At 37.6% G+C, this 144179-nt stretch overlaps 1 protein-coding gene across 1 annotated transcript; it reads left to right on the forward strand.

Annotated features, from left to right (window-relative positions):
* The first annotated feature begins 13671 nt into the window (after positions 1 to 13671).
* Positions 13672 to 82005, forward strand: DHX15 (DEAH-box helicase 15). Its single transcript, XM_020992468.2, has 14 exons — positions 13672 to 13923; positions 29308 to 29743; positions 33345 to 33538; positions 47903 to 48062; positions 51989 to 52207; positions 55275 to 55442; positions 62324 to 62410; positions 63616 to 63765; positions 64106 to 64214; positions 66680 to 66871; positions 70035 to 70157; positions 73220 to 73410; positions 78403 to 78572; positions 81438 to 82005. Exons 1-14 carry the CDS (start codon positions 13853 to 13855, stop codon positions 81553 to 81555), a joined length of 2388 nt encoding a protein of 795 aa, XP_020848127.1. The 5' UTR covers positions 13672 to 13852; the 3' UTR covers positions 81556 to 82005.
* Positions 82006 to 144179: the final 62174 nt, after the last annotated feature.

Raw genomic sequence — 144179 nt, forward strand, 5'->3', positions numbered from 1 at the left:
TCAAAATTCCTTTTCCATTTGAGGAAATCGAGCACTAGGGAGATTTACCTCAGCTAAGAGTTATGGTAAGACCTAGGAACTAAAATGAGTTTTGTTTTGTTTTGTTTTTAATTCAAGTTTGGTGACAGTTTAATGAGAGACCCAGGGGAGAAAGTAGAAGACAGGGAAGTTAAAACAAGTTCACCAAAGCAATTAACAAAAGAGTCCTGAGGAGAACTCATAGGAGCAGACCTGAACTCAGACTTAGCCTCTGTAGTTTCTGATGCAGACTGGATGAAGAAAAGGGAGCTTCGTAACCATTTAGCCCAGAAGTTTAGCTGAGAAGCCTGGCTGAAGAGAACAGAACTTTAAAACCAGTGGCTGAAAATTCTGGTTGAGGAGAGCCATAGTCCTCTCTGCCTATGACAGGTTTACCAAGCATAGCCCTTCCAAAAAATGGAAGAGGACCACAGGTAGCTTTGTAGATAGCATATTAGAGGCACAGAAGAAAGCTGTGAGGCAGGCTGACAGAGCCAACAGAGAACTGTGGCCTCTCCTCTGCAGGGGAAAAGCTTACTGACCAAAGGATCTTCAACTAGGTGATACAGGTAGCTGAAACAATTGGTAAAATAGCTATAACCATAACATCAATAGTGAATATTATAAAACGTATTAGGTGACACTGAATAAAATTGGAGTTGATGGATGACCAGCTATAGCTGAAAGCAGTGCCTAGCAAAGAGCAGCTGAGAGCAATGCCTGGTACAGAATAGTGGAGTGTAATGCTTGGCAGGGAGTAAGTCTGGCAAAGAACAACTCAATGACATCGATAGAAGACTTTAGCAACTTTGCATTATTGGAGGCATGAGTTACTTTTAGGCTTACCTGACTGCTGACAGTTTATCAGTGGTTAGTGAATTTATAGTCCTCTCAGACTGATAGCCCTGACTAACTTCAATGACTTATCTCATTGTACTGACTTCTGCACTGTTTAGAGACCTGAAATCTGAAGCCTCATTTCATGGCTTGTTGTCAAATGATCCTTGGGATAACCTGGTTTTGATTTGTGATACCATCTGCTCTTTACCCTCTAGTTTATTTGGTTGACATCTCTTTGTAACATTAGTATTCCTTGTTGAACTCAAAACCAAATTAGTTGATAAAGACTCTTAGTTATAGTCTCTAACAAAATTTTTAGCTCAGTCCTTGATAAAAATGTTGAAAAGAATAGGGCCAAGAACAGAACTCATTTATGTTCTGACAAAGCCAACCCTCAATTTTATCAGTCCATTAGTCAGGATTCTTTAAGTCCAATCAGTAAATCAGTTCCAAATCTACTATATTTTTCTATCATTTTTGTTGTCATTCAATCATTTCATACAACTCTTCATAACCCCATTTAGGATTTTCTTGGCAAATATAGTAGAATGGTTTGCCATTTTCATCTCCAGCTCATTTTACAGTTGAGCAACTAAGGCTAACAGGGTTAAGTGATTTGTCCAGGGTCACACAGCTAGTATCTGAGGCCAGATTCAAACTCAGGACCATGAGACTGCCTGACTCCAGGTCCAGTGGATAGAGCTGTGCCACCTAGCTGCCATATCATCTACTTTAATCTGTCTTGTCCACAAAAATAACTTGGGAGATTTTCTTACATACCTTGCTGAAATCCATGTATAATATATCTATAGAATTAATTTGATCTATCAGTTTAGTCATTCCTACATCAGCTGAGTACAATCAGACCACTGACTTGTTAGAGAAAAGATTGAAATTAAAATAAACTTAGAAGAATAACAATGAGAAAAGAGATGTTATGTAATGGAAACAGCTCCCTCTAGAACATTTTTAACGTTATTAATAATAAAAGATAGATAATGGGTGGTAGAAAGGATATTATCAGTGATTACAGTAATTTTATAAGATGTATATATAACAAATGCAATTAATTGGGAAGTAGTTCTCCCTTGCCACACTTTTTGTGAGGGGCTGAGGGGAGGGGCAGTACTCTTTCCCCTACCCTGGAAATATGGCAGCTGCAGACAGGTGAGCTGATCCTGATCTTCGCTGCCTTTTCTGTTTTCTGTTTCTTACCTGAGAATAGATGGCTGAATGATTAGCCTGATATGACCATTCCCAGCCTTGTAAATAATGTTGTGAGTTCCAGAGGTTGGAGTTTCTGGGATTTTCCAGTTAGAGCTGACTGACAGAAGGAAGTTTCAATATGAAACAGGATGATCACCAACAGGAGAAAAAGCCCAACCCCTGCCCTGGCTTGTCAGAAGCTATGAATGTGGAAGAAATTATCTGGATAGTGAAGATTTGAGGTGAAATTTTAATGTTAACTTAGCAGTACTACAAATTGTATAATGATATACTCAAATGGAGTGTAATTTTTTTCTGTCAATGTGTGGTTTTGAGTCCTTTGAATTAGCATTTATTTTGTGTGTTGAGGAAATAAATAGCTGTCCTATATCTGATTTACATTTTACACTTACTACTTTCTACTCAGTTCAGTCAAACGGCATTTATTAAATGCTTACTGTGTGCCAGGCACTGTTCTAAGCACTGGGTTTACAAAGATAAAATCAGTCTCTGCCCTAAAGGAGCTCACATTCTAATGGGGAATAGAAACATGAAAAGACCTAGGTACATAAAAAACATAAAAAGAGCAAGATAAAAGGTAATCTCAGGTGAACACACTAGCAACTTGGGAAACCAGGAAAGGTCTTCTGTAGGTCAGATATGAGCTGAATACGGAAGAAAGCCAGGGAAACTAAAAGGTGGAGGTGAGTGCAAAAGTAGAAAGAAGGAGAGTGGAGTGACATGTGTGAGAACAGCAGGTAGACTACTATGGCTGGACTGTCATGTCCTTTTTTGAGGAGAACCTAGAACCTAAGTAATTCTCCCCAGGACTCTGGGGTGGGAGTATAAAGAACCAGCAAGTATAAGGAGGAGTATAAGTTCTTGAATTAGAGGCCAGGATGAACCCAGACCTGAAGCTGGTCTAGATGGGTCTACAGCTGGGAGGGGAACCTAAGAGGAGAGTCCCCCTGGTCTAGGAACAGCAGCAGTTGTTTTTGCTACACACAAATACCATTCAAAGAGGAAGGGAAAGACACATAGTGGGTATGAGAAGGCTGCAATATAAAACAAATGAGGATATGTAGCAATTGAGGGATTTTTAAGAACAGAAGTAAAGGATATCATCAGGTAAATGTATGCTAGGAAAATGAAATGGGTTAGTCCTGTTGTGTGGTGAGGGATGACAGGTAAGAGCCTAGGTGCTCCAATGATATCTTTACAATGTCAAGAGAAAAAAGGAACACCTCAGGTACATTGGGTCAGTCCCCTTTGGAAAATTCATGGGATACATGGACAAGAGTCATATAATATGGGCAGGCATGAATGGGTTGCAATCTACATTGTTGTAGAGATTATACAAATTGATGAGATCATAGATCTGTTCGAGCATTTGAGAATACCAATCTAGTGAATATCTCAAAAAAGAAAATGTGTTTGCCATGACTTTTCTTAATGAACCCATGGTCTGTAAAAGTAGGGTTTAAAATGACAATTTCTAGTGATCACCACTTCCCTTTCCTCATAAACCATCTGTCTGATAACATATTCTAGAGTTTTGCCTGGAATTGACATTAACCTAATGGTGGTAGTGTGAACATACTCTATCTCTTTTCTCTCCCCCAACCCTCCTTCCCCTGCCCCAGCTGCCGTTGGGCCCAGAGGACACCTTATAACACACTTCAGACATGAGTCTCTAAACTAAAGTCAGTCTTATCTGTGGCTGCCAGTCCTGATAATTTGACTAACAGGATATGCCTCTGGATCCATCTAAGCCTCTCTCAATCTACATATAAAAACAAAACCCTGAAGTGGAGTTCTGCTTTCATAGAATTACAGAATATCTGAGCTAAAAGGGACCTTAAAGATCATCTAATTCCTTCATTTTGCAGATGAGGAAATAGAGGTCCCATGATATAAAATGATTCATACAGGGTCACCCAGCTAATAGGTCATTGAGCCAGACCTGGAATCCAAGTCTTTTGACTCAAAGTTTTGTGCTTTATTCCTCTACCTCTTGGAATCATAGAGTAAGAGCTGAAAGGGACTTCATAAGTCATTTATATACATCTCCTTATATGTTGTGGTTTGTAGTCCTTTTATCTTCTTGGTCATAACCTCTTGAATACATTTCACTCTGTTAATGTACTTTCTAAAATGTGGCACCCCAAACTGTACACAGTACTCAAGATATGGTCTGACAAGGGCAGAGCACAGTGAGACTACTATCTCTTTCATTTGGACAATATACTTTTACTAATAATGCCGTCTAAGATTACATCAGCTTTCTTGACTCCCGCATTGTATATTAAGCTTTCAATAAAGTAGAACCCCTTGAAGACTTTTTACCTACATGGCCCACCATACATGCTCATATAGCTGGTTTTTTTTTAACACAAGGGGAAAACTTCAAATTTCCTATTAAATTTTATTTTATCTTCTACTCATCCTTACAATCCATCAAGATGTTTTTAGTGTCTGATTATCTTAATACAGAAAATATCTTTCTCATTTCTATGTCATATACAAATTTGACAAATGAACCATCTATGCCTTTTCAAAATATTTTTTATCAATAACTTTTTTTACATTGCCCAGATTTGTCCCCTCCTTCTCTCTCTCAGAGAGCCAATCCTTGTAACAAAGATTTTTTTAATAGAAAAAATAAAAGGGGGAACAGAAAAAAACCCAACAAAACAAACCAATACATCCAAAAAAAATCTGAAATTCTATGTAATGTTCCACACTTGTGAATCCCTCCACCTCTGCAAAGGAGAGACAGGAGATGTATCTTTACATAACTCATTTTTGGGGGCATACATGCCTGCTGATAAACCATTGATGCTCAGAAGAGAGAATAGGACTGGGTATACAGATCTACATAGAGATCATAATTGAGCCCATGGGAGTTGATTAGATCACCAAGAAAGAAAACAGATTGAGAAAAGAGAAGAGGGTCTAGGACAGAGCCTGACAGTATGTCAGTGGTTAAGAAAACTCTAACTCACTATCACATAGTGTGAAAAATTTATCTTTCCCTCTTTTTTTGAAAACTAGGATAAAATTTCCTTGTCCCCACTCTTCGAGACAGTTTTATTGCCCAGGGTACACTTTTTTTTTTCTATCATCAAGTACATAGAGTCTGGACTTCATGTACCTCTTAGCGATCTAGAGCTGTTATCTTTCATTAGTTTCTTGAGTTCCTCTAACTCAGCTGGTCATGGGCGTGGGTGGAGGGAGTGTGACCAGCTTTTTTTCAACACCTAGTCCCCTTCCAAGAATGTGCAACTTTTCTCAGGCTTATATTTTTAAAAGGTTTGCCCCATGTCCAATTCTCACGACATGAATGGTCCAAGTATATTTTAGACAATTTCCTAACTTCTCTTAGCTCAAAGGCCCCAAACAGGAAAACTAGTGAAATGCATAAATAGTCCTCTTCAGTATTCATGGACTGACTTAACTTAGAAATATACTTCAAAATATTATAGAACACTGTTGTTTTTTTAAAAAAAGATATAATATAGGTACCCTCAAATGAACTATTAATTTCAAAGATGTATAGAAATCCCCACTAATTTACATCCCTGTATTTGCAGGCTCCTCTGGCAGACTTCCTCCCCCACCCCAAACCTACACTTCATTTCTAGCTTTGGCTATTGCTCTATAGTGGGTGGAGGGGCAAAAGGCAATTAATTTTTTTCTGTTTCCTACCAATTTTCATTTTCTTCTTCCTTTCTTGGGGTTCATGTTCCTGGCTCTTCTACTTAAAAAACAAAACAAAACATTCTCCACCTATTATCATCTTCAGTCTCTTCCAAGCAAGCTATCAAGTAGATGCCATTTTTTTTCCTACTCACTCAAAAGAAAGGAGAGAAAAGATCCCACAACATTATACAGTTATGGAGTATGAACTGAGGTTATCAATGAAAATTTGAGAAGGAAACAAGCATTTTTTTCACAGATGCTTTTATGAGAGACCATATGTTTAAGGTCATAAGACTGACAGAGAGATATAGACAACATAAGATGTTGCTATGTTTACTATTAATCGCTTTTTTTTAAAAATGAACTTAGCCAGTAGGTAGGTGGTACGGGGATAGCGCTCCGGCCTTGGAGTGAGAAGAACCTGAGTTCAAATCTGGCCTCAGATAACATAACACTTACTAGCTGTGTGACTCTGGGCAAGTCACTTAATCCGTACTGCCTCACCAAAAAGCTATATAAATAAATAAAGAAAATAAAATAAAGAAAAATGAATCAGCACAAAATGCATCTAGGTTCTCTTTAGACAAAGTGTTTCATACATATATATTTAAGTCACACAATATTTTTTGGCACACATCTACAGAGATAACTTTATTCAACAATCCCCTGATTCAGTAATTTGATAATCAAATGAGGTGAAAACAAAACAAACATACAAAAAACAGGGAGACATGCTCATCTGAGTGATTCACCAGGAACATGGAAGTTTTGGAAAAAATTGAAAAAAGTTGAAAAAAATTACAGGTGATTTTAATTGAACCAAACCCTAGTACACTGAAACACACACACACACACACACACACACATTCATGAAGTGAAATATATAGCAGTGCGAATCATCTACACTGGGACAACAGTAGTTGCAAAATGTATATTGCCCAGATCATACAGCTGGGCTCCAATTAGTGCGAATAATGAATCCTATAAAGTGGTTGCATTTATTTGAATTCACACTATTCCAAGTAATAATTATGCAAAATAGGGTAACTGGTTCCAGCACAATGGAGATATGCAGTGTGAATTTGAACAATGCAACCATTTCATTGGATCCATTATTCATTTTAATCAAGACTTAAGTTGTAGTCTTGTGGGCAGCTAGGTGGCACAGCGAATAGAATGCCAGGCCTGGAGTCAGGAAGACTCTTCCTGAGTTCAAATCTGGCTTCAGATACTCACTTGCTATGTGACCCTGAGCAAGTCACTTAACCCTGTTTGCCTCAGTTTCCTCATCTGTAAAACAAGCTGGAGAAGGAAATGGCAAACCACTCCAGTACCTTTGCCAAGAAAATCCCAAACGAGACCATGGAGTCAGACATGACTGAAATAACTAAGCAGCAACAAGAAGTGGTAGTTCATCAATAGGTATACATGGAACACATACTACCACTAGAAAATAAGCTAGACACAACTCCAGATACCCTCCAACCCCATTTACTCCTCTAGCTCCCGAGAACAGTAATCAAATAAAGGTTACCACTCATCATCACCTGACCAAAGCACACCTCCTTGGTCATCACTCTCCTGTAAGTGTGATCTTCTCCAATCTGAATGTAAGCTCCTTGAGGGCAGGGACCGTCAAGCTTTTTGCCTTTGATCCCTAGCACTTGACACAATGCTTGACAAGATCAAGAGCTGGAGAACAGCTAATTCAATCCCCTTATTTATAACTGGGGAAACTGAGGCCCATGGAGGTTACGTGAATTGCCCAAAACACATAGGTAGTAAGTGGCAGATCCAGGATTCAAACTCAGGTCTTCTGATTCCAAATGCAGAGCCCTTTTTGCTGTACCATGCTGCTTCCCCACTGTGCAAATGTTTAATCCCAAACTAAAGTTAGACTATAAAACAAGGGAGAGACCTAGGGTAGGCACAAGTAGGCTTCCTAGCATGTTACCTACTAGCATAATATACATTATCCTGGTACAGTGGAAAGAATACTGTATTTGGAGTCAGAGTATGTGGGTTCAAATGCCAGCTCAGCTACTTATTACCTGTATGCCCCTGGGCAAGGTGGTACCGTGGAAAAAGCACCTGGAGTCAGGAAAGACCTCAGTTCAAATCCAGCCTCAGACATTTACTAGCTGTCACTTAACTTGTATTTGCCTCAGTTTCTTCATCTGTAAAACAGGGATAGTAACAGCATTTACCAGTCAGCATTGTTGTGAAAATCAAATAAGATAATAATTATACAACACTTAGCCCTGGCCTGGTATCTGGCTCTTAGTAAGTGCTATATAAATGTTATCATTATCATTATTTCAACTCCCTGGACCTCAGTTTCTTCATCTCTAAAATGAGGGGTTATACTAGATAACTTCTAAGATCTAAGTATAAATTAAAGTATAGGATGTATCTAGAAAGAGAAGTTGTGACAGCAATATAATAAACTAGAGAGGCAACAGAAGAACAGCCCCATGTATTACATGACTACATTCAAGATATTAAAAAAGCCAGAGGAAGGCCTCCAGCAGGTTGGGTATTTGTGAAAAATATATAGACAAGAATTGCTCAGGATGAGAAGGCATGAAAGGTTTGTAATCTATATAAATGGGAGTGAAGACCCACACTGACAAAATCATGGCTTCACTCAACTACCAAAATACTGTACATTACAGAAGTACGGCACAGGAAAATAAAATAGCAACTGCAATACTTAAATAGATCTGTGATCTCATCAACATGATTATTCTTTCCAACAATATGGAACACAACCTGGCTATGCCTTCTCTTCCTCTGACATTCTTGTTCATGTCCTTTTGCAGATACTTGACAGGAGCACCTGAGTATCCTGGCAATCATCTATATGTCTCTTGACATTTTGTGGATATCATAAGTGCATGTGGGCTGTCCATGGTTGTTATCTCTGCCTCTCACTACATGATCTGTTCATTTTCTTTTCCAGTCAAACATCAGTGTTGTTTCTCCTGAACTTCATTGGTTCTAAGTTGGAAATGTGCTGTAGCCTATTCACCACATACTTCTCTATTTTCCTTTGGGCAAGCCTCAACTTTAATTCTTTAGTGACCCTGATATTTCATGAATTACAGTCATAAAGCAACAACGGAAGTACAGCAATATTGTAAAAGAGGCTTTTGTAGTTCAGGTGAGGAGTTTGGGGGGTCATTAAAAGCAGTTTCCCAAATGTGATCAAGTATGCTCTCTTCCTCCTCCCATTCAGTTCTGGGTCCCGTTCCTTCTCCATCCATATAGTGTCTGTCCAAGATATATATATATATATATATATATATATATATATATAACATAGCTCTATGGTTAACCATATAACTGCATGTAGAGCCTGGATAATAAGCATTCATCAGCCATTTGGTCTTTCCCGTGTGGAGACTTAGGCTGAATTCTCTTAATTATGGATCTTACACAGGAGGGTCAGCAGAGTGCTAGGGCTTGATGCTATCAAGAGAACACAGGATACTTAATCATCCACAAGGAAATCCTCTACCATTTGGATTATACACTGGGTATACACCATGACAGTGGCAAAAACATTTGCTAAGTATATGTCTCCTTATTTTATGTCTTGCTGGATATTAATAATCAGAGGGTTTAGAAACAAAGTTATCTTTTGTTACATTTTTCAAGGAATCCTATATGAATTTGACAGATGCAAGGAGGAAAGACTTTAAGACAACATTTTACTTTATAGAATCATGCTTTTTTTTTTTAACAGTCAACAAACAATAAACCCAGTAGGATCTTGACTCAAAGCAGGGCCTTTCAATCAATTGTGCAATTGTAAAAAGATGGTCTGCCTGTTTACTTCTCATAACCTCACCAAGGATCCCTTTGAGGTATGTGCAGATTATACTCAGGAAGATTTTGTAGAGGTGGAAATGTAGGCATCTAGGTCAGCAGTTATTGATATTTTTCTTAGTTATCTATTCTTGGTAATAATTTCTCCTCCCCCTGTTTGGAATTTTCCCCTCTTTCAGATATCTTGAGAATTAATTATTCCTCAATGCTCTCAAAATTGTGTTACCTCCAATTTGAACCTCTTCTATTCATTCTTGGATTAAAAGGTACCACTGCTTTTCCCAACTTTGTTTTCCTTAGTGCTATTTCCACTTTCCATCTAGCTCTAGTAATTGACAGAAACAAAAGAAAGTTTGTTCAAGAAATCATAGACTCTTAGACTTCTCAGTGACCTCAGAAGTGATGTAGTCTAAAAGCATACATGAACAGGAGTCCCCTGTGCAGCATACCTTATAGGTGGTGGTCCAGTTTTTGCTTCCAGGAGAGCTATAAATAGGAATGATCAAACCATAAATTTCGAACTGACAGTACTTACATTCACTCAGCAGCATAGAAACAACTGAGTTTGATATCTATCTAGCAAGAAGGAAGTTAAAATAGGAAACCATCAAATGACCGGCTTACTGCTCTTCACTACCACCCTCATCCCCAGCCCAGTAGCCTCCACAGTGGATTTCTCAGTGTTCAGGGGCTTTTGTCCTGGAGTCCTTCTCCATCCCCAGCAGAATTTGTTTTTAAAAAACTAATTTGAAGGCACATTTTGTGAAGCTTGCTTTGGGCCCCAAAATTGCTAGTATAAGGGGCTTGCCCTGGTCATACTTGGATTGCCTAACATGGAAGCACTATGCCTCCTGTGTTTTCCTACCATGTGAGTGAGTGTAGCCTCCTTTTACTGGCTATGTGGCCAGAAAAGGCTACATCTTTAAAACTAGCCATACAGAGACTCTCTCTTTATAGTTCACCATTTCCTGCTGGGTCCAGAGGGTCCAATTCACCAAAGGTCTGGATACAATGAACTTAACTGGGAAGAGGATAAACTCTCCTTTTACCTGGCTCCAAGAAATAGGCCTGAAGTCTCTGTTCTGCATCATTTGTCCTTCTTAGTTTCAGGTGCCATGGTGATCCCCATTAGTGTGAGTGTTCAAGCCATAGTTACCTTGGAGCCAGGAGTCCAGGAGAGAAATTGCAACCAACCAGCCTGGTATGGAAAATCTGAGAAGCCAGGATGGCTGACTTGAGGCTGAAGCAGGTTTGGACTTGGAACTGGACTGTGCTTTATATGAACTGAGCTAAGCTATGAATCTAATCACCTTCCCCACCCCACATGACATGGTGAAAAGTGGGGTGGGGATTTACTTTCTACCTATTGGAGGATACGTATATTTGGTATTATACTTTAGAAGTAAATATTCCCTTATAAGGTAAATGTGACTGATATGTAGCTAAATAGAACTGGGATGTAGGGGATCACTCCCTATGCTTGCAGAAACACCATCCATGGGGGCTAGAGTCATTAGCCAAGAGCCAAAATACCCTACACTTTTTATGGGTATTGTACAAATTTGAGGGAGGGTGGGATGTAACACATTTGGCCTTCAGGCCAGGGTAGACAGTATTAGGCTAGTGATATTCTTTCTAAAACACTTTAAAGCAAAAAGAGTGGGAGAAAACAGTGTATATCTACCATGCTAGATAACACATAGAAGCTATAATACAGGAAGAATAGCAGTAGATACACCTAGTAATTCATTTGAGACAGAATTCAAGAAAAGAGAACAACCAGCATGGCTTCATCAAGAACAGGCCATGCCAGACTAACTTTATTTCCTTTTTTGACAGGATTACTAGACTGGCAAATCAGGAAAATACTTATATAATTTAGATTTCTGTAGAGCATTTCACAGAGTCTCTCCTACAATTCTTATGGATGAGCTAGATGAAAGTGCTCTTTTCCTCTTTATTTTGATGTTCTTTAGAGCAGAGAATAGTTCAAATCTGGGACCAATCTGATGGGACACACTAGGGTTATCATAATCTTTCTTCTAAACTTTTGCTCAAAAACAACCTTGAGACATAAAACTGGCTTTTTGTCCTAAGTCTTTTTTTTCTTTTAAAGTTCATAATGGCTTTATTTGTGCTTTTAAGTGTTATGAATGATTTTTGATTTTATTCCTTACTTCCAGGTCTAAAGCTCTACTCCAATAACTCTCCCTTTTTAAAAAGAGATTTACTTTTTAAAAAATTATCTTTTATTTTTAGATCACCTTCATTTTTAAATATATCCCTCTCCCCTCCCCTACTCAGAAAGTCATCCTTTGTTACAAAAGGAAAAGAAAAAAGAAAAAAAAACAGTTCTCCAAAACCAATACATTAAATGAGTCTGATAGTATATGGAATGTATTTGGACTATAAGTTCCCTTTTTTTTGGGGGGGGCTTCTTTGCATCCCTGGCACTTATCACAATGCCACTGATCAAGCCCTTAATAAAGGCTTGGTTAATCAAGTAATTAATATTCTATACCTATAGTCTACCAATTCTCCAGTGAAGGAAAGTGCATTTTCTTATCTCCTCTTTGGGAGTCAAGCTTGGTTATTATACTCACACAGCATTCATTTTCAATTTTTCCTATTGTCCTTTCCATTTATATTGCTATAGTAATAATAAAAGCTGTGTACAAACATATAACTCTTTAAATTTTTTGCAAAACATTTTACACATATTACCTCATTTGATCCTCACAACTATGTGGGATGTTTATTATTATTATCCCCATTTTATAGTTGAGAAAACTGAAGCTGAGAGAGGTTAAGTAACTGGCCCAGGGTCACACAAGTCTGCGTGTTAGAGACAAGATCTGTATTTAGGTTTTCCTGACTCTCTGTCTCCTAGACCATGTAGCTATTTCAATTTGTCTATATAATTTTCTCGGTTCCGCTTACTTCATTTTCTATCAGTTATTTAAAAGCCTCCAGTGTTTCTCTGTATTCTTCACATAAACGGCTTCTTAGAGCAAAGCGATATTCCATTGTATTCACAACCACAATTTGTTTATTTCCCAACCTGCAGAAGCCTACTTTGTTTCAAATTTTGTTTTTGTTTTTTGTAGTTATAAATGCTGATGCAAACATTTTTACATATAGGGAGCCTTTCTATCTTTGACTTCTTGGGAATATTTCTCAGTGATTAGCTCTGGGATCTGCGGATCAAAGGATACGGACACTTTAGTTCCTGCAAAATTCTAAGTCCCTTTCCAGAATGGTTGGACCACAGCTCTACTCACTATGTGTTATTAGTATGCCTGTTTTCCTACAATACTTCTAACAACTTTTTTCATCTTTTGCCAACTTTGAATATTTGCTGGGGGTGTGAAGCTGACTCTCATTTATCAATACTGATGTGGAGCATTTGTTCATGCTTATTGACTATTTTAACTTTTTTTTCTTTTGGGAAGTATTTGTTCATATCCTTTGGCTAAAAATGGAATGCGTTGCCTCTGGAGGTAATGAGTTCCCCATCCTTGAAAGTCTACTTTGCTGAGGTCTTCTTGCTCAGGTATGAGTTGGCCCATCGCCAAGCGCATGGCAAGTCGCTTCCAATTCGGAGGTTCAGCGGTTCAATATCTAATGAGGAAATGCAGGCACTGGGGAGAGGGTCCCTTCCCACGCTCCTCCAGCTGGCAACAATGTGGCACGTGAGCCTGGGAGGGGACTCCATCTTTTGGTGCCCGGACAGCCCCGTCCTTTCATTCAGCCCAACTTTCCACAACACGTGCGGTTGCCCCCAACCCCTCCCGCCACTTCTCCAAGATTTCCCTTCTCGCTGAGATAGGGTGGAGGTGACACCGAGGTAATCTTCCCAGCAGCCTTTTCGCGTTACGTGCCCCATCACGACAAGCCTAGAGGGCGGGCGATTTCTTGCCCCTCCCCCTCCTCTCCTCTTCCTAGCAAAAGGCGGGAGGGGTTGTACGGCGGGAGGCTGGACGAATGAGCGAGTGAGAAACGGCGAGGAGCGGCGGCGCGCGCGCGCGCACCAAGGCACGCACGCACGCGACGGAGGCGCGCGCGCAGGCCCGGTCCTTGCCGCCGCCGCCATTTTACCTTCTGGTCCTGGCCGCACGGCGGAGGCTGTTGTAGGTGGGGGGGGGGCCCGAAGGAAGGATCGCCCTTGTCCCTGTTGCCGCTGGTCGTCCCTCATCTCGTTCCCTTTCTCGCCTTTTTAAATTCCTTCAATCATCGCTGCTGTGCCAGCGCGACCATGTCCAAGCGGCACCGGTTGGACCTAGGGGAGGATTATCCCTCTGGCAAGAAACGTGCGGGGACCGATGGGTAAGGGAGGCCGGCCCGCGGCGGGAGGGAGCGCCGGGCTTTGTTAATGTCGGGGCGGGCGGAGGCGAAGTCTCGGCTGGGCCAGGCCGGGGATCGCCGGCATTTTCTTTCGGATCTCGGGCCTATGGTGGGCGGCTCGGGGGAGGCTTTCCTCTCCCGGGACCCCAGCGGGTGGCGGCGCCAATACCAGGCCCAGCCCCAGCCGAGGAGGCCCGAGGGCCCGGCACGACTTTTCTTCTCCTCCTTTTCTTCCTCCTCTTCCTCCTCCCCGGGCCTTTCGGAGCCAGGGAAATAAGGCCTGCCGGGGGAATCGGGGAGCCTCGTGGCCGGATCCAGGCCCGGGGATTCCCCCCCACCCCCGACCGCATCTCCGGAGGACCAAGGAGCTGGGGGCCGTGGGAGAGAGGTTGGGCCTGTTCGGGCGGAGCGAGGCCGAGTCCAGGAAAGGGAGAGCGGCGCGTGGGCCCCGATGTGGGCCGGGGAGGGTGGGAGCCTCGGTGGAGGCCGGCACGACGGGGAGAGGTCGTGGGGGAAGGGCGCGCGCGTGGTCTGTGTGTGAGAGTGTGAGTAGGTATGTCCAAGTCCACACACGCTCACACTCCCGAGGGCCGGGCAGAAGACGTGGGGTCCAGGGAGCTTGCCTGTTGATGTTGCCGGCCGGAGCTTGGTTGGTCTGTATCCATTCAAAATCTTTTAAAGTGGATGCTAAAAGAGGACAACTTCCGCTTCATAAGCCACGCTCCCGCAGTGTTCTGGTTTTGCATGTACTAGTTTGAAAGCTTGGTCCTGGTCATCTTTGGGCGGCAGTGGAAGCACCTCTCGTATCCTCTGCTGTGTTTTTTTCTCTCCAATTTTTTTTAACTTTTTTATTTGAAGTTTTGAAGTCCAAATTCTATCCCTCTCCTTCCCTCTCCCTCCCCCCTCCCTAAGACCGTAAGCAATCAGATATAGGTTATAGGTATAGATTCTATTATGCAAACATTTCCACATAAGTCATTTTGTGCAAGACAACTCGAATAAAAGAAAAATGAAAGAAAATGAAAAGCAGCATGCTTCAGTCTATTCATTCAGTATCAGTGCTTTCTCAGGAGACAGATGATATGCTTCATCATTAGTCTTTTGGGATTGTCTTGCATCACTATATTGCTGAGAATAGCTAAGTCATTCACAGTTCTTCTATCGAGCAATATTGCTGTTACTGTGTGCAACTGTTCTCCTGGTTCTGTTTGATTCACTGTGCATCAGTTATGTAAGTCTTTCCAGGTTTTTCTGAAATTATCCTGCTTGTCATTTCTTATGGCACAATAATATTCCATTACAATCATATACAACAGTTTGTTTAGCCATTCCCCAATTAATGGGCATCCCTTTGATTTCCAATTCTTAGCCACTACAAAAAGAACTGCTGTAAATATTTTTGTACAAATAGGTCCTTTTCTCTTTTTTTTGCATGTCTTTGGGATATAGATCTAGCAGTGGTATTGCAGGATCACAGGTATGCACAGTTTGGTTGTCCTTTGGGCATAGTTCCATATTGCCCTCCAGAACAGCTGGGTCAGTTCACAACTCCACCAATCCAGCATTACCTTAGTGTCCTAGTTTTCCCACATCCCCTCCAACATCCAACATTTCCTTTTTTTGTCATATTAGCCACTTTGATAGGTGTAAGTTGGTACCTCGGAGTTGTTTTAATTTGCATGTCTCTGATGACTTCCAGCTTTTAATCCTATAGATCCTATAAATGCCAAAGCTAATTGCTTCCATTTAATCCTTTTACTGAATTTATTCTACAGTTTAGGGTAAATTACAACTTTTTTTTCTTTAAATTTGATCTTGAGCTCACTCCAGGCTGATACTAAGTGAATCGTGATTCCTCTGGAATCAAAGTGTAGAATAAAGCAGAAGGGGATTTCCTGCTCAAAAGTTTCTTGTTACCTAGCTTTTGAATATTAAAAACAGAATATGTCACATTTCAATATTTTTCAAGAAGTTTCACAACTTTAGACTAAATTTACTTGTATTTGTAGCGGTTTTTTTCCATTTCTGAAAAGTTCGTTTCTTTATCCTCTAGTTCTGAAATTGTTATCTACAATAGCCCAGTGAAGAAGAGAACACTAGGCTCTTAAATTCTTTGAAGCAGAACAGACTGCTTTTGTCATCGTTAGGGATGGAAGTGACTTTGTCTTATGTAGGGAGAAAGCCAAATATTGTTTAAAGTATTTTGAAAAACTAAAACTAACATTTATTAAGACTGGGTTTCTGTTAAAGGGAATGTTAAATTCACTTTCTCTTAGCTTTTTTTTAGCGTGGTGGTTGGTGCATCGGTACAGTAATGTCTCGTGTCTTGTATAAATTATGTCTGGTTAACCAGGAGTAGCTAGTAGATAGTGAATTTTCAGAATTCAACCTTAAAATTATTAGACACTGTCAGTTTGACCTATTTACTTTGAGTTCAGTTGTGTATGTGTAAAAGTTTAAGTTTTCAGCTCTTGGGATCAACTATACATTTAAGTCTATTGATCTATGGAAGTAAAACTTCATCTTTATAAAATGATCACCTAATCCATGTGACTTATATGCAATACAATGGGAAGGCCTATACAATCTTATATTCACTTTGAAAGGTCAGTGTAATGTAGTCAAAGAAACATTGGATTTGAAATTAGAAGACCTGGGTTTGAATCCTGGATCTGCTCCTAATTTAACCTGAGTATTGTTGGACTATCAGTAAGTATGAAAGCACCTACTCAGTACTAGGTACAATAGATAGAAATAGAAAATCCAAAATTGCGTCTTCCTTCAAGGAGCTTACATTCGATCAAGGGAAATACCAAGTACACATAAGTAAATATGCAACATAGACATAGTGAACAGTAATTTGAGGAGTTAGGGATGTCAGGAAACTTCTCTTGTAGGAGCCAGCACTTGAGCTTTCAAGAGAGCTAGGAGTTTTCAGAGTTGGAGCTTAAAAGGAAGTACATTCCAGGCAGGGGGTTGGGAAGCGACTTTCTTGAAGATCCTGAGGTAGAAGGTGGGATGAAGGCTGATAGTGGAAAGAGTTCTGGTTCTGAAGTCAGAAACGCTGGGTTCTTCACTCTCACAGTTATTGTGAACTCCAGCAAGACATTTAGCCTCCATTTAGACTTCATATTTCTCATCTGTAAAATGGGTTTAACTAGGTAGCCTCTGCTTTAGATCTGTAATCCTACATTATGTATGTGGGATAGCAAGGAACCCAGTTTGACTGGAAGGTAAGAGTGCATAAAGGGGAGTCATGTGTAGTATACTTACTAGACAGGTAGAGTGAAAGCAGATTTTTAAAGGTTACAAACAGGGGTTTGTGTTGTATCCTAGAAGTAATAGGGAGCCAGCCCCATTGGAGCTTTATAAACAGGAATGTGGTGTGGTGAAAGCTGTGCTTATCAAATAGCACTGTGGCCAATATGTGAATGATGGAATAATGTGAATAATGGCAAGCAGAGACCGGGGCGGGGGGGGGAGGGGGTGAGGAGATAGATGAGATTCTTGTCACAGTCTAGAGTGATGTAAAGAGGGTTTAAACAAGTGGTGGCCATGCGGATTGAGAAGGAGATTGTAGAGGTGTTATAGAGATAGAATTGACTGGCAATTAATTAGATGTGGGGAATAAGGGAGAATGAAGAGTTGAGGACAGCTCCAGGATTGCTTACCTGGGTGACAAGAAGGATGGTGCCCTTGACAGAGGCGTTTGGAAATGGAGATGTTTGGAAGAGCAATGTTTAGGGAGGAAAGACCGTTCTGTTTTGGACATGCTGCTTTTTGATGAATTATGTATGAAGGCATCCTGTGGGAAATGTCCAGTGGACAGCATTTAGGGCTTAGTGTGTAGATCTTGAGCATCATCTGCATAGAGATCATAATTGAGCCCTGGAGAGTTGATGAGAGGGTGTAGAGAGAGAAAAGGACCCTGGGCATTGCTTTGGCCTGCTTCCACAGTTAGAGGGCTGGACGTGGTGATCCAGCAAAGGACAGTTTGAAGGTGTCACCTACTAGATATAATACACTGTGTTAGGCACTGGAGAACATACAGATTTAGTATTCTTTCCCTGAGTATGTACTTTTTATTCTTATTCCTCTCTGGACAAGTGATGAAAGCAGTTGAATTATTTTTCTATTGTTGCTTTAACTGGCTGTCCAAAACATTCTAACTGGATTTTGTAATTTAAGATATTATTTCTCAAGCATCATGTAGGAATTTTCTGAAGCAGTCATTTAACTTCTTTGAGACTCCATTTACATTCATGTTTAAAATGTGGATTTGGATTAGATGATTTCTAAGGTCCCTAACTTCCATCTTATATCTTTCCAGAGGAGTGGCAGCTTTGTACATTGTCATCTTACAGCATTGTGATGGTGCTCAGGAATTTTTCATATATGCTAATTGACTTAAATACAAGTCTGCTGAATAGTTTTTAAAATCCTGGCTCTTGGTGAGTGGATTTTTTTTAAACGGTTCACACTTGGCAGCCTTGTGAGTGCCACTTCCAAAAATCTCTTCTTTAATAGATACAGGTGTATATTTTTCTGTTTGTGTGCCTGGGTCATAAGAGTTGCTAGTAGGCTAGTCAACACCTTACATCCCCTTTTTCCTCCCTGCCCCCCCCCAATCTGTTTAGAAGACCTAGGAGCATAGATTTAGAATTAGGTAGAAAGGTTAGATTTTTGCAACAATGTGCTGCTGCAAACCAAAGAAACATTATTGATGTCAGGGCATGTTAAGGAAATGTTGTTTGTCGTTAGTGCATTCAGTATTAAAAGCTTAGTTTTTTGACATGAACTGAGTTGTCACATTTATCATAAGATCAGACTTTAAATTATTTTGAGAAGACTGCTTAAATAGCATTTTTTCTACTTGTATAAACTCATAAAACACATTAATTTTTCCTGTTTTCAGTCCTATACATCACAGTACATGGAATAAGAATTCTTTTACAGTTCCCACTGTAAAAGGTGGCAAGGTGATTTAAAAGGTTTCATCCTATTTTATATTTGAATTAGGCTATTTGTAATTGCATAATAAGTGGGACAAAATCCAAACTGCACTCATGGTTTGGATTAACTGTCAGAACAGATGCCTTTCACATATACAGTGTTGTTGCATACGTTAGATGCCTAATAGATGTTTGAATTTTCCTCTTTGACCAACTTGACTGCCTAAGACCTAAAATAATTTAAACTTTATATGTTGGATAGTCATTGATATCTCTTGCCCCCCATTCACTATGCATTTTAGCATAAACTAAGTTTCAGACAAACCATTTCCTTAGACTAACCAATAACTATGCTGAAAACCTTACTCCTTCCTCTCTCCTTCCATTTTTTTTTTTTAAGGAAAGGGAATTTTTGTTGGCCAGAAAGTTCAATGTATTATCAGTACTGGATATCCAGTATCTGAAATGTAACTTTAATTTGGACAGTTTCCAGTTAAATTAGCCAGTGTCTGCCCTGAGCAAGTCGCAACTTATTTTATTTGCCTTTTCCCCATCACTAAGATGGGTATTGTAATGTCTGTAGTACCTACTTCACAATATTGTTGTGACCTAGCATATGAAACAATATATGTAAATAATTCTGTAAACTTTAATAACATTATATAAATGTCAGTTACCTTGTTAACACTCTAAATGATCCCTGAATTTGGGCTATTAATTACTCTTCTAATTTTCTCCTATCTTAAAAGATAATACAGACTTAATTAAATTCACATTTGTTAACTTAAAGTGCGCTTTAAATAAACTAATTTATTTACAAATTCTTTGGCACCCCAGAGCTAAGACTCTTTATTTGTAAGAATTAAGCAGCCAAAATAGTCCACTGCTGCTGCAGTATAGTGGTATTCTGAATATTTTAGATTAGTTGGAGTTTTGTTTGTTCCTGTTTTTACAATTTTGCTATTATGTAATCTTAAACAAATTGCTAGCCTTTCTGGGCCTCAGTTTTCTCATCTGTAAAATGAAGGGATTGGACTAAATGGTCCCCCTTCCAGCTATATATCCTATTATGTCACATGTAGATGCCTATTTGTACTTTTATAGAGAAGTAATAGTGAAAGAGGGAAAAAGAGCCTTCATTGGATTTGAAGGTAAAAGGATTCAGATTTGAACCCTTGTTCTCTTACTTATTGCCCATGTGACCTATGATACAACTTTAGGTTTCTTCATCTCTCAAATGAGAGGGTAGCAAAGAGATTAAAAGGGGGGGGACCTATTTATACGAAAATATTTATAGGAGCTCTTTTTGTGGTGGCTAAGAATTGGAAATTATGGAGATGCCCATCAATTGGGGAATGACTGAAAAAGTGGTACATAATTGTGATGGAATACGATTGTGCTATAAGAAATGACAAGCAGGATAATTCAGAAGAACCTGGAAAGATTTAGATGAACTGATGCGAAGTGAAATGAGCAAAACCAGGAGAACATCGTACCCAGTAATAACAATATTGTACAATTAATTAAGAATTGTGAATGACTTAACTGTTCTCAGCAATACAAGGATCTAAGACAATCTCAAAGGACTCATGATGAAGCATGCTATCCACCACCAGAGAAAGAACTGATATTGTCTGAATTTAAACTAAAGCATACTATTTTCCCCCTTCTTTCCTTCCTCTCTCCCTTCCAATTTTCTTGTACAAAACGACCAAATGTGGAAATGTTTTACAAGATTGCATGTGTATAACCTATATTGGAGTGCTTATCATTGCAGGGAGGAATAGAATTTGGAACTCAGAACTTAAAAAAACAAACAAACCAACCCAAATGTTAAAAATTGTTTTAGCATATAACTGGGGGAAATTTTTATTAAATAAACAAAAATGATAGCTGTTACTAAAAAAAAAATGAGTGCATAGGACTAGTTGATCTCTGGTTTCTTGCTGTAATTCCTGTTATCTTACAAGTTGATTCCTTTTAGATTTGGTTTTGAAAATAAAGATCTTTATGCTTGAAGTTACTAATGAGTAGTAGGAATGTTCTTTGAAGAAAAGGAAGTGGGCTTATCATCTGTCAGGGTGTTCTTTGTTAAATTCCTAAAGCTTTTTCTCATTTGTATAAATCATTTTTGTCCTTAAATACTGTCATACCACAATTAACTCCTGAGAACAAAACTCCTTTGTAACAAAGTTATTGTTTTGTTTGAAGAACAAAAATCTCCTAGGGATTGCAGCTATTCAGAAATGTTGTTCCTCTTGGTTTCCCTTTTCAAAGGTAAATAGGATAGGCTCTAAGTAAAATTGCTGGGAAATCTGAATTTGTCTTTGCCGATACTAAGTTCTGGGCACAGTTTCTTTGATTCTTTTATCTATCATAATAGGAAATGATCCGATGTCATTTATATTGGTTGAATGATTATATATTCTATGAATAAATGTCATAGTCTCAGTTGTTCTGGGGATCAAATGAAAAAATACATGTAAGGTGTTTTGCAAACCTTAAAGGACTATATACTTGTTCACTATTGTTTGTTATTTGCACTGTCATGCAAACCCAGAAAGTTTTTACATGGCTGCAGAACTTAAGATCATAAATCTAGAATTGGAGGGGACCTCAGAGCCCATCTAATCCAAATGCCTCATTTTCTAGTTGAGAAAACTGGGACCCACAAAGATTAAGTGGGGTGCCCAGTTTCACTCAGGTGGTAAGGGTCAGCCAGGATTTCATTCCATCCAAGTCCTCTGAATCCTTCAGAGCCATTTTCTTTCCACAGTAGCGTATTGCCTCTCCAATCCTGTGTTTGATTCCTGATTCTGCTACTTTTGTGAAATTGAACTTAAATAGATCTCTTAACCTCTGTGAGTATCAGTTTCTTCATCTATAAAATGAAGCAGTGCAATTTGGACAACATCAGTGGTTCCTAACCTAAGGGTGTGGAATTATTGCGAGAGGTCCTTCTCTTTAAGTGACTCAGTGTAATAACAGAGCAAGCACGTGACTGGTGGACAAGTAATACCTTGTACCTCTACTTATCAAGTAACTATAGATGCTTTATGATTAGTTAAATATATTCATTTCAAAGCATTATGAGCTCATAGTAATTTTTTGTCATTATGTAGTTTACTGAATCATTACATATTACTATAACAGCCAGTAGTATCATATTGAGGTCCTAAAAAGAAGTTACTGCATTAAATGACCTTTAAAGCCCCTTCAGCTCTATGGGCCTTATTTCTTGGAAAACAAAACAAAACAAAAAACCTGACTTATTCTTATGCCCTGTGTCTTTTGCTTTCCTTGATCTCTCTTTCTACTTTCATCATTCAGTTGAAACTGCTCTTTCCAAGGTATGAAATGAACTCTTAATTGCCAAGTCTAATGGCCTTTTTTTCAGTCCTTATCTTTCTTGACCTCTCTTCAGTCTGGTAATGAGATTTTGACACTGTTGATCACCCTCTTCTCCATCTTTGTTAGATCTTTATCTGGTGCCTCTGCCCTGGGCCCTTTTTTCTTCTCTATATTTCCATCTCTTCAGCTTCCATGGTTTTGATTATCTCTGTGCAGATGACTCTCTGGTCCACTTCTGCTGACCTTCAGTCTCATGTCTCCAGCTTCCTATTGGAGATATCAGATTGGATATCCTCCGGGGTTGGAACCTGTGGCCTTGAGGCTGAATTTCCCCACCCCTACTAGACATTTTAAATTCAACTTGTCCAAAACTGAATTCAATGTCTTTCCTTCAAATCCTTCCCTGTCCTCTCTTTCCAACTTCCCTGTTGCTGGCAAGGATGCTACTGTCTCGGTCACCCAGGCTCACAAAATAGGTGTCTTGCTTCCTGCCCCCCATGCAGTTAGTCTTCAAGTCCTCTTGTGTCTACCTTCATAATATTTCTCATATACACCTCCTCCTCTCCTCGGACGCTGTTACCTCCTTGTTCAGGCCTTTATCACCTCACATGTGGATTGTGACAGTAGCTTGTATATAGTCTGCTGGTTAGTGTCCCTGCCTCTATTCTCTTCTCTCTCCAGTCCACTCTCCACTCAGCTCTCAAATTGATCTTCCTGAAGCATCCATCTTTCTCTCTCTCTTTCTCATTCTCTTTTTCACACACACCACCCAGTGGCTCTCTGTTCCAGGCTCAAATATATCTGTGGTTCATCTTGTAAAACTCTTCATAGCTTAGCCCCTTCCAAACTTTCTAGTTTTCTTCCACTTCTTTACCTTCCATGTATTCTCTAATCCAGTGTCACTGTCCTCAGTATTCCTGACACAGCACTCTGTCTCTGAATGCCAGGCATTTTCACTAACTGTCCCCCATGCCTGGAACTTCCTCCTTCATCTCTGCCTCCTAGCTTTGAGTCCCAGCTTGTATATATCTTGTTTGTACATAGTTGTTGCGTATTGTTCCTCCCTGAGTTCTTTGAGGGAAGGGACTTTTTTGCTTTTCTTTGTATCCCCAGCATTTAGTCCAATGCTTGGCAGATAGTAGGTGTATAAAAATGCTCACTGACTGATTTCTTAGTTCATGCTTTCTGCCTAGACTCTCTTAAGGCAGAATCATCCAAGGTAGAGATTTAAAATTATTTTATCAGTCTTTAGTTGGAGTTAGGAAACGATGTCTTAGGTTAAGTGATAGCCTAAGATCACATACATTAAACCATGCTTTTAGATTTTAAGCCTTTCTGCCTTTATTTGCAGAATGAAGTATTTTATACCCTAAAAAGGAACCACAAGCATGAACATGTCTGTTGAGCAGAGAGGCCAGATAGCATCCAGAAATCACACTTCAAGTGTGTAGTAGCTAAATTTGATGAGAATGGGAGGGAGAAGGGAAGTGAGGAATAGTATCAGATTATGACTTCTAGAGGTCTCTATCCCCTTCTCCCATTGTTGGAAGCTGCCATATCTGGCTGCTGTGGTTTATTCCCAGTGGTTCTGTATTCCTTCCTTAAGCTTCTTTTAGTACTGTGCCCTAGAATAGGTTGGACTTTTACCACTTTCCTCCAGCCCTAGTACGTTTAATGTTGTTTCAATATTTAATTCAGTAGTTTCTCTACTGAAACTCCTCTCGTCGTTTTGAAATATAGTCTTGTGCCATAATGAACTTTGATATAAAGCATCTTGCTAGAATTTTTCTTTGTAGAACTCTGAATTTGTCCTGTCTCCCCAGGCATAATTGGAACCTCAGTGGAGAACAGAGACTTTATCATATAATTTCTGCTTTCCTTAGACTATATGCACAGTAGGAACTTAGTAAATGGGAGCTGTTCTTATTAGGCACTTAGTGCATGTTGAATTCAATTAAAGCAGCAGACCCCTACAACAAGGTGCAGGCAATTAGAAATATGGGTCTAGAGCAGGAGTGAGGAACCTGTGACCTTGAGGCCACATGTGACCCTTTAGGTCCTCAATGTTGCCCCTTTGACTGAATCCAGACTTCCCAGAACAAATCCCCTTAATAAAAGCATTTGTTCTGTAAAACTTGGACTCAGTCAAAAGACTATACCCAAGGACCTAGAAGGCCACATGTGGCCTTGAGGCCGCAGGTTCCCCCATGGCTGTAGCTGTTTCAAAGCCAGGAACCCATAAAGTTATTTATTGCCTTGTGAAGAGAATGTAATCTCATTCCCAACCCAGCTAGCAATGCATAAGGGAGAGTTCTGTGCCTTTCCATTCAGTCCAGCTGTGTAAGGCTGCTTCCATGTTCATTTGACCTTGAGGCACTCCCCCTGCAGTGTGGTTCAGCTAATTCAGGCCTGAGACCCCCATATCTTATTACAGATTTGTCTGCCATAGGGAAGTAGAGCTGAGGCCTCATTTGGATGGGTTAGATTTTGATTATCCTTACTAGTAATTAACCTTCATTCATGTGGGTGAAAACTGAATTGCCAGAAAGCTTTTTAATTAGAGCCTGTTTGATTTTATAGTTGACCACTATGCATAGATTTCGAATAGTTCAAATTTGCCATGTTAGAAAAGTAGTACAAATATTACCCCATTTTACAGACAAGGAAACTAAGATTGAGAGATGTTAAATGACTTGATTAAGTTCACACCTAGTAAATGGTAGGTGTAGAGCAAACTTTAAACTCAGACCTTCTAACTCTAAGCCTCTTGGTTACAGCTCTTATCACATGGCCTTTGTTAGATTCTACTCCTGGCCTGTTACAAAGCCTGTCAATAAAACTAATATAAGTATATAATACCTTTGAAAGTTGCTTGACCAGTATCATTTTGAAGTAATATAATCTGATTCTACCCAGTATCTCTGTTTAACTTTCTGTTGAACTCATTACCTCCTATAACATTGTTTGGCATAGCATCCTGGAACTAATTAATACCCATAGTATCAAATACATTGTCAAAGGGCATTTGTAATTGGAAAAGAAGAATTTATGGAAATGTGTGGACAGGAATTTCACAAGATACAGTGAGGGGTTTTGATTTGCATCATTGGACACATAACCCATGCTAAAATGGGGTCTGTGCCTATAGAATTGAGTAGAAGGGGAATGTTAAGGTAACTTATTAGAATGGTAATGGGGAGGAGCAAAAGACTAGTGAGACGATGATAAAATGATACTTTGTTTCAGTAGAGCTCCAGCTCCTGCCAGAGGGTTTTGCAATCCTCAGAAACAGGCCATGAAGGCAGGGTTAACTCACCCAAAGACTTTTGTAAACATAACAACAGTATTTAGTAATGATAATCGATATTTGTATCATGCACTAAAGTTTGTAGATATTTTATGTGTGTGTGTGTGTGTGTGTATGCATGCATACATATATGTATGTATGTATGTATATATAAAATCTCATTTGAGCCTCACAACAATCCTGTCAAGTAGTATAGTTATCCCTATTTTACAAGTGAGAAAATGTGTCATATACAGGATTTGAGCCCTGGTCTACCTGATTCCCAAGTTAAGTGCTCTACACCTTGAATTTTGTAACTTTTATTTTTATTGTGAAATTAAAGGCTCTCACTTCCATTAAGAGAATTTCACAAATTAGTAGTAGCAGGAAGGTCTGGGGGTGGATTGAGGCAGGAAGCCTAATTATGATTACAGTTCATTTAGGTTAGTTGGTGTAAATAAAAGTCGAGAGGGACAATTTAAGGTTCCTCAGATCAGATCATCTCTCTCCTACTGAGAACTAAACATGTTTTTGGAGAACTATTTCCTGTTGATAAAGAAGCATTTTAACTGTAAGAAACCATTTGAATGTATCATACTTACAAGTATTTTGCTCTTTATTATAGAGTGAGATCACAGCCGCTTGGTGAAGTATAACTAATATTTGTTATCTCCATTTTTTTTCTCCCAGAAAATGTATTCATGGATTTTAAGGTGCCCAAAGTTGCATATGGGCTGCTAGGTGGTACAGTGGATAGAGCACTGGGCCTAGAGTCAGAAAGACCTAAGTTCAAATCCAGCCTCAAACACTTCTGGGCAGGTCACTTAACCCTGTTTGTCTCAGTTCCTCATCTGTAAAATGAGCTGGAGATGGAAATGGCAAAATACTCCAGTATGATTGCTAAGAAGCCCCTAAATGGGGTCAGGAAGAATTAGACAAGCCTGAAATGACTAAACAACAAAGTCGTGTATTGCTCAAGAGATAGGATTCCAACCTAGCTAGCTCTTTGTTCTTCACTAAAATCTAATTCTGTTGCCTCCTTGTGTTTGAAAACTATTTTAGGGTTTTTGAAGGTCATACTAGCTGACTATGAGTTCTAGTAGCTTTTGCCAAGCTAGAAAGTTTACTGTAGTTTGGTGATATTCTTTGTATCTTTGTTGCCTGAGAACCAGTATAACTCAGTTAGGAGAGGTTCATCAGTATGCTTTGGGGAGAGAGCTTTTTACAGCTTTTGAAGTTCTCAAAGACTTTCTGTGTCTACAAAGTTTTATGTGGCATGACCCTTAAACTTCAAACTGTAACTGAGTTTTAGAATCATATTTTGTCTAGTGTAGGACAGTTGTTGAACTATATCCTGTTTTCCTGTTTTACCTTATCAGTGAACATGTGTTGAGCACCTACTATGTGTCAGGCAATATTCTAGGTGCTGAAGAAACAAAGACAAAAATACTCTTAAAAAAGAGGTTATATTCGGTTAAGAGAAACAATATATACATCTATAAGTATATTCAAAATATATAAAAAAATAAATACTAGGTAATTTTGGGTGGGGGAACCAGCAGCTAGAGGGATCAGGAAAAGCTTCATGTAAGAGATGACATTTCAGCTAAGCTTTGAAGGAAATTCAAGAGGCAGGAGTACATTCCAGGCATGGGAGATAGCCTATGCAAAAGCCTTTAGATGGGAACTAAAATGTCGTGTTTGGCAAATACCCAGAATTCCAGTTTGGCTAGATTGTAAACTATGTAAAGTAATGTATACAAGTCTAGAAAGTAGATTGGAGGCAGTTTGTTAAGGGTTTTCAGTGGCAAGCAGAAGTTGTAGTTTATCCTTGTGTTATTGCGTGGGAGCATGATGTGGTCAGACCTATTTCCTCAACTTTTGTTTAAAACAAGTATTCATGTATATGAAAGGTCAGTCAGTCACTGAACATGTATTTTTATGTTCCAGGTACGGTGCTGATTGTTGGAGATAAAATAAAAGGCAAAAGACAGTCCTTGCTCTTAAGGAGCTCACAATCTAATGATGGAAGAGAATTGAAGCTTTGTGAAAGCTGAAAGAGGGGTGGGCAGGAGGTTGGGCGTAATGAAGTCCAGAGAAAAAAATTTCCCATTTTTGAGTGGAAAATGAAGAGATGATTGGCTTGGGGGCTACCTCCTTAAGTGGAGTAGATCTAGAAAGAGCTCTCATCTCTCCCTTCCATTTTACTATACCCCAAAGGTAGTATGGGTGTAGTTAATAGATGATTGAGTTAAAGGGTGAGTAGTGACCGGGGTTCTAATCTTAATTCATATTTACTAGCTCTCTGACCATGAGTAAGTCATTGAATCTTTTTGGACCTCAGTTTCCTTAACTTTAAAATGAGGGTGAACTTGTAATACCTACTTATTACAGGGTTGGTGTGAGGCTCAAATGAGATAATCTGTGTAAAGTACTTTGCAAACTTCAGAATGCTGTATAAATGCCTGCTATCATATGCTTTACCCTTCTACTACAGGTTCCATAAGAGCAAGGACCATATCTAACCTTTATATTTCTACCAGTGGCATTGCATTATTATATAATATATATACCAGTGTATAGCGTTATTAGCTATGCATTTGTTGTTTGTTGTTCAGTCATGTCCGACTTTTTGTGACACCATTTGGGGTTTCTTGGCAAAGATACTGGAATGGTTTGTTGTTTCCTTCTGGTTGAGGAACCAAGGCAAACAGTAACAGTTGAGTGACTTGCCCAGGGTCACACAGCAAGAATGTGTCTTAAGGCTAGATTTGAACTCAGGAAGATGAGTCTTCCTGACTCTAGACACAGCAATCTATTTACTGAGCCACCTAGCTACCTCTGATCTATACATAGTAGGTTCTTAATAAAAATGTACAGAATGTTGAATAACCTGTGTCAAGAATGTTTTAAAATCTTAGATCAGGAAGGGATTTTATGAGGTCATTTTTTCTATCTACAATGCTCCATCTTTTATCTCTTTCCTTTTGCCCCAGCTGCTCAACACCCCCACCCCCAGTGAATGTATTTACCTTTGCCTCATAGAATCTCTCCCTTCAAGATGCAGCTGAAAGACCACCTTCTCCTGGGAACCTTTACTGATCCCCTTAATCTTAGTGCTTCCCTTTCAAATAACTTTGTATTTAGCTACTTTGTATTTATTTGTATTCTCTCTATAAATGTATGTCTTTGTCCTGCTAAGTAGCGAATGTTTCATGTGTTTGTATCTGTGGCGCCTAGCATAGAATATAAACTCTTCACAAGTAGAAAATGTTTCATTCATTTGTATTTGTAGTATAGTGCTTGGCCCATAGGCAACTTAATGCTGATTGATAGTCTAAGAAATAGTAGCCCAGTCCCATGCAGCCTAAAGCAGTAAAATGATAAGCAGGAAACCAAATTTTAGAATTCGAAAGGACCTTGTCAGCCTACACACCCCATACCCTGAAAAAGAATTCTCACTACAGCATACCAACAAATAGTCATCCAGGCTTTTCTTAAAGATTTCCACTGACAGTGAACTCACTATGCCTATAGTCAATATAAATTCCTTAGTACTAGGGAACATAGTTCCATTGTTCTAAAGTGTCATTCTTAATTAGCTGAAATTTCTTAACCTGCTTTCAGTAACTAGGTACTCTGTGTTCTTGGGGATTCATAGAACTCACTTGGAGAAGAAATGTATTGAAAGCTTCCTTACTTTTTTTTTGTTGAATGGAAATGTCTAAATATATTACCTTAATTTAGCAAAATTTGATTTCTTAATTTTCTTTTTAGGAAGGATCGAGATCGTGACCGGGATCGTGAAGATCGTTCCAAAGATCGTGACAGAGAACGTGACAGGGGAGATAGAGAAAGGGAAAGAGAGAAAGAGAAGGAAAAGGAATTGCGTGCCTCTACTAATGCTATGCTCATTAGTGCTGGATTACCACCTTTAAAAGCATCGCATTCAGCACACTCAACACATTCGACACACTCGACACATTCAACACATTCTGCTCATTCAACACACACAGGACATGCAGGACACACATCACTTCCACAGTGTATTAATCCGTTCACTAATCTACCCCACACCCCTCGTTACTATGACATTCTAAAGAAGCGGCTTCAGCTCCCTGTTTGGGAATATAAGGATAGGTTTACAGATATTCTGGTTAGGCATCAGTCCTTTGTACTAGTTGGTGAAACCGGTTCTGGTAAAACAACACAGGTGAGTTTTGACATTGTGATGATGCGTGGCTCTGTGTGTGTGTGTGTGTGTGTGAGACACATTCATTTTTAGATGTCTCTTGCAAAACCAACCACCACAGTGACTGAGTTGATAAGTGTACACAGCATTTTGACCAATTTTGACCTCATTTTACCACAAAGGAGAGGAGGTACTTATTCATCTCTTCTCCAGGGTCAGGACTGGTCATTATCACTATCAGCATTTGGCTTTGTTTTAGTTGTTGGGGTGTTTTATTCCCACTCCATTTATATTCATATAGTTTTTAATGGCTGTTTTTCTCCTACTTCTGCTGACTTCAATTTGTAAATCTTTTCATGTTCCTCTTAATTCCTTATTTGTTATTTCTTAAAATTCCATTATGTTCACATACCATATTTTGTTTAACCATTCCCCCAATTGATGTGTACTTACTTGTATACAGTTTTTTGATACCGTGAAAGTGATGCCATGCATGCTTTCATTTATACAGAACCTTTCTGTCTTTGATGTCCATAGGGCTGTATGTTTCGTATTTTATCCATTAATGTTTAAAACACTTAAATACCCTAATCAACTCCCTTTATTCATTTGTTGCAGAATTCCTTGGGGAGTGCTTAGAAAACAGTTTGTGGAGATAGGCTGGTTATGCCACCCTAGTGGCAGGAAAGCAGCCTCAGTTACATTTACATGGAGTAAGGGAGCCATCAAGGAGTGTCATGGAGCACACTTAATATCTGTGCCGTAGGGGAAGAATGCAGCTTTGTTGGGAAGAGCCTTAGTGAGAGACAGTGCAATGAAGTAGAAAAACCATAGATTTGAAGACACATGACTTGGGTTTTGAATCCCAGCTCTGCCACTTAATACCCTGTAACCTTAAACAAGTCACTTCTCTTTGTTTCAGTTGTTTTCTCATATGTATGATGTCACTCAAATTACCAAATTAGAATAGACTTCCTGGTTATTGATTTTTGAGGGATACATTTGCAAATAGTTTACAAAATAATTGCAGATTTGCACCATTTGGAAAGTTGATTGAAAGTTAGGAACTGGTTCTGGTTTACAGTGTTCTGTCCAAATGCCAGAATTTGAAGATATTTTGTACCGTTCTCAGCTTTAATAATCACTTATTATTTGGAAAAGTGTGCATATTGAGTAGTCTACCTGCTTTTATCCATCATGCCAGTTTTTATCCTTATTCAGAAATTTGTTTGGATAATTATTAACTGCTCCAGGAAAAGAAAGAAGAAAAAGTAAAATAGACACTTAAATTTGGCTTTGTATATTCTCCATCTAATTTTGTGGTTTTAGTTAAGGATGTAAGAAAGAAGCTCAAATTAGAAGTTTTATAGTCAGAGGTCTGTAGTCAAAAGTGACTCAACTAATGGGCTTGTTTTGGCAGTCTTTCAAACTTGCTTTCTCCTGATGTACTTAGCCATCTTTTACCTTTTCATCTCAAATGTTGTTCTGTTACTTCCACCCACATACTACCATCTGCCTCTACTACCCCAAAATGAACTCCAAAGGGACTTCTTTAATCACAATACTTGAGAAAAATCTTAAAATAGCTTTAGAATATAGGCATAAACTACTACTCATACCCCTATTTAGAATAACAGTGATTATTCTGTATTTGATATGGGATTTAAGTGGACATTATCTAATTCATCCATTTTTCTTTTGGCAGTATTCTTTGTATTCTTTTCTCATTCATAAGTTATCCCTTTGTTTTCTCCTAGGGAATCTGTACCACCTCTACTCTACCCCTAAGCCCCTCACCCTTTTCTTAATAGGGAAAGCTACATCTCACCTAAGTTGATGATACAGTCGTTTCTCTCTCTTATCCTGGATCCTTCCTACCTCTTGAAAAGCAAGTTCTTGCCACTAAACCCCCTTCCCTTTGGGCTACTGAAAAGAGAGAAGCTGGTGATGTCAGGATAGCTTTTGTTTGCTTTTGGCTGCCATTACCATCTCTGATGGATAAAATGCCTTCTGCATTTTATCTTTCACTAAAATGATACACATTGAATAGATTCAGCATATTTGAGGAAAGGGAGTTTCCTTTTTCTGCAGATATGGAAAAGGAACCCTCTACATCTAAGATTGTTTATGCTATGACAGTAATAGAGCTTAGGTTTACTTAGTATTTGAAGATAGTGTGGTGAGCAGGAAAGGCAGGATATTTTGATGGAAAGGTCATTGAACTAGAAGTTTTAAGTTCTAGTTCTAGCTTAGTTCTGACTAGCTAGTAGCCTTGAGGAAATCACTTCTCAATTTCCTAGTTGTCTTTCGAATGAGGGAATTGAACTACATGATTTCAGGGTCTCTTCCTGGAGTCTGACTGAAGGAAGAATAGAATTGTGGCAAGCCACAAGCGTTGGCAAGACAAGCTTGATTAGGACCCAAAGGAGAGGATTTAGTATGAACACTGAGCTAGTGGGTCAGGACAGATAAATCAATTAGTTTGAAGAACAAGAAATTGTACTACAAGACAGAACCAGGATTTTTATTTTAGGAATTGCACATAAGGAAATTTAGCCTGTCTGCATTATCTTTTTCTTCTGTCCTTTCCCTCCATCTCCTGCCTCACGTAGTAGAACTTTTTTGGTTTTATTTCTAAGCAATTTTTAGGTCTTGTAGAATACATAGAAGGGTTGGAAAACCACCTAAAAGGAAGGTTCAGTCTGTAGTTTGGGAGGCTTTTGAGGAGGTGAATATTAGCTGTCTCACCAAAGCATTGCTTTCAGTGTGTAAAGCTTTTTGAATAGTTTCTAAATATGGTACTTAGTAATTCTGGATTGTGTAGATTAATTTCTTATGGTAATGTATATGGAATTCTGTAAAATTGGGATGTTGGGGAATGTAGATTCTTACACACTTAAATGGAGACCTATCCACTAGTTTCCTGTGTTTCTCCATCATTGTTTTTTTCTAATCAGCCCACTTAACTTCATGGCTCCTCTTAACTTTAGTTCACTGTGAAAGAAGGAAGAAATACACTGTCATGCTATTTATCACCTTAATTGTATTCTTCTGTATCGGTATAGCTTCAGTTCTTGACCAGGGCTTAAACTTTTTTCCATTTGTGACCCCATCAGTGCTTTTTTAAACTGTGAGTTGAGACCCCATCTAGACCCTACCCGAAGCAGGTGCAACACTTACTTAACAATGCTCTTGGTTATATGTAGAGCACAGGTTGTATTTCTTGAAGCAGTCCCCTTCACTGCTGGTGGCATTAGGATTATTTTGGAGAGAAAGCAGGATATGCTAGCTGGGTAGAAGGGTATCTGAGTCTTCAGGGACATAATTTCCATTATGTTGTAGCTGAATCAGAATAACAAGGAGCACTAGAACAAGTGTACATGTATAACTTTTGTGCCTTTTACATAGTAGACACAGAAGAAATGTTCATTGAATTAAATTATTAAATCGAAAGAGGATTCTTACCCCGTGTTATCTTTCACCTTTATTTAGAATCATACTCTTGTGGCATGATTAAGTGAAGCTGTTTTATGTTAAAGCAAGGTACTTGTATTAAATTTCATTTTCTTTGTGTATGAAGTGAACCAGTATTTTGATGTAAACCTAAAAATGTTTTTGATAGATCCCTCAGTGGTGCGTTGAGTACATGCGCTCCTTACCAGGACCCAAGAGAGGAGTGGCCTGCACACAACCCAGGAGAGTTGCTGCAATGAGTGTGGCTCAGAGAGTTGCTGATGAAATGGATGTGATGTTGGGCCAGGAGGTTGGGTACTCCATTCGATTTGAAGACTGCAGTAGTGCAAAAACTATTCTCAAGTAAGTGATGTTACTCTTTCAGCTGTGAACTTTCATTATAGAGATTTTCTGTCACTTAGAAAAAGTCATCGATTTTTAGAAATTAAAATGTAAAATGAATGACTAGTGGAGGCTTCTAATTTTTTTGAATGGAACTTTCTTTATCTGCTAATAATGCTAATTGTTCTCTTTGACAGTTGTGGATTTCATCAGCCCACAGGCAATTTATTAAGTGTCTAGTATGTATTAGCCTCTGGAAACTTCCAGTATAATATATATAGTTCTCTGCTTTCAAGAGTTTGTCTTCAGTTAATTTCAACTGTTGCACAGAAATACTCTTACTCACTTAGAGAAAAATTAAAGGTGTATATTCTAGTCAATAGTACAGAGTGTGGTGAATGGTATTGCTGTCTTTTCAAAGTCCCTTTTCATGTTCCAGTATTTAATTTAATCTATCCAGTGCTGAGATGAAAAACTAAAATGTATTTGGAAATTAGATGAATGACATACTTTGTTGCAAATGTGTAGTTTAAAGAAGGTGTGTAATGTTGCTATTATCCTAATGGACATAATTACTTATTCTTGGTTCTAGATGATCTCTAGAATCCTTCTAACTTTAATGATCTCCCTCTTACAGCTTAATTTTTCTGCTATTAAATTAAGTTGGTTTTTTCAGTATAACAGTATTTGTCAATTTGCAGTCTTAGTTGAGAACTGTCCAGAATGACCAATACAGGAATTATTAGTGTTAGTATTTATATCTCTTTGCTCTTTTCCGTTCCCTACAATTTTTGACATGTGAACTCGGTAAATACACTCTGTATTATACAAACAAACCCAAAGGTGAGATTTTTAGTGTTTTGTAGTTGTGTCTTATAGACAAAATATTGTTAATGATGTGTCTATAATATTATGAAATGTAGCAAATGTAAGGTTGCCTTGTAAACAAACTTGTTTAGGGAAAAAATGAGTTGCCAAGTGAATAGTTGATGCTGACTTGATTTATTTTATCTGTGAACTATGTTGAGGGAAGGAGAGATTTTTTTACTTTTGTCTTTCTGTACTTTAAGACTAGCTATTCTCACAAACTGGATCTGACCATGGACAAGCCACGTACCCTCTCTGAACCTTTTTCTTCCCCTGCTAAATGGGGATAATAATAACTGTTACTTATCTCACAGATGGTAATGATCAAATGAAATAAGAGATGTGAAGGCTTTGTAAGCCTTGAAAGTGCCACATAGATGTCATTTGTGAATAATGATTTGTTAAGGGGGTGGGAGAGAAGGACCTTTTTTCCCTTTATTTATATGTACTTCTCATTATCCTTATTCCTCTTTACTGCAGCAGGAAGTACATTTGATTTATTTACAGATTTGTTCTAGCTTTGCTTCTTTAAAATTTAAGTTTCTCTATCATCTGCTTCATATGGTTATCTCTACCCTTACTAATGCCACATGTAATAACCTTCAGAAAAACCTGCCAATCTCTTTGTAGCTCCTACTTAGTCTACAACCATATCATTTCTTGCTGTTTGTCAGTAATCCCGTTGTCACACTGTGATAAAAGTCTTGCTTGAGATTTTCAAAGACAGTTTCATAATGTTGCCTCAGGTTTTGTAATCTCAGGTACTAGAGTAGTTATTTGTAATTTCCATTGATGCATATCTTGAAGCGAAGGGCAAACAATTTTATTTCATTCATCATTTGTTTAATTTTAATGTTATATGTTGGTTATTTCATAATAAACTTCGTATCATGTTAAAAACAATTGGCATCGCTGGATATTTTAATCTCACAATGTAATAATTTTGTCTTAAGTACGATCTGGGTTAGGTAATTCAGTACAGTTCTTTAGTTCTATGATGTCACCTAAATTCATCACTTGTAAATTATTATGCTCGTGATTTTATGAAAGGCAATCCTCAGAACACAATTTGGAGGTTGGGATGGTTTAGGAATAATTTTTAAAAGGATAAACTCTTGATCAAGATTTTGGCTTTATGAAAAGTAAATGATTCACTTGATTTTGATTATCTGGTCTCATGCTTTTTGACAGCTGTGTCTGGTTCTCCCCACCCCTTTTGTTGCAGAATACTTTCTTCACTGTGGAACCTTAGCCAATCATTGTTGTCTCAAGAGCAACCTCTGTGGGTCTCCTTATAGTACTAGCTCAGAATTAGAAGAGAGTAGACTATCTCTTCAGATGTTATCAAGGAGATTATTTCTGAGTTGTTCAACATTCATTCATTAACATTGAAGCTTCGATAGGTCTGAAATGAAGTGTAAATTTTGGACCCTGAAGAAAAATTTATTTTGTTCTGTTTTGTTTGTTTTTTGTTATTTGTAAGATGAACTCTGGATTTTAATTGAAGTAGTTATTGTATTTAAGTTCAGTGTTGTTTTTTAAAATGTAGTTGGTAACCTTCCAGTTGGGGCAGCAAGGAAGCACTGTGGATAGAGTGCTGGACCTGGAGTCTGATGAGAGTTCAAATGTGACTTTAGACACTTTAGGCTGTGTTACTTTGGGCAAGTCACTTAACCCCTGCCAGCATAAAAATGGAGAAGAAAATGGCAGGCCACTTTAGTATCTTTGCCAAGAAATCCCCATGGATATTTGGTGCATGGGTTCATGAAGAGTTGGACACAACTGAAGAACAACCACCACCATCCAGTTACTCTTTTTTTATATTTTATTGATAGCTTGTTCACCAAAATTCCTCCCAGTATCCCTCCTGCCTCCCCTTCCAGATAGCCATCCCATATAACAAATGTTTTTAAAGAAAAAAAAATGAGAAAGAGTGGGAGAAATCACTGGTTGATATATCAAAAAAGTCTGAAAGTGTATGCAATGCACCATGCCTGTGGACCTCCTATATTTGCAAATATTGGAGTGGGTTGTTTTTCCATTGTCTTCTTTGGAGCCATGCTTCTTTGTATTTTTGCAGCATTCATTTCTGATTGTCTTACTATTTATATTGTTGGAGTCATGATGTGTATTGTTTTCTTGGCTCCACTTACTTGACTGCCTCAGATCTTTCCATTAATCTTTCCCTATTTCTCTCTATTCACATTTATCCTTAGAGAACAATAATTACCCATCTTATTCATGTGCCATAATTTAATTAACCATTCCCCAGCCAATGGGCATCTACTCTCTAATTCTTTGCTATCACAGAACTTTATTATCAGTTATCTCCTTGGCACAAAAACCTCAAGATCAATCCCCTTGGAGTCAAGGGGTATGGACTTTTTAGTCACTCTTATTTGGATAATACCAAATTACTTTCCAAAGTGATTGTACTCATTCACAACTCCACCAATAGTGTATAGTGGGCTTATTTTCCCTGCTCTCCTCTAACGTTGACTATTCACATCTTTTGTCATCTTTGATGAAAGGTGAAATTTCAGGCTTCTTTTGAATAGCGTGTAATTCTCTTAAGAAATGTTTGTTCGTATCCTTTAACTACTTGCCTTTTAGGAATAGTTTTTGGTCTTTTTATTTTTATGTGAATAAATAATATTTATTATTTTATTTATACATACATACCTGTTCTTTTTATATCTTTTTATATCTTATACCAAACCCTAATCTGAAAGGTTTGATTAAAAAAAAATTCCCCCATTTTACTGCTTTCCTTCTTACTTTAGATGCATTAAATTTTTTGTGTGCAAAAGCTTTTCAATTTCATGTAATCAGAATTTGCCATTTTATCTGTTTATTTTTTTAATTAATGAATTTAATTTTAGTTTTCAACAGTCACTTCCATAAAATTTTGAGTTCCAAATTTTCTCATCTCTCCCCTCCCCACCTCAAGACAGTGTGTAAATTGATATAGGCTCAATATGTACATTCATATTAAATCTGTTTTCGCATTAGTCATGATGTAAAGAAAAATTAGAACCAATGAGACAAACCATGAGAAAGAAGAAACAAAAAAAATAAAAAGAAAGCAAGTAATATATTTCGATATGCATTCAGACTCCATAGTTCTTTTTCTGGATGTGGACAGCATTTTCCATTTCCAGTCTTTTGGACTGGTCTTAGATCTTTGCATTGCTAAGAAGAGATAAGTCTTATCAGTCCTCACACAGTGTGGCTGTTACTGTGTACAGTGTTCTCCTGGTTCTGCTCACTTTACTCAGCATCAGATCAGGTAAGCCTTTCCAGGTTTTTCTGAAGTCTACCTGCTCATCATTTCTTATAGCACAGTAGTATTCCATTACATTCATATACTACAACTTGTTCAGCCATTCCCCAACTGATGGGCATCCCCTCAATTTCCAGTTGTTTGCCATGACAAAAAGAGCTGCTATCAATATTTTTGCACATAAGTCTTTTCCCATTTGTATGATCTCTTTAGGATATAGTCCTAGAAATGGTATTGCTGGGTCAAAGGGTATGCACGGTTTTATAGCCCCTAGGGCATAGTTCCAAATTGCTCTCCAGAATGGTTGATTCCGTTCACAACTCCACCAACAGTGCTTTAGTGTTCCAGTTTTCCCACATCTTCTCTGGCATTTGTCATTTCCCTGTTTTGTCATGTTAAGCAATTTGATATAGGTATGATGTGATACCTCAGAATTGTTTGAATTTGCTTTTCTCTTATCAATAGTGATTTAGAGCGTTTTTTCATGTGACTATAGATAGCTTTAATTTCTTCATCTGAAAGCTGCCTGTTCATATCCTTTGACCATTTATCAATTGAGGAATGACTTGTATTCTTATAAATTCAATTCCATTTTCTATATGTTTTAGAAATGAGGCTTTTATCAGAGACACTTATTGTAACAATTCTTTCCCAGTTTTCTGCTTCCTAGTCTTGGCTGCATTGGCTTTCTTTGTGCAAAAAAAATTTCAGTTTAATGTAATCAGAATTATCCATTTTGCATTTCATAATGTTCTCTGTCTCTTGTTTGGTCATGCCATTTTATTTTTTGTGTTTGCCTCTGTCCCTTGTTTGATAAAGAATATATCTCCTTCTCATAGTTAGGAGAAGTACAATCTGATTCTCTCCTAATTTTTTTAGTGGTATGGTCTTTTTATTTTTAATTTTTTTCCCAATTACATTTTTATTTTTTAAATTAAAAAAAATTGTGTTCCAATTTTTCTCCCTCTTTACTGCCCTTCCCCACCCATTGAGGAGGAAAGCTATATGATATTGATTGTACATTTGAGGCCACATAAAACATATCTACACCAGCCATGCTCAAAAAAAAAAGTGAAAAAAGTATACTGTGGTCTGTACTCAGAGTTCATCAGTTTTCTCTGGAGATGGATAGTATCTCATCATGGGTCCTTTGGAATTGTCTTGATCAGAGTAACTGAGGCTTTCACAGTTGATCATCCTTAGAATATTGCTGTTATTATGGACATGTTCTGGTTCTGCTTACTTCATTTTGTATCAATTCATATAAGTCTTACCAGGTTTTTCTGAAACCATCCTGCTCTTGTTTCTTATAGCCCAGTAGTATTCCATCACCATCATATATTATAATTTGTTCAGCCATTCCCCAGTTGATGGGTATCTTCTTGATTTTCAGTTCTTTACCATCACAGAAAAAGCTTTTATAAATACTCATGTACAAACAGGTTCTTTTCCTTTTTCTTTGATTCCTTTGTGATACAGACCTAGTAGTGGTATTGCTGAGTCAAAGGGTGTGCAGTCTATGCCTTTTGGACATAGTTCCAAATGTTTTCCAGGATGGTTAGACCAGTTCACAATTCTACCAATAGTGCATTAGTGTACCTATTTTTCCACATCCCCTCCAACATTTATGATTTTTCCTTTTCTGCCATGCAGCCAATTTGATAAGTGTGAGATGGTACCCCAGAGTTGTTTTAATTTGCATTTCTCTAATCAGTAATAATTTAAAGCATTTTTTAATGTGACTGTTCATAGCCTTGCCTGTTCATATCCTTTGACTATTTATCAATTGGAGAATGGCTCTTATTTTTAGAAATTTGGCTTAGTTCCCTATATGTTTGAGAAATGAAATTATGAAACTTACCATAAAAAATTGCCCTCCAGTCTCCTGCTTTCCTTCTGATTTTGTCTGCATTGATTTTGTTTGTGCAAAATAACCTTTTTTATTTCATGTACTCAGAATTATCCATTGTACTTCTTGTTATCCTCTTTATCTCTGGTTTTGTAATAAGCTCTTCTCTTATATAGAGAGCTGACAGGTAAATTTTTCCATGCTCCTCTAATTTACTTACAATTTCACCCCTTTAATATTAGGTTTTAACTGAAATGGGTACTGCATGCAAATTCATTTTTAAAATATAGCCAGTAACTATTCAGTTTCCTTTCACTAGGAGCACTTTCAACAGCTTAAATCTCTAATTTTTAAAACATCAGGCAATCACCACACTGGTATTTTTTATTTGACTGGTATCTTGTTTTTATATCACCTACATTTCCCACTGTATATCCTACCTGTTTCCTAGGAAGTCAGAAAGCTATCATACATCCCTTTTATGTCTAATTTTCGAAGATATAAATACTGCTCATTAGATGGTCCTTTTATTGCCAAAATTCTTAAAATTGATAAAAGGTGAATAAAGAGGTCCATTTTTAAAAAAATTTCTGCATTGAGAACCAGAGGTTAACCTCATTAAGCTGCATAATTCTTTCATTTTATTAATATTTAATGTGTTAAGTATATATTTTATTAAGCTTAACCTTAAATATCTTTTTGGTCACCTTTAATGTTTCGTTTGTGGGAGGGACAGATTCACCAAGTCAATTTCTTGGTGAAGCCCATTCTAGGCTGTCCTGGTGAGATCAGTCTGTTTGAGCACTTTAAGGGACACACACACACACACACACACACACACACACACACACACACACACACGTGTCAGACATCATTAACAAAGTAGTATAATCAAACAAAGCAGATTAACGCATTGGAGACATGTGAAATATTTGCCTCACTTTATAAATATATTTCACAATTTCTCGAGCTATAAGTGAGCGGTATGCTTCACTCTTAGTCCTCCAAAGTCACAATTTGTAATTGCAGTGATTAGGCTTCTATATTAGATAGCAAGTTGTGCTGTTATTTACTTCACAAGACTGAATCTGGGCTGTGTGAGGCTGTTTAGTATAGGCAGCCACCATATCTGGAAATAAGTTAATTTTAATATAATATTGTATTAATAATGGATATATTAATAAAGCTGCCGTTGTTATTTGTATGTATTATGTTTTTCCAAAACATGTCTCTAGAGTGTTGCCAAAGCATGGGTCTCCTGGAGCTGAAATGGTTATTCTGGTTAAACAAAAGGATAACAATAGTGAGGAAAGAGAAAATTGACAAAATGAACCATTTAAGTCATCATTGTCTATATAGTTTTAGCCTAGGGAGGAAACTAAGAAGCTATTAGAACTGTTTTCGAGGATTGGTCAACTTTACTACTTAGGGAGTCTAGTGCCTTTGTACTGCTTGCCCTCAGGCCCCTTCACTTCAACCTAGTTTCCTGAGCTTCCTTCAAGAGCCAGGTGAAATTTTGCCTTGTTTCAGTTGCTGTTCTGGGCTGTGTGTTCTATCTTCCACTCCCTGCCTGCCTTTCCCTCTCAAATGGCTATCCATCTTTTCTCTCATTCCCTCTCACTAGATATGAACATCCATCCATCCATCCATCCCACCATACACACATACATACATATACATACATACATACATACATACATACATACATATATACATACATATCTATACAAACATACAATTCTTGTATACACCTGATTACATGTTGTAAGTACTGAATAAATACTTATTGCTCTTGCTATTGCTTCTTATCCAAATGCTCTTACTCTCCTCAAATTCTTGGCCTTTCTCAAACATGTAGATCTTAATAAGCAGTGCTGTTCTATACACACTGCTTTCCTTGTTTATTCTCCTTGTGAATAAAGGCATACTGCTAGTCATAGGCCCTATCTTATCAAGTCTCAGTAATACTTATGTAGCCGAATTGACCTATTTTAAGACTGTTAAATCACCCAGTTACAGTATTGTACCTGCCACTCTGTTACCAAGCCTGACAGATCTAAGTAAACAGTTTTCTCTTTCCACTTTCCTTTTTTTAGTTTAAATTGGTTATGATCAAGTTGAAAAACTATATGCAGATTTTTTTATTAATTTATTTTGATTTATCAGCAATCACTTCCATAAGCTTTTGAGTTTCAAATTTTTATCCCCTTCTCTTCCTTCCTCCCCCCAAGATGGTGCACCATTTAATGTAGGCTATACATATACATTCTTATTAAACATATTTTCACATTAGTGATGTTGTAAGAAAGAATTAGATTGTTAGGAGGAACCACCAGAAAGAGGAAACAAAACACAACAGAAGTAAAAAATAGCAAATAGTGTGGTTTGATCTGCATTCAAACTCTACAGTTCTTTGGATGTGGATAGCATTTTCCATCATGAGGCTTTTGGAGATGTCTTAGATCCTTGTATTGCCAAAGAAGGGTTAAGTCTATCAAAGTCAGTCGTCACTCAGTGTGGCTGTTACTGTGTACAACATTCTCCTGGTTCTGCTCACCTCACTCAGCATCAAATCATACAAGTCTTTTCAGGTTTATCTGAAGTCTGCCTGTTCATCACAATAGTATTGCATTACATTCATATATCACATTCACAATTATGATAGCTGTCTGTGTCTTTCTCTTCATCCTTTCCCCCTCCTGTTTATGCTTTTCTTTCTCCTTTTCCCTCCTCACTAATGTTTTGCTTTTGACCATCGCCTCCCTTGGTCCCACCTTCCTTCTATTATCTGCCTCTTTTTTCCCCCCTTTTCCCTCCTACTGCCTATAGAGCATGTTAGATTTCTGTACCTTATTATGTTATTCCCTTCTTAAGCCAAATCTGATGAGAGTAAGGTTCAAACAATGCTCTTCTCACTCCCTTCTTTCCCTCTGCTCTAATAGGTTTTTGTGCCTTTTCCTTGTCTGACTCCTCCTTTTCTCACAGTGCATTTTCTTAGATCAGATTAATTCACTTACTTGGATCCATTTAACCAAATTGATCAGATTTTTTTCATCATTACATCAAAATCAATTTATACCCACCCCCTTTATGTATACCTCTTTTGCATGGTGTAATAACAATAGTTATTGCTCTCAAGAGTTACAAGTGTCATCTTCCCCTTAGGGATGTAAAGAGTTTGTCCTTAACATATTGTTACTTTCTGTCCCATTTGTCTTTTTATGTCTCTCTTGAGTCTTGTATTTGAAGATCAGATTTTCTGTTGAACTCTGGTCTTTTTATCAGGAAGGTATGGAAGTCCCCTGTTTTGTTGAATGATATCCATCTCCTCCCTGAAAGATCATGCTCATTTTCGTTGGGTATGTGCAGGTGTTTTTTCTGGCTCTTTTTATGTCTATTTCATTTCTTGACAACAATTAAATCATTAAATCCTGCTTAGGATGAATGAAGTAAGAATACCTGGGCTTGTAATGATATGAAAAGGCATATTTGAGTTAATAGGATTGATCTGGGCCTTGAAATATGGACAGACTTTAGATGGATAGAGCAGTAAGAAGGGAAATAGAGCTTTGACCTCTTTTTCAAAGAAATTAAACAAATTAATGGCTGTGTTTTGTTGAGTGATCCATACCCACTAGCATTTTGTTGGTCTGGTAATACTCCATACCTTAAAGTGATTAGTCATTTACAATATTCTCCCCAGTTCTTTTGTACTGGCTCTTCATAACAAAATTACCCACCTACTTTATAGGTGGGCTGAAGACCAAGAACTGAGCTTAAAACTGCATTAAAACTTTTGGAACACTGTCTATAAAACAATAAAACTCTATACTATCAACCTGTTTCTGTATTTGGAATATTGATGCATTTCCTATTGCCACAGTTGGGTTTTTTTAAGTAGCAAATAAGTAAGAGCTTCAAGAAAGAGTGGTTAAAATGACTGGTACAGTTAAGGAGATACAGTATCAAGATAGATTTTAAATAATTTTTATTCCAGACTCATGTAGCATTAAACTGTTTGCTTTTTGAGGACTAGCCTAACCAAGGTTGTCAAAGCTATCACTGATAACTGCCTACTTCCTGATGGCAGCCAATGAAACAAAAGTAAAATGGCTTCAGTATTATGCCTCCTTCACAATTGTGTAGTAGTGGTGGCAGAAAAGAAGGTAGAGTTTAAACAGTTTTTAGAAAAGCCTACAGATATTAATCTAGGTTTGGTGCTCTTAAGTGTGAAATCCATAACCACTGACCAACAAGGTAACTTACTGCTAGTGAAATGAATCATATCATTGTTGACATCTGCTGTAAAACAAATGAAGCTAAATAGATGACTCAAAGGTTCTCCTTGGGAGAAGTTGGTAACAGTATTGGCAAAGTTGGTTTTATCATTGTTTAAGGACAGTAAGCAGTGTAATTTCATTGGACATTGGGTTATTGTATGATAGCTTATGATAAACATTTGCAAGAAGACCACCATGGAAATAATTTATATATGAACTTCTGAGGATGAAGAGGTAGGTAATTCTAGTAAGAATTCACTTTTGACTTTGCAAAAATAAGTAAGTACATTTTAATACTCAAGTTACTTCAGGGCAAAGGTATGCATAGGTGAGGGTAACAAAAAAGTATTAGGAAGTGGGGCAGGTAGGTGGCACAGTGGATAGAGTACTAGCTGTGGAGTCAGAAGGACCTGAATTCAAATCTGGCCTCAGACACTTGATACTAACCAGCTGTGTGACTTTGGGCAAGTCACTTAACACCAGTTGCCTCAACAAAGAAAAAAAAGGATTAGAAAGCACAGTTCAGGAATAAGAAATGAGATGCCCAAAAAAATTGTATACTATAGATAAAGAAGTCTTATTCCTATATATTGTAAAAACTTTCAAGAATAGAATCAGTGATGGAGTTGTGAACTAGTCCAACAATCCTGGAGAACATTTGGAATTATGTCTAAAGGGCTATAAAACGTCATACTTTTTCACTCAGTAATCTCACTACAAGGTCTGTATCCCAAATTGTTCAAAGAAGAAGGAAATGGACTTGTTTGTAGAAAAATATTTTTAGCAGTTCTTTTTGTGGTGGCAAAGAATTGGAAATTAAGGGGATGCCCATCAGTTGCAAAATGGCTGAACAAGATGTGGTAAATGATTGTCATGGAATACTATTGTGCTTTAAAGGATGCTGTCAGAAAAACGTGAGCTGATGCAAAGTGAAATGAATGGAACCAGAACATTGTACATAGTAACAAATATTTTATGATGATCTACTTTGAATTACTTAGCTAATTTCAGCAATACAGTGATCCAAGACAATTCTGTAGGACTTATGATGAGAAGTATTATCTGCTGTCAGAGAACTGATGCTCTCTGAGATAGAAGCATTCTTTTTTACTTTTTTTTTTTTTGGTCAGTGTTTTCTTTTGCAACATGGAAATGTGCAATATAGAAAAGTGTTTCACCTTCATGTATAACTGATGTCAAGTTGCTTGTCTTCTCAAGGAGGAGGAAAGAGACAATTTGGAACTCAAAAATTTTTTAAAATGAATGTTAGATTTTTTACATGTAATTGGAAATTATTTAGTGAAATAAAAATATACTTAAATAATAGTGATAGATACAGTAAGCACTAAAGCAGATATACTAACTGCTTAGTTTTTACAAGTGTGGGAAGTATAAGATTCCAATTCCAAGATTAATTGTGGAGGAAAGAGCACTTAAGAACTGGAGAAATCTGAATAGGTTTCATGTAGTATGTAGGTCTTGAACTGATGATGCTAGAGATTTTAAAAGAGGTACAAGTAAGGAGAAGAAAATTCTAGGCACGGAGGACAGCCTGTGCCAAAAGCATGGTGGCAGTGTATCACAAGAAAATTTTTTAAAACGAAGAAAAGAACCATATATATAAAAATATTGCAGCTATTTTGGTTAAAGCAAAGAACTAGAAACTATGGAGATTCCCCATCAATTGAGGAATGACTAAACAAATTAAGTCAGTGGGTAGAGTGCCAGGCCTGGAGTTAGAAAGACTCCTCTTCCTGAGTTCAAATTTGGCTTCATATACTTAATAACCATGTGACTCTGGGTAAGTCACTTAACCCTGTTTGCTTCAGTTTCCTCATCTGTGAAAATGAGCTGGAGAAGGAAATGGCAAACCATTCCAGTATCTTTGCCAAGAAATGGCAAATGAAGTCAGAGTCAGATACAACTGAGAACAATGGAACAACAGTAATACTACTGTAATTTTGTGCTGTAGGACAGGTTGAAAGAGGTGGTTTTGAGGAAATTTGAAAGGACGTTTATGAACTAATGCAAAATGAATCAAATAGAATAATTGATACAATAACAGCATTGTAAAGAAAAACAAGTTTGAAATAAGAATTCTAATCAACACCATGACCAATTCCAGAGGAGGTGCTACCCACCTGCTTCGTGTCAGGTGATTAAGACATTTAGGTAGTTTGGGACATAGCATGTGAAGAAATTTGTTTTTCCTGACTACATATTTGTTACAAGGATTTGTTTTATTTTCTAATTGGGAGGGAGATGTGTGGAAAAGGAGAGCTGGAAGTAGGGTAGCCAGGAAGAAAGGAAGGTCATTGAGGTCTTTAAAAGAAAATGGACAAAAGAGAATAGCAGAGAGAAACATGGATACACAGGACAGCTTTGATTTCATTTATTTTATTTGTACATACACACACACTCTTCCAAGCATTGAGTTTGTGATCCTTCCTATGGGATACGCAGGTGGAAATGACTATCATGCAGTTGGTGATGTCACATTGCCCCTCTGGGAAATTATGAGGGCTATTTATTTATCATATCTGGGTCTCATCTGCATGGAGATGGTATTTGAATCCACAGGAACTGATGAAATCACCTAGAAAGAGCAGTCCTGGTGTATGTGTGTGTGTAGTGTTAAGGGACACGATAGGAAAGGTAACCCAGCAGAAGAGATAGAGAATGAACAATTATACAGAAGAATCAAAAGAAAACAGTGCCAGTAAAATCCGAGAGAGACAGAGTGGTGTCAGATGTCACATAGAGGTCAAGAAGGACTTAGAAAAACACATTGACTTTCTCAATTATGAGGTCATTGGTAACTCTAGGGCAGAGGTTCAGTTGAATAGGAGGATGGAAGCCAGATTTCAAGTATTTGGGAAATGAATGGGAAGTGAGGAAATGGAGACAATGACTGTAGATAGCTTTTTCTTGGAGTTTTGTAGTGAAGTGGTCATTCTTGGAATATGTTCATTCCTCATCTGTTTGATAGAATCCCTGTCTTTATGTTGTAGCTCCATCACTCCCTTTCTTGATCCCCCTTAATTCAGAAGTTCTTAACCTTTTTTAATGTCATGGACTCCTTTGGCAGTCTGGTGAAGCCTGTGGTACCCCTTCTCAGAGTAATGTTTCTAAATGCTAAAATAAAACCAATTATATTGAAATGCAGTTATCAGTATATCTTTTAAAAATAAGTTGACAGACTCCAAGTTAAGAAATTCTGCTTTAACTGCTAATGTACTTCCTCTCAAACTGCCTTGTATTTAACAATTTTGCATTTATTCTCTTTATATTTGTATATATAGGAGGTTCTTGCTTTAGTTATATAAGTGGAACATTCCTCAGACCTCTGTGTAAAGCATATTGCAGAATTGCCTTAGGACATGAGGAAGTGAGGGGGAAAAACAGAAAGGGAACTTGTGGGCTTGTGGAGAGAGGGGCCTGGCACACAGTTCAAGGACACATTGGGGCTGGAAACAGAGAAGCAAGAGCAGGAGGAACACACGAAGTCTGAGGACAGGGAGATTCATGGAGTTCCTGAGTGAGGACAGAAGACATACAGGGACTAGACACACTGACTTTGTGGGAGGGTGGAGCAGGGTCCTCAGTCTAGTGGTAGTGGTCTTTCTGTGTTTCCCTTCTTCTGCTTTCACTGGGAGGTTTTTTGGTTTTTTCGTTGTTGGAGTATTGAGAGGCAATGGAGCGAGCACCACAGGAGCACAGATGGTATGAACACAGTAAAACAGGTATTTTTTTGAGTTGTGGATTTCTTTCAAAATTCTTCAGCTCAAGTTAAATTCACTTAATCTGAATTTCTGTAAAGCAAGAAACTGTCTTATTATCTTTCATGTTAGAATGTAATATCCTTCCCAGTAGGTACTTACAGAATTGTTATGCCCTCACACAGTGTTAGGTACATAGGCATCCGATAGAGAATGTTCTTGTTTAGGTATAGATTAGATTGGGCTTCCTATGAGGTTTCTCCCAACTCTGACCTTCTGTTTCTGATTTAAAAAATGACCCTTCTGTTTTAAAATTTTTACATACAGTGAAATTAAAATGCACAATGACTTTAGATTAACTGGTGCACTTTTTTTTTTCAAATTCAGATATATGACAGATGGAATGTTACTTCGAGAAGCTATGAATGATCCCCTTCTAGAGCGCTATGGTGTTATAATCCTTGATGAAGCTCATGAAAGGACTTTGGCTACAGATATTCTCATGGGAGTTCTGAAGGAAGTTGTGAGGCAAAGATCAGATTTAAAGGTAAGATATATATGCCAGTTATAAAACATCCATGCATTTAAAAAATGTTCTGAGTACCTGTATTGGTTCTGGACATTTAAAGAAAATCCTGACAGAGCATTATAAGCATGACGCTTTTCAAACTTTAATATGCTTTTTTACTGACTTCTGTAACATAGATAAAAAGAAATTCCAGAGATCTCCAAATAAAATTTCCAGCATCCTGCCTTGCTATTCCTTGCTTTCATCTATTTGGGGTTTTGTTTTTTGAGGTTTTGGTGGTGGTCTTCTCCCTGCTGTCTTTTTAAAACATTTAAAATCATCTTTGTAATGCTTTTTTTTTTTAAATTTTAAAGTCTAGGCTCGTATAATTCATTTTTTTCCCTTTAAGAGTGCTGTAGTATCATGACATTGCTTTGCTTTATATCAATCTTTACCTAAAGAAATGGGTGGATATCAGCTGCTACCCTTTCAGCCTCTAACACTCAAAAGTGACATACACTAAGTTTCTCATTTTCCTTTTGTTCAACCCCTGCAATCTTTAACATTAACATGTTCATTGTTATCTACTGTTTTGGGTATTTAAGGTATTAACATCGTTACTATGTTATAAAATGTTGACAGTTCCCTTTAGATACAAATGTGGTGAGTTTTTTTGTTTGTTTTTGAGTATAAAATCAACCTTCATAGCATAGTGTATGGACAGTTGACCTTAGAGTTAGAAAGAAACTGTCTGTAAGTGTTCTCTGACATACTGACTGTAGAACCCTGGACAAGTCACCTAACTTCTCAGTGTCCCTGGTGAACTCTCTTAAGGCTAAATTTCACAACAGTGGCTAACCTTCAGTGGTAGAGAGAATTTCTTAGCGGAATTTTCCAACACCATTGAAGTCACAACACCTGATTCTTCACACTCTGCTCTCTATCCCTGTTGTATTTTTTAAACCCAGCAACACCAAGGAGAAAAATGAATGTATGTGCTTCCCACCTTTTGGGAAATCCTTTTAAGGTGTATTAAAGATAGTATGGGACAATAGGAACATTTTTCTTGTAAGTGCTCTGGAGGGGCTCATAATAATAGTTGGGAGAAAACATCCCTTATTTATGAAATGGCTAAATGACTGCATAGATTGGAATGTTGAGAGCAGGAAAGGCTTCATGGAGAACTTGGTCCTTGAACTAGACTTTGGAAGATGAGCAGAAGTTGAATAAGCAGAAGCAACATTTTTGAAGTATGGCCATCATAGAATCTTTTTGAGAAGGTTCCAACACAGAGCTCAAGTGTGCTGATAACAAATTTGTTTTAGATACTAGTCAGAGTATTACTTGATATTTCTGCAGAAAAAGTACATTGTTAAGGTAAGAGAATATGGTATTTAGAGAAAGTAGAAGAAATGTTGAGAAGTAACATTTTAACTCCTTAAATGATCAGATCCTGAAGCTACAGAAAACCTCATCTAATTACATTGGCGACTAAGAAAATAAGCTAAAAGATACTTTATATGATATGATAAATTCTTAGCTGTTCCATAACTCTTGGGAGTATGAGACATTGACATGGTTGTCTTACTTTATGTTTTCACCTCCCTACTATGGTTCTAGTCCCAGATCGGAAGAGTAACTGATACACTTTTTTTCATTCTGGCATCTCTAAAGTAGAAAGAGGCAAGGAATAGCCTTCATCTGCCACAGGCTGAAATAGAGCCAAAGTAGCAGTAGCAAGAAGTACAGCTGAGCTCTAGACTACAACTCCTCCTAAAGGGATTTAGAAAATGCACTAGACTGAATCCTTATTGAGAAATTGGAGAAGCTGCACCAGGGCAAGAAGTGGTCCCATTGGAGCATACAGGCCTAAATTTGTATATATTGTAGGAACAGATGCCAGCTGGCAGCAATGTTGCTCACTACCCAATTTCTAGGCACAGATCCAGAATAGACTGAGGAAATGATCTGCATCTAGTGTTGTAATTTCAGGGTGAAGAGCAGTTGTGGGTTACCAAGCAAGTTTCAAGTTCAGAAGCACGGAGCAGCTTTGTAATTGACCTCAGGAGTAAGGCAGGATCTCAGTTTCTAACTTCTATCTAGTCCATTTTAAAGCCTTCAGCAGAATAACCAGGACCAGAATCCTGGGCCATAGGGAACCCTGTGGTAACTATCACTCTGAACGAGTGGAGCTTTCTGGCTGGCTGTTAGTGGTGGAATCCAGCATCAGTCTACTGAAACTTCTAAAAAAGAGTAGGCCTGAACCCAGGTCAGGAAGTTCTAGAGGTCAGCCAGGGAGGCAACAGTCAGACTTTGCCCTATATCATACCATTTTGGGAACCAGATTCCCATTCTGGGCTGTCCCTGAGATCCTGAAGTAACATAACACTAAATACCTTAAGAAAGCAGTAATAGGAATAGCCTAGATCAGGGGTGGGGAACCTTCAGCCTTGAGGCTCCCCACCCCTGGCGTAGATGTTCCCCCTAGAAGTGTGCAGAGCCCGGCCATAACATAACTTCTGAGGTCAATAAGTAAGCTGGAAGAAAGCAAATAAAAGAATCCCACCACAAAAGACTATTATGGTGATGGGGATGCTTAAGACACAGACTCACAAAGAATATCTCCAAACATCTGCAAAGAAAGTGTCAAAAGAAAACACATGTTGGGTGCAAGATCTACTAGAATTCCTGGAAGAGATTAAGTAAAAGTTTCCTTTTTAAGAGTTTAAAAAAGTTATGAATGAAATAAGAATGCTAAAGTAAATAATTAGAATAATGGAAGAAAGAATTGGAAAAGAAATTTAGCAGATTGACACACAAGATATAAAACCTTGACTAAAGAACGAAATGTCTCCATGAAACAAATATCAAAGTCAAAAGAAGAAAATAGAAGGCAGAAATAACTGACCCCAAAAAAGGCCTGGACATCATATTCCAAGAAATCATAAGGGAAAACTGCCTAAATCTTTTCGAACCAGAGGGTGGGTAGATTAATTAAGGAAGGGATTTGTTCTAAGCATATACAAAAATATTTCTAGCAGTTCTTTTTGTAATGTCAAAGAATTGTTAATGGAGGGAGACCCACCAGTTGGAGAACAACTGAACAAATTACAGCATATAAATGATAGCATACTATTGTTCTGTAAGAAATTATGCAGGATGTGGTTTCAGAGCAGCCATCTTATTTGAGGTGAGCAAAACTGGGAGAACAACTTAGACAGTGAAAACAATGTTGTTAAGATTAGGAATTCTCATCAGTATAATAATCAATTAGGTTTCCAGAGTACTCATAATATAACCAGCTGCTTACTTCTTGATAGAAGGGTGAAGCACTCAGATTACAGAATGAGTCATTTTGTTGGACCTTGCCAATACAAAAATTTGTTTTACTTGATTGTACATGTTTATAACAGGTGTTTAATTTTTCTTTCTTTTTCAGTGGAGATGGAAGGGGGTGGGAGGAGAGAGAAGCGGAGGAGGGAAAGAGTGAATTTTTGCTGGTTGAAAAAAAATTTAATCACTAAACAAAGATGGGCTATTCAAAAAGAAGAAACCAGGGTCAGTATCAGTAAGATTATTTGGGTTTAAGAAGCATGTTGTAGGAGGTGGTAGATAGAGTAGGGCTTAAGTTTATGAATGTTTGACTAAGATGAATATTATTACTTAAGGACCTTGCAGAAAAAATAGGCTGCTAGTATAAATTGATTCTTTTGTTAAGTTTATAAGTATATTTTTAACATAGAAGAGCACAGTTTAAGAAGGATCTGGAAGAATGGATATCCAAGAACATTAATCCAAATTTTCTAGTTTGAATTCATTGTTTTAAGTATCAACTAAATATTTCATGTTTACTCATAATGAGCTTTCACAACCAAAATAAAGAATAATGTTTAGTTATACTTTTGAAAATATTAAAATTGCGTTCATATATTACACCAATATCATTTTAATATTTTTCCTTTCAGGTTATCGTTATGAGTGCTACTTTAGATGCGGGGAAATTTCAGATATACTTTGATAATTGTCCCCTTTTAACAATCCCTGGCCGTACACACCCTGTTGAGATTTTTTATACTCCAGAACCAGAGAGAGATTACCTTGAAGCAGCAATTCGAACGGTGATACAAATTCACATGTGTGAAGAGGAGGAAGGAGATCTTCTTCTTTTCCTTACTGGACAAGAGGTATTTTTATTCTCTTCATTTTATGAAACTATAGTAATTTCTTATTAGAATATAAATCAATATATTTTTGTCATTTGGTAGCTGTTGCCATTCATCATGGTTTATCTAACCCCTTTTGTGTATGACCTTAGTAGATATTGAGCAGAAATTTCCTTGTGTAATAAATATATTCAGATTAATATATATTTATTCCTCAGGCTTCAACTTAGAACGCCATCCTTTCCTCACGTGATGCTAAGATGCTAGTATTGGAGACCTCTACAGCTTTAAAGAATCTCAGAGAACTTCTAGTTTAAAGATTCTGTTTTTTAGGGGCAGCTAAGTGGTGCAGTGGATAGAGCACTGGCACTGGAGTAAAGAGGACCTGAGTTCAAATCTGGCCTCTGACACTTGACATGTACTAGCTGTGTGACCCTGGGCAAGTCACTTAACCCCGATTGCCTCACCAAAAAATTTTTTAAAAAAAAGATTTTTTTTCTTTATTTAAGCACCTGGGGCACTTAAATGACTTTCTCAAGGTCACATACAAGTAGGAAGTATCAAAAACAAGAGGAGAATGCAAGCACTCTGACTCCAAGCCAATGGGCTTTCCACTCTTCTCTTCTCATTTATGTTGCTTGTCTTGTTCTTTTAAATTTGGAGGTAAAGAGCTGCAATAAGTAATGAACACTCAATTCTTCCAGCTCCAAAATGCTCCTTTGCATTCTGTACTTACTAGAATTTGTGTTAACAAGCTATTCTCTTAAAATGAAGGCATTTATTGAAGGGAAATTTCCCATTTTCAGTGCCCTGTGCTCTGAAAAACTATTTTCTTATCCGTTCCTCCTAATCTCTAGGTACCCTCTTTCTTTTGAATAGATATAACCATATTCTGTTCTTGAGTTTCATTCCACCACAGTTCAGTGATACCTCTTGTTGAACATCTGTTTCCTTTCAATTATTGCTTAAATGTTGGACAGTTGATTAAAGACATGATGTGAGTTTTATCACTGGGTCTCTTCTAACTTTTTTGTTCTCCTGAATTTCTGGACATCTTTACTATTAATTTACTGTTAATCTTCACAATGACTGTTCTCTCTATAGCTTTTTTGGTGGCTATACAAAAATATATATGCTCTTCCTATATACATCCTTTGTATTTTAATGTCCTTTTAATTAGTTAGACTAGACACCAAACAAATAATTTTTTTTAAATTCAGAGAAATACCTTCTTAATGCTTTCTGTTGGGTATCTTCTCTCCCTGATAAGAATCTGTCATTCTTACACTTTGAGCTTATTCCCAGAAATATACATTGCATTCTGAGATCCAACTTGTTTCCCAATAATTAGCCCATAATTGACTTTTTCCTTCTGGACCCATTGCAAAAGGACAGGATTTAGGGAAATTCATCCTTTGCCAATACTTTCTGAATTCATTCTGGTACTAACATTGTTGCTCATGTATATCATTAGAAATAGGTAGTATTTATTCATCTTGAGAAATTCTTTGGTATTTCTTACATTGTGCCCAAGGAAGACTAACATTTCCCTGATAATAATGTCAAAAAATAGCTAACTGCCTTAGTACCCTAGTACTAATTTGAGGTAGTGAATATTAAGTAACAGAAGCAGGATTTAAGCATAGATACTCCAGTTTTGTTTTTTGTTAGACCATTTTCTTTAGTGATGTCACTAAGCTAAAGAGTATAAATAAATGGTGAGACCTATTAAAAGCTCCACTCCTGGTATAATAGTGTACCTTCCTATCTTCCAGTAGCTCTTAGATTCAAATCTTGTGAAGGCTATGATCGTGACTATTATAAGCACTATTCATGAGTAAAAATCTCCTGTTTTTAGGCCTTGATTTTTGCTGATAACCAGAGAGTTTCTGGTTTATTCATCAGCTACTTTTACTCAATTGTTATTTGCATGAGAAATTCTTTTTTGGAGGGAAAATTTTTAAGGCTGTATTTTATTCCATTGAGTTAAATAACTTTTTATAATCAGTAAACACAGTGGTGTCTTCCATCCCCTGAATCTTTCAGTTGGTTGATGATTACAAATAGGTGGTGTGCTTTAATTAATTATTTGCAGAAACCTGGGTTACTATCTCAATGTTTTTGGTCTGGTATAGTTGTTCTTCCCATAACCTTAAAAGTGTGGAATGAGAATTTTGACAAAGGGAAGATATTGGCATGTTAAATGGCTATTGATTTCATTTACTCTTAACTCTAGATTGTGGATTATTTAATGTTTTGGTAAAAATTAAATTGACATTTCATAATTTTTAAAGTACTTGATAAAAAATATTCCAAGAAATGTTTGTTACCATTTTAGCAGATCACAATATTAACTTTAATTGCACATCTGATTATTTGTTTTATCTCCTATTTTAGTATTTGATAAATATTTCTTTCAGTATATTTCCAATAAAAATCATTGTGTAAAATATACCCTAATTTAATCTGTACACATATCATTTGAATACCTCAGCTTATAATGATTTTTCATTTGGTTAAAATTTTAGCAAAATTTTAAACTACATTTTTAGGTGTTTTTAGACACTATATTAATCTCATTCTTGACTATCCATGTTGATACTGTAAAGGTGTTTATCCTTATTAGGTACAATAAAGCAAATCTTCCATATAATTGCATTAGTGATACGTGACATTAAAGCTTAATTGGTTTATTTAAAATATCTTGCCCATCAGTTTCTTCTAGATTGTGAAAAATGAAAAGGTCATGAGTACGGTTTAATATTCCTGGGTGAGAGATTTCAATTTTAGCACAATTTGTTGAGAATTAATTAGGAAATCTGACTTGAAGAAAAAGGGATGTTGAATGTAAATAAGGCCATTTATGTGTTCATTAGAATATGGAAGCCTCAGCTTCTTGAGACTGTTGTGGAAACCTATTGGAGTTCACTAGATTTGTTTAAGTTGTTAAATTGAGAATACAGTGTCCATGAAGATAAAAATGTGCTGGTATATACAGAATAATCTTTGCATAGAACCTGATTATGATAAGTACTTGAAAAATATGTACATTCATGTTGGTTTTGTTTACTTTAAACTTTTTTGGTAGGAAATTGATGAAGCCTGTAAAAGAATAAAGCGTGAAGTTGATGATTTAGGTCCAGAAGTTGGTGACATTAAAATCATTCCTCTGTATTCCACACTTCCACCTCAACAACAACAGAGAATTTTTGAGCCTCCTCCTCCAAAAAAACAAAATGGAGCAATAGGACGAAAGGTAAAAAAGATTTCTTATATTTCATATTCTATAGCAACTAGACTGATGTGACATAACAATCATCACAAGGTTTGCAAAATGTTTTCTTCACAATAACTTGGAAAGTAAGAAGCACAAATATTTCCAAAACAGGCACAGAGAAGTCCAAGGACAGCTACTAAGTGTCAGGGTTGGAATAGAGAAACAGCTGGAGATGGATAGAGCCAAGCACTTAGTCATTACTAGATAAGTCACATAAGTAATACTATTAGTACAATATTCAGTTTGTTGAATGAATTCCTAAATTCTTTAGGGAATACTAAACCAAGTGATTTCAGAAGTGTAGTGCTGTGGATAGTTATTAACTTGATTTCATTTAGAAATTTCAAATTCTTTGTCTTCAAGAAAAAAATGAATATTTTATTGGTATTCCTTAATTTCACAATTGTGAATAGATATATTCTAGTAAAAATTGATTGTAATAAGGATTCTCGATTTCTCATTTGGAAAAGCCTTGTAATAATAACCAAGATTCTAGGGAAAATACAGTCTGCTTATGACTAATTGAAATGAATTGAGGTTTTTTTTTTGCCCGATAATTCTTCATAAAGTTCATTATCAGTTCTGTATATTACTTTTGGTTCTAATTAAGACCCTTTTAGCACAGTTAACATGAATGAGAACACTACTACAACTCTTTGCTTTGGTGATATACCTACTCCCCCTTTTCTCCTGCCCCTCCTCCCCCTTTGTTTTAACTTATAACTTGACTTAGTCATCACTCATTCTGGAAGTTTGCTAATTGATTCAGCTAGAATTGCACACTGCTCAATAAGGAGAGGAAATGGGCCCTGTGGAAATGTTTCTGTAGTTTTAAAGAGAGGCTTAATGATCCAAGAACAATAAGATAAGTTAGTGCCTGCTTGGAAGTTGAGGAAACCAGCAAGTTAACATCCTTCCTGAATTGTTGAGCTTGACATCTTGGCAACTGATCCCATCACTTCCTGGCAAATAGAGGGAGAAGAAATGGAAGCAGTGTCAGATTTTATATTCTTGGACTCAAAGATCACTGCAGATGGTGAGTGCAGCCATGAAATTAAAAAGTCCTTGCTCTTTGAAAGGAATGCTATGGCAAATCTAGACAGCATACTAAAAAGCAGAGGCATCACCTTGCTGACAAAGGTCCATATAGTCAAAGCTGTAGTTTTTCCAGTAGCAATGTATGGCTGTCAGAATTGGACTATAAGGAAAGCTAAGTGCCACAGAATCAGTGAATTTGAATTGTGGTGCTGAAGAAGGCTTTTGCAAGTCCCTTGGACAGCAAAGAGATCAGATCAGTCAGTACTTAAAGAAATTAGTTCAGGCTGTTTGCTAGAAGGTCAAATACTAAAGCCAGAGCTTATATATTTTGGCCACATAATGAGAAGACAGGAGTTATTGGAAAATACCTCGTTGGGAAAGATTGAAGGCAAAAGGAAAAACGGAATGGCAGAGGATGAGATGTGTCATGATAATGTCATGAAAGTAATGAACATTTACTTGGCTAGACTTTGCAAGATAATGGAGGATAGAAGGTCCATGAGGTGATGAAGAGTTGGACAACATGACAGAACCACAATAGCACAAAGCAGAACCTGGAGGACTGAGAAAATAAACTCGTTAAACCTAAGTGCATTATTATTTTGTGACAGTACATAGATGGATCACCTCAAATATGATTGAACTAATCCTGCTACTTAAAAGTGAATTACTGAACAATATCCCAAGTAGATTATTCCCTGAACTCAGCATTCTATTTTCTTTCTTCGTTTGCTTAGGAGGGTCCCCCATATCTGTGGGCATTTCCTTCTCAACTTTTCCTCGAGGAATCTCAGAATCAGAGCTGAAAGCACCTTAGAAAGTATTTAGTCCAACCCCCTCATTTGGCAGCTTGCCCAGGCTGGTGTTGGTATTTGATGATAAAGCCTTCAGATGAATTCAAGTCAAAGTCCCTTGACTTCAGATCTAGCTCTCTTTCCACTCTCTCATTCCCCTCTCATCCTTCACATAGTTTCATGTTTCAGGTTGGTTGCAGTTGGGGGAGGAAGGGGCTTTCTTGACCTCCTACTAGTTAGTGTTTTTTTTTCCTAATCATTTATCTTTTTTACATACATATTCCCAGCAAAACGTAAACTTATTGGGGGCAGAGACTATTTTTCATTTTGTCTTTGTATTCTCCAGTACCTAGCACAGTGCTTTCCTTGTACATAGCAGGTCCCTGCTAAATGCTTGCATCAGGCTATCCCTGTGATGTCCATGTTAACCAGCCCCTAAGTTATTTAACCTCAGTTATGACCACCTCTCTCTCATTCCCTGCTTTATTACCATTTCCCTCAGCCTTGGCTCTTGCCCCTTAAATAACCAGTAATGAAGCCCTTTATCTTAAACTGTTCTGAAATGGGTTTTCAGAATTCATCATACCTCACCTCTAAACTTTGGACAGTGTATTTTCTGGAGGACTTGGAAACAGTTGTGACCTACCAAGATAGTCATTGAGTAGAAAAGATCTATTAGATTTTCTCCACTTCTTGGTCATCCTCACTTCCAAAAGTTGATGCCATGATGAACTTTTTATTGTTTACACCTGGGGGATGTTGTCTCTAATCCCTGATTTCACAGACATGTTGGCTCAATAACTCAGTAATTATCAAGACCACCTTCTCCTTATGACAGTCATTGAATTAAATTCTGGGGGAGATGCAGCCTGGCACCTACCTTGCAGATGCTACAAAGGACCTAGAGAAGAAAGTGCTTGGCACTGTCAGATGTTGTACCATCAGAACAGATATCATTTTATCAGTGGAAATGACATTCAAGAAGGATTAACATCGACTTTATCTCTGTACCCTGAAGACCATGAGAATTTTCCACCTGGTTTAGAGCTAAAAACTTCCATGTGTGTTTGTGTTGTCTCCCCTGTTATAATTTCATCTTCTTGACAACAGAGACTATCTTTTTATATTTTTATCCCCAGCATGCTTTGCACATAGTAAGCTCTAACTAAATGCTTCATTCCTTCAGTTGTATCACTGTGTCTCATCTGCCAAGACTTCTGGGAAAGAGGGACTAAGCTAACCAACTCTTGTTCCTTATTTAATCCTTCTTTTTAAAAACTTGGTTAACATTACATTTGTTTGTTTTATTAGGTCTGATTGCCTGAACCTTTATGATGCATTACACACATGCACACACGCACACACCATATTATACTATTCTGGTTGTAGTGGTGTCATTATCATTGGTGGCAGTGGTTTCCAAAAGGAATTTAAAATTGCATTTCATATTGCTGATAGTTTTGCAGTTCTGTCCTTCCCATTCCCCGCCCCCTGCCAAAAAAAAAAAATCAGACCTCAGTCTACTACAAAACCTGCTACCATAAAAGGGTACTCTTTTCCTGTACTAGCACAAAGTGTGCATTGAATTTTCTCTCATATCTAGAAATCTAAAGGATCAACAAGTGACTGAAACCTCATTTGTACAAATTTCTATCTATTGTACCAATGAAATAACATTCCTGTTGAGTATCTCCTCTTTTAGCCTGTTCTATGGGATGGGAACTTAGAGATCACAGCCTGCTTCACAGATTTATTGTGAGGAAGTCACTTTTTGAATACAGATCTGCTGTAGAAATATTATTTATCATTAAATCAAGTTATTTTCCCCCCAGGTCCACATTGCAAAGCTATGGCTGAACAAGAACTAGAGCTTATACTTCCCGACTGTTGAGACCTATGTTTTTCTAGCTCAGTTCCCATTGACCCATAATCATATTGCTGCTCCTGGAACACAGGGTTTGGGATCTACTGATGGGTGGGTTCAGGTTTTATAAAACCAACACTAGTGGGGCTGCTATTGTTTATATCATTCAGTGGGCACTTCTGTTATGCCACAAACAAAGCAACTATCACCACCTGTAATTTGTCTCTATTTACCAACCTCTTTTAATACCTGTAGTGGAGGAGGGAAGTGATGTTATTCTCTGTAATGTTGTTGCTTCCATTAGGCTTCTTTCAACCTTTGACCTCATAATAAAGATTCATTATCATCAAATCTCCTTGTTTCCATGTCTGAAAACACAGAGTAGTTTAGTATCATAGCCAGACAGTGTGATCCACCACCAAGAGAAAGTGATTGCACCAGTAGGAATAAATTGAAAAACTCAGAGAAATACCTGTCCCCCTGAAAGCTGAAATGATCCTTTCTTCCTTATTCCTCTTCCCAACATGAATTGCACCTACATTCACAATGATTGAACCTAGTTTCCTAGTACAAGCAGTGGAATCTGTGTTTTTCTATTATTTACCAGGTAAGACAGCTCCATTATGGGGAAGAGACTGATGTGCCTTCTCAGGGCTGTTGGCCACAGCTGCTGCCTTTCTGCCCTTCACACCCCCAACCTCCTGCCATGCCCCTGACCCTCCTGTGACTCAACTGTGCTGTTGTTATAACAGGAACAATTATACTTTTCAAGGAATTCAAATCTGATATACGTCCATTACTATTGTGAACCATATAGTTCGCCTCTTGTCTGTTACTGTCTCCATCATGAATTCCCGGGTTGGGAATAACTTGCAAGAATTCTGGAATTGCTAAGAGCCAACAAAGTTTTGGGTAGCAGAAGAAACAAATATACAGCATTCATCATAACTAATGTTCTCACGTCTGGATTTGATGTTTTCTATGCCTCATGTGGCTCACAGGCATCATTCTTCCTTCATATCTCCCCAAATGACTCTCAGAGAAGGCCCAAGATATCTGCCTAAGATTTGTGTGAAAGATTCCTCTGTGTCATGGTCTTATTGTGCTTACATATTAAGTGCCTTATCATTGTGAGATGATGGTTCCTTTTCATTTTGATATTCTTGTTCAGGGGAATATCAGAGGGATGTTCCCATGCTGATGTCCATTAAGTTCTGCATCTCTGCACTAAGAATTTTTGTGCCTGTGTTTTTTGAGACATGATTACAAAAAATAAAATGACCAGGTATTTTTAGAGCTTCAGATACTTTTCTGCTTCCAGTGTTGAATTCTAAAGTGTTGGCTGTTGACCAAACTGCATCCCTTCTCCCTTTCCTTACTCCTGACTTATGACCATTCTCTGAACAGTGTCACTTCAATATTATAGAATTATAGTACAGTGGATAGTGAACTGTCCATGAGTTCATATCCTGTCTCTGACACATACTGTTTGGGTGACCCAGAGCAAATTGCTTAACTTCTTTGTGCTCTAAGCATCTGAGACTATAATTTGCAGAGAAAGTTCCCACCTTCTTTGGGAGAGGAAGTTCCTCACTAGGAGAAACTGAGAAGTTATTAATGCACTATTTGATATTCAGCATGATAATTGTGTTATTAGTGAATCTTAAATGGTGTTCTAAGTCCTCTGCTAAAAAGGGGGGAGGGGCTTTGGTCCTAATTCTTTACAGCATGACTAATGTGAAAATAGCTTTACAAAAGTATATGTTGAGCCTATATCAATTTACATGCCATCTTGAGGTGGAGGGAGGGGAGAGAGGGGAGAAAATTTGGAACTCAAAATCTTATGGAAGTGAATGTTGAAAACCAAAAATAAATATTTTTTTAAAGGAAGGGGGGAATTTGTCCTACCCACTAGAAAGATTTGTATTCTCGTTGACTTCTCCCATTCAAAATGACTTAATTCTAAGTGTTCTCTATAACTTAATATGGTATATTTAACTACCTATTTTATTGTTCCTGTTGGCATGTCCTGTTATCCTGCTGAGTCAGGCATTTTAAACTTTTGTCTTGCTATAATTTCATTTCTAATTGCTGATCATTCTAACAATTTTTCATTGATTAATTAAATTGGAACACAATTCAGCCCAATTTAGCAAGCATCAAGTTCGTAATACTGTATGTAGAGCTCTGTGGTAGGTGTTAGGGAAGTTGCCAGGTTTAGAAAATACAGTGCCCCCTTTTTTTCTTTTTAAAGTTTATTTATTTTTAAAAATATTTTCCAGTTACATGTAAAAACATTTAACAATCTTTTTTTTTATGTTTTAAGTTCCAGATTCTCTCCCTTCTGCCTCTTCACCTCTTTTGAGAAGGCAGTTTGATACTGATTATACCTAACAGTCCTTTTTTATGGAATTACCATGTAATGAAACACTTATAAAATTTCAATGAATTATTAAAATTAACTTTTAAAACTTTAACACAGTTGTAAAAATTTTGCATCTAATTATTTTCCTTGGATTATTAATGTTTTGAATTATTGATGTCACTGATGGTCTGGTGTAAGTGAGAATAATTTATGCTCAAAGTATAAGTTGTTTAGCTGTGAGAATTTTTATTTGTGAGGTTATGTACAGTAAAAACCTCATTAGGATCACACAACTTCATACTGCTATGAAGATACAATATGATTCAGTGAAAAAAAGTAATGATTTGGCCCTGTAACTTCCCATTTGTGTGACTTTGAATGAAGTTACTTCTTTGAGCTCTTCATTCCTTTCTAGTTCTTAGTAGTCTGTGATCCTAGGAAAACAGTTGGCTAGAGGACAAACTTGCTGTTTTAGTAAAAATTAAATCAGTATTTGTTAAATGAATTAATCAGCAACTCTGAGGATATCGTGAAATTTATTTACTGTTTATTGTTATTTGCTTATCCTGAACCTAAACTCATAATGCGAATATATGTTTAAGCACTTGAATTTTGTAGGGGGAACCTACAATTAAGATTTAAGTAGGCCAGGTTGTATTCATTTTGATTAAGAAGACAGTTGGATTAAATAAGCAAAGAGAATCATTTAACCTGTATAATTGCTAGAAAATATTTTATATTTACTGTAATTTATTGAGCTTAATTTTGTGTTACATACGGTGTTTATCTTATTCAATAGGTAGTTGTATCTACCAATATTGCAGAGACATCACTAACAATAGATGGTGTTGTGTTTGTCATTGACCCTGGATTTGCGAAACAAAAGGTAACTTGCTTTCACAACTTAATATGAAATAATTTAGGGTTTCCACAAAGTCTTTTTGCATCATTATTTGGAATTATTTTAGTTTCCTACTTGAAAAATAGGAACAGAGATGGACAGAAGGAATTTTATGTTACCCAAGTCTGTAAGCATTTATAACCATTTTCTTGAATTGAGGAGAACTATCCACAGACCTTTGCAACTAGATTGTATTTTCTTTTTTCCTTCAAGAGAATTGGATAGTAGTAAATGTTGAAAATAGTGTAGCTTTACTCCAAAGGCCAAGTCATTGAGTCTTTTAACTAAACTCTCTCCCTCTTCCCTGGCCTCTACTACTCCTCTACCCCTCCACCCCAAAAAAACAAACAAACAAAACATAATTATTATTCTTCCAGCTAGAAAATCATGTTGAATATCTGGAATATTTTCATAGCCAGAATGGCCACTTTAGTGTGCAGGTATCGAATAATTCCATATATTTTAATAGATCTTTTCCTAATGTTTTAGTTGTCCATTTTGGTTAACTTTAGGGATAGAACTTAATACATGTATTTTTTGAAGCAATGTTTGCTCCATAGAGTGAATATTAAGAATATTAGCAGTATAGTTATTGGAATTTTTTTTTCATATTGGGGTCCAGATTTTTTATCTGGAAACTCATTTCTGAAACTACAGTGAAATTCACTGGGGGGAAATACAATTTCTCTTTATTGAATGATTCAAGAATTTTTTTAATGGATAACATGAACTCATATGATAGGATTAAAATTTATGTCTTTAGCTTCCATGGAGTTAAGACTCCTGGATTGCTGGGGCAATGTTTGCAAATACTATCTATGGCCTCTGATGTATATTTAACCAAGTGAAACTTGAGTTAAATACGGTCTTACTACCAAGACTTGGTAGGATGGGCTTTACAGTTAGAATGTGGCAGTGGAAGTGTGGGTAAGTTGGAAGTTTTTGAGGTTAGCCTTAGCCTTTAGGAATTTAGGGAGCTAAATTAACAGCTTCCATAAACAAGTCAAGGTATATATACTCCAGTTCTTCCTTTGCTGCCACATCTTTTACCATTGGGCAGGTGTCATGAATATACCATAAATCGCAGTGTTTCCATTTTGGGGGCTAGTATGAGTCACCAGGAGTCTTTATCAGGGCACACATATTTAAGTGAAAGAAATAACTGTTGTTTAACTTGATACTTCCATTAGGTATATAATCCTCGAATTAGAGTGGAGTCTCTTTTGGTGACAGCAATCAGCAAAGCTTCTGCTCAGCAAAGAGCTGGTCGAGCTGGTCGTACCAGGCCTGGAAAATGTTTCCGACTTTATACAGAGAAAGCCTATAAAACTGAAATGCAGGTAAGAGGTTCATTTCATTTAATGTATGACCTTTCTGGGCACTCAGAAGGTGACACTAGCAGTTTAAAGACTCCTTTCCTATCAACAAAGATCTGTGATGTAGATAGATCTTAAAATCAAACACACCTAATATATAGCACATGTTACATGTTAAAACTACGCTTTTCACATAAGAAACAAGGTTTCTTTATTCTTAGTCGGTGTTTGGCTTATTTGCTTTTGTGTTCTTCTGATGAGATAGGCAGAGGTAAGAATATGCTATTTCCTGGAGAAATGGAATGAGAATAAATGTAAAACAAGCAAAGCTATTATCTTAACACAGCACTGTGCTTTTTTTTAGGACAATACTTACCCTGAAATTTTGAGGTCTAATTTGGGTTCAGTGGTGTTACAGTTGAAGAAACTTGGTATAGATGACTTGGTACACTTTGATTTTATGGATCCACCAGGTGAGTTTTTTTCTTAAATAACATTGTTCTGTAATAATGTGTGCCAGTGTTGCTTAAAACAATTTTTAGTTTTAGTGAAATTCTCCGTTAATTACTTCTTTTATGTGATGAAACTCAATAAAGACACAATTCTGCTTCTCCCTAAATGAGTTTTATGAATGAGTTTAATATTTTTATGAATGACCTTCTATATACATCCCATTTGGAGACTATAGACTTGTAAAACATGGCCATTACAAATGTAAATTTGTGTTCTAGTACATTTAATATAAGCATATTAAGCATTTTAAAAAATCATTTGTCCATTTCACAGTCAACAGAGATGACAGCTCTGACCTAATTAGTCTACTCCAAGTTTTCCAGAATGCTTTATACTAGTCTGGTTTATGGTGAACATTTAAATCTTACTTAGGACTCCTTAGGATTGATATTGAGTTCTTGGGGCCCGTATAGATATAAAATTGCTGTATTAATTATTGACAATTTTGTTTTCTTATATAAGTGGTCTCCAACTTGCTAACTTGTATCCCAAAAGTTTGTGAGCCAGTCATGTAGAAGTCAGAATATATTTATACATTTTTCTAAAGGGGGGAAATGTTGTAAATAATGGTAAGGTTCAGAGAACAGTTACTTGGTTGGACAGGTTACGTGGGCTAAGTGTTAAGGAGTATTGACTTTTAATAGCTTGACTTCTGCGACATAGGAGCGCAATTAGGGTTAAAGAGGTTTCCTGAGTTTTCTTTTGTTCAGCTTTGACCCTCTACAAAATTTTGAAATGGTTGAAGTTTATATTTCATGTTATCTCATCTTCAGCTTAACCTGTTGTCAGTCATTTATTTGGAGTTTAATACATTTTCCCATGAGTAAGAACTATGTTTTTGTCTTTTGTATCCCCAGCACTTAACATAGTACAATGCCCGGCACATAGTCTTAAGCACTTAATAAGTGCTTGCTAATTTATGGAGGTCACCCACAGACTCAACAGGTTTACTAACGTACCCCGTTCTCCCACATACCTGATGATTATGTATAGTAAGATATATTTAGAACTGGAAAGGACCTTAGAGAGGTCATCAAGCCAAACCACTCATTTTATAAATAGGAAAACTGAGACCCAGAAAGGTTAAAAGGCCCAGCCAGGGTCACAGCTTGTGCCTGAGATAGGATCTGATGCCGCTGAACCACGTTCATCTTTCTTAATTTTCCTAGTGAGATACCATATCCAGTCTTTCCATACTTAGGTAGAAAATCTCTATTTTTTTTTTTTTGGTTAGGCAATGGGGTTAAGTGGCTTGCCCAGGGTCACAAAGCGTTATGTGTCTGAGGCTTGTTTTGAACTCAGGTCCTCCTGACTCCAGGCCCAGTGCTCTATCCACTGCGCTACCTAGCTGCCCCGAAAATTTCCTCTGTTGTCCATTATTCCAAATGAAAACCTCTGTTTCCTTGATAGGTAATCTTAGCATTAGATGATTTGATTGAATTAATCATATTAATGATTAAGGATTAAAAACCCTAATCTTTTAAAAGAGATTTTGCATTTTTAAAAGGAAGATTATTAGCCCAAAACAGTTGATACTTAGAAAAATTATGGACATAACAATGAAATAAAAATATTGAGACTTTGCATGAGAGTCTGCCCTGTCATAATTCTTCCTCTTTTCCTTATGCCTGCTTTTATGAGCCTTTTCAACTCACACAACTTGCATTTTCTCCCTGATTGATATTAACATGCTGCCTTCTGAAGATTTGCTGAGTTTTTTTTGCCAACACACAAACTACTTTGTTCCAAAATTTTATATGCAAATCACTTGTTGTTAGGAATGCATTTTCCATACAAACAATGTTAGCTCTCTGTGGGAATCACAACTCAAGAAACCAGGTTTTTAGTCTGAGTTCTAGTGCAAAATAATTGTGTGACCAAGGGACAGTCATTTTGCTTCTTTTTGCCTTAGTTTTTATAACTATAAAAGAGGAAGTCAAACTAGATGTTGTCTAAGTTCTCCACTAACTTCTAAGGTTCAATAATACTAGCCTTTTTTGAATCCTTGAACTGAAGTTTTCTTAGGCTTGAGACTTAGGGTGAGGTTTGTATGTGTGTATATGTGAACATGTGTGTTTGTGTTGCCACATTTAGTCACTGCTATTGACATTTTTAGGAATTAAGATGCTTGTCTTACTTTGGAAAATATGTATTTAGTGTAAAGTGTGTAACATGATACGAATTGGTTAACAAATTATCTAACCCTTTTAGGAGAAAGACTGACTTTTAAACTCCCCTTTAGCAAACTTTGGAATTTTGGGTGATTCATTGGTTGCTAGATTCCTATAATTGAATTTGATGACAGCTTGAAATCTGAATTTGGCCCACTGTGGTATGAAAAATGAGTTTGCTTATAATAGTTTGTACTTTATCACATTTTTGCTTACTAAAGGCAGCTTGACTAATAGAGTATTTTTTCTTCCAGCTCCTGAAACTCTGATGAGAGCCTTAGAGCTTTTGAATTATCTAGCTGCTTTAAATGACGATGGAGACTTGACTGAATTGGGATCCATGATGGCAGAATTTCCATTGGATCCACAGCTCGCTAAAATGGTTATTGCAAGTTGTGACTACAACTGTTCTAATGAGGTCCTATCTATTACTGCTATGTTGTCAGGTAATAGAGGGAAAAAGCCACCCCCATCTATTCCCCATCTCCCTTGGCCCCCTCCATTTCTTGCCTCCCCCCAAAAAAATCCCAGTTTGGGTGGATATCACTTAGTTTTTTCCTGACATATGCTAGTTTGATGTATATTCTCAAAAACAATAAATACCTTGTATATGAAAATATTTACTTAAACTGAAGAATAAAATCTTCACAGAATTTATAAAAAGCAAAATAGTTTATTGTATGAAACATAAAAATAATCAACTCTGAAACACTATAATAAATTGCTAAATTGTAAAGAAGAATACTGGTACCTCACTATAACAGTAACTGTTATAATCCTATAATTCAGAATTTTGAACAAGGTGGGTCATTTATAGACTTACCTCCCCAGGTTTGTCATTAGTTACCAGAAGGACCTTGTTTTGAACACTGTTATAGTGATCCTCTTGATTGTGTAAAACTATGCCAGTTGAAAAGAACATCAATTAAAACCTGTCACTGTGAAAGAATAAAAATAGTAATGATAACAAAGTCTCAAATCTAACTCAGTCTGTTTAAATGGCTGTACTTCATGATGGTAGAAACATTTATAAGGCGTGTCTAGTATGTAAAAGTCTAAATTTGAAAGCCAGACATTGATTCAAGAAAGAAACATCCATTTGAGTAAAGCTCAGTCTTTGAAATGATACCAGCTTGGATATAAATATTCCAAAAGCAAGAAAGGAAATATCAGTTAAAGAAATTAATACTGAGCTTTACAGCTATAAATTGCTGATGTGGCAGTTGAGTGAAATTTCCAGTAGAAAAATAACTTAATGGGATGAGATTTTGTACAGATTATAACTGACCTATAACTAAGGTGCTCATTCATGCATTTATAGATTTAGATACTGGGGAGAATGGATTTTGTGTTTAGAAATACCTGCTCATGTGGTAATCAGGATATTTATTTATGATGGTTTTGAATATTTAAAAGCCTTATTCAATGTAAACCCTCTCCTGATTACTTCTAAATTTGTTAAAAAGAGAAACTAAAAAATGTTTTATAAAGTTATGGCCTAGTTCAGTCTTGTGGCATATATTAATGGTGTGAATTTTTTTTTATTAATGAACTAGCTAAAATGTTTTTTTTTTCCAGAGTTTTAATTGATCAGACTCAGAGCAGATGGGCAGGGCAGAATCTAATCATTTTAACTAAATTGTAGCCTTAATTGCGGAGGTGGTGGTAGGTTGTTGTCTGCCTTTCTTATATGTTGTTTTTATTAGTTTCTCCAGTTAGTTTCATCTTCCCCCAGGTTTAAGAGAATTTGTGGTTGCAAAAGACAACAGGTTATTTTTATGCTTCACCCACCTTTCCCCCATCATTTTCAACCTTTACTGCCTGTTTTGTTTTCTAAGGTTTTCTGCTTTTTGGAACCTAGTTTTAGAGTCGATGAGGAAGCTAACTCTTTAAGGAAATTATTATTTGAATTCAGTTGAAATCTTCCAACTTGTTTTAAATTCCCTTCTTTTCATGGTCCTGGTCAGTAATAAATGTTCTGCATGAAATGATTGTTTAGTGATGTTACATAGTTCACCATAAAAATCACAAAGTTTGAGCTTACTTGCAGCAGTACATGGACAGGCCATTGGGAAGAAATTAGTGAACTAATACAGAGGGACTGTTGAACATGAACAACTTGGCTAAGCTTCTCATGCTTTATTTTCCATCTTGAAAATTTTAAGTTTCAGAAATTCTGAGGTCCTGACATAAACTGTGCAAAAAACAAGGGCCTTCTCTTCATATAATGCTATTCTTTCTCACTATTCCTTAGTTACGGTGACCAGATTTCCACACTAACTTTCTGATATGTAGTCACAGCAATGTGAATTTTTTTGCGCTTTCGATTACTTGACTTGCTCCTATTATTTTAAGTCAGACCTCTAATATTTATCATGTATGTGTCTTTATTTTCTGTTGGCTATTTGACATCTTTTTAAGGGGAAAAGGTTATGGGAAAGAGTAATTCATTTGACTCTGATTTTGGTCTTCAAGTCTACTAGTTCCATTTCCATATGGATTGATGATCACTTATGATATTTCCATTGATAATCAAGAGTTGAAAAGCTTTGCTTTTAAAATGTGTTGGAAAAGGTCCCAATTTGTTAAAAATTTAATTTTTATATTCTCATGAATATGGAAATTACTAAAGTGGTTTAAGGAAAGTTGTATTTTTTTAATGTAGTGTACAAAATGCCTCGTTTTAACTATAGCCTTATTTTAATTAAGAGTGGGGCCCTATACAAGTACATACTGGGCTTACCTTACTGGCAATCTTGATGACCCTTGAAATAATGAATGTCATGAGCTCACAGTGTCCACTTTCCTATTATTGAGTGTTGCTTTTTATTTGGGTGTATTTATTCAAAATACCGCATTTTAAAATCTTCGTTTAGGATTCTCAATTGATCCTTTTGAGATATTGAAAGAATAGGCTGAATTCCTCCCAGCCATTTGGTTGAATTTCCTTAATTTAAATAATAGTAAAGGGCGGTTTAACCTTCCACCACTACTGCTACCATCAAAACCCAAGTTTCTCTGATATTTTCTTGTTCACGTATGCTTTTGCACACCGGTGCTTATAGTAATACCCACCAGTGGTGACAGCCACAACACTTTTTAGATCTTTTTCATTTAATTGTGGTAAATAGGACTAGTTATAAAAAGTTTATAACCACAGCAGTGCTGAAGTATAGTTTTTAAATTACTTGTGTTATTTAGTGGACTTCTTACTTGAAGAGATATATTTAGCTAAAAGGCCCTTGTCACCATAATTCTGGTTATTGGTAGAGCTATCAGCACTGGTATTTTTGAAATAAGTTCTATTGAGCCTTCCTTGTATACTTTTAGCAATCTTGATGGCCTTCAGAATAGCTGTTTTGATGCCTACTTTTAGTTCTAGTCAAAATAATCAGGTACTCTGTAGCTTTGAAACCCTCTTGTCTTACAGATGTGGTTAGGTGTTGATGTACCAAATCAAGGTAGTAAACAGTCCAAGATGCAGTTGGAGGCCATCCTGCCCTGCCCTATGCTCTGTGAACTGACCTAGCTAGGCCTTGTTCCTCTGTCTGTGAATGCGTGACTCATCGATATGGGCGTTTGTGTTGGGCCCATACCAACCTTGTTTAGTCCCACAGTGTTTTGTTCGCCCCACGGAGGCCAAGAAAGCAGCAGATGAAGCCAAGATGAGGTTTGCCCACATAGATGGAGATCATCTGACACTGCTGAACGTTTACCACGCTTTTAAACAAAGTAAGTTTTAATTACATTCAATTTCCACTTTTTCCTAAATGTCAAGTGACAACATTGATTTCTATTTCTCATTTGACTTTCATTCATTTTTGTGTTTGTGTATTTATTTACATTAATGAGACCTTTGTATTAGAAACACATCCATAGTTGTTTTAAACTCTTGCCTGGGGTAAAAAAAGAGATCTTACTTTTTCTAAATGTATTTTATTCTTAAATATTTATTGAATAGTAATAAATTTTTATTCTAATTATTTTTAAAATTACCAAGTATTGCTAGTCCATGTGACAGATATTTGTAAGAAAATTTAATATTTTTTGCCATCATCATTTAGGTCCTGAGATTTCATATGATAAGTAGAATAGTGAATACATCAAAGCAGTAAAATAATAATCTCAATATAAAGCATGAGTTTTGTGGTACTTGCATAATACCAGATTGTGATTGTGTTGGTTATTGATCAGTAGACTGAAAACTTAATTTTTTGTAAGATGATATTAATGCAGAGTTGTTGCTGTGTAGGTTTCTGATCATATAAAAATATAAGTCCCAAGTCCTTTTTTGCTTCTGGTTTTAAATGTTTTGGAATTGATGAAATATTAGCTTTCTTATACCATGCTTTCCCTGTGAAACTTATATAATTTATCCATTACTGCTGAGGAAAGGGAATCTGGGTCAATAATGAACTTCTTCTTTGACCTCTTTTTACAATTATTTTTCCTATATAATTCTCACTTCCCATTAATTACTGGGAATACCTGTTGTTCATTGGGCATGCAAATTTTCAGTTTCTCAAATCAGTGAAGGATTGTCGTTAATTAGGCAGCAAAAGACACTGCTAATTTCATCTTTCAGTCTCATCTTTCAAGTTGTATGGTAAGGGGTGGGTGGGTGTGGGTGTGTTTTAATGTCAAGGCCTTTATTACATATTAGTAGATTTAAGAGCTTAAGATTTTTTAATCTTTTGGCAAAGAAGGGGTCTGACCCTATAATTTCAGGCTTAGGAAAACTCCTACAGCTATGGATCAGCAGCTGCCCTGCAATTTATCCCCTTAGAAAGTTGTCTGGGAGGTTAATTGACTTACCCTTGGTCTCACAGCTAGTTGTATTAGAAACAGGACTTCAACCCAACTCAGCCTGGCTCAAAGACTAGACCTTTATCTTCTATACTCTGCCATTTCTCATAGCAAAGAATATTCCAGTGAAAATGAGATATAGTGAAACAGTTAAGGCATCTAACTTTCTGTACTTTGAACTGTCAAGCTCTTCCGGCAGAATAAGTAAGCCAATATTAGGACCTGTGGAGTTAGTTACTTTTTTAGTAGTTACTGGTTTTTCGCCGGTATGTTATCATCTATAAAGTGCTACCTTAGGTGAAGTTTCTTTGTTAAAGTTAGTTTGTGATCTGCTTTACCTTTTGACTGGGCCTTTGGGAGTTTAAATGAGAATTTTGTTTTTAAAGGGAACCTTAAACTTATAATTCAGAAGGGGGGTTTTGGTTTTGGTTTTTTGTTACATTGTTTTTTTTGCTAATGTTAATGTCAACAAATTAATTACCAAAGCAGAAGTAATGTCATAAAGAATTTTGTTTTAAATTGCCACATTTATAAACTTTTGAGGGAATGATAATCCAGTTTTGGTTTTTAAGCTCCATTTTCTCCTTTTCAGCATAGCCAAGTTTCTTAAATAGTATAAATATATACCAGTTTGAAGGTAAAACGTCAAGCAAATAACTCAATTTTGTTTTTGTTTTTGAAAAAATATGGATGTAACTCTACATTCCTTATAATATGCCAAAGACAATTTGCTTCTCTTGCATTTTGTGAGGAACAGTCAATCAAATGGGAATTCAAACATGCAAACAGTATTTTAGATACTAAGTCCTTATAACTATAAAGTAACAAGTTACTATGAAAGATGCTTTTGAGTAGACTGTTGAATAATTTGTGGGGCTTCCCAATGCCACGTAAAGAACTATGTCTCTTTGTGACAAAAGACTCAATAAATTTTTTGCCATCTTGATCCACATGAGCCACTAGTGAAAATGTGCAATATGTAAAGGTACAGGTAATACTGGTATCTAAATATTGGAGGGGCGGGAGTTGAGGCATCAAGACACAGTGTTAGTTTGTATATTTACATAGTTGCACAGGCAGGGTAAAGGGCTAGGCAGTATGGTGTAGTAGAATGATCATAGGAACTAGGAGTTCTTAGAAATCAGCGGGTAGTAGTAGAAAAGGTCCTGGACGTGAAATTAGGAGAAACCTGGGATTGAATTTCTCTTGACACTCAGTAGCTGCTTGACCATGAGTCAGTCACTCACCCTTCCTAGTCTTTAGTTTCCTTATTTAGAGAGAAGACTAGATGGTTTGTGAGTTCCCTTCAAGTGGTAAATCTGTGATCTTGTTACCTTTCTAGTTTTAAATCTAAAGTTAATATTTATGTATAGATTTAATTCCATTACAGTTAATCAAATCACAATTTAAAATTGAAAATAAATTTCTTGGTCTTGGATTTTATTCCATTGAATTTCAGCAAAAATTTTGTAATAGAATCATTTAGACAGTCACTTGGGTATTGTTATAATGGAAGTTGGAGGGCAAGTTAAAAGTCATTTAGGCCAATCCCCTCATTTTATTGGTGAGGAAAGTGAGTCTTAGAGACACAAAGTATCTGGCCTGAGGTCACATAGGGCGTGTCAAAGGCAGGATTTGAACTTGGATCCTCCCTGCCTTTGGTCATTTTGATTAGTATGAAAATTACTCCCTGGAAGGTCATGGGGGAAAAAAATCAAACAAATAAATTGTTTTTGGAATTGTGTTTCATCTTTATTTTGACTCACTAAGGATTTGGAAAGAATTTATTTATGACATCTACTCTTTAGAGACATGAGTCTGCAGTGGCTTTTCACATATTCTAGAAAGTACATAAGATAACCTTTTTGTTTTCTGATTTGTTTGATTGACCATTTTGTTATACTTTTTTTTTCTTAATTAGGTAAATTGTTTGGGTGATACATATCCTCTCTCTTTTCCTCCCCCTTTTTTATTTTAAAACATTACAGATCATGAGTCGGTTCAGTGGTGTTATGACAACTTCATTAACTACAGGTCCCTGATGTCTGCAGACAATGTACGCCAGCAGCTGTCTCGAATCATGGACAGATTTAATTTGCCTCGTAGAAGTACAGATTTCACAAGCAGAGACTATTACATTAATATAAGAAAAGCTTTGGTTACTGGTTATTTTATGCAGGTATGTGAAGAAAAATAAGGTAAAAGTCTACTGCTCACACTGGTATTCTTTGCTTTTCTCTAATTGGTCTTTAATTCGTCAAATATAAAATGAATTTAAGAAACCCAGTGAAAATTGCTCTTAAAAGATTGTTTAGTTGGATGTCTCAGGAACTTTTATTAAGAAATTTTATGTGTCTAAGAATGTGTAACCCAATTAACGCAGTAAAAATGGCGAAATTGGCATTGTAAATCACTCATACTTAAATTTTAGTTTTATTAATTGTAATCTAAATTGTATCAAATGGCCAATCTGGTCATTATGAAGCTATATAACTGACATTTATTACTTGAAAAATATAAAAAGAAGGCATTAATACTTGATACATTTTTTTAAATTAAATTTTCTTAATCTAAACAACCAGGCAACTCACATGACTGGAATGTTGGCTATGTTGTACTAAGAAATGATTATTGATACTCATATAATGATGACCCTGAGGTGCAAAATTGTACTTTGAATTATTCTTTTTTAGCCTTAATCTAGTTTAATTTTATAACTAGAAGCAAAGTTTGAGCTTTTTCGGCAACTGTTGAACACAGAAAGTCTAAATAGGTTTAATGAGTCAGATTCTACTCATTTCAGTGCTTTATGTGCCACTTCCAGATCCACATAATTCCTGGAACTGCTTTCCTGAGCATTGTTTATAATTAAACTAATGGAGAATTACAAGCTGGTCTTCATTCTGTTTTCCCTTTAGGAGAGGATATTTGTACCCATGTGGGAAATGTCAGTATTCCATAAGGTGGTGCAAGGAGTTGCTTTCTTCCTAGTATCAGCTTTTAAATGCTTTCTCCATTCTTTAGGCAGTCTCACCTACTGCCATGATCTATTATCATTCCTCTCCCTCATATCCAGTGAGTTGTCAACTCCCGTTGATTCTGCCTCCAAAGTATTTTTTACATTAATTCTCTCATCTTCATACTACCATAAAATTTGTTGATTTAAATTTGCTAACTCCATACATACTGTTAGCTAGCTTTGGGCTAGCTGATAACTAGAAAGTATCAGAAATTAAAATTTTCTTCTTGTTCCTTAAGCAGCTACAATTCCCAAATCCCTGTAACTGGTTCTTCTCTTTCACTCTTCCATCCCACATATCCTATGCTTTTCCCTCTCAGAGGTTACAATGTTGTATATTGCTTCTATGGACATAGCTATTTATATGTTGTTTTCCCCACTAGGGTATCCTTGAGAGCAGGGACTGTGCCTATATTTATATTCCCTGCCTTTAGGACAGTGCCCAGCACATAGTAAGAACTAAAGAAATGTTTGTTTACCCACTGGTCTCTCCTTACTTAAGGCTTTCCCTTTTTCAATCCATCTTTCAGAGAACTGACTTTAGAGATCTGGCCATATCTCTCCTGTGCTTGAAAAATCAAAATTCTGAACCTGGCATTAAGATTGTCTTCATTAAACCCCACTCATTTACATATTCTACTTTGGCTAAACTTGGGCTAATAGCTGTTCCTCATTCTCATTATGCCCTCTCCTGGCCATCCCCCATGTCTTCCACATCTCTACCTATTAAAATGTATCCCTTCAAGTCCAAACCACGTTTCTAGGTGCTTTCCCTGATTTTCTGCTTCCCTAAGTATCATTAAGAGCATTTTAGGTATCTCCCTATATCAAACTATGCCATGTGTCACACTTATTTCCACATAGGCCTTATCCTTTCTGTCCATGGCTTTCAGAATTAAAGAGGCTTTTCTGTGTGTTTCTATGTGTCATTTCATACCTGTCTACAACTATATTTGTCGGTGTATATATGTATTCTTTTATATAAGCTGTATTGCCAAAGAATCGTTGCATGGGACAAATTATGTCAACTGATAATATCAGAGATAGATTAAGGAAGGACAAGCCTTTTGCTTTTGTGAGAATGAACTAAACAGAAACTAGGATGAGAACATTTTTCTGTCATAGTAGAATTATAGAAAATAGTCGGTTGCATAAAGTCCTTGCATTTTTGTCACTAGAGTTATCTGGAACTGTACCTGTACTTTAATTCTCACTGCTTTTTCCTATCTCTTCATTCTATGATTTTATTGATTATACTAAACATGTGAATAATAAGACTAATTGAACATTGTGTGTCTAGTCTGTTTTAGAATGATTGTGTGTGTGTGTGTGTGTGTCTTTCCTTAGCCTTCCTTTTTCCAGGCTAAAAATAGTCCTTTAAAAATATTAAATAGACCTTATTAACTACAATAGAGTGCTTGTACAGCAGAATCTTAAAGTAAATACAAAGCAGTACTAAGGCTATTTTTTTTTGTTCCATTTGTAACACTTGATGAGAAAAGAAATAGCTGTGTAGTTGGAGATTATCCACTTGCTTTTATGTCTGGTTGAGTCTGTTTAAACACAGCATGTCCAAAGATGGAGAGTGCTGGTGGGGAATGGAGATAATCTACCTTCATCCTCACTTCACTTAGTTTTTAACTTATCTTGATGACCTTTTGTTATTTAAAATACCAGTACCACTGATGTTTTGAAAAGTAGCGCTTTTAAGGAAATCAGAAGAGAAAATAATTGTGAGAACATTTTTATCATATTTTTAAGCATCTTTTGCCTTAAAGATTTAAATTCTCCAGTTTGCTTTTTCTCCAAGGTATTACAAATTATGTCATATTAACCTAATGTTAGATTTCAAAACTATACTTAAAATTTCCAGTGACTTAGTTTATCAAACAAGTAATCTGTTTATCTGGAATCTAATCCTAGAATCCTAGAATTTCTTCAGAGCTGGAAGGAATCTTAGAATTCATCTAATTCCATCCTTCTTTTATAGAAGAGAAAGAGACCCAAGAGATAATTGATTTTGTCCCATGTGCTGTCCTAATTTTCCCACTATTATATGACCTGGGTCAATTCATTCAACTAATTCAATTTTTTTTTAAATAAAGTACTTGATTTAATAATGTAGTATTTTGTTTAGCCATTCCTTTATTTCAGAACCCAGTCTGAAATTGAAAGTATTGGTTCCCCAGCACTTTGATTTACTTAATTTATGTAATCACTATTATGTACTTTCATTTTATCAGTGAGAACTAGAAAATGAACTTTGTAGGTGATAGAAGCTTTTGCAGATTCTTATCAGACATTATAGAATGGATTGAGAGGGCAGTATTATATAATGGGAAAAGACTTGAGAAGAAAAATAGTTGTCATATCATTTACTAGCTTTGTGGCAGAGTCAGCCTTGGTTATATCATATGTCATCTGTGAAATGGGGCACTAGCTATCTCACACGGTTGTTTTAAACAAAGTGTTTTATAAACTGCAAGGCCTTATACTTAGTGTTATAGAGATTTATATGCTTGATGAGAAGAGCGATATCAATGCTGGGTGAAAATATTGGTGCTGGGAGTAGGACATTATATGCAATGATCCGCACTCATAGATTCCCATTCTGCAAAGAAGCAGGAAGGAGAGGTACCTTCTCATCTTTTCATTTAAGTCCAGTGATGGTTACTTTGCAGCATTTGTTTTGTTGGAGTTTTTTTCTATTTATATTTTTATTTCTTTTTATGTTGTTTTTCTGGTTCTGCCTACTTGTTTTGCATCACTTCATGTAAGTTTTGTCATGCTTTTTTGTATTCGTGACAATTATAATTTCTTAAAACACTGCAATATTCCATTCTATTTATTAACTAGAGTTTGTTTAGCCAGTCCTCAATCAAGGAACATTTATTGTTTGTCTCTAGTATTTTGCTGCTGCAAAAAGTGCTAATATAACCTGTCTGCGTGGGGGCTGTTTTTACAGACTTCATCTTAATTGATTTTATATCTGAGGTAATTAGATCTAATAACCAGAACCTACCACAATAGCACCTCATTTATATATCATTGTTGGGAAGAAGGGTTTTAATTTTTGTGTATTTTGCAGAGAGTTGAAGCTTTACCTTTTTAATCACTATTTTAAAAAATTAACCATTTTGTTAGAAAGTGTCACATGTATTTAATACTTCCAAGAAAATAAGGAAAAGTGAAATCTTTTCTTCTTCCTCATCCTTCTTGGCCTCTCTGTTAAATAACCCTCCTCCTAGATGCTTTTCCCTAAGTTGACATAAAATTGTTATTCTCTGCTCAGTTTTCCTCTCTGCTTCTTACTCTCCTTTGCTAGATCATTATCTGTGTCTCACCACCATTTGAGGGTGTATTCCATAGCTGTCTTGTGCCCTCTGTGTCGATGACTCTCACGTCTGCATATTGAATTCTTATCTTTTACTGGAGCCCCCGGTCTTCTATCTCATTGCCTGATGAATATTTCCTCCTGGGTGTCCCATAGACATCGGGCAGTTTGACTTCTTTTAGGTATCATTTGTTAACTGCTGAGGTACATTCATGGCCCCAGATTCTGTCTTCAGTCTGCCAGTAGGTTTGGATCAGTTCAGTTCAGTCAGCATCCATTTTGTACTGGCCTTGTCTCCTCTTTGGTGAGAAGTGGTTATAAAATGGCATCACTGCTACTTTCTATAAGCTTTATTAGAGGTCATAGAAGTGTAAGATGTAGTGCAAGAAGGGACCTTAGAGTGATCACTTTTTTTGATCACTTCATTTTACAAACTAGGAAACTGAAGCTCGGAGGTATGAGGTATAAAACCATCCAGGTAATAATACTGGCTTCAAATATCGGACTCCGTGTTCACTGATCTATGAGTTGTATTCCAGGAAACTGCGTGTAAAGCATGTAAAGATGGAGCATACAAAACTTGATTTTATGTATGAAGTTATCTTCATCCCCTCTAACACTACAAGTAGCCAAAAGAAAATAATAAAAAGAAGCCTTTATTAGGTAGTTAGGTGGTTTACATGATGGGAGCAGTGAAATCTAAAGCAACAAAAATTGGAGGTGATAATGTATAATGAATTAAATAAGTACATCTTAAACCACTTTAACTTTTCAATACATTGAAGCATTGTATTGATTTAGTTTGGTTTTGATTTTAGGTGGCACATTTGGAACGAACAGGGCATTACTTAACTGTAAAGGACAACCAAGTAGTGCAGTTACATCCTTCAACTGTTCTGGACCACAAACCAGAATGGGTGCTTTACAATGAATTTGTTCTTACAACAAAGAATTATATCCGGACATGTACAGATATCAAACCAGAATGGTAAGCAGATGTTTTTATGAGTAATGTTATGTTTTTCCTTAGAATCATGTGGTAGAAAAATAGTTTATACTCTGTGTGATATGCTAAGTCAGGGGTGGGAAACCTGCAGCCTTGAGGCCACATGTGGCCCTCTAGGTCCTCAAGTAGGCCGTTTGACTGAATCCAAACTTCACAGAACAAATCCCCTTAATAAAAGGATATGCTAAGTGAATGTGCTGGTTGAAGATGTCTAGACATTAATCAGTTTATGAATTAGCAAGTTCGGAGTGAATAAAAGAATTAACGTTTGTAGTATTGTGTTATGTAGGGTCTTTCAGTTGTTATTGTTTGTTTCTGTTTTTTCTTTTTTACACACTTGATACTTCACTTGATAATGCCTGGAAAATTGACTCAGATGGTGCTTGTTTTATTCCCCGCATGTGAGGTGTTCACCACACAATAACTGTGAAGAGTTCACAATTCAGTTGTTTTGCTGCTTACTAGCCAAGGGACTTCACGGTTGATATCTTTCATTCATATGTAAATATAAACATACTTGCCTCAAGTGTGGCTAATATATTTAGCAATCCAATAAGATTATTAGTTCATATTGATACCAGTTTTAATGTTTACTAAGCATTCACAATAAATTTGTGAGGTAGATAATACAGGTGTTATCTCCACTTTATGGTATGAGAAAAGGACAGCTAGGTGCTGCAGTGGATAGAGCACTGGGCTTGAAGTCAGGAAGATTTTGAGTTCAAATTGGGCTTCAGATACTTACTAGCTGTGTTAGCGTGGAGAAGTCACTTAACCCCTGTTTGCCTCAGTTCCTCACATTGGAGAAGGAAATGGTAAAAACCACTCTAGTATCACAGCTGAGAAAACCCCATGGACAAAGTCACAGAGAGTTGGATGCAACTGAACAACAATAGTAAAAAAAAATAAAAGAAGTAGAGGGTGAGGTGATTTTCACAAGGTGAGCCAAGGGTCAATCCTGGATTCGTACTTTGGTCTCATAATTCCAGAGTACTTTCTGCAGTACCTTAGTTGCTCCATAAACTTAAAAGGGCTACCATTGGAGCCTTTCACAGGACACAGTATGTGTTCTCCGATTTAGAAAAAAAACTTTTTTTAATAGGCAAATAGAAAATCTTTACCACTATTTATCCCAGCGCTTGTATTTCTCTTAAAGCCTTTTGTGTTCATTAGGTCACTTCCTTGTGTCTAAAGTCTTCAGTGGCTTGTTTTCACTGTATCCACTCAAGTATCAGGGATTCCTGAGGAGTGGAGCAGACTGAAAAGTAAGTTGAAGAGTTTAGGGGAGAGTGGAAGCTGAAAGCCAAAAAGTGAAGAAAGCTGATGTAAGCGTGTGTACAGTACAGTACATGATTAGAGTAACACCCACAGTTTCTTCATTGTAAACTAATTGTATTGCTTCCAACTAAAGCCCTGTATTATCTTCTGTCTTGGCTGCATCTGAACATTCTAGCCTCCAACTCTAGGGACAAGTAGATGTCTCTTTTTATTTTTGTTTTTCTCTTTCATCCTCTCTTCTTTTCCCTTACTCTTTTCCTTTTGCTCTCACGGTTAGATTTATCTAGGTCTGAGAAGGTCCCCCACTAGTATAGTTTTACTGTCCATTTCCTTCTTTAACTCATTTAATGTTTTTCTTAAAGAATTTGGATGCTGTGCCATTTGGTACATTCCCTTTACTTTCCACCAGACCTGTGATTTTATTGGTATAGGGAACTCCCAGTGCAGATTGGCATCTATATTAATGAATAAAGAATTCTTTCTTAGTGGAATATAAATTCTGACAGGGGCCATCTCCAGTCATCTTAATCTATATCTTGCCACTGGACCCAGATGGCTCCGGAGGAGAAAGTGAGGCTGGTTGCCTTGCACAGCCTTCCCTCACTTAAATCCAATTCACTTGCAAATCATGGCATCAGCTTCTTGATATCATGATTCTCTTTGAGAATGAAGGACAAACAACAACAATAAATTCTGAGATAATTTATTATGTCCCATATTTACTTTCTCTATTCCATGTTGGTAACTTAGCACTTTACTTTTGTGGAAGTGCAGTTCAGTTGATTTCGATGAAAATTATTATTAACGTCATAATTGGTAGCAGTATTGGTAAAATATTATATATGCTGTACATATGCAGCCAGTGCTGCTTGTTTCAGTGTAGAATTGTTAAGTCTCTGGTTATTTATTACCAGAATCTAATCTTTGATGAGAGACACCAGTTTTTGCCCAGCATGGTTGGTTTCATCACATGAAAGAACTTAAGTAGAGCCACTTAATATTTCTTTGCCTGTTTTGTGGTATTTCTTTCTCTTTTTATGATAAAGGGTTTTTGAAACCTGAACATGTAGAACATTGCTGTCATGACACAAATAATTGAGTAAATTTTCCAGTAAATCATCCCAAATAACTTAAAAGTAATTGATTTCCTAGAACTGAGTATGATAGCTATAGTTATTTAAAAATAGAATTGAAGTTGAGTGGTGGTAATCTGAGTAGAGCTGGTAGTGAGTAGTTTCCTTAAGATACTGAGAGATGCTATGTACCTCAGGTCACCTTACTTCAGTAATGTGAAGAGAGCCTTTTTCATTATAGTCATATGGAAGTGTCATTTAGGATTACAGGTTTGAGATGAAAAGAATTTTAAACTTGTTACCCTTCTGAAACTTATTTTGAGAGTATTACTTAATATTGGAATATTTTTCATACATTTTTATTAATGAATTGGGTTTGCAGATTTTATTGTGTTCTTTAGTATAATCATCTGTAACTATTGTTCAGGCAACACCTATTGCCTGAAAGTATTTTAATCAGATGTTGGTGTAGTAACTTTTAACTTTTTATTGGCAGGTTGGTGAAAATTGCCCCTCAATATTATGATATGAGCAATTTCCCACAGTGTGAAGCAAAGAGACAATTGGACCGCATCATTGCCAAACTTCAGTCCAAGGAATATTCACAGTACTGAATTGAGTGCTTTGAACTGAAGTTATTCAGAGGACAGCTTTAAAAGATGAATGAACTCAAAGTTCAAGTTGTGCTCTTCACGTTGGTTCAATAATGGCCTTTATTTGAAAGCTTTTTAATTTTTCTTTACAGTAAATATTCCATTCTGATTTCATAAATTAAACATTTATGCCTCCCTTTTGTGTTGACACTGTAGCTCATACTGGAAAAGTCGATCAATGTTTTGCAGTTTATTGAAAGTAGTTCTATATATAAAACGATGTTATAAGCATTTCTTTAGAAATGGTTGAAAATGCTTCTAAAATGTGATTATCGACCATGGTATGCATGATCGTTGTAATTGTTGACATTCCTTTTAGAAGTTGTGAAATGTTACAACTTGTGCTTATGTAGACACAATCTTCGGTCTCAGTACAGAGGCAATGACTTCAATAAAGTCTATTTATACTAATTTTGGCCAGAGTACTTCAGTATCTTTATTCTGGTCTCAGAATGGATAGATTCCCTTTCCCCTTCCTCCCTCAGTGTAAATGCTAAAGTAATGATAAATGTAACATCTGTGATAGGAGAAAAAGGTTTACATGTTATATATCCCTCATATAAACTCAGGTCAATTCAATTTTCTCTGCAATGACTTCTTCATAGAAATTAATCAAATTTATCATTCAAAGAGCCTATCCTGGAGTCTTGGTGTGTTAAATAAGATGTGATATAATTGAACAAAATGAGAATGCTAGTACATGGTTTTCATTCAACATAAAAATTCCAGAAGGCAATATAGTGATGATTTTCCCCTCAGAATATTATCTTGGCCTGGGGAGGTGAGGGGGGAGGGGGGAGTGGCAACACCAGACTGATATTTAAAGGAAGAGTTTCAGTTCAGTCTCTGACAGGTACTAGCTATATAATTAATCCCTGACCCTAGGCAGGTCACTTACCCTCTCCCATGTCAACTTAATTTAGTTAGGCACCTTAATTTAGTTAGGCCATTAAGTTGTAGGAGAGTTGCTGACCTACATCAGTGGATGGAATTTTCACCCAGCATTTCCTGCACTGATGGAATCACAGGCTTTGATCCCCTTACCACCACCACACTACACTGACCCACCTCCAAAAAGTAAAGAAAAATTGTATTACTAAGTATTTAGAGATCATTCTTTTCCTGGATAGTTTAAAAGACAGTATCTTCATGTTGTTGGTTTGTGAAACTGATGGAGTGGGAAAGTGTCACAATAGATCCTGAGTGTTGAATGCCCTGGGCCAGGGAGCATCATTCATTTTAAAGGTAAAGCATTTTCAGATCATGAATTTGAATTTTTTACTTGGCAGTTAGGCTAATAAAACTATCATCACGAATCAAAAAATTAGTCCACTTTTGTTTCCAGGGGGGGAAATGTTTCAATTTGTTTTCTGGTTCTAACATAAACCATTTTTTTCTCAATTGTAGGTGTAATCTATTAAAATGAATGTACTATTAAATAATACTTCATTTTATCAATTTTTAAAGGTAAATTTGTAGGTATATATTGCTATTCAAAGGTACATTTAGTAGTTGATTTTTTGGATTTCTAGGATTTGGTCCTATTTTGTAACATTAACTCTTTGAAGCCACCAAGGCCTTACATAATGGTAGCTATCATTTACTAAATAGTACCCTAGTGACCTTGAAGGAACTAATGTACCTAATTTCTTTCCAAAGAACAATTTCTACACTAGGAGATTATGCCTGATTACATTTGGGATACATTTATAGATCAATTTAAAAACTCACTGCACTTGAGTCCTTTGGCTACATTACCTGCTAGGGGCCAATATGTTTCATTTTCTTTCTTTTTTTTTTTCTCCTTTTTAAAGGCTATGCTTAATAAAAGTGACGTACTGGCACTTGGCTCAAAATGTGTTTTCATGAGAAAGTATTGTCAAAGGAATACTTATAAAAATGACCTGTTTAAAAATCTATGCTACAAATGTACACTTTCTGGGTCATTGTGAATGTCAATTGGAGCCTTTTACAGTCTATAAAAATCTATAGATTCTGATGTGACTTACTTAAAATGGAATAATGTTGAACTTTAAATTTGATGCTTGAAAGCTGTGCATTTCAGTTGGTGTTGAGCAAAGATTTTCAGGTTTTCAGAGCAGAGTTTAGCAAAGTTTCTAGAAGTAGCATCAGTCTAATAGGTAGGCTGTTTGCTATTGGGAATTAGCATTAGGAGACAGTAGATCCAGGCAACTTCACTTTTCATCATGTTTAATGGTGTTTTTACCTGACAAATTGGATCAAAGGGAGCTTAGGCTTTCTAATGATTGGAAAACGTGTGTAAGTGACATATTATGTACCATGCTTGTTATAAAGATTGCCAATTCCTACTTTAGAATTAAATTTTGCTTAATGTATTAAATAGTTTTGCATTTTATTTTCCCAACAAAGAATTTGGGGTTAATTTTCCAGTGAAAAAGGCAACTATTAATTTAATGTTCACTGTACCCTTTAAATTACTTAATTTGGAGATTAAGCAGAGTCATAGAATTTTAGATGAGGAGACTGAGGTTCAGAAAGGATAAGCCCATAATCATATGGCCAGTTAGTTAGCTGTTACATATTAAAAATAATATGTCTTTTTATATCAAAAGACAAAGGGTTGGGGGTTTTTTGTCTTCTTGAACTAGGAAATTTTTAAAGCCTATTTAGACAAAAAAGGCTCTCCTCATCTCTTGAAGTATTAGTAGCTGCTTTCAGGAAGAGAGGACTTTAAGAGAGAAAAATGGCTAAAAGGTTGATATCTAGAATACAACCTTAGAATTATAGGACTTTTGGGTGGCCCCTTAGAAGTTCTAACAATTTACCACTCATTTAAAAAAAAATTCTTCAAAAGCATCATCATAATACCTCTGCTGAAGAGTAGTAGCTCTGTTGATATTCTGGTCTCTCTCGTGTTTTTTCAAGTTTTTCCTTATGTGGATTTGAAACGTTGATTCTTTGCGATATCCATCTGTTCTTTTCTAACCTTCAGTAGTGAAATAGAACACATTTATTCCTTTTTCTGCATGATATTTGGTATATGAAGAGAGTTTTTGTGTCTCCCTTTACATTATTTTCAGACGTTTCACCTTTCTGATTGGTTTTCTTGGATTGATCCAATTTGTCAAAATCTTTCAAGGTTGCACACACAACTGAACACCATGTTCTAGATGTGGTCTGTAGGACCACTTATCAGATACGTTGATTGGTTCAATTAGATTGCTGCTGAAGTTTCTTCCAGCTTTCAGATTTGGTGCTTGTTTAGTTCATTTGTCAAAAGTATGGATTAGAATAGAAGACTGGAGGTTTGATTCTAGCTGTAAAATTCTGTGATTCTAATGTAGACTTAAGATAAAAGAAGTTGGGGGTGTTGTGAGTTGTTTTGGTAATAGCAGTGTCCCAAGGGATTTTATCACGTTTGACAAGGTCAGTTCTTTAAAACTTTTTTCATATTGCTACTGAGCCAGCCAGTCTCGATACTGTAGTTGACTTTTTGAACATCTGACAACACATTTTAAGACTGTAAAGTCTGTTACTAGCAAAGAAAAAAAATAATTTTCTGGAAACCTCAATATAGTTGTTTTTTGAGCCCTTTCATGGTAATGATGCTTCTAAAGAATTCTGTCTTCGTTTATAGTTTGTATAACAAAGTGCTCTTTCTAGTACAGCTTGCTGCTAATAATAAAAGCTGAGAGTTTAGTTAGGTGTGTTAGTCTTGTTCAATTAGAATCAGGACAGGTGTATTTGACAATTAAATGTAACAGAAGGTTTGTATACTTGATTTTTTTTAGTTGTCTGGTGGAACAGTTACATCTGATTGTATTCCTGAAAATGTGCAAATAACAAATTTGGCCAGATCTACTCATTCAGCATATATTGTTTTGAGTACCTACTGTGTTCAAAGTAATGTCCTAGAATTGAGGTAGTTAGAAAAATATGAGAGGCCTACCTGGCCCTGCATCTTTCAGGGACTTACGCTCTAAATAGGAGAGATCTAATGGACATTACTTCGAACCTGTATGTGATCAGTACAGTAAGAAAATATAGAAAGTGTTGTGGAAGTTCTAAGGTGAGAAAGCTCACATCCATGAGTAAAAGCTTCATTAAGGAAGAGATGGAATTTTATCTGATACCTGAAAGATAATTAGGATTTTAGTTAGCAGATGTTCCTGGGAGATAACAGCATGCCAGGCTTGTAGGAAAGAGTTCAGGGACAGGAAGTTTGGCCAGAGGTGAGAAACAGTATGCAGTGTCATAGAAGTCAAGAGAGACAAATTTCAAGACTATAAGAAATGGAAGATGAATATGAAAAACAGATCATAGGAATGTGGTGAGCTTAAAACTAAGAGAAGTACTTTTAATGGCTTTAGGGAAGTTTGATTTTTTTTTAGCAGTTATATGAATTTGGAGAAGGTAGTTTCAAGTAGAATAGTGGTTAGATTAAACTAATTTGCAAGGTATTTAATAAGGGTAAAAGAAATAAAGGAAGTGTTTCTGATACCCTCTTGGAGAAATTTGGTGGAAGAGAAAGCGAAGAAGAACCTTAGAAAAGTTTGGTTTGTTTTTTTAATATTAGAGAGCTGAACGTGTTTTTAGGCAGAAGAAAAGGAACAACTAGAGATGATAAACGCTGAAGACATATGAAGGAGATGGAATTAAACACAAGTTGAGAGAACTCATTTGCTTAGAAACACTTAAGGCAGCTGCTGTGTAGGATAAAATAAATATTAAGGACAAAAGGTTTGCCAAGCAGCTTGCCAGAGAGACAAGGTTAGATACTGTAAGTTTAGCATAGATATGTGTAGAAAATGGTTGGCAAAGGGTTGCCCAGTGTTGGAGATTGGAAAGGACAGCCTTTTGGAATTTTGGGTTTAGGGAGTGATGTGAGTTGGTGTGAGGGATTCAAGAATCCTTATGATTTAATAAAAGGATCTTTTGGAAATCATAAAATGCTGTTATTTGTTTTTATAAAATTGGGGCTATACCTGTATTTTACATGATAATATTTTCCCCATTGTTTTAAGCATTTGTTATGCATTAACCAGAAGCAATAGTGACAATTCTTTCTTTTACAGAGAGTTCAATAGGGGATTTGATATTTATACAGAGTGAATTGCCTTCATTTCCAGCCATAAATTTTCTACATGATTCAAAGGATATTCACAAGTCATTTGAAATAATGGAGTTTTAGTTCATTTCTATATATTAGACATGCCTAATATCTGAGGAATAATCAGAAGAAAATTAAGATGGCTGCTTTTACTGAGAGCAATTTGTTGCATGGAAGTTCTTTGAAACAATGATTTGGAGAAAAATATTTCTTAATGGTTGTAAGATGTTTTGTTCATAGTGTTGTGAATTGTACAGTGGAATGACAACACTAGAGACACTTAAGCTGTATGGCACTAATGAATACTTAATACCTCATCAAAGAGCCCAAACAGATGCTACAGAGATACATGTTTTACACAGGTAGAATCTACCAGTGCTATTCTTGTTCTTAAGGAAAGGTTTTAATTTTAAGAGATCAATTAAAGTAACTTGTGCGTTATTAGTAGACAGAATGACTAGGATTTCATCTATGTATTGTGATGGTGGGTATTTGAAGTTTCCTTTGGTGTATTTGCTTTATATGTTTGTATACAATTATAGTTATGCTTATCAGCAGTAAAAGATAAAACAAGTTACTGGAAAGATTATATATCGTAAAAGAGTTACTGAAAAATTCTAAGAAGCTTTATTTTGGCAGTTTTGTCTGATATGTACTTCCTAAGATTAAATACATTACCAAAATGTATTTGTTCCTTAGATTGAAATATGGTTTATATTACAACTGTATTACTGTATTTTACATTTTCTTGCCTTTTTTTAACCAAACCTTCCAATTTCATGTGTTTTGATGTACTAAGTTTTCCTAAGGTATATTCATTTTTCCCTTGTAGATGCGTGTGTATTGTTGATGATGAACTTTCAATAAAGTGCTGCTCTGGTACCTCATGGAGGTAACTGGATTCTCAAAGGCTATGCCAATAAATCATAAGCTTTGACAGGTCCTGCAAAGTTAGAGAAAACTAGGACAGGCCTAGAAGCAATGGATAAGATATGCAAAGGGGCAGATTTTATATAAGAAATAACTTCCTAGTAATTAGAGCTATCCCAAAGTTGAACTTGCCGCTTTGGGAAATAGTGGGTTTATACTCTGTAGAGGTCTTTAGGCAAAGACTGGAAAACTGTCATTTATGATAGAAGATTTTTGTTTCGGGACAATTTGTGCTGAGTTCCCTTCCTACTCTGATTTCAGTGAAATTGTAGAAATACACATTTTGGCATAATGTAAGAAAAGGCTTCAGTTACCTAGATTCATAGAGGCTTATTGCTGTAACATGTTGGCCTCTAGATGATGAGTGTTTTTGGCCACAGCATTTTAAAAACTGCCTTTAAGTTTTTGGAAGAATCGGAGTTTGTGTTAGTTTTAGGCATTCCACACTGAGTGAAATGGATCCTCAGTGTTGAAGTAAGTCGATACTGAAACTAATTCTGATAAGGGGAACAGTTTCTGCTAATGAATTTTTTGCACCTTTTTTGGAGGTGAGTACTTGTACTTTCTCTGGAGATGTTGTTTTCACTATAGGGCTGTACAACAATTCCTACACAAGATTTTGAGTGTGTAATATGCTCTTAGAAATGCGTACCCTTGTAGGCATTGAAACATCTGTCTTTGAGAAAGTCTTTGACTATTTTACGTTGACCAGCCATAACCTGGTAGACTTAACTAATTTCACGAACATATACTTTTTTTCATCTTATCTGCCAAAAATGTAGAAGAGCAATTTTACTTTGATGACTTTCCCAGAAAGATTTCCAGGCTTGTAAAAGGTTAGCATTAGAAAGACATATAATATAATGCTCAATACTGTTTCAAACATTTAAACACTTATTAACTGATTTGGTTTTCATTTCTCTGTAGAGTAAGGAGGACAAACAGTATTCAGGCCTTTGTACAAGTAACAAAACTGGTCTAGAGACTGATTTACAGAGCTGGGATTCATACAGGTTTTCTGACTCCTGACTCAAAGCTACTTCCACTGCAAGATGCTATCTCCCCTTTTAAATTATGAGTGATGCAAGGAATAAAGCAGATAGAACTAGTTGTATAGGCCATATTTTTGGAGTCTCCCACCCAGTCATCTCATGCTCTTTAAAAACATTTATTCCCCTGCCATTCAGGAGACCTCAGGCTGATTGCAGCCTTTTCCAAGTTTATTGCAGGAAAGCACCGAGATGATGAATTTCAATGGAGAGTCTTTCCTCAGAAAGACTACTAGGACTTCCTAAGAGGTATTGCTTACTTGGTGATTAGGGGATCCTGAGGCTGCTCTTCTCTGCTTTCAGTCACATCACAGTTCAGTTGATCATTCCATGAGAATTTCCTTTGTGTTCAACTCTTGATCTATGCTAATAGAGTGAAGCAGTGATGTGGATAATGCGAAATAGATGATTATGTTTTAAAATTTGTATTTGGTTTTCTAATAGCACCTATTCCACAAAAGTGAATTTTCCAGATTATTGATCCTTACCCTTGTCAGTACTAGGTTTTTAAAAATTGTTTTTAAGTGTTTTAGATGGAAATTTTTTTAAATGCATTACCCACAATTATCTTTTATTAAGCTGGGGATATGGAATACAATTTAACCTTTTCTTGATGACAGCTGCGTTATGAACGCTAATTCTGGTACTCCATAATAATCCAGTGCTGGCCTCATGAGCTGTTGCATAGTGGAGTGAGCAGTGGGTGCTTATAATTGAATGGCCCCAGATGACTCTGCTTTTATAGTTCTTGTGTCTACATGTACAGTTATGCTTGTCTTCTGTTTTGCTTCTACCAGTGTTCCTACCTCTACTAGTCCAACATATCTGACCTGTTGCTTCAATTATAGTGGATTAGAAATAGTTAACTTAAGTTTGTGTGTAGAGCGAGAGTAATTTGGATCAGAGGAGATTTATGAACCAAGTACATGACTTTTTTTTTAATTGCTTTTCAGGGTTTTTTTGTTCTTAGCTCTTGGTTTTCATCAGTATTCCTAAAGATCATCAGATACATGGCGTTTGGCTTCACGAGTAAGGTGTATGCATTGTACCCCTGACAGTTTCTTAGTTATTTTGTTTTAACATTAGCATAAAGGGGTAGCACAGAGAATAAAGAAATGACCTAAGAGTTCAACAGTCCTAGGTTGACTTCTGCCTCTGACAAATACTGGCTGGGCAAACTACTTAAACTCTCCATGCAACTCAAGACTATAAATTCCAGAACAATTAAAGGTTCAATATGGGTAAAGGTAGTTCCTTCCCTGGGGATTCCCTAAAGTATGTAATAACAAGTCAATACCAAAGGTGAATGAAGACAAGATTGGGTGGCAGACTAAGGGCAGAAAACTGTTGGCTCCCAGAAATTGCGGAAGCCAGTCAGCCTGCCTTTTAAATTGGCTGTGGGTGATCCAGTTCGTATTGCGTTTTAACAATACAGATTTCAGTCTTGACGTGCTGCCTTTTCTTGTCTCTTAGTTATGTCTTTTCACAAGTATACGACTTAAGAGGTCATTTAACGTGCTGGGAGCTTTCCTTGAGTTCTCATGACATCTCCATACCCAGCATCGCATGCAGGCTGTCCATTATTGGTTTCTTACCCATCTTTTTCAATTATACATTTCTTTGACATCCTTTATATTTCCTTTCCTGCCTGATTCCTTATTTGTAATATATTGTAATTATTGTATATCTCACACACTCTTGCCCTTCAGGTGACCCTGAATTTCACATCCCTTAGGGAATTTGGGAGACTCAAATAAGGAAGGCAAGTGTGGACCTTGGTTGGACTTACTAGGTGCCAACAAACCATGGCTGATTCCCACTTTTCATGTGTCTATATGTGAATAAATATTTGGGCCTCATTTTATTCAACAAATTTTCCTTATAGTTCACATCTTCTTCTGTTTTGCCTATCCTCTCCCCCTACTATGCTATGTATATGGTTAAATAACAGAATTAGCTTCATAGTTCTCATATTAGAGTCAGCTCATCTGGCTTTTATTCTGATAGGAAATTCTGGAAGAGATTATAGTAGAATAAATGGTTTCACATTAGAGCCTTTCTCAAATATTTTCTTTTTTGCCAAGTTTCAGTTTTGTTTCTCAAGTAATAAAAATTTGTAAATAATACTAAACTGTGACATGGTTTATCTTCACATTATTGCAATGTCTAGTTTGTGCCTATGTATGTGCATATTCACTGCAGTTAAACATGGTTAGGAACTATGGTACTTAAAGTCTATAAAGAAGTTTACGATATTGGGAATCATTGGCCATTGTATTTCATATCAGAATTTCCAAACCGGCTAGATTTATTTTTCTACCATTTGTGTAATGTATAAAGTTTTTTTTATCTTTTGTTGAAAATTGGAAACTTCTGAGAACAGATATGTGGCAGTTCATCACTTTTCTTCTCTTTATTTCCAAACCATCTTTCCATTTCTGTATATGGCAGTAGCAGCCCAGATTTTCGACTCTTATGTACTAATGAATTTGAGATAAGTCCATAGTGTTGAAATCCTGACTCCTAGTGCCAGGGAGTTAAAAGAAATGCAGTGACAGGCAGAGAAATAGTGTTGTCATAACTTATCAGTGGTCTGTAAATAGGTAGTTTCATCCTGACACCATTTTGAGTGAAGGTGGTTTAATTGTGTTGCCTGCGTTTAGATAAGCCTCTGGGACCCCCACAGTAAGAGCATGTGAATACTGTGGTTAAAGTGTTTTTGTTATATAAGATTTGATTTTTGAAATGATTTTTTAAAATGTTCCACTTTACATCAAAAGTTATACAAAGAAGTCTTTCACTGTGTATGTGTAATATACACAGACAACTGTTACCAAGGCACATGTGTGTACAGTGAATAAAGCCAGAATTTGATACCACATAATTAATTGACTGTTGATCATTTTAAACCTGTTAATTAAACAACCACGTGACTAATTTGCTGTTTTTAGTTGTGTCATTTCTTACTGAAAAGCATTTCTTACCATTTGATTTTCTAGGCATAAGACATCAAAACTCTTTCACCTTACTTTGCTACCAACAGCATAGATAGTGAACACTTAAGCCAGGCACAGTTAGGTGACTACACGTGGTGGAAGGCTGTAGCTTTGCAAGCTATTTTTTGTCATGCTTTTGTCAATTCAAATTTTCTACTGAATTGAAAAATCCATTTTGGTTTTTAGTAGTGGTAGGTTTCATCCCCCAGTGAGTCAACCATTGTCCATTTTTGAAAGTATTGTTTTAACCTCTGAAGTGACACCATTTCAAAATGCAAAACGAAAATTTGATTTCTTGATTATTTAAATTATTTAAATAAGCATGTGTTGTGAATATGGAATGAGTGGGAACAAATTCGGGAGCAGTATGAATGAGCAGCCATGGACTGTTAAGAACTGGGGACCTTACAGATCATCTGGTCTAAATAAAGTGCTGAACTTGAGGTCAGAAACAGCTGAGTTCAAACCCTACTCTGACTAGCAGTATGACTTAGGCTACGGAAGTATGAGTTCCCCACCATCACCACCTTGTAAAATGGGAATAGTAGGGAGTCACTTAGGCTCCATCAAGATGTATAAAATGGGAATAACAGTACACATAGTATCTCACAGGGTTGTAAGTCCCAAATGAGATAATGCATGCAAAGCACTTTGTAAACTTCAAAACTAGTGTAAATGCCATTGTTTTTATTCTTGAAGAAACAGGTTTGGAGAACCTCAATGGCTTTCCCAAGGTCTTGCATCCATTTTATTGCCAAGAGGTGTTAACTAGGACCCTGGGTCTCCTAATCTTTATTACAGTCCTCTTTCTAACTAAATGAGCTGCCTATCATTTGCAGGTTTGAAAAAGAGAGTCCAAAAGCTGTTTTTAAGTAATTTTTTCTGAACTAATTTTCTAACTATGATAGGAATTTATGATAAGAATTTTCGAAGTGGGTAATAATTGTCAATAGAACATTAACATTTAGACTTATTTAAGGGTTCCATTAGGTCAGGGAGGAAGTTATAAATCATGGCCAATGATAACATTAAATCATTTCATTAGAATCTAAGGATAACGATCAAACATGAGGCTTTTAAAGTGTGACTCCTTAATGATTCAAATTTGATTCTTTTCACTTTTCACTAAACGTGGGTATAGTTCTTGCTAAAGTTTGTAACAAAACTTCTTGAGCTATATACAGAGGAAAATGGAAATGCTCATTTTTAATTTTGATTTTATCCTTTACATCTTAATCCCTAAAACCGCAGCGTTGTGTACATAGGATAACAATTTGTGTTTATGCAGCGCTTTTACAGTTTTCTAGAGTTCTTCCACATCACCTCTGTGAGGTCAGCCGTGGAAGTAATTGGCTGAGTCTCAAATGTCTAAGCTCCAAGCCAGGTGTACTGGCTCCATTGCCTTTTCCTTCTTCACCAGGAGGCTAAAAGTCTTATCTTTTACTTGTGATGCATTATCTGTATAAATAGAGAGTTAAGTATTGATGTAGTCAGATGAATACAATCTTTAGGTAGGCTATCCTTGACTTTACAATCAGCTCTGATTCTGAGTTCCTTAGCAAACCTTGCTTTCCAAATTCTATTGACATAATTAAGCAGAGTTGACACTATTAACTATGTCTTGTTTATTTTACTTCCCCATGGAGCCTGGCACCCAGCAGGAGGTCTTTTAAACCAAAGTATTCAATTACCTCCCCTAACCAAGGGAAGGTGTGAAAAACAAATTCAGACAGCTAGGGCATATCCATTGAGTTTGCAGCCCAATCCTCTGTTACCTCCATAGCCTGAACTTTTCTTCCCCTGTAGTGTTTCCCTCTTAGGTCACCAAAGCAGCCACCTTGGAGTCCCTTCTATAAGAATTCCCTCCTCCCTTCCCCTTTAACAATCCTTCCTGTCAGATGTGACAGCTTTAAGGGGACTCTCTTTATTCATCCCTTTCTCCTCTCCCCCAAACACTCACTTCTCTACTGAGCTGCCTGGCCATGGGGCTACTGTACTGTTTCACCTGAACTCTTATCAAAAATCATAATGGCATTTATATGATGTTTTAACATTTCAAGATTCCTTAGCACTTAGCTCATTTGAGCCTCATAACCCTCTGAATAGGCGTCCTCATTTTATAGATGAGCAAACCATGTCTGAGAAAAGTGACTTTCTCAAGACCATGTAGCTTATGTTTTAAGGTCTGCCTCTGAGGCCAGGTGTAGCACGATATGTATCAACCCACCCTGTCTGTCACCTTGCTGTCTCTTATTCCTGTAGGGTCTGAATCTGAGACTTGTTTTTAATGCTTCCGTCGATGGATGACTCTATGATCTTGATGTGGTTACTCCTTCCAGTGGAGCAGATCACCAGCTATCTGTACCTCATTCTGTACAATTGTCCATAAGATCTACACCCACCCCCCACCCTCACCAAGAGACCTTCATTTACTTATTTTAACATCCGTGGAGCCTGGTACAATTCTCAGTCTGTTCCCCTTCGCTCGTGCTGCCTCACTGGTCTGCTTAATTTTCTGGACATAGCTGAAACCCCTTAACAATAAGAATAACTGGAGGAAGATTGATGTAAATTTGGTTTGGGTTGGGGGGGGGGGTTTGGTCACAAATCAGCTGATAATCACTGGGTAAACTGCACAATTTTCCCAAATACAATCCAACCTATTCACTTCTATTTAATACTAGATCCATTGCCCATCTACATATAAGACATTCAACTGCATGGCCTAATCTCCTTGACCTCTCTAGGGTGATGACCATCTCCTGGCTACTTCGCTTTGAACTTTTGTAATACTACTCAGTCCTGGTTCTCCTTCCTCTCTGCCTGATTCTTCTCAGTCTCCTTTGCTGAAAGGGAGGATGTCACAAAGTTAGAAATGACAAGCAGTTGGTTGTATGGGACAAGACAGCATTCACCTCTTCCTCATTGTCTTGTATAGATCCAATTGGCTGCCAAATCTTGTCATTTCTAATTCCACAACACCCTTCCATTCTGTCCTGTCCTTTCAGATGACCAATCCCAGTAAGTCCTCATCACTTCTCTCCTAACTTATTGCAACAGCCTGTTAATTGGTCTCAATCACTTCATCTCTCGCCAATCTAAACCATTCTTCATAGCAACCAAAGTGATTTTCCTAAAGCACAGATATAGCCGTGTCTTCTCTCTTCCCCACTCCTATTAAGTAAACTCCAAACCCTCTTCTAGGGTTAAATAGAAATTTCTGTTTGTCATGTATAACTTTTTGTAACCTGTCTGTATCCTACCTTTCCAGTCTTCTTAATATTCCCCTACATAAACTCTGTGTTCCAGCCATACTGTCCTACCTATTCCTCACCCATAACATTCCATCTTCTAACTCTGTTTGTATTGGTCATCCCATTACAAGATTGCTCCACCTCTTAAAATAACGGGTATCCTTCAGACAGCTCAAATACCACTTTCTATATGAGGTCTTTCCTGGCTCACCTCATTGCTAATGCCTTCCCTGCTAATGTTGGCTTGCATGTGTTTTGTATCTATATATGTATATATTTTCTCCTCCAATGAAATATAAGCCATCTGAGGTCAGACACTGTTTAGTTTTCATCTTTGTATCCCCCGATGCCTAGCACAGGACCTGGCACATGGTTTGTGGATTGATGATGGTCTGGATGGCAGGCTTTTTTTTTTCTCACATGGATTTTTGGTCCAATCTCTTTTGAGCAGACATAGATGTCTTATAGTATTCTATAATTTGATGCTATTAATCCTATAGCAATCTCAACAAGGAGCATCTGGAGTTCCAACTGGAGTTCCAAACACCTCATTTTAAAATAACCTTTTAAAATAATAGTAACTGAAGAATCCTACATCAGAATCTTATTATCTTTCATAAACTGACAGATTCAAAATCTCCATACTACAGATGCAATCCTCAGAATATTCGCAGGAACTCTACCAATAAACTGTACTGAAGCCAAATCATTATTACAGACAAAAACAACACACAACAAAAAGAATGAAATACAAAACAAAATACAAAGCCCTAGTAAAAAAAACCAAACTCATATGAGAATAGGATGAGGTACATACATATTGTCCTCATCATCTTGTCTGCTACTCTAGTTAGTAGGACGCTTCCAGTGAGCCTTCAGAAGATGAATTAAACATCCTATCCTTTTCTTCCTTTTTTAAAAAAAATTTTTTTAAATGAGGCAATTGGGGTTAAGTGACTAGCCCAAAGTCACACACCTAGGAACTATTATGTGTCTGAGGCTGGATTTGAATTCAGGTCCTCCTCACTCCAATACCAGTGCTCTATTCACTGCGCCACCTAGCTGCCCCTCTTTCAATACAAATCTAATGAAGCCATTGGAACCTGCCCAGGTCACCTAAGGTAGAGGTACCCTTAAGGGGGCTTGCCTGGACATACCTAGATTGCCTTCCATGGAGGCACTCTGCAGTCCCTACCATGTGGGTGGAGGTAGCTTCCTTTGATTGGCTGCAAAAAGACTGCATCTTTAAAACTGGTGAGACTGAGACAGTTGATCTCTTTTTAGCTCCCACTCTTTCCTAAATGTTCTTTGCTGTTGTGTCTAGAGTCCTGCCTCACCAACTGTATGTATTTTGGACTTCATTATGTCACTCCTCTGCTCAAAAAATCTTCAATGGGTTCCTCGTTATGTCTAGCAGCAGTTCTCAAAGTGTAGTTTGAGGGTCCTTGAAACTCTTTCAAGGGGTCTGAACAGTTAAAACTATTTCATTATGCAGTTATCCCTTCCACATAGAGGAGGTTAGGGGCATGGCACCCCTAGTGATCTGGAAAACCCTTGTAAAAATGTTTGGCTTTCTCTTCATACCAGATGCAGAAGTCTGCATTTTCTTTTCTTTTTCTTTTATGGGGTGTTTACAATACCTTATTGTAAAATCTGGGTTAAGTATTTAGTCATAGGCTATATTATACAATACTATATATATAATTTTTGCATTTCTGAGTTTCTAAACTTTTTCTGTGTCATCTGCTAGCCTTCTCATGTCTGTGGCTTCCACAAAACTCCCCAAAAAATTCCCATTTAATTTCTTGTGCCAACCTGCAATATATCGAAACCTTGATGGGGAAAATCGTGATGTGGAAGAGATAACTGTAATCCCAAGACAGCATTTGCTTTTTTCACTCTCATTCTCTCATGAGTGTACAGTAGAGTTTTCCAGAGGCACAGGAACTGTGACATAAAGATTTAGCTGTAAACATGAAGGCTGAGTTAATATATTCAGAATTGTCCTCTTGCCTTACAAATGGATGAATCTATTTTGCTTGTGTTCATCTGGTAGAAGCAACAACTAACAACTAACCAAAGAAGATTCTTACTCTGTGTGAGTACTTGGCAACAAATGCAAGTGGAACTCAGGTACGCAAAATGCTTAATGAGTTTTTTGAATCTCATGGTTTTCCCTGGAGCAACTGTGTTGACATTTGCACTGATGGTGCAAAAGCAATGTTGGGTAGAACTGATGATGATGACTTAGCAGGAATCAAGGCAGTGACCCCAAACTGTACTAGTGGTTATTGTATTCTTCACTGTCCCCCCCCATACACACAATGCCAGTTTCATTTGAGAATATCCTTGATGAAGCAATAAAAGTTATTAATTTTATTAAATCGTGACCTTTGAGTACACATATTTTTTAATATTCCATTTGATTAAATGGGAAGTATGCATAAAGCATGCCTGCTGCATACCAAAGCACCACGGTCGTCCTGAGGGAAAGCACTTGTGTGACTTTGAGTTATGAGCCGAACTAGCTACCTTTCTCATGGAACACCGTTGTTACTTGAAAGAACAACTGGGAGATAAACTATGCTTCAGATCTTGGCATTTGGCAGACTTTCTCGAAAATGAATGAAATCACTTGTCACTTAAAGGAAAACAATTGACAGTGTTCATTGGCAATGATAAAATTTGAGCTTTCAGTGAAAATTAGAATTTTGGAAAACTTGTATCTGTCACCATGAACTTGACAGCTTCCCAATACTTCATGGCTTTTCTGACGAGATGGGGTGGGGGGAAAGGAGTTGATACTAACAAATGTGATTTTTGGATATTACATAATGAGGCATCACCATTTGGAAGATCTGTATGACTCAGTGAACCAATATTTTCCAAAGGATCGATGCATGATGTTACAATATCATGCGTGGTTAAAAGATCCATTCTTTTAACAGTGTATGTTATTATCCATTACAGTGTAACAGACTCCAAGAAGTTCATAGCTTCATATGATTTCATAGTTTCAGATTTCATATTGCAACTAACCTTTAAAAAGTTACCATTTGTCAAGTTAGTTTTAATATCAAAGAAGAATACTCACAATTATCTGAAAAGACTATTAAAATACTCCTCCTTTTTCCAACTACGTATCTGTGCAAGGCCAGATTTTCTTTCATACACTTCAACCAAAACAACATATCATGACAGATTGAATGCAGAATCAGGAATGAGAATCCAGCTGTCTTCTACTGAGCCAAGCATTAAAGAGATTTACAAAAATGTACAACAATACCACTCTTCACATTAAATATTTTTTGTTTTGGAAAATATGGTTATTTTTCATAAAATATGTAATTTATGTTATCATGTACTAGGTTTATTATATTAAAATGCATTAAATTTTTTAAAATACAATTTTTAATGTCTAATATGGTAAGTATCTACATATAATCCACATAAACAAAAGCTCTCAGGGGTCCTCAATGATTTTTACTCTAGAGTATAAAGGAGTCCTGAGACCAAAAAGCTTGAGAACCATTGGATTAAATATAAAATCCTTGGCCAGAATTTAAAGCTCTCCACCATGTGGTTTCAATTGCCTTTCCAGATTTATTTACTTCCTTTCACTCATGCTATCTAACAGGCAAACTGAATTTCTAATTCAAATTCAATGTGTTCCAAATGGAACTCACCATTTTCTCCCCTAAACCTAACTGTTCTGCAGAATTCTATGTACCTGTTAGGACACCACCATCCTAACAGTTATTCAGGTCGGCAACCTCAGTCCTCTTCAACTCTTTCCTCTTTTTCAACTTGAATATTGAGTCATCTGCCAAGTCTTGATTCTACCTTCATCACATCCCTGTATTCATCTCTCCACTGATCCTGCTATATTCTAACTCGGTCCCTCATTTTGTCCTCCCTAGACCATTGCAATTGCATCCAATGTTCTCTGTTCCCTGTTTCAGCCCTTCCCCCTCTCTAGTCCCTCCATTCGGCAGTCAAAATAGCATCCTCAAGGCATAGGTCTGACCATGTCATTCCTCATCTTTGCTGGTTCTTTATTGCCTCTAACATAGAATACAAACTTCTACCTGGCATTTAAAGTATGCCACAATCTGGCTTCTAACTTTCTGTGCTCTATGAGCAAAGCAGAATTGAAGTAGCTCAAAAGAAATGTGAGATGCACAGATTTAGAGAATCCACCCCAAATGGTCACATGAACTATTTGTGCCCGACCTGTGGTAGAACATTCCAAGATCACATTGGTCTAATCAGCCACAGTCGGACACACATAGCTTGACTCTAGCATAGTGATGTCATTTTAGTCCTCTTTGAGAATGAAGGACAACAATCAAACAACCATTTCTTATTATTCTCTTTTCATACACACTAGGTTTGAGCCCAACGAAATGTTCCTTTTCTGAATTCAGAATTCCATCTCTCATATGATACCTTTGCATGGGGCTGGAACATATGCTTTCTTTGCCGGTACCCCTTGCAATTCTTAGCTTCCTTCAACACTCAGCTCAAATACTGCCTCCTAGTAACCTGTCTTGATTTTTGCCAGTTGTAAATCTTCTCTCCCTCCTCATGTTGTCTTGTGTTCATTGGTTCTATCTATCTGTCTGTCTTTCTAAATAGATAGATGTATATGTATATGTGTACGTGTATACACACATACATTTATCTATAATGTGTGTGTGTATATATATATGCTATATTTATATATATTATGTATATGTATATATGTGTGTGTGCATTTATGTGTGTATAAAATTATTTCAGACTTACTTATTTTTGCCTTTGCATTCCCAGTTCCTTGCCCATAATATGTACTTATTATATGTTTATTGAACTGAATTAAATTATTCAGTATCTCCTTATTGAATATAAACTTGCAGGAAGCACATATACCTTTGCTGAAGATCAGCTTGTTCAACAGATTAAACAAACTTTTATGAAGCACATATATGTAGTATACACTGTATTCATTGGTCAGTATAGGGAAAATGCACAAAATGATAAAGAGTAAACCAAAATCCATAAAAGAGACAGCTTTACCAGAAGCCTTGCTTTCCTGCTCAAGTGGTCTTTATTTTGCCAGATACTGTGGATTATTTCTTTTTGTAAATAACAAACAGCAAGAAGTTTCTTTATTTTAAAAAATATTTTGATAATGTCTATTTAAAAAAATAAATGTTTATTGATGTCTTCTGTTTCTTTTTGCATCACCGTTATTTCTCCCAACATTCCTTCTCCTCTCCCTCCAAAAAGCTATCCCATATAATAAATAGTATTTTTAAAGACAAAAAAAAGACAGGAAAAAATCAGCATAACCGTTCAATACATCAAAAAAGTCTGAAAATATGTACAAACTTGTAGACATCTGTTGTTGTTGGTGTTGTTCAGTTATTTCACTCATGTTTGACTCTTCGTGACCCATTTGGGGTTTTCTTGGCAAGGGTCTTGGAGTGGCTTTGCCATTTTCATTTTCCAGTTAATTTTACAGCTGAGGAAACTGAGGCAAACAAGGTTAAGTGACTTGCCCAGGATCACACAGCTAGTACATCTCAGAGGCCAGATTCCAACCTAGGAAGATGAGCCTTCCTGACTCTAGACCCAGGCACTCTATCCACTGGACCACCTGCCTGCCCTCTCGTGGACATCCCACCTCTACAAAGGGAAGAATGTTATCTCCTACCTCCTTTTTCAAGTCACGTTTGCTCTTTATAATATTGCAATACTCACATTTGATTTTTTTTTTCTGTGTGGGGTTATCCTTTCCATCCACATTGTTGTAGTATATTGTTTTCTTGGCTCTGCTTACTTCACTCTGCATTGGTTCATGTAGATCTTCCCATGCTTCTCTATATTCAACACATTCATCATTTCATACAGTACAGTAATATTCCCTTACATTTGTGTGCCACAATTTGTTCAGCCATTCCTCAATCAATGGTTTACTTTGATTTCAATTCTTTGCTATCACAAAAAGCACTGCTATAAATATTTTGGTGTATATGAATACTTTCTTCTTATCAACAACCTCCTTGGGATAAAAGCCTGGTAATGGAACATCCGAGTCAAAGAATATGACCATTTTAATAACTTTATTTGCATAATGCCAAACTGCTGTTCAATTTTTTTTCATAGCTCCATCAACAATCTACCTTCTTCTCACAACTTTTTCAATAATGTTCCCGTTTTTTTATGTCTTTGTCAATTTGCAAGGTATGAGGTGAAACCTCAAGGTTGTTATGATTTGCATACCTTGTATTATTAGTTGTTTGGAGTATACTTTCATGGGGTTGTTAATAGTTTGCGATTTTTCTTTTGACAACTGATTACACGTGTTGATCACCGAGGAATGGGTTTTTAATTATACGTATATATATATACACACACACATATGTGTGTGTATATACATCATATGTTAATTTTTTCATATGTTATGGATAATGAACCCTTCTTTCAGAAGTTTAGTGTAATCAAAGTTATTTATTTTATCTTTTGTAATTGTCACTGTTCTTTGTTTGCTTAAGAATAGATCAACCTATAGATAGAAGAGGTACATGATCTGCTTCTCTTCTAAATTTTTTATAGTGTAATCTTTAATGTTTGGGTCATGTTCCCATTTATAATGGTTTATGGCATGTGGTGTTGCTCAATGGTGTCAAACAAATAGAAACAGGGGCCACTGAATGCTGCATAAGGATACTGACAAGTCATGTATTGACTTAGTTTTAAAATGTAATACTGTCTATGTTTTACTGAATTTTTATTTGTTTCATTAACTACTTCCCAATTACATTTTAATCTGGTTAAGAACACACTTAAGAGTACTGTGGGCCATATGCAGGCTGCATGTTTGGGGCCTCTGGTGCAGAGGGTTGGTCTAAGCCTAATTTCTGTGGACTGCTCTCCAGTTTTCCCAGTAATTCTTGTCAAATAGAAGAGAGTTCTTTCCTAAGTAATTCATGTTTTCTGGTTTATCAAACACTGACTTATTAAGTTCTATTGTTTCTGGTTCCCTTTTGTCTAGTCTGTTCCCTTGATTTGCCTTTCTATTTTTTAACCAATACCAGATGGTTTTGATGACCATTGTTTTACAATATAGTTTGAGGCCTAGGATGTGCTATTACCACTTCATTTCCACCTTTTCCCCCCCATCATTTCCCTTGATATTATGAATCTTATGTTTTTCCAAATGAATTGTTATTACTTTACTAAGTTCTATAAAATACCTTTGATAATTTGATTTGCATGGTATAAAAATATAAATAAGTTTCGTAGTGTCATTTTTATCATATTGGCATGGCCCAGCCATGAGCACTGAATATTCCTCCAGCTGCTTAAGTTTTCCTTTTTTTTTTAAGGAGAACTTTGTAATTAAATCTGTACAAGTCTTTTGTGTACAGTTTTGTTAGGCAATGAACTTCTTAAAAAAATACACTGGATCACCAAATTAAAAGTGAAGCCACTGTTTGAAGGAATAGAAATTATGAGAGTACCAACTATACATTCATTCAAACTCAGATTTAAAAAAAAATGAAAAGTTCCAGACTTATTTTTTAAAAAGAGTACTACCCTACACAGTCCCTACCTTTAATGTTCAATCAGCAAAGGTAGACAGCTATATTCAAAGTTGGCAATATTTGATTGCTTAAGAATGTTAATGTTTCACCTATAAAGCCTTATTTTCTTTTTCCTTTCATTTTTTCCCTTTTCTTTCCTTTTTTTCTTTTTTTGGTTTACTAACATATAGCATGGCATTGTAGCAAGAGTGCAGTGAATGAACGCAAAGGACCAAGAATTGAATGCAGGGTAATTTACAGAGTAAAAGTCATTGCGTCAATGTCATAGACTGAAAGCTGGATTTCATCACTTATGACACATCCTGACTATGTGACTCTGACAAGTCCCTGAGTCTCTCAGTGCATTAGGCAACATTTTAATACTCTAAGTAGCAGCAATGGTGCCTCACCCTATACCGATGAAATCATGAGTCCAATCTTTATCTGTGACTTAATAGTGAGGTCACCTTGGCCAAGTCATATCTCTTCTCTGGGCCTCAGTTTCTTTATCTGTAAAATGAGAAACATTGAGCTAGATGAGCTACAGTCTCTTTACAACTCTAAATCTAAATCTTATCTAAATCTTTATAGCTCTAAGTCTAAAAACTGAGTGAATTCCTATACATTGAACAATTAGAGAAGAGGAAAAAATTAACTTTCTTTTATGTTGTCTTTATATGATTCATTTTGGGGATCTTACATAGTTGCAAATGTTCACCTGATTTCCTAAATGTCAACTTCTTCATGCTATCCACCTCCAGAGAAAGAATTGATATTATCTGAATACAGACTGAAGCGTGCTGTTTTCACTTTCCTTCTTTTCCTTCCTTTTCTTTCTTTCTTTCATTTTTTTGTTCAAGTCTTCTTGTACAAAATGACTAATATGGAAATGTTTTACATGATTGCACAGGTATAACTATATCTGCTTGCTTACTGTCTTAGGGAGGTGGGAGGGGAGGGAGAGATAGAATTTGGAACCCAAAACTTAAAAATAAAATGTAACAAATGGAATTGGGAAAAAATATTATTAAAAATAAATGTCAACTTCTTACTTATATTTGATAACATCTCCTTAAATTAACAAACAGAATTCAGCTGGTCATCTTCAAAAACAACATAAAGCATCATATCCACATGTACCCCTGGGTTATTATCTTCAAAGCTCCAGCAGTAAAGTTTGCATTTAGGAAACAATACTCCTCAGAGCAAGGGCTCTTGGTTCTGTGATTGTCTGCTTCTAAGCTATAATTTAGGTGGTATGATGTTCTATTACACTGGAATCTACAGGGCTCACAGTGGACGTGTGGCTCTCGAACAGTGATTGCAAAGATGGCTCAAGCATCTCTACCACAAACTGGTTGAAAAGCTACTTTTCAAGTTTCCCATTGACTTGGGGGAATAGGGTTGAGATCCCCCAAATCTTGCTCCTCTTTAAAAAATTTTTTTTTGCCTTGTGTTATAGAGTGAAAATTGAGTTGGGGATGTAGTCCCTTAAACAGTTACTAAATACCTGCCTACTATATGCCCAGGCCACCACCATCTGCCTTCATTATCTGCCCTGACATTTTTCAGGGCCAGATGATCCTGTTTGTGAATCCTGGGGACACATTATTGGTCTTTTCCTTGTCACCCTCCCTTTTTGGCTTTTTCACTACTCATTAGCATCTCCACTAGAGGGTGGACAAGGGAAATTAAAAAAAATTAAATTCAATCAATTTGATTATTTTTTAGGGAAAAGGTTTGGGGAAAGGCAATCAAAGGATCATCAGTGACTATAAATTATTAATTGACTGTTTGTAGGCAAATATTGCTTTCAGACAATAGGTGCATTCATTCACGTTGAATAATTGTATTTCATCAAATGAATTTGTTATTTAAAGACATTTTGTTGTGATTACCCCCCCTCCCCCCCCCACAAAAAAAGCCTCTTGTAAATCTCAGGATCTCAGAGTTGGAAGATGCTCAGGGACCATTCTAGTTTAACTTATGCCTGAAAGAATCCTCTCTGCAACTTCTCCAATTCAGTCTTTGCTTGAAGGACTCTGGTAATGAAGACCTGGTTCCATTGCTAGGTAGCTCTAATTGTTCAGATATTTTTTTCCTTCTCTAATTCCTAGACTGGGGATTTTTTACTCTTTGCCCCCTACTTATCAGTTCCAGGTTCTATATATTTTGTGGGTCCAAAATCCTCTCCAAACCATTGCTAATGAGGTCCCCCTACCCCATGGTTATTATTCTTGTTATTGGTTTGTTTCAGATCCAGGTTTGTGATCTCATTTTTTAAAAATATTTTATCCACCCCCCCCCGCAATTATGTGCTAAAACAATTTTTTTAGACCTTTTTCTTTAAAGTTTTGAGTTCCAAATTCTATCCCTCCCTTTCCTTCCCCCTCCCTGAGATGGTAGTTTTTACCAATTATCCCCGTGAAACATAAAGTAACAATTAGAACATCTCATGAACCTTAAACTTATTCTCCCACAAGTTTCCATTTGAAAGACTGTCCCACACATGTGGAAACACTTGTGCTCCAGGTACCTACATGAAAGTTACACACAGAATTTGTGTTACCAGAGGGTGGGACAGCTCCCATGTCCAATAATTCAAGGTTGCTACTGTCTTCTCCTGGTATCACTAAGTCTTTGTGCTGGACGCTGCTCTGTCAAATATCAACTCCAATTCATCCTCACCTCTGACTATTATCAGGGTTATAGCATTCCTTGAAACAAACATCCACTGGGAGCGCTCTGGTCACAGCTCTTTAACCAGCCCTTTCGACCACATCGACTCTCTTCTGGTGGTTGGTACAAAGGCTGTTTTCAGTAAATTCTGTGAGCCTACCTCTTCGGTTTTTTCTGTGCCTCCGCTATTGTTCCTGCTTGAAGTGCTATCTTTAGAGCCACCTAAACCTCACTGGTAGTGCTGAGATTAGTATTTCCCTTGTAGAGCCAACTACAATTCTCAGCCTGCAGCTGAGCCAGTCTTCTCAGATAAGAGTTAGAAAGCAAGTTTAGACTCTTTTAGTGGAAAGTTATTGCTATCTTCAATCAGTATCCTCAACCAATAGACTTGCTTTAATCTTCTTAGCCCACTTCTTCAGCCAGTAAGGGTGAAGATTTCTTTTCATCCCTTAAATAAGGATGTACCAGTAGGTCCAGAGATCTAGGCTAAAATCGATTGCCATTTTATCTCTTCTATTTAATGGTTCCTTTTCTTCTGAACTCTTCTCTATTCTGCATGACTCTACTTAGCTGGTCTTAATTCAGCTCCCTCCAGAAATTCTAGTTTATTTTCAGATCTAAATTCCTACCCCCCTCTTCATCTAGAAAACAAGAAAAATGAAATCCCTGTAACAAACACATGCTGTTGTTTAGTCATTCAGTTGTGTCAGACTCTTCCTGACCCTATTTAGGGTTTTCTTGGTAGAGATAACTGGAGTGGCTTGCCATTTCTTTGTTCAGCTCATTTTACAGATGAAGAACTGAGAAACAAGGTTAAGTGACTTGCTCAGGATCACACAGCTAGTAATGTCTGAGGCCAGATTTGAACTCAGGAAGATGGGTCTTCCTGACTCCAGGCCCTGCATTCTATCCACTTATCCACCTGGCTGCCCAACAAACATATAAAGTCAAGCCCTCCTCCCCCCTTCCCCAAATCCTCCATTGCTCACATCCAAAAAAATATGTCTCAATCTCCACTGAGTCCATCACTTTTTTTTTATCAGGAAGTGGACAGCATGCTTCATCTTGAATCCCCTGAGATTGTAATTGTGTTGATCAGAATTCCTAAGTCTTTCAAAGTTTATCTTTATTATGTTATTGTTATTGTATGAATTGTTCTCCTACTTCTGCTCATTTCAATCTGCTTCAGTTCATACAATTCTTTCCAGGCTTCTCTGAAATCCTCTCTTTTGTCCTTTCTTATTTTTTTTAAAGTGAAATTTTATTTTATTTAGTACAATTCTTTTATTTTTTTCTTATTTTTTTATTTTCAGTTCCAAATTCTCTCCCTTTGCCCGTTCTCCTCTCATTGAGAAGGTAAGAAATACAATACCCATTCTGCATACGAAGTGATGCAAAACATATTTCCATATTAGCCTTGTTGTGGGAGAAAAGAAAGAAAAAAGAAAGAGAAAAAAATATGTTTTAGTCTGTACTCAGAGTCCATCAGTTCTCTATCTAGAGGTGGATTGAATTTTTCATCGTAAGTCCTTTGGAATCATCATGGATCACTGTGTTGATCAGCATTGCTAAGTCTTTCACAGTTGATTATAGTTACTATATTGCTATTAATGTATATATCATTCTCTTGGTCCTGCTTACTTCACTCTGCATTGGTTCATATCAGTCTTCCCAAGTTTTTCTGAAACCATCCCCTTCATTGTTTCTTTTTAGCACTTTTAGCACTTTTTAGCCTTTTATCATTTCTTAAAAAAACAAAAATATTCCATCACATTCATATGTTGTACTATAATTTGTCAACAGGCACCCCCTCAGTTTCTTTGCCATAATAACAAGAGTTGCTGTAAGTACTTTTACTCATTTAAGTCCTTTTTCTCTTTCTTTGATCACATGGATGTATAGATCTACTAGTCTTCCAGATACTTTTAAATTTAACCTGAGCCACTGCCCTTCCCTGTCTCTCCTTTTGACAAGCTTATGTTCTAAAGCTCTTCTAGGAATTCTTTTTGGACCTCAGACCAATTCACATTTTTCTTTGACACTTTGCATGTGAATGTTTTTCATACTGTTTGTGTTTTGATCTTCCCTGTCACCATGGTAACTCTCTATGGTTAGTTGCTGTTGCAATTGTTGTAGTTTGCTCACTTTTCCAGCTTTTTTCTTAACTTTTAACCTTGTGTGAAAGTTGGGCTTTGCTCCTGAAGAAGGGAGCATTGTCCCAAGCTTCAGGTTTTTCATGCTATTATTTTCAGAGCTAGTTTCAGGAGTCTGTAAATTTTTAGTTCTTCCAAGGTGATAGGATGTAAGGAGAGGTGTCATCACTGCTCTCCTGGCTCGTTTTTGTCTGTGAGTGACCATAAGTACCCTTTTCTGCCCTGGAACTGTGACCAGGGGCCTTTGTTACTCCTAGTACTCCTCCTCACCCTGGAACTGCCACCTGGAACCTCCCATGGGCAACTCAACAAAATCCCACTTCCGGTGCCAGTAAAGGGTCCCCTGTAATCTCCTTCTGATCATTTGTCACACCCCTCCCTCCCTCCCCTTGTAGTCTGTGGGCTGAGAGCTCTGGAAGCTGAGAAGCCAAGCAGGTGCCCCCAGGCCTATTGCTGGCTTGCCCTGGGCAGCCTGCACTGAACTGTGTTCCATTCTCACATCAGTGAGACACCTTTACTGATAACCTTCTAAGTTGTCTGGGGCTGAGAAATTGTTTTAACCCAGTCTTTTGTTGGTTCTGCTGCTCCAGAATTCATTTTGAGGTGTTATTTTAATGTTGTTTGGAAGGGAATTTGGCAGCAAATAGTACCAAACCAGGAACATTTCAAAACAGTAATTATTGTGATTTGAACTGTTGTGCTATGCAGAGGGCAAATGTAAAAACTATTATCTTGATAAAACTGCTAATCTCTATTACACATGGGGAATGCTAACAGACTACAATGGAAGTCAGATTGAGTATGTGAATGTGAGTATGTGTATGTGTGTGTGCTTACCTTGCTAAATGGATTTTAGCATAAAGCTTTACCAAATCTAGAATCAAAGAATAATAGATCCAGAAAGGAGAAAATATCTGATCCATCCACCTGCTGTTAGTCTGAAGACTGCTTTCACTATTTTTATCATGTCACTCCCCAGCTGAAAAGTTGCACTCCCCATGGCAATTACAATAATTCACATGATTTACATTATGAGATAATGTCCAAACTCTTTAGTTCTGGACCTGGAGTCAGGAAGACAAATTTCAATCTGGCCTCAGGTACTGGCTATGTGACCATAGGCGAGTCATGTATCCTCTGGTAACCTCAGTTTTCTCAACTATAAAATGAGGATACTAATAACCAATGCCTGGCACATAGTAGGTACTTTAATGCTTATGTCCTTGCTTCCTTAGCTTAAAGGCTCTTTACAACCTGGCCCCAATCTAGATTTCCAGCCTTGTCTTTCACAATTTCCCCCACAGAGTAGTAAAGAGATTGGGAGGCAGGAAAGATGATGGTTTACATTAGGGCTTTTGCATTTACTTGTCTTGCCCAGGATTAGTTACATAATTTCTCCAAGGGCTAATTCTTCCTCTGCAATAGTACCAGTTGCATTGATCCAATGCTTCCCAATCATTGGAGTCTGAAGAATCCTTTTAAACATCAAAAAATTTATCAGATTCCCACATAGTAATAATAATCATCCCATTATTAACATTCCTCGATTAAGAAAATACATGAAGACAAAATGCTGAGTTCAGTAACAATTTTTAGTGAATTTATATTTTATTAATCACAAGAACATCTATATACATTTGAAACGTGTATTTGTATTGCCAGTTTTTACAACATACATGTGAAATATTCAGTCCACAGGAGGTGTGTGCTTGTGGATTGGCATATAACAATGATGCTGCTGCTGATATGATGATGATGATGACAACAATAAAATGATGATAGTAATAATAATAACACATTTATGTAGTGCTTTCAGGATTGCAAAGCACATTTCTTGCAACAGTCCTATGAATTAGGTAGTCCAAGAATTATTGTCTCCATTTTACTGATAAAGAAACTGAGGCTTCAAGAGATTGATGACCTACCCACGGTCTTGTGCCTGGTTTCTAAGTCAAGATTTGAACCCAGACCTTCTGACTCCAAATCTGACACTATTTTCACAATGTCATACTGCTTATGGAATTGTGTCCTCTCCCTGCATGTACCTTCCCTTTACCTACCTGCCCAGGGCTCTTGAGTCCACATGTTGGGAATCACTCCTTTTAGTGCACCAGAGAAGAGTTAACATGTCATGAGTATGGTGACATTCCCAGCTAGTGTATAGCTTACTAAAACTACACCAGAGCTTCTCTTGGACACTATTTGTAGGCTCCTTGCAATGGAGTCACCTTATAATGTCATCTTTGAGGTATGTCAGGAACTAAATCCCCATGGAGAGTCTTAAAAATGTTGAGCAAATTCTACTGTTTGGGAACACAGATTTTAGTGAGATGTCAGTGTTAGTATAGACTGATTTTATAATATAAACTGTCCATTTCAGTTATTAGAATAACAAATGAAAACAGTGAAATATATCTATTTTTCTCCCAAGGTTAATGCAAAATATTTTCTCCTGGTAATGCAAGTGCATATATATGTGCATATATGCACACAGAGCTCCTTGGCAACTTGACATATGCATATGCCTTTATGTGGTTAAAGTATGTATTTATTAGGGAGGGAGGGAAAGAATAAACATTTACTAAGCACCTACTATGTGTTAGTCTGTGCTAAGTGCTTTACAAATATTATTTCATTTGATCTTCACAACAACCCTGGCAGGTAGGAGCTGTCTTATCCTCATTTTATAGTTGAGGAAATTGAGGCAGATGAGGTTAAGTGACTTGCCCAGGATCACAAGGCCAAGAAATGTCTGAGGCTGGATTTGAACTTGGGTCTTCCTGACTTTAGGGCAAGTGCTCTCTATGCACTATATCACCTAGCTGAGTCTAGCCTTGCAATTAAAGCTTTGGGAAAAAAATGAAAATCTTTCTACCCATGTGACTTAGACAAGTCACTTTTCTCTCTGGGTCCCAGTTTTTTTTTTAATGCATAAAATGAAGTTCCATAATATTTAAGATTCTTTTCAACACTAACAATCTATGTTCTCTTTAATCATTGCTGATTATAAACATGAAGAAGGATTCTGTTTCCTTCAAAGGGTTGGTTTCATTCAAATTCCTAATTGTCTAAAATTTAGTTTCTCCCAGGAGCACACAGATATGCTTATACTTGCATCATGATAATACAAACGTCCACATTTGTGCACACAATTTGTCCTTTCTTTTTAGTCTCCTTCCTTTCTGTCCCTTTAGCAACTCAATTTCATGGGGTAGCTAGGTGGCGCAGTGTATAGAGCACTGGCCTTGAAGTCAAGAGGGCCTGAGTTCAAATATGGCCTCAGACCAAACACTTGGCACTTACTAGCTGTGTGACCCTGGGCAAGTCATTTAACCCCAATTGCCTAAAAACATTTTTTTTTAATTAAAAAAAAACCAATTCAATTTAATAAGTGTTTACAAAGCACTTACTGTGTTCAAGACACTGTGGAAAGAAAGGTAATATGAAAATAGTCCCTGCCCTCAATGTGTTGACATTGTACTGAGGCTGAAGAGGATAAAACATTTGCACAGGTAGGTACACTCCATAAGGGGAAAGCGAACTAACAAGTAGGGAGATCCAATCAGGCTTCTGGTAGGAGGTGGCAACTTAAAATTCCCCTCCCAGTTTTGCTTCTGACTCTCTGGATTTTGATACCATAACTCAGTGGTCTTTGTACTTGAACCTCTCTGGAAGCCTGAGGCCTTCTCACTCTGGAATATCCCATTACCATGCTAACGTCATTCTCTCACCCCTGAGTTCCTCCCAGGGACCTCTATTTTGGCACCGGCCCAGTCCAGCCATGTTGCATTCCTCTCCCAGCTCTTTCTAGCTCTCTCAACTTCACCACTATGACCCCCTGGTTAACTTCTTTCCTCTCCTCCCCCTTTTCAACTTCCTTTTAAGTGTTTTCTTCTTTCATTAAAATGTAAGCTCTTGGAGAGCTGGGACTATTATTTTGGAGGGGCTTTTATTTATATTCCCAGTACTTAACACATAGAAAGCACTTAACAAATGCTTGTTGTCTTGAGAATGAATAAATTAATGAATGAACAAACTAATGAATGAAAAAGTATTTATTAAGTTCTTACTATGAACAAAACAATGGAGATACAATCTGAGACTGTCTCTGATCTCAAGGACTTCACATTCTAAAGGGGGTGTTAACATATAGGAAGTTTCAGCAACAATCAGACAGAAAGGCCCCCTGGTCCTTAGGGTGCAGCTGCAAAGCAAACAGTATTGCATTTTATTCAATGTTGTTTTCACTAATCAAATCATATCTGTTTCTGATGTAGAACCGACAGTGTCAAGGGCTTTGGTATGAAAGACTTTCTTTTTTGGTCTTGAGTAGCTATGGCTGTAGCTTCAGTTGCCAGATTGCATCTCCGTAGGGGCTCTTTGATGGAATCATGGCTGTGGGGGCTAGACTGGAACCAGGGCCTGGTCTAGGAGAAAATGCCATTCCTTGGACTTACTTGCCCCTCTCTGGCAATTGGTCAGCAGTTGCTTGCTGCAAGGAAGGCTGAGTGTCTTCTCAGGGGTTGCTTTACTCAGTGGTAGTGGTAAGGGCTAGGCTGGAAGCAGGGCTGCTAGTCTAGGGGGATGCTGTTATTCCCAGAGGTGTTGGGTTTAGGGCCCTGGTCTGTCTCCATTAAGGTCTGAAGGGAATTGGTGATGGGGGGGGTAGCAGATCAGTAGGAACATGCCACCTCCTGCCTCTCCCTCAGGGTGCCTTGACTGAAAAGAAGAATTCTTTAAAGAAATTAAGGCTGAATTAGTTCATCACTTCCTATTTCCCTGGGTGGACAAAAGAAACAATGCTAAGAAGAAGGAAAATAATCATAGGTTGAGAGCTAGAAGTTACCTTGGAGGTCATCGAAATTGAAAACCCTTATTTTTAAGGAACTTGTGATGAAATTCACAGAGGTGTCAGAACTTAGATCAGGACAGCCAGCTGGTGAGCTGTGCCTACTATTGGTCCATTTGGGCTCATTCCTGCACTAGAGACAGCCATGTGTATGCCAGCTGGCTGCTTCAGTGGCTTCTGCCAAATATGGTACTGATCTCATGAATCTGGGCTGTGGCGCCAGGCATTTCTCATAACACTCCGATTCATGACAACTGAGCAACATAAAAGCCTTCTTTGCTAATGCCAGCAAACACTACAATGGTATAAATAAGTTTGTGATCTCCTTGTTCAAGATAAAATGACATCAGGGACAGTCTGTATAACTCTATGCATTTAAGCACTTGGTTAACCTGGAATTTTGAGTCACTTACCAAATGGCTCATTTCTTGACTCTGAAATGATTTTTTTTTACCCATACCAAAAGTCTTGCTGTTTCTTAATTCATTGGTTTAACAACCCTTTATTATATGCTTTCTATGTGCACCCATGCTTGCGCCCTATCCCAGAGCCTCAGCCTGGTACAAAGGTGATAAGGGGCTCTGTTAAGCTTTGCCAGCAAAGTGTTGGCTTTTGCAGATCCTGCCAAGCCTAGAAGACTTTGAGTCCAGGTCTGGTGCTATTAGGGTGAGGGGATCAACATTTCCAGAAGGTCATATGAAAATGTGCAAATTACCTGGGTGTGAAAGAGACCAGTGGAATGTGGAAGGGCTCTAGCATGTTCCCATGCATGAGTGTTATCTGAGAACCAGTCTGGCTAACTAGAAGGGTTCATCACCAAGTTGGCCATAGGGCAAAGGATCTTTTAACCTCAACTCTTGATGGCTTAAGTTGTAAAGGAGTTTTGATCTTCATCATTGGTGAGAATACCTACATTGAGGAAATCATGGATTCTTAAAGTATGGAAATGGGAGGTAAGTACTACGTTCAGAGATACAGGGGAACTCCTTTAGTATGCTAATTCTGAATAGCATGGCTAGGAAGACCGATCATTTTATGTATTCCATTGGGGGGATACACAGGATCATGGATGTAGAATGGGTAGGAACTCCAAAGAGCACCCATGAAATCCAGCCCCTTCCTTGAGGTGGAGTGGTTTGCTCAGTCACAAAGAAAACAATTGTCAGGGCCAGGATTTGAAGTCAGGCCATAGGACCATAAATTTAGAGGAGAGAACTGTTTAGTTTAATGCTCTCTTTTTATAGATGAGAAAACTGAGGCTAAGGGTACTGATGTATCTTACTCAAGTTCGTACAGGGAGAAAGCTTCAGGTCCTCTGACTTAAAATCCAATACCCTTTCTATTGTACCACACTGCCTCCAATTAGTTCCACCATATATCTAAAGTCCAAGTAATAATAAATCATGCTACAGTGGAGTTCTATCACTGGAATGAGTACCTCACACATAGTAGGTTCTCAAGAAGTACTTATTAATTGAGTCAACCAATTATTTGTTGAATGGCTATTATATGTCTACCAGTGAGCTAAGCTCTGTGGGCTATATCAAAGAAATAAGCATCTGTTTGCTGATAATAGTTGTTGCATAATTAGTTTTGACTACTTAATAAAGGGTAAAATCCTTAGGGAATAACATAATGATGAAACTTAAAAGGGCAAAATTTTCAAAATATGAGAAAATCAGCTAATAGCATACTGAAGAGCAAAAGCTTTTTTTAAAAAAGCAGATCATAGAAAATCAACCTGAAAATATATAAGACCAAAAGCCATTCCCCAGCAGACAAGTGGTCAAAGAATGTTAAACAACATTTCTCAAGAGAAATTGCAAATTATTAACAACAATATGAAAGAATGATCCAGATCACTAATAATAAGAGAAATGCAAATCAAAATAACCCTGAGGTTTCACTTTATACCCAGAAAACATCATAAAAGCTAAAAATAACCCCTATTTGAGGTGTTATGCAAAGATGGCACAATAATGCTACAACTTTGAATTGGTACAACTATTGTGGAAAGCAATTTGGAATTATGCAAAGAAAGTGATTAAAATGTCCATACCCTTTAACCAAGAGATTTCATTGCTGAGTCTGTACCCCAAAGAGGTCACTGACAGAAGAAGGGGAAAGAGAAGGAGGAGAAGGGAAATAGAAAAAGGAGGAGGAGGAAGAAGAGGTGGATGAGAAGGAGGAGGAGGAGGAGGAGGAGAAGAAGAAGAAAAAGAAGACGTGTATTTAATAAAGACCAGAACATTTAGAGTAACATTTTTTTTTGTGGTGGTAAAAAACTGGAAAAAAATAGTGCCCCATCAACTGAGGAATGAATAAATAAATTGTGGCAAATCATTGTAATGGAATATTACTATACCCTAAGAAATAATGAACATGATGCATACAAAAAAAAGCATTAAAAGCCTTGTATGAACTGATGCAAAATGAAGTAGAACTAAGAAAATGATATCCCCAGTGACTACACCAATGTAAATGGAAAGAACAATAACAAAACAATTGAAACTGAAGGCTGTGAAATTATAATGACCAAGCTTGGCTCCAAAGAAGAGATATGAGATAACACCTCCATCTGCTGCTTTGGAGAAGTGGGGGACTATGGATATGAGATACTGCATATAATCTCAAACTATTTTAAAATGTTTAGTTTTGTTGAACTTTTTTTCATGTTTCCTTTCTTTATTCTTTATTTCATGTTATAGTTTTCTGGGAAAAGGTAAGAGTAAGGATACAGTAGGAAATATAGATGATGTAAAAAAAACCCCAAAAGATATGAATAAAAATTTATTTTAAAAAAGAAAATCAACCAAATTCTATTTTTAAAAATTACATTAGTGAAATATATGATTTATATGCCTTGGAGCAGGAAAATAAGAAAGGGGTGACAGAAGTCTTCTTGAGTAAATGAAGCCTAGAAGTTCATTAAGGATATTTTTTTAAAAAGTGTTAAGAATAGAAATCTTGCCATAACAGCATCAATGGATGGTAACATAAACTATATCAGATAGATGCAAATTGGAAAGAGAAAAATACAAAAGCATGATCTGAAGGATATATTTCTAAAAATATCAGATAAATAATAAATTATTAAATATGTTAAAAGCTAAAAGGATCTTTGTGTGGGCAAGGCTCTTAATTCAAGTAAAAAATGTGCAGGACTGAGTTGGTGTAGGAGGGTAAGAGACAGAAGGAGTCAAGAGAGAGTCAAAGAGAGACAGAGTCAGAGAGCAATGGAGACTGGCATGATCCTGATTACAAGGAGAGAGAGGTAGAATGGGGTAAATGTTTCCAAGACGTTGCTATCAAAATGCAGGTTACCTGGAGATGGAGTGAGTTCAAGGGAGAGAGGATGTCTCCTCCTGCCCCTTCATATTAGCATATCATAATTAATCAGATTAGAGTTATAGCATTTTAGAGTTCAAAAGGAACCCTAGAAATTATTTAGTTAGTATAACCCCTTAATTTTAGCCATGAGGAAATAGGTCTCACAATTTTGACCAATTAGTAGTGATACTAGACCAAGAATGTGTAAAATATTTTATGAATATATTTTGGTTGTTTAATGAGTTTAAAATGCATATGTATGCATAGATACCTCTCCTAAAATTGTACATTTATTAAAGTCCTAGGAGTTACCTCACTCTAAAATTAAGACACTAAGGAGAAGAATATTTGTGCGTATATGGATCATACACACATTTGGTGGTTTTTTTTCCTAGCTGGTATGATGTCAACAAACCAGGAGTGCTTACCTACCTGTTGAATATCTCACATGTGCCAATACAATTTTTTATTCTCCCATGATTGACTATCACATTCTCCATAATTATTCCAAACCTTCTCAGACTTCCCATACCCCTGCTCCCAATTCCTCTCCACAGAGCATTGCCATTCTTCATATTTTATTGAAATTAAACATTGAAACATGAAAAGTCATCAGCCCCATATTCCCTGTGTTCCCCAGCTCCACACATTAGAATTGTTTTTCATCAGGAGATGTTTCAGAGAAATCTAGAAAGACTTGTATGAACTGACACAGAGAGGAGTGATCAGAACCAGGAGAAAAATTTATACCTTAATAACATTGTAAACACAAAAAATTCCAAAAGACTTAGGAACTCTGAACAATGCAAAGACCAACCACAGCTCCAGAAGATTCATAATGAAATATCCCAGCTACCTCCTGTTAGAAAGGTTAGACTCAGAGCACAGATTGAGGCTTTATTTTTGGTCATGGTCTATAAGAGGATTTGTTTTACTTGATTAAACATGTTTCAAAGGGTTTTTTTTTTCATTCTTTTTCATTCAGATTGGGTGAGAAGTAGAAGGGGGAGAAGGTGGATTTTGCTGTTTAAAAAAATAAAATAAATTCTCTACCACCCTGCTGCGTTCTCCTCCATTGCCCTAGTTTGTAATGAAAAGGTGGGCCTTATCCATTTTTGTTGTACCCTTGATGCCATCCCCCTCTGCTTTCTCTGGGAGCTTACTTACCCTTTCTCTTTCTCTCACCTTCAATACATCGTTATCCATTTGGCCAAAGTTATGCCTAGGTCTCTTCTAACCTTAAAAAATCTCCACTTGATCTTGTCATTCCTCAAAGCCATCATTTTACATCCCTTCTGCCTTTCACAGCCCAAATACTCCTTGCCTCCCCTTCTTCACTTCCCACTCACTTGCAGTCCACTCATCCAAAGAAATTATTTTCTCCAAGATGACCAAAATCCACAGCTGATAAACCCCAAGGCCTTTCCATTTCTTCATCTTTCCTGGCCTCTGTGTAGCTTTTGACACTGTTGACTACCCTGTTCTCTTGGATGTTTTCTCCTACCTTAGTTTCTGTGATGTTGCTCTCATTTTTTCTCTTTGTTGGATCACTCCTTTCATCTCTTTTGCGTGATCACCATCTATGTCATGCAGCCTAACTGTGGATATACCCCAAGGTTCTATTCTGGGATCTATTTTTTTTTTCTTTTTACCCTATCTTCTTTGGTGAGCTCATGAGTTCCTAGAGATTCAATTACTATCTTTATGAAGATGGTTCCCAAACTAATATATCTAGCCCTAATCTCTCTTCTGAACTCCAGTCCCATATTACCAAACGTTTGCCGAATAACTCCATCTAAATATCCCACAAACATTTCGAAACTGACATGTCTAAAATGGAACTGTATTTCCCCTCCCCCACACCCTTTATTCAAACTTCCCCATTTTTGTTTGATGGCAACATTACCCTTCCAGTCACTGAAGTTTGACACTTCAGAATCATTCTTGACATTTTCCCCCATCCGAGTAGCTACAAGTCTAGTCTTACCTCCAGGCATACAGGTTCTAGCTCAGTTTAAGTCCTCATTACTTTATCCCAGGATGATTGCAGTGACCCCCTGATTAGTCTTCCTGCATTAGTCTTTCCCATTTCCAACCTATCGTTACAGAGCTGCCAAACTGGCCGTATCATGCCACTTTGTACCTTTTATACACTTCCACAATTTACTCTATATTACAATTATTTATAGAAGTAGCAAGGTAGTCAGATAGCCTTGGAGTCAGGAAGACCTTACTGAAGATCTGCTGTGGACACATAGGACCACGAATCAGAGATTTAGGGCTGGAAAAGATCTTAGAGGTCAAAGTACCTGAGTGATTGATGCGAATCACTTACCCTCTCAGAGCCCCCCGGGCAATTCTCTAAACCTGTAAGTTTAAAATTAGTTGCATTGATAGACAACGCTTACAAGAGGCTGTTCTCAAGTATTCCAGTTGTTACTTTATTTGGGGGGTAATATTTTTATAGTTATTTGTCTATGCACATGTTGTTTTTCAGTAGAAAGTAAGCTCCTTGAGGGCAGTGTCTCTTTCATTTTTGTCTCTGTATCCCAAGTGCTTAAGCTGAGTACTTCAAATGTGGTAGGAGTTTATAATGCTTGAATTGAATTAAATTGGTGGAGGAAATTTCCCCACAGGGAAGTCCCCACACTAATAAAATCACAGGTCGAGATCCCCATCCCCCCCCAAAAAAGGAAAAGAAAGGTGGGAAAGTTATTTGTTTAAATACCATATTTTTATTTAGCTTAATTTGTTTAAATAACTGTAACTTTAAACAGATTACTTTCCCCCCTTTCTTTCTTTTTCTTCCCATTTTATTTCCTAATGCTAGACTGTAAATTCTATGGGGGCAGAATCTGTGTATTACTTATCGTTACATCTCCCACAGTTCAGAGCACAGTTTTTTATTAAGTATGCACAACATGCAGGGTACTGTGCTAGGCATTGGGATAAAGAGGTGGGAGAGAATCAGGAAAGGCTTCATGTAGAAGGCAATGCTTGAGCTGAACTTTGAAGGAAATTGGGACTTCTAAGGGGCAATAGTGAGGAGGGAATACATTCTAAGCATAGGTAACAATAACTATAAGGGCATTGGGGGACAGTGCAATTTATGAGGAACAGGAAGAAGGCCAACACTTGATGCAACACTTTTAAAATGGAGTGGAATTGTCTTGAGAATGTTGGCACTATTGCATAGCTCCAGGAAGCTCAGGAGTAGTTACCTGTGGATTTAAAATACCCGTGGTATCTATGTCAAAAAAGTTCATTCTTCAACAGAATATTTTCATGATGTAAAGAAAAAAATAATGTAGCCTGTGTCCTATTGATATGCATTAATATGATCTGACTACCCTATTTTCTAGATCCTAATGTGGAACAGCAAAGGGAAATTAACATGGTGGGCTGGTGTCTCTACATGACAATGGAATTCAAACATAAGGATTGTTTGGCTCAGAAAGGAGAGCCAGACAGAACTTCATTGAAGTGTTTAATCATGCGGGGCATAGTGGAAACCATCTTTCCTTTCCTCCCTGTCCCATAACAAGAGGCTCATAGGTCACTCTAAATCAAAGAGCATTAACATTTATAAGAGGGAACTGGAACATAATATTTAGCAAGAAGTTTTCTGCATTTCTATTCTTGCTCCTTGCTGCTAAGGCTATTTGCATTGTGTAATTCACAGCTGCAAGAGCTTATGGAGTTGAATAACACGGCTAGCTTTTTTAAAAGACTGGCATATTGTATAGCCTTTTAAAGGGTGGATGTGAGAAAATAAAATGATCAAATATTATGCCTCAGAGTTTAGCTCTTTTGGTTAGAGGAGGCACGGCTAGAAAATAACTTCTCCTATGCCCATGCGTTTCATAGCTGACAAAAATAGAGGCACTAAGCCATGGAATTTCCTTTTGCTAGTGTTTTGTGAAATAACTAGGCCTTTTTAGCCAGGGCTAGAACCAAGGTAGAGAGTGAGAGAGATACAGGATTGAACTCAAGAGGTCAAGTTCTTCTAACAACTAAAAATCAAAGACACTTAATGTGTCTAAGGCTGTGTATTAGATACCAGAGGAGATTAGTAAGACAGTTTGTAACCTTAGGAAGCTTACATACAGTTCAGCTAAGTTTAGGTTCAATTAATTAAGCAACAAGCATTCATTAAACATTTACTCTTTGCCAGGTGAGGCACTAGGTGGCTCAGTGGATAGAGTTCTGGGCCTGAAATCAGGAAGATTTATCTTCTTGAGTTCAAATGTGACCTCAGACACTTCCTAGCTGTATGACCCTGAGCAAGTCACTTAACTTTGCCTCAGTTTCCTCATCTGTAAAATGAGCTGGAGGAGGAAATGGCAAACCACTCCATATCTTTGTCAAGAAAACCCCAAAGAGGATCATGAAGAGTTGTACACGACTGAAATGACTGAAAAACAACATACACCAGGTCAGTAGAATATATGGAGGGGAGGAATGTAAAGATGGGAAAGGGCCAGGTTGTGAAGAGGTTTAAATGCCCCAAAGAGGAGTTTAGATTTCACCCTGAAGGTCAGAGGGAACCACTGAAGTTTATCGAGTAGGTTCAGGCTCCTGCCCTGCCACTCCGTGCAATTTTGGACAGGCCACTTAACTTCTGGGTGTGAAAAAGGATCTACATGGTTTTTTTGGACATGGCTAATGTGAGGGTTTCCTTTGCTTTACTATATATGCTACAAGATTTTTTTTTCTTTCTTAGTGGACATGGGGGGAAGGGGACGGAAAGAAATTAAATGCTTATTAATTGAAAATTAAATTTAATATTTTAAAAAAGGAAAATGATCATTTGAGTATCATGGTAATGAGAGAACAGAAGTCTGTCTTCTCTGTTGGCTTACTTTTCTAAAAACATATTTTTAAAAATTTTCTTTTTTATTATGAGCTTAATAATTATCTACAAACATAAAAATTTCATTATAAGGAAGACCAAAAAAAAAGAGTTCTGTTATGTACAGTTGTTTAAAGTGTACTTTAAATTGAACAATGTTGTATTTTTAAAAAATTGATGGATAGTTTGGTTTTTCCCAATGCAAAGTATACTATGGACCAGCAAAATATCTAAATTCTCTACTTAAGATTGCTACTATTACATAGATATAAAATGCATATGTATACATAAGTATTTACTAAAATGTTTAGTAAAAAGAGCAAAAAAAATTTTTTAATTTATTTTATCACTGAAATAAGCTTCAAATAGAGCCACAGTAGAAATTATATTTAAAGAGTGTGACCAGGGGGCAGTGAGGTGGTGCAGTGGATAGAGCACAGGCTCTGGAGTCAAGAGGAACTGAGTTCAAATCCAGCCTCAGACACTTGATACTTACTAGCTGTGTGACCCTGGGTAAGTCACTTAATTCCAATTGTTTCACACACACACACAAAAACAGTGACCTCAGAAAAACTTCAAAAATGTTAAAGGATGAGGCCTTTGTTCGAGATTTTGACCTTCTCATTGATAGGTAGGAATTTCCTCATGGATATCTTTGGGATTTTGATTCATACTTTAATGGGGGCTTGGCCTGGGTACCCATTCACAGTCTTTTGAATGGTCAGGGCTATTGTAGATCTGAGCTTTACCTAGTACTTGGGCCAATAAAAGTGGAAGATTAGAGAGAAAGAAATAAGGGGAGGAGGAAGGGAAGAAGCATTTATAAATCACCTACTAAGTTCTAATCACAGTGCTAAGTGATATGCAAATGTCTCATTTGGTCCTCACATGGCTTTACCACCTAGCTGCCTAAAAGGGAGCAGACAGATCCACAGGGGCTGGAGAGAGTGCTGAGCATTATTGTGGACCGAGAGCAGTTTCCTGTGTATGGAGAAGCTGCCTGTCCCCATAGCCCTGTGCAGAGAACTCATCAGCCCCTCAGACTCATTGGGCAAGGCCTGTGAGGAGAGGCAGTGGCAGAACCTCCCAGGTGCTCCCAGAGAAGGGAAAGCACTTGGGTCAAGTAGAGAAAGGAACCATATTGCTAGAGAGATGGCAGCAGCCATGGACAATGGAAGAATGGTGAGAGACCCTTAACCCCAACCTTCTGAGGGAGTGGCTAGAATTCCTGGTTGAACCTAGTCTATCTACTTGGGAGGGAGAGTTCCTGGACAGTGTCTACTGGAGAGAAGAGCAACCACTGACCAGCTGAAGGAACAGCGAAGGACAAAGGGATGATGTGAGTGTTTAAACCTAGCTCTTGCTTTCTTGTTTTGGTGAATTATTTGGATGATACTGGTCTGATGGGAAAGGGGATGGCTCTTTGATAAGTCCAGCTGAATTTTTCTTCTCAAGAAGTCTCAACCCACAGGCCCCTGGCAGAAAGGTAGGAAATACCCGGGAGGAAGAAGGAACATCTTGCATTCTTGTAGGCTCTTTTTGTATTTTTGTATCTTTTCTTATAGGCCGTCTCGTAGTGCTTACACAGGAATGTGGCCTGTTTTATCCATATCTGTTGTTACCTAGTCATGAACTGTATTCTAATATTGTCAGGGGAGATCCTGGGTGGAGGCATGAGCCAAAAAGAATGATCTGTGAGAACCTTCCCCTCAATATGAAAGTGTAAACCCAGAGCTTGGGGCTCTGGCCCATGGGTTAAATATATTTAAAGACAGATACATAAATGTTATTGGAAATATGCATAATAATAATTGAAGACCGTTTGTGATTATTGCTCTTTCTCATCCATTCATTTTTCTGTCTTTGTAGTTAAAGATCTAAATTATTTCTTTGCTTTGCTTTTATTATTGTCAAAATAGTTTCTTTCTGACAGTAATTAAAAACACCCCACAAGTAAATATGAAGCCTTTGCAAGAGGTTTCTCAACTAATGAGCACTTTTAAAAGGACTCCTGTATTGTTTTATTTTGAGAGATTTTTGTTTTAAAATGACTGACTGATTGATTGGATTAGATTGATTTGTTTTCTAATTCTGATTGAGAAAGCTTTGCCGGATTCTAGCTTTCCTGCAACAAAACAGCTCCGTAAATAATACCTTATGATTTTTGTGAATTCTTCTTTAATCTAGGCCGAGCAATGAATCCAATTTTAAAATAATCTACTTTAAATCTTTTTTTTTAATATGGATAACTGAATTCTGCTTTATTTTAATGGTCATGTGTAGGTAAATCTGAAATATTTGATTTGTGGTTACTTTTTTTAATAAAATGAAGCAACATCCCTTTTATTATTTTCTACACATTAAAAATTTGATTGATATTTCTTTTTATATTCCCTTCATTTTCATATCTATCCATCCTTCTCACATGCCCTAGCTAATAAGTATCCCTTTTAACAAAGAAGAAAGAGGGAAAATTTTTTGGGAAAAATGACCAACACATTATCCATGTTTGATTGGGTGTCACGTACCCATAGTCCTCCCCCTTTGCAAAGAGGTTAAGGTGTTCATTTTCTCACCTTTTCTCTAGGGCCATGTTTGATCACTATAATACTGCTTTGGGGCTTCTTTGAACTTGTCCATCATGCCTTTCTTTCCTAGGAAACTCATTATTGGAAAATCTCATTATCCTGAAAAATTGAATCTGCCCAGTCCTCACATCTCAACAGTACTCTCTGCCACTCTTGTCGAACCCTTTGACTGGAGGGCAGGGCCATGAGCTTCAGGGCCTCTGTTTAAGAAAGGGGCTCAAGACAGTCTTCTCGTTTCTTACCAGCTACACTGCTTTTGAATATCTCCATCTCAGGTATGTCCCTTCCCCAGAACCCTCCTTTTTTTCGCTTCCTTTTTGTGTGTTGCCTTCCCCCATTAGACTGTAAGCTCCTTGAGGTCAGGGAAGTGTCTTTTTTTTAAAAAAAAATTATATTGGTATCCCTAGTGCTTAGCGCAATACTTGGCACATAGTAAGTGCTTTAAAAATGTTTATTGACTGACTTGACAAGAACACTCTTGTTTCATTTTTTTCCCCTCTTTCCATTTACATTGTTAGTCGTTATATATACTATTTTCTTGGTTCTGTTTATTTCATTCTGTATCAGTTCATATCTTTTCATGTTTCTCTGATCTTCATCATTTCTTATGGAGCAGCCTACTCAACTTAAAATCCCTCTGACACAACTTTTTTTTTGAATGTGGCATTATATCTTCTGCCTTGGTGCTTTTGCAAGGACTGTCTCTCTTTTTCACAATTTACTTGCTCATCATTTCTGCCTCTGGGAATCCTTAGCTTACTAAAGGCCTCAGCTCAGATACTTCCTCCTACAGAAAGTAATTTCTTATTCTTTGGTTGCTAGTATTCTCTCTTTCCTCATATTATTTGGTATTCCTCATATTACTTGGCATAAACTTATCTGTTTTCTTTTTGCATGCCTTTAGCAGAATTAAGCCTCTGAAGAATGAGGATTATTTTCCTTTCTTTTTTTTCTTTCTATCTCCATTGACTATCACAAATACCTAGCAGGTATTTCAGTTTTTTTTTTAATTGAATAGTATTCATGTTGTGCAATAAGGCAGCATGGAAAAAGCCATGAATTCTAAGTCAAGGGCATATGATTACACACCCTAATTCTGCCACTTACTTGTTGTGTGACCTTGGACAAGTCACTTCCCTAGATTTCAATATCCTCACCTGTAAAATGAGAAGGTTGGATTAGATGATAGCTGCAATCCCTTCTCATTCTAAATCTTATGACTTTTTACTAAAAATTCCATGAACAAATTTTTAAACACAAGGCTATAATAATTAAAAGAACAAAATGACACCACTAAAAATGAACGTGTTCTACTGCCTGCTGGTGGTCACTCATTGAAAACAGATGTAAGAGTCATGGTGCCTGGGCAGGTGTGAAAAGTAACTAACCCCTCCCACACAGATCAATGTGTCATTGGTCACCACAGTCTTCCTCGCAGGAAATTAATGGAAAAGGAGAGTCTGTTCAGAGGAACAGCTTTGACTTAGGGTGTAGGTTACCTTTTTGTGTGAATAGTTTATTACATTTTTTTAGATTTTAAGAAAACAAGAAATGTTACCTTTGATAATAAAAGCTTCATCAAAAAATTTCCTCTGGATCCTTTGCCAATCAGTGGACCAGCCATTAGGAAATTCTGATCTAGTGAGAGAGCATTAGATTAAGAATCAGAAAACTTGGTATTAGTCTGTACTACTCCACTAAAAAGCTGTGTGAATTCAGGTAAATCATTTAACCTCTCTGTGCTTCAGTTTCCAAATTTATTTTCAGGATATGATAAAACTTTCCATGCCTGTACAATAAGGCTGCTGTGGAGAATTAATGAGACTGAATGTGAAAGCATTTTGTAAAATTAGAAAGCATTCTATACAAAGATACTAGACCTCTGATTTCATTAATATAGGGAATTCCTGGCCAAGGAAATTCCCTCTAGGAGTGTAGGTCAGCACCATCTCTGCAACCTGTAGTCTTAGAGAGTTTTCTAGAGCAGTTTTAAGCGACTTGCCCCAGGGCACATGGTATGTGTGAGAGGCAGGGGTTGAACCCACATCTTCTAGGCTTTACCAAGAGCTCCCTCTGCAATATACTACACCATCTTTGTCACAGTTACTAAAGCAGGGTCTACTACGATGTATGAACTATATTGGATTCTTCCCTTTCCTTTGTCTACCAGATTTAGTCACTAAATCCTGCCTTTTTTTTCCTTCAAAATACTGCTCATACTAATACCCTCTTCTCCATTCACATTGTCCCCACCTTAGTCCAGAACTTTATATTACCACACCTAGGCTCTACCACTGGAGAAACCTATACCCTGAAGCCCTGTTCTCCTGATTAGTGACTTCTTCCCAGGGACTACCATTTTAGGAAGAAACCCCACCATAATTTATCTCACTCATAACTAACTCAGCTCCCCACTAGCCATACCATGCTTTCCATCTTCACTATATGTGCTGTCTTCTCTCATTAGAATTGTAAGGAGTCTTGTCTGGGCATGCTCAGATCACCTAACATGGAGGCACCCTGAAGAGACTTGCTTGAGCATGACCAGAGTGCCAGTTATAGAGGTCCTCTTCACCGCCTACTGAGTAGGTGGGGATGACCTTCCTCGATTGGCTATGTGGCCAAAGGGACTTCATCTTTAAAACCAGCCAGACCAAGACACTGCTCTCTTTCTGGTCCATATTCTTTCCTGCCTGCTGCATGCTCATAATCCAAGGTGCCTGTCTGCCTCAGTCTCTGCAGTCATTGCTCTACCATGAGGAACTCAACAGGTTTTTCTCCTTTGTAATACACAATAGCAGAGACAAAATTAGCATAGGGATTTTCTGATTTGTTCCCCTTAAATGTCATAGCTTTAGTTTGTATATATTTACACCAGGTAATATCTGGCTTTACCCTTATGAGGTTATTCCCTGCCACTTCAACTATTCCTTTAGACTATCCGTTAGTCTCATCACTCTGTCTGGTTCAGGGGTCTTTCAGTGTCCCAGATAGGTCTTGCACATCCCACCCAAATGTGTTCTTCTGGGGAACGTAGCCATGTCCTACGCCATGTTCATGCCTATGGTGCTTGTCTATCACAGGGAGTAGGGCTTCAGTCTTACTCATTGGTGAAGTGGAATTCCTGTATTTAATTTTGACATTCAGTCTGTCTGTAGGAATGCTGCCTTTGATTAGAAGGGGTCCTACATCTTCAAGCAATTCCTCATCCTCAAGAGGGTGGACAAGTCTGAAATTCCCAATTATATTTCCATGGTCAAAATTTTCAGAACTGACTAGAAAAATTTCCTGAGGCATCTTACTTGCTTAACATCTGTGGCCTTAATTATACATTCTTGCAATCCTTTCATTTTTCTGCCTAATATCCTAATGTCCATCTTAAGGTCTGGTTCAGCTCCTGATATTCAGAAACCTCTATCCTTTTCAATTGCAAAAGCAAGATCATACTCCCCCCAACCCCTATTACTTTAGATTCCACATTTTCTAGAGATTGTTCCAAACATGCCCTTGTTAATACATAAATATTAATGTAATTGATAAATGTAGAGCATTACAACAATAATGGTTTATTGGATTAGTATACTCTTCGTAAGCAATACAATGGCACAACAAAAGATGAATTCAAATCATGAAAACAGTATCCATGATTTTTTCATGTATCATGGGATGGCAATTAATTATATATACAGTAGCATTCAGATTTTAAAAGAAATGCACCATATCAGTAAATTTCAGCAATTGAATAACAGTATTTTCATGAAGCCAAGGCAATTTGGATAAGCTTGTTTCACAGCCAAAAAAACCTCTCCAATTAAACAAACAAAAAATTACATAATAAAACCATTCTAGGATTCAAGTAGGAGGTCACAAAGGGTCAGGGCTGAAATGACCAAACAAGAACAAAAAGGATTCAAGTAGGAATAAACAAAATTATCTGTTACACTAAGAAATTTTTTTTTCTTTTAAATGCAAGCAAAATATGCTTTCCAGAATGGGAAGACAAAATACCCTTCTGGGATAGAATTGACAACAGCAAACAAGCAAACAAACAAAACTTGAAACTTTCTAAAACAAAGTTTCCCAATCACTCAGACAGTTTGTAAGAGGCAACACCCATTCAGATGCAAAGGACTAGGTAAACAAAGAGGGTGGCCTCAGGGTTCCTCAGCTCACACACACACACACACACACACACACACACACACACACACACTGACAAATCAGTGTAGGGGGAAAAATCCTGTCTTCAAAAATGTTCACAAAATTGCTAGCATACAAACTGTACGAACTGTACATTTACAAACTGTAAATCAAGCTGTCTGTAGAAAACAATTCCTATTTAAATTCATTTTGACCTGAAAACTATAAACAAATCTAAAACAGCGGGCCTTATAGATCAGAAGGCTGAAGCTTTCAGTGCCCATTCAATAAAAGCCTGAGAAAATCTGGGTTAAAGGGTTTACTTAAGTAACCTAATCCCTTCCCCTACCCTGGAGACTAAGGTGGTTTGGGGAGCTGTGATTAGTTCCCCACCAGTTATCAGTTAAGGGGTTAAGTTTGTATATTTGTTATTACCTTTTGAAGTAAAAGTAAAAGCAAAAGCTAATTTGACTATTAGTGGCAAATGTAACGGGTTCAGGAGACCAACCCTACATTTGGGGGAATAGCTTCAGTGAGGGATAGAACCATTTACAGAGAGCCTAGATATGTGCAAGCCCCTTAAAGTTACTAGATAACCTTGGGGGAAGGTTGATCTCTTCCTTTCTTGCCTCCACCTACCTAAATACAAATCATCCTTCAATTTCAGCTCAAATTCTACCTTTTCCATAATGTTTTTTTTCCTAACTAGAGCATATGTTTTGAGTGGTTAGGGGCCTGAGTTCACATAATCCAATACCTTGATTTTATAGATGAGGAATATGAGGAGACCCCAGAAGTAAAATGACTTGTCTAATATCACACCGGTACTCAAATATTTTAGGCTGGGATTTGAACCATAGTGTTTACTCTACTCCAGTGTGCTTACCACTGGGCCGTGATACTTTTAGCAAGGTATAATCTTACTGTGGAAACATCCTGGAAGATTATCTAATTCAACCTCCCATTAGTGTAAGGAATCCCATGGACAATATCTCTGACTGTTTCTGCTTGAATACTTCCAGAACCCAACATTTCACTACTCACTAACAAAACAACACATTCCATTATTGAGGCAATGTGGTATGAGGGAATGAGCTTGGCATAAGGAAATATGGATTAAAATCTTAGTTCAGATAATTACTATGGGTGATACAGAGACAACTATTTAACCTTCTGGGCTAAGTTTCTTCATCTAAATTAGGGATAATAATAATTGTTTTAACTGTATCACTGGGTCACGAGGAAATGATTTTTCAGACTTTGAAGTGTTACATAAATGTATCAAAAATAAATGGTGGGCAAATCAAACTGTTATCTGCCTCCTTATAATTTCCATTCAATGGTCCTAATTCTGGCTTCTGGAGAATTACAGAACAAGCTTGCTATGCCTCCCAGGTAAGGACCCTTGAAATTACAGATACATGCCTCCCCTTCGTCCTTTTTCCTTCTTCAGGCTAAACATCTTCAACTTTTCAGATATTCATCATGTGACATAGTTTCTAATCCCCTTAATATTCTAGTTGTTTTCCTTTGGGCATGTTTTTTCCAGTCTGTCAATCTCTTTCTTAAAATGTGAAACCACTAACTGAATGCTCTAGATATTATCTCACCCAATGAAGAGCATTCTAAGAGCATTGCTAGTTTTACTAGTTTTATAGATGAGGCAAAGGGCTGGGAAGGTGCAGGAATGAGTTCAACCTCTCCCTACCTTAATTTTCCCATCTGTAAAATGGGGCAACTAGGTGGCACAGTGCATAGAGCCCTGGTCTTCAAGGCAGGAAGGATCATTTTCATGAGTTCAAATCTGGCCTCAGACACTAGCTGTGTGACCCTGGACAAGCCATTTAACCCTGTTTGCCTAGTTTCTTCATCTGTAAAATGAGCTGGAAAAAGAAGTAGCAAACCACCCTAGTATCTTGGGGTCATGAAGAATTGAACATGACTGAGCAACATGAAGTGGAGATATTAATGTCACTTACCTCACAGGATTGTTGCCAGGATTAAATGAGATAAATGTAGATCACTTTGCAAATCTTAAGACATTATAAATGTTAGCTAGTATTATTTCTCCAGTCACTAGTCTTCCTTTTTTGAATTTCCAGAGCATATTTTGACCGTACAACACAATTTTGCACTGAAATGTGTATTGTCTTGTATTACTTCTACTAACTAAAGCCTGAGAAATCTTTGCTTGAATACTTCTGTGCACAGGAAGCTCAGTATTTGACAAAACACCTCATTTCATTAATGAGAGCAAGAAATATTGGAAAGGGGGGAACTAGGTGGCACAGTGGATATAGCACTGGCCCTGGAGTCAGGAGGACCTGAGTTCAAATCTGGCCTCAGACATATAACACTTACTAGCTGTGTGTGACTCTGGGCAAGTCATTTAACCCCAATTGCCTTAATATATATATATATATATATTGGAAATATATATATACATATAGGATATATACATATACATATACACACACACACACACACACACACACACATATATATATATATATATATATATATATATGAAAAAGCACAGTATTGGAAAGAGTCAGAGGACCTGAGGTCAGGTCCTGCTTCTGCTCCACCTACTTGTGTGATATCAGACATGTCTCTAAACCTCAGTTTCCTCACCTGCAAAATGGGAATAAGAAATGTTTGCTCTACTCAACTCTTGTTGTGAGCAAAGTGTTTCATAAGATACAAAGTACTGAATTTATATCACAAAGGAGTTATCTTAATTATCAAAATCTGTTTTCTTTGGGGCTGTAAATTCCTTGGGGCCAGGAACTCTCTCAGTTTGGTTCTTTTCTCCTGGTTTGAATACAATGCCATAATGGATGTTTTCATGATCATGCAAGATAACAGATCTCAGCAGTATCAGGAGCAGATAGGCTAGGCCCAATCAGCTTAGCTTGGTATTAAATTTGTTTCTGATAGACAGGGCTAGCCAAACTTGTAATTGTTAAACCCAACTGCAACAGTTGGACCATTTTGTCTCTACAAGTGGAGAAGCCATTCACTAAATGGTACTCTGGTGGCTTGACAGGGTTAATGTAGCTCATTTATAAACAAGGAAATGAACTATCATTATCTGACTTATTAAGTGGTTTAGAATATGTGGAACTTACAGAAGGACATTTCTTAGGGGAAGTATTTTTGAATAAGGATGAATTTTCTTACTAATCCAAATAAACAATTTTAGAACTTAAAAATCGTCATATGTCCCTAGAACACCCTAACAGTCCAAAAGAAAGCTTGGCTGGTCTCAGAGAAGGTAGCCAAAATTTGACCTTTTTTTTTTTTGAGAGTTTTGAAAGCAAAACACTGAGTTCTCCTCTCCTCCATTAAAAAAAACCAACACAAAACCAACCAACCAAACAAACAAAAAACAATTGCATGCCACATAACCAGGGGTTGGGGAACTGTCTGGAGATGATCTTTTCTCAATGAGCGCTCTCTGCTTCCTGGGCCCTCATGGGATTTACTCCATCTGTGCTGGGCCCCAGAAGGAGGAGGTGGCTTGTTTTTGTGCAGCCTGAAAATGACAAACAAACCTCCATATTACTGTTCCCACAATTACGGAATGATGACAGGTTAGCCAACTTTCCTGGGTTAAGGATAGAGAATCCTTGGGCCCTGGGAGCTGATCTAGGAGTAGGGGAAGATAAGCAGGCTGGGAGGCATTACCAGAAATCTAGGAGTAGTGTTCGCCACCCCCACCCTCTGCCACAATTAAAAAAAAAAAAAGGAACCTGGAGAACAAAATGTTAATGTGAGGCCAGACTTCTTTATAGGTGCTCACAGAATGTAGTTTGATTGATGAACCGAAATTCATTAAACTTAGGAACAACTTTCTCTTCCAGTGTTTATGATATGAGATCTGAAAGGGAGCCTTAGAAATCATTGAATCTAACTGTCATAGGGTGACTGAATTCTCTGATTCCATTTGGAAGAACTGGTCTTTGCACAGCCCTGTATACCTATTGTTTATGAGGCCACCCTTCCCTGTAAAAAGGGCCTGTGGCTGTGACCAAGCACAATTAGATCTGGTTACATCTTCATGGGCCAGTAGCTCAGGAAAACCATTTGAGCTGCAGTTAAAATGAACCCATGGGTGAAGTGAAAAAGATTGCATGGTGTAGTAGATAGTTACATGCTGGCTGTGTGACCTTGTACAAGTCATTTAACTTCTCTGTGTCCCAGGCAACTCTCTCGGATCTGTTGGTAGAAGGGATTTCCACACTTGGAAGATCCCCACATGAATGAAGTCCACAATCTGAGCAGAAAAAGGTCAAATGTTAACAGTCAAGAAATTTAGAGGTGCCCCATTTGAAGGAGAAAATAAATCAGGGTGCATCCAAATTGAGCTAAAATTGGTAACTTAATGAAATAAAATTAAACATTAGGCCTAAAAATATTTCAAGACACCTTTCCTTCCCTCTTCCTGTCAGCCTTTTTATGGTTCCCAGGAGATAGATAGGGGTGGGGAATGTTTTTGGATGGTCCTTACATTCTCTTAGTCTGGTAATATGGGCGAAGAAAAAGAATGGGAAATGAGTTCAGGGCAGGTGGGTGTGGATGTGAACTGAATGTAATTTTTGTGAGCATGTTAATTTGGAAAACTATTTTATCTTCAGAGCTTCCCAAGGATTGTTCAGCTTTTGGGTGAGGGCATTAAAATGTGCCTCCCCATGTTCTTCTAATGTAAGATCTGGACACCAATTTCAGGAAATTCTGTTTTTTTAATTGAAATCTACCCTAACTACTCCCTTTAGGTTCAAAACACTTTCCTTCACAATCATAAAAGAGAGTGACAATCTATTTTCTTAAAGATCAGTGGGCATATTTTTGAAAAACATGTATTGACAATCTCAGAAAAAGAAAGACATTTAGCCAGATCTCTGCTGCTCTGTCTTCTGCATTTCTATTACTGCTGATGCCATTGGAGAGAAAATAGTGTCTTTCTTCCTTAAGGTACTTTTTAGTCTTGTTTTATTTCCCATCTGAAATCACAACACTACATTTGTGACATCACTGGAGTTGCTGTGGAAATGTTTATGTCACAGAGGATTATGACCTCAAGTGGGGAATTTGCAAGAGGAATAGTTGAACTCTTGGGAAAACAGATATGTTTGCATAAAAATGTACAGCATATGGAAAAATCAGGAAAAAATGTGTGTTCTATTTATCTTCAAGATATCTCCCCAAGTTTCCTCCTGGAGGTGCAATTGTTTGTAAGAGCTTTTTCATGTGAACACAGTAGTTTCTCTATTTTATTTATTGTTCGCACCTTTATGGAAAGTGAAAGGCCAAGAGGTAAGGAAGTTGTCGCTGCAGATGTTACTTTCAGCTACCCACTTATTAGGAGAGAGAGGCAGGGTTGGTCTTAGAATTCTGCCTCAGGAAAATGGTCATATTATTCCTATCTTTAAAAAAAATATTCTAAGAGGGGGCTCTATTTAACAAATCTCCTTACATAACACTGACTGGAACTTAATGGAGAAGCTTAAGACATTAAAAAAAATATTTTCATGTTATTTTTACTGTTAAATCAACAGAATGCCAAACTGGAGATGGAAAAGACCCATTAAAGCCATCTAGCCTTTCTCCCTGCTGGGGCAGCATTGTTCCCTAAATCTACTTTCCAATTCTCTGCCTAGCCTAGTTTGATGTAGCATAGACTTAGCTTAACTACAGCATACAGGGGAAAAATGAAGTGGGGTTTAATTTGGGATGGGAGGTATTAGGGCTCGGAGGGGGGCGTCGGCCGCTGCATAAGTAAATTGGGCAGTGGGGTGAGGGGAGATAAAAAAACCCGACGTATTAACTGTGTAAAATCACATCCCCGAGGGAGGGAGGCTCTGTCTTGTCCATGAAAAGCGAACAGCACAAGAAGGCATCGCCAGAATTAAAAGTCTTTAATGAGAGTCGAATGAAACTCGAATTTGGAGGGAGAGGGAAGGGGGAAAGAGATCTGGATCCCAGGGGCAGCAGGAAAAGCACCTGTGCGTCCTACCCCTCCCCCGACTCTTTCCCTTCTCCGTTCCCCCCCAACCCCCAGCCCCCAGCTCGCCCCCGCCCCCCAAAGCCGGTGCAGCAGCAGGTCCAGCACGCGCCCCACTAGTTCCCTTGCGCAGCCTGCCAGCCTTGGCCCGGAGGGAGGGCGCGGGGGGGGGTGGGCGGCAGTGGGGGGATGTAAAGGTCGTGCGGCTGTGGGTGATTTAGTAGCAGGGTCTGTAGTACAGGCTGTCCCCAGCAGCGGAGTCAGTGCGCCCCACGTGACGGCTCCGTCTTCAGGCTTTGGCTCTTCGGTGAGCTCCACAAACAGACGCACATACACACACGCACACACACATACACACACTCTCTCTGCTCTCCATCCAGTCTCTCATTTCTCTCCCTTCCTTATCTCTTCCCCTCCTCTCTCTCCCTCTGAATACACACACGCACGCACACACACACACACACACACACACACACACACACACACATACAGACACAGACACACACACAGACACATACCCACCCGTACCGGCAGCAGCGGCGGCGGCAGCAGCCCGGCAGCAGAAGTCAGGGCAAACCTCTAGGTTCGGTCTTTAGTAACGGCAGCATCAGTAAAAATCCCAGGAAGGGAGAAGAGTTGAGAGGTTCCTTTTGCATTTCTTTTCTTTTCCTTTTTGGAGAGATTTTTTTTTTGTTGTGTTGGGTTTTTTTTCCTCCCCATTTTGTTTGCATCCAGAGGATGGCAGGCTGCGGGCTATCGGAAGATGCCTTCTTCTCCTCTTTCTTTTACAACTACAGCTCCTCCTGGGAAACCTCCTACAACCAGGTAAGAGCCCCGTGGCTTGATGCTGTTTCTTATCTCTCTCCCGTACCCCCCTCCATCCCGGTCCCCTCCTTTCCTCCCTGTCGCGAACCCACTTAGCACTCCACGGGGATGCAAAAGGCTGGAGAGGGAAGTGGGGGGTGGCGGCGGCGAAGTGGGTTGCTCAGTCTGTGTATGTGTTTCTGCAAAACGGAACGTCGTGGAAAGGGAGATAGGAACGATAGCTTTCCAATCGCGATGGGTCTTTCTTGCCCCTCCCTCCCCCGCCCTCCCCAATCTTCTATCAATTTCACAACCTCTTCCCCCCTCCCTCCTCTTAGTAACCCCTCTCCCTCCCCAGCGAGATCCAGAGGATGGAGCTGGTGCGTTACCCCGAACAACTCCAGGCACAACAAGGCAACTCAAGCGAAACCTCTGAAGTCTCCTTCGGTGCTTTTTGCCCGTTCTTCCTTGCTGCCTGGTTGCCTGTTAGTTGGGTCCTGGAGTGGGTGGGTGGGATCCATGATCTAAGATCCAAGACTTGCTGGCAGTGGAACCTCTCCCCCTTTCCCTGTCCCATTCCCGCTCCCCTCCAGCCCGCAAACCGTTTCTTTCCCATAAAATGGCTGCATATGCAAGTAAAGCATCCCTAACCCGTCTGGGTGGGAGTAGTTGAAGGCTTCTCTCTACGCCCCCGCACCTATCCCCCTCCTACCCCCACTTAACTTTGATGACTGTGCAATGCAGTCTGGCTGCATCCCTTCCTCAGGAGCTGCTCTCTGCCTCTAGGTGTACATGTCAGTCTGCCTTGGGGGGTGCCGGGAGAGGGCAGAGTCGTCGAAGTGAGAGGGGATACGGTGAAAAAAAAGGGGGGTGAGCAGGCAGACGGGGTGTACAAACCGGGTGGGTACCTGGAGGAGAGAGCAGGGTGGATCGTGTCTCCTGGTGTGAAAGCTATTCTGGGAGCCTAGGAGAGAGCCCGAGCGGGGGGGGGGGGGCTGTGGAAAAAAGCCTTTTAATTAAGTAACTGTTGTAGTCTGCTGCCCCCACTGCTTGTTTGGTGAAAGTCTCCAGGCATCTGTCATCTGTAAACTACACGGTGAAGTAGAGAGGGAGGGGACAAGGTAGGGACCTGAAGGGAGGTAGAGGAAGTGTGAGTGAGTGAGAGTGTGTGTGTGTGTGTGTGTGTGTGTGTGTGTGTGTGTTGGAGGGGTGGAGGGAAGAGAGCTGGCGAAGGGAAAAGTTAAAGCCTTAGGAAAAAAAAAATTAAGGAGAGATGCTGCGTTCAACTTGCTAGGCAGCAACGTGCCGCCTGCTGGAGCGGCCTCCAGCGCGTGGGATTCCCAGGTCAGGTGTCCGCGTGCCTGTCAGGCGGAGCGCGCACGGGCCGAGGTGTGTGTGTTGTGCGTGCGTGCGTGTGTATGTGTGTGTATGTGTGTCGGTGTGCGCGCGTGCGTGTGTCCGTGCGCGCGTGCGTGCGTGTGTATGGGCCACAGGGGACCAGGGTCGGGGGGGGAAGCCGCGACGACTGCTAGGAGGAGAGCTCGCCACCCTTGCCCAGTAGCCCGCGGGGATGGCTTATCCCCCTCGCGCGGTTGCCTCGCTCGCTGTACCTCTCCTCTTGGTGAGCAGCGTGCTCTGCTGAGCTCATGGAAAAACGTGCAGTCTTCTTTATCCCAACGGCCCCCACCCCCTCTCCTTCCACCCCCAGCACACCAGTTTCCAGGAAACTGAAATCCCCAAACTAGCAGTTGCCAGTTTAAGGTTTCACCTCTATAGCGGGGGATCAAGAAACCACACACTGCCACGGGAGTTAATAATACATAAAGCCGGCCGGGGGAGCCTTGGAGAATTCTCCTTGCAGCAGAAGCAACTAGCAGCCCCAGACAGGCAGCAGTGCCAATGCCAATGCTGCCGCGGCTGCCGCCGCCGCCGCTGCTGCCGGAGAGGGAGGAGGGAGTCTGAACAGCGTCTTCTTTTTATTCCTTGGGGAAGGGCTGGGGGAAGTTTTAGAGTTCCGACCCATGTGTGCCCTTAAACAGCCCAATAAATATTGAACTTTAGTGTGTGGGATTTGAAGCATATGAGCAAGCGGGTGGAGAGAGGCAGAGAGGCAAATCTGTTAGTAGAAACTTGGAAGGCACTTGATGTCTGGCAGAAGCCTTGATGTTGGCTTGGCCGACCCTGTAGTTGTGCGGGATGGAGAGGCGGGGAAAGAAAAAAGATGCGTGTTCTTTGTGGGGTGTGGGGTGGGTAATGGAAAAAGCTCCCTAGAGTACACAGAATTGAAGGGGGCTAGCGGAAGGGAGGCTTGTAGGGTTGTCACTTGGTTTTGCTTATTAGCAGCAGAACTGTGTCTCCGCCCCACCTCCCCGGGTTCGTTCTCTTAACTTCCCCTATCCTGCTCCAAATAGAAAAACAATTAAAAGATTTGCAAAGCCTGCCGTTCCGAGCGTGTGCAGTGTGTGTCGTCTGTGGGTCTTTCTTGGGCTGGTTTGCTATAGACCTAACATGAGTCAGAACTAGCCTTGCACGCCGTTAGGACGTTCTCCTATTGAAAACCACGGACTGTCAAAATCAGAAATCGTGATTCCTCAGCAGCGCCACGCGCCCAACTAGTCAAAGAACCAGATGCATTATGATAAGTTTACAGTGTGTTGCCTGTGGCCTGCACCTGGTGGCCCTGGGTACTCCTACTTTAGAAAAGGCAGGGAGTGGAGAAAACATGTCAATGACACATGAGATGGCACAGAATTACAATTATATAATGTTCTATATACGTTTGAAAAAACCTGAGATGTAAAGAAACGAGGTATTTGAAAGATTTTACGAAGGGCTGTTGTCTGATTCTGCAATACTAGCAATCACTTGAAACCTCCTTAGAAACCAAAGGAAGTGGGTAGGATGAAAAAAAAAGGGGGGGAGGATAGAAGGGAAATAGTGGAGAAGGGGAAGGAGAAAGAGGAGAAAAGGAAAGATTTTTTAAAAAAAGAAACATTAAAAAAAGATTTAAACCAGTTCCATTTTTATAAAGTTAGTTTAACAAGATTTAGGGGGAAATCACTCCTTCCCTAAATTTAAATATGTATTTTTTTTGGAAAATGTTCATATTGAAAATAAAAGCAGATAGAATTAGTGAAAGGCCTGCAGGTGTTGCCTTTTGGGTCTTGTTGGCTCACGGTAATATTGGAAGGTATATATTATTGCTACTGCAGTTTAATTGTATGGTGGGGAAAGGAACATTATTTGAAATATTGATTTTTTTTAAAAAATCGGATTGTGTGAACTTTTAAGATAAAATACAGAAACAAATGAGATACTTGCATCATTAGGGAGAAGACATTGACATATTGGAGAATGTCTATAGGGTAATGCAAGAAGGTAAACCTACTAATTTTTTTTTGTAGGCACTAAACACAGGCAAGATCAGAATGTTCAGCACTAAGAAATAGGTGTTCCTGTGTGTGTAAATGTGTATGTATGTATGTGGGTGTGCATATATGTCTGTGTGTGTGTATAATACTTTATTGATCTCTAGTTTGCATTTTCATTAATCCTCATTAGACTATGAGAAACATAATTTTAGCTGCTTGGATGCAGAAAACATCAAGTTATGGTATGAAATTCTGTTTTAAAGCTTTGTCAGAGCTATTAAAGGTAGACTTGGCCTAAATTTTAAAGAGCAAGACTTATTCATGATTTTACCTGAAATGCTGCCCCCTCCCCCCAAAAAGCTTTACAAGTCTTTCGTTATGTCACTAAAAAAAGCAATGCTCTTCAAATAGAATTTATTTACTCTACTTCAATAAAAAAAAACCCCCACAACTTTGTAGTGTATTTGAGTGCTTAAGAAGGGAAGGGTTGACTACTAAAAAAAAAAAATCAAGCTTTTTATTTTCAGATCAATATGATGCATTCTCCAGATCTAATGCCATGTGAAAGAATCCTTTTTACAATATCAATAGCATCTCCACCAGAGCTCACTAAGACTGTCTCTTCCTGGCATCATAAGGCCTTTTGATTACTTTCATTCTCACAAAAAACCAAAACAAAACACCATGATTATAACACCTCTCAGCATAAATAAAACAAGTGAAAGAATAAAAAGACTTCTTTGTACACAGATAACTTAATTTCTTGATCATTTGAAATAAGCAAGACACTTTATTATTACTCCCAAATAAACTGCTTTTAATTTAGCTCTTTCAGTTTTTAATATGAAAATTTAATATTCAGAACTCAGAGTGTAGGTTTTGTCTTGTGGGAGGACTCTAGGATGTGATATAAATAAATTGCATCTATTATAGAAGAAAGGTTAAGCTTGGCATTTTTACTCTATGCCTGGATGGACCACCTGCCAAGTATTTTGAAACCATTTCTCAAAGTATCTGCATGCCATAGTTTTGCAGAATAATCAGAGTAAGAAAAGTAATGTAGTAAAAAAAAAAAAGGATGGATGATGCTGATTTAGAATTTATTTCTTGAATTAGAATCACCACCCTGCCCACCACCCCCACATACATAAAGAGTACTGGTAAAATGTTCCAATTCTCAGCAGTGTAAGGCAGAAAGAGACCCTCCTCTGAATTACAGTTTCAGACCTAGGGATGGCAGTACTGCAAGCTTCTTGGAAAGCTGTTTTTCCCAGTCACCTTTTACGTTGTACTTTCTAAGTATCCTGCAAGTCTTTTGTGCTGTTGCTGTCCAGCCTGAAGCTTCTATCAGGAAACTGACCTTCAAGCTGTCAGGAGTACATCTTGAGTGCTGATTGTTTTGGCCTGAGTAGTCAACAGATTTTAGTAGTTATTGTAGGTTCCCATGTACCAACCATCTACTGTCAGAATTAACTTTATACAATCAGCCAATCAAATCAGGTTATATATGATATCAGTACAGCCAGTTACAAAGAGAAAATCAGAGCCTCTTCATTTTGCACTATGCCAAGCAACTGGTTTGATTTTCACCCTCCTCCTGTCCTTTCATCCATTCCTCCTCAAAACCCCCTCCCCCCTGCCCTATCCAGGGACCAGATGTTTTGTCATCAAGTTTTGGAGAGCACTTACCCTACAGATTCAATTTGGGACCTTTTCCCGCCTCCTTCCTTCTGTCAAATTTCCCAAAGTAGAGATATAAAATGGCATCCTTGTGGGATGCCCACTATCTAGTCAGAGTAGGCAGTAGCTGTTTTGAATTAGACCCTGGACCTTTGTGAGCTAGGTACCTGTTCCTCTTTGTACTCACTCTATCTTTTCAAGCAGGGTAGAAGTTTCTATGTAAAATCCTTAATGGATGTGGGTGAGTTGTTGAAAGCTTGTGCTGACTGCCTGTTTTTTTTGGCTTGGCACGACTTCCATGAATATGGAATAGCCAAGGCAAAATCCAGTCCAGGGAGGAACATTCTTTTCCACCCAGTCCAAGTACTGTAAAGAATTCAATATGTATTTCCCCCCTCCTTTCTGGGCACATCACAATTCACAAAGCTGTGACAATATTTTGATTCATAGAGATGAGCCAGAATTTGGACTGTCCTGTCTTCAAAGTCTCTCTTCAGTCAGGACTCTTTGTTAAAATATGATCTCTTAAAATTCAGAAATATATGCATATAAACTGTACGTTCATACTTTAAAATCTTTTCTTTGTTCCTGCATATTTATGTGTTTTTAGGCAACTTTGTAATTCATTCAACATAGTAGGTGCTTAAGGAATGCATTTATGAACAGGCAGTTCATGTAGTTCATAAATTGGAGGAATGATCTGGACTGAGAAAAGGCTAAGTAAATTTTTGCATGCTGTTGGGTCAAGAAATTCTATAGCCAACCCCAAATTACCAATGCTATTCTAGTTCTGGGCCCATAGAGCTAGAAATATGAAGAAAAAAACAGATTTATATTTTGGTACAAGTGTATAATTTCTCTGATGTAGTCAGTCTCCCATTGTGCTAGCTTACAAATGTTGTTTTGCTTTGTAGAGCAAGATCTACGTAGATCTTGAGAAGCTAAATACGTTTGTAGTAATTAACTGTGCTACAATAAGTAGCATGCTTAGATCAAGTACACATCGATAAAGACAAATTTTGATGGTGTAACTTATTTGTAGACATTGTAAAATGAAGAAAATTTCCTCCCTTTTTTGGTAATCATGTCTGCCCATTTTAAATTTTTATTTTTTAAGCAACTATATAGGACTGAATTTGGAGTGAAAGAACCTAGGGTTATATCCCAGCTTTATCACTTAACGGTGTGTGTCACTGGGCCTTCACTTCTCTGGGCCTCAGTTTCTCTGTAAAAATATGGATTAGGTGCTTTTTAAGATTCCTGTTAGGGGCACCTAAGTAGTGGATAGAGTACCAGCCCTGAAGTCAGGAGGACCTGAGTTCAAATTCGGCCTTAGACTAAACACTTGATGCTTACTAGCTGTGTGACTCTGGGCAAGTCACTTAACCCCAATTGCAAAAAAAAAAGATACCTTTTAGCTCTTTCTCTGTATGATTTTGTGATCTTATTTTACCTAAAGCATAGTTCAGCCATGCCACTCCATTGCCCAAGAAGTTTTATCAGGGCCTTCTTGTCTGTACTGTAAAATTTGGATTCCTGTTTTGCATTCAAAGCCCTTTCCCAATCTTTCTGAAGCTGCCATCGTAGGTTTATTGCATGCTATTCTCTTTCATGCTGAGTTCAAATGCAACTGGCTTCCATGTAATTCCTAGCATACAGCATTCCATTTCCTATCTCTGTGCCTTTGAATAGGCTGCTTCTTCATTGCCATCACATAGAATCCCTAGCTTCCTTCCACAGTCAGCTCAGTGGGAGGGGTTCCCCGATCACCCACACCTACTTTGTACATAGCTATATACATGTTTTCTCCCCCAAACAACTGGTTTGATTTCCAGTCTCTCCCTGTTCTTCAGCTGCCCACACCCCCACTCCTTTAAGGTAGGAACAGATTCCTTTAGGTGCTTAAGGAATGAGTGTTGAGTGACTGAATGAGTGCCTTCCTGTGTACACTGGTTGTATCTTGTAGGTTTATAGCTGTTTATATATTGTTTCCTCTGTTAGAATGTGAGCTCCTTGATGCCAGGGGTCACATTTTTGCCTTTCTTTGTATCCTCAGTACTTAGCTCAGGGTTGGAGAACCTGTGGCCTCAAGGGCGGCCCTTTGACTGAATCCAAACTTCACAGAACAAATCCCCTTACTGAAAGGATTTGTTCTGTAAAACTTGGACTCAGTCAAAAGGCTGAACCCAAGCACATAGTAAGTACTTAATAAATGCTTGTAGATTGATTATGAACAATGCTATGTCTACTGAATTGACTTAAATCCTTTTTTCATTCCATTTGCATTGGCTGGTTTGTTGACTGAACCAATCAGTTTGATTGAGTTGACTGTTGAGAACAGAAGGAGCTGGTTTGGTTGCCCCATCTGGACGTAGCCTTAGAAAACATTTTTTAGTTTTAGATTTACTCTGACAAATAGGTGTGATTTAAGTGGAGCTACACATTCTCTATTTAGCCAGAATAACACAGATTATGGGGAAATGTCATTGATAAATACTTGCACAAAATTTGTTCTGCAGAATGAGTGGTTTAACATCGTAGACTCATATTACTGGGATGCTTACATAATTCTGGTATTGAGGAATATTATGGACTAAGCGTGTTATGGTAGGCATTTACTATAAGTAGATATGTTTCAGCTGAGATAATTTGAGCTGTAGTTTATCTATGCAATAATGAACTACATGGTAATAGTTTCTACTGTATTAAATTACTAGGTAACATTTGTGTCCATGATGAACTAATACCTTTTGGTAGTTCCAACATTATGTTATGATCTTCAGAAATATAGTTGTATGAAGGCGGAAAAAACCCTGTTAAATGTCAGTAGTTACAGCAAGGCTTTCTGGAAGAAGAGGGCAGAGAGTTCTTAGCTGGTTGCCCGTTCATGTGGCCCTAGCGGAAATGTAAAAGTGCAGGGTTTGCATTGGAATGAGAATGGGGTCACCCACCCTTTGTACTCATCATCAAGGAAGCAGGACTTTCTTCCAGAGAGACCATAGGAAATCAATGAGCACACTTTGCCAGTGTGGAGATAAATGTGTACTGCAGAGGGCATTAAATAAAAGGGCAGCAGTAAAATGATTTACTACATAAGGCAGTGTGACTTTTAGGTCACTTCAAAGAATTCCATTTTTGAGATAATAACTGTATTTAAATATTTCTTTTCTATGCTATCAAGAAATAGGGCAAGAGAATGCTGTTGGGTGGTGTTACATATTGTTAACTTCAGGAATGTTATTCAAATAAAGCAGACTATTTCCAAAAGGGGCCAATAGCATATTTAATGTTATTGAGGTTAGAATGGTTAATTGACCTAATTTACCCCAAGTTTCTAGATTTCTTTGACAACTTATTTGTTTTAAATTTTCCCTGAAGCAGGATAGAAACTTGCTATTAGGATAGGCTCACCATGACCAGAAGGTATCACTGAGGGGTACCAGCGCAGGGGAAGCACATAGGAAAGAAGACCGCTGATGTAAAGGGAAAATGTAGAGGAAGCAGCCCAATGAAATGTGGAAAAGCAGGTGTGGGCCTTTAATGTGCTCGCTTTTTCAGCTTACACTTCTGTTTGCTTTGTGAGCAAATATTCCTGTAGATTTGAAATATAGTGCTGCAGATAATAGCTTAGGGGCAAAGGAAAAGTCTGGTTTGTATCTGGAAGAAGGTGAGAGAGTCATTTAATCACCTGCCTGTAAGAGTGTTGGAAATTGTGCTGGTTGTCTAACAGCAAAACAAAAACATGCGGGGTGAGTGGGGGGGGCAACTCTAAACAAACCCACATTTTGCTGTAGTTTATTATTTCCAGTAGCAGTTTAGTCCTCAGTGTTAACAATGAGTGATTATGATTCTAGAGTTTCGTTTACAGCATAAATTAGCATTTTGTTTTCTGTTACAGCTTTTGAATGAGGAATTATAATGTATAATTTGCTGAAAATAGATGTTATCATCTCTTAGGATGAGGACAACCACATAAACTTGAGCAAATGATAAAAATGAAATCAATTACATTCCGAATGGAAGTAGTTTACAAATGTCCAAATACAAAGTGGTGGTAGTGGCTGGTTATTGTAACAAATAATTAGGTTTTTTTTTTTTAAACAACATTTATTGAATTCCATGGACAATTCTGTAATTGTTCACAGTTGGCTATAGCCCTCCTTCTTCCAAAATGAAATGTGGCGTAGAATGACTGCACTTTATAAATTGCTGTTTGCCTCATTATTCAGTGTAACTTGAACGCCTATTTGTTTGCATGTGTGATCCTTTCAGGGCAATATGGAAACACTGTGCAACTGTGGTGTGCTCAATGGTGTCCCAGTACCAATCTTGGATGGTTGCTTGACCAAACAACTATTCAAGGAGTGGTGATCCTTCTACTAGATATTTGGACTACAAGAAGAGAGAGGAAAGGGGAACCAAGTGTTGTGAGTGTTAAAGCAGGAAACATTTTCAGTAATATATCATGTAATCAAATAGGAGAAGAATAAGTGGCAGTTACTCTTCTGGGCCATTTGCTGAAAACAGTAGTTCATACATGACATTGTACCATGTTATTTATTATTTTCGGTTCCGTCTCTTTTGATGAGGAGGAAATTCTTGCTATGCCATTAAAAAAAATAGGAATTTAATGCGGAAAATGAATGAATTGCAGTTCCATTTTAAAGTCCCTGGGATATAAGACTGATTCCTGATAGGCTCACTAAACCTTTAAAATTTTAAAATAAAAAAATATAAAATATATGCTTAAGTTAAAATTTTTTTAAAAGAATAAAGAGAAAGGAAAAAGTGATAATTCCAGGGTTTGAGGTTTTTTGTTTGTTTTTTTTTGCAACTGCTACATGCTAAATTTATCATTCATATATGTTTATTTCTAAAAGATTAATCTATTTCTTTAAAGTTAATATGCAAAGGCATATATTCAGCATGATTTTATTTTTAGATACCGAGTTTTAAGATGAAACAAATCAGTGGTGCGTTAGAAAACATACAAAAGTGTGTACAGTGACAGAAAGCCAAGTAGAACAGATGCCAAAACGTGGAGTGATTGATATATGCTCTAAAGAATCACATGAGGGGAATGGGAAAAGATTTGTAGAAGCACAATTGCTGGTAGAGTTTACCACCTGAATATCTGTTTCAGTTCTGACCAACATCAACCTTTATTATTGTACTGGATATGTATCTTTGAATAGATAGCATTTTTATTAGTGGTCATTAAAAGCTGTTCAGTTTTCATA

Source organism: Phascolarctos cinereus, unplaced genomic scaffold (assembly GCF_003287225.1).
Source record: "Phascolarctos cinereus isolate Bilbo 61053 unplaced genomic scaffold, phaCin_HiC Scaffold_9;HRSCAF=440, whole genome shotgun sequence".
Lineage (NCBI taxonomy): Eukaryota > Metazoa > Chordata > Mammalia > Diprotodontia > Phascolarctidae > Phascolarctos > Phascolarctos cinereus.

What these genes read in the sequence shown, in the direction of transcription:
- DHX15 (XM_020992468.2), top strand. Translation starts at nt 13,853, where the DNA reads ATGTCCAAGCGGCACCGGTTGGACCTAGGGGAGGATTATCCCTCTGGC. An exon ending in AGTGCAAAAACTATTCTCAA is followed by an intron (nt 33,539 to 47,902) that starts GTAAGTGATGTT and finishes TTTCAAATTCAG; the next exon opens with ATATATGACAGATGGAATGT. An exon ending in TTACTGGTTATTTTATGCAG is followed by an intron (nt 73,411 to 78,402) that starts GTATGTGAAGAA and finishes TTTTGATTTTAG; the next exon opens with GTGGCACATTTGGAACGAAC.